The sequence below is a fragment of the Sciurus vulgaris genome (assembly GCF_902686455.1).
Source record: "Sciurus vulgaris genome assembly, contig: HiC_scaffold_181_arrow_ctg1, whole genome shotgun sequence".
Classification (NCBI taxonomy): domain Eukaryota; kingdom Metazoa; phylum Chordata; class Mammalia; order Rodentia; family Sciuridae; genus Sciurus; species Sciurus vulgaris.
Genome location: NW_027632872.1, coordinates 513,320 through 657,498, shown reverse-complemented (window position 1 = coordinate 657,498; position 144,179 = coordinate 513,320). Strand labels below are relative to the sequence as shown.

General features: G+C 39.2%; 1 protein-coding gene, 2 long non-coding RNA genes and 3 pseudogenes across 7 annotated transcripts; 5 read left to right on the top strand and 1 right to left on the bottom strand.

Annotated features, from left to right (window-relative positions):
* Nucleotides 1-42,733: 42,733 nt before the first annotated feature.
* LOC306652384 lies at nt 42,734-44,235 on the bottom strand (annotated as a pseudogene). Its single transcript has 2 exons — nt 44,224-44,235; nt 42,734-43,585 (listed from the first exon to the last, which is right to left on the bottom strand). The product of its transcript is annotated as an uncharacterized misc_RNA (transcript).
* Nucleotides 44,236-64,789: 20,554 nt separating this feature from the next.
* Nucleotides 64,790-94,360, top strand: LOC306652383 (uncharacterized protein; the record flags this gene model as incomplete). The annotated part of the gene is made up of 8 exons (XM_079125308.1): nt 64,790-64,793; nt 66,985-67,042; nt 67,802-68,460; nt 76,786-76,941; nt 86,851-87,083; nt 91,894-92,100; nt 93,282-93,478; nt 94,088-94,360. The coding sequence occupies 5 exons, from the start codon at nt 64,790-64,792 to the stop codon at nt 86,889-86,891; spliced, it is 918 nt and encodes a 305-aa protein (XP_078981434.1). The 3' UTR covers nt 86,892-87,083; nt 91,894-92,100; nt 93,282-93,478; nt 94,088-94,360.
* Nucleotides 94,361-95,122: 762 nt separating this feature from the next.
* Nucleotides 95,123-99,345, top strand: LOC306652375. The gene is made up of 3 exons (XR_013761384.1): nt 95,123-95,207; nt 96,847-96,918; nt 99,253-99,345. It is a non-coding gene; the product is annotated as an uncharacterized lncRNA (long non-coding RNA).
* Nucleotides 95,426-96,266, top strand: LOC306652378 (GRIP and coiled-coil domain-containing protein 2-like; annotated as a pseudogene). The gene is made up of 2 exons: nt 95,426-95,450; nt 95,498-96,266. The product of its transcript is annotated as a GRIP and coiled-coil domain-containing protein 2-like (transcript).
* A 109-nt stretch (nt 99,346-99,454) lies between the features above and the next one.
* Nucleotides 99,455-120,692, top strand: LOC306652371 (GRIP and coiled-coil domain-containing protein 2-like; annotated as a pseudogene). The gene is made up of 12 exons (XR_013766632.1): nt 99,455-99,548; nt 102,405-102,524; nt 102,982-103,144; nt 103,430-103,534; nt 104,097-104,259; nt 110,546-110,645; nt 110,743-110,820; nt 111,638-111,786; nt 112,637-112,758; nt 115,855-116,031; nt 118,965-119,126; nt 120,625-120,692. The product of XR_013766632.1 is annotated as a GRIP and coiled-coil domain-containing protein 2-like (transcript).
* Nucleotides 120,693-120,868: 176 nt separating this feature from the next.
* LOC306652373 lies at nt 120,869-140,822 on the top strand. 2 transcript variants are annotated; one of them, XR_013761381.1, is made up of 4 exons: nt 120,869-121,286; nt 121,967-122,106; nt 131,121-131,323; nt 139,726-140,822. It is a non-coding gene; the product is annotated as an uncharacterized lncRNA (long non-coding RNA). The 2 variants fall into 2 exon arrangements; XR_013761382.1 differs by lacking the exon at nt 120,869-121,286 and having other exon boundaries at nt 121,915-122,106.
* Nucleotides 140,823-144,179: the final 3,357 nt, after the last annotated feature.

Here is a 144,179-nt window from a genome sequence, read left to right as displayed (position 1 = left end):
CTAACCACAATGTCTTATTTGAGAGCTCTGCCACAAAGTGAAACAGATTGGAACTGAAAAACAAATTCACTGAGGTAAAGAGAGATCATTAAATACATCACCCATTGTGCTTTAATTATTACTTTTTTTGAATTCTGTGAGGTTGTCCTCTGAATATGGGAATTTTAGCAGCCCAGGTAAAAATCAATTTTTATGCCCCTTTATATAACCCATGTCCTTTCCAAGTGCAGAAGATGGTTCAAACCAGGTTGGCATCCTCAATGCAGGGTGAAGATGCTAATGATGAAAGGATCCTGGAGGGGAGCAAGACGGGAAGTGTGCAGCATAATCCTAGCACTGGCCTGGTCCTAAACACTGTGATGAGAGGTGTTTGCCATCCCTCCACGTGGCCCTCTCCTCTAACTAGCAATGCACGAGAATGTCTGGAGCTCCAATTTCAAGTATTTCAGTGACATTAGTGAAACCCAGTCTCCTGTGGAGGAGGAAGAGAGGGTCACAGACAGAAAATGTCCAAGGGAGGGCCCGGCAGGTCCAGGAGGGCATCTGGCCACTCCAAAATGCTGCCAGACCTTAGACTCGCCTCGCTCCTACCGTGCTAATCCCTCTCAGCCACCAGCCTTCTGCTTCTGACTTGACTTCTAATATGGTCTGTCTCCTGGGGGACAGACTGGACTTAAAAAAAAAAAAAAACTGGCAATAGGGACCTCACATTTTCATGAGGCTGTGACAGTTATTTTCTTATAAATCACCAGGGTAGCAGCATGAGAGAACACTGCACACTATTTCAATGACAACCACAGATTTATTTCTCATTATAAGGAGTGAAATTAGTGTTAAGTAACTTATGAAAACATGCATTCCAAAGGAAAGATAACAAATGACATATAAGATACATGTGGGTTTTTTTTTATTCCTAGTTTACTCAAAATTCTCTTTTTATTTTTACAGACTGCATTTGATTCATTGTACACAAGTGGGGTACAACTTTTCATCTCTGGTTGTGCCCGATGTAGGTTCACACCATTCATGGAATCACACACATACATGGTTTTAAAGAAAAGCAGCACATTTCTACCTGCCACTTCTCAGTCCTTTCCTACCCCTGACCTAAACTTCTGTAGTCAAATAGTACACATGAAGAAAAAAAAAAATATCAGAACAGCTTCTGAGGTAGAAGATGTCTGCATTTATGGCAGAGGGCAGTGTGGAGAGGGTGACACAGGAGGACATGGTGCCTTGTGACCTCACAGGAATCCAGTTCTCTGGACTCATTATAATGAAGTGAAGTAGCTTCGCCATCCACTGCAATTAGATGTGTTAATGCACATGCATCTGGTGCTTCTCACTGAGCAGTCTTAGCCGGGGGAGGTGTAAAAAGTAACAGCATCACAAAGCAAGGAGAGATGAGTCAAAAGCAAGAGAGAATTAGGGCAGACAGCACAGGAGTACCCGGATGAGATTCCCAGACAAATGTGCCAAGACTTCTCACTGCAGATCCTAAGTCCAGCTAGTATGAGCCTCCTGAGCTCTTAGATGAACAAAGAGAGGACAATGAGATTTTTCTCTCCCTCTAAAATGTATGCTCTGCAAGCATCACCAGCCATTTTTATAAGTCCTTAACAAAGCAATGCAGGCTGCACCAGAAGAAAGATTCTTTATTCTAGCTTCTCTAGGATGGTCACTTCTCCTGTTGCAGAAATGTAATAGCTAATATAATTTCTTCCTAAATGATCAAACTCAAACTATAAATATAGTTTAAGATCTAAAACCATGGATATGTTCTAATTATTTTTATATCCTAATGAGAATTTTATTAATTATTTATAATACCTCAAAGTATATAAACATGTACTTGAAGTATATGTACATAAGCTAATGAATTTGTTATGGTTCCTAAAAGGGCAAATTACGGATAGATATACAATTGTGTATAACGAGAATAATGCTTTCATTTGTATGAAAACAGAAAATAAACCCCATAAAAAAGAGGAACCTAGAATTAATGATCTTTGTGAGTCTTCTAAAAGGAAAAGAGATAAAGTATATTAATGTTAATGTCTGATTTAAATTTTTTTTTATTCTTTGCTAGCCCAGTTGTCAAGGATAAACTTCTGATATCACAAACCTGACAAGAATTGTATGGAAGTGACCTACTTCTACTTAAAAATTCAGCAATTAAGGCTTCCTTTTATTAATAATAATGCCAAAGTAAAACTTTTTCCAAGTTGAAGAGGATACACATTTACATGCCCATGGGCATTTTCCTTCCAAGGAAGTTGGTTCTGAAACTATAATATTGAATACTTGATAGAGAAATTTCATTAACGTATTATAGATTTGCATCAAAACAGTTTATTTTCATATGGAATTTAAAGATGCAAGTCACCTTGAGTTCTTTCTTAGATTCTAAATGCAACATGGAGAAATATCCCCATTTCTGAAGAAAATAATAAAATGTCCTAAGAAATATATTCAGACCTTAAAGCAACCAAAGTAGGTAGAAAGGAGGGAGGATGAGGAAGGTTTGAACTGCACATCTCCTTGGGTAACCATGATTATAACCAGATGAAATATTTGTGATAAAAGAAAAATTAAATTGTGAAGAAAGACATGTAAAGAAAAACCCTCCACCATGAGGAAATTCAAAATATCTTTAATTCTAATCTCTTAAATAGAAATTTTGTTGGTCACTTTAAAAATGAAACTACAGGTTAAAAAAACAAGGAAAAGAAAAATCTTCAAGAAACAGCAAAAATAACTTGAAAGGTTAAAATTGACAAAATCCAATGTTTGTTCTAATCACATATCTGATTCCCTATCCAAGAATTCTACTGGAATTTTCAACAGTCATCTTTGACTGACATCTTTGACCTCCCAGTTCCCATCCCACCCACCCTCTTTCTCTCCCAGAAAATGGTGCTACCATCCAACATCCTGAAAAGTGAATCACTGGATCTTCTCAGCAAAGGGCATCAAGATGTGCCAACAGGCAGATGAAGAAATCAGAAAAGCCATTTTGTAATGTTCAAAACTGATATTTAAATTATATAGGGAACACCCATAAATTAGTTAAAAAAAGACATCATCTACATAAGAAACATGAGTAAAGATTAGGAGGCACAGGAGGAGACATTCAGAGTTATTAGTAATTACAGAAATATAATTTAATACACAGAGATACCACGCGAGTCCTATGTACTAACATACAGAAATTTGAATAATGTGAAGTGTTAATAAGTAAATAGAGAATTTAAATACAATTCATAAACAGGAAAATCTCTCATTTACTCCTGGTTTGGTTCCAGATTTTATCAAAATTTTAAAACTCTGTTCACCAAAAGATATTATTTCCCTGGGGTCTTGAGTTTGGGAAGTATGAACTCAAGTTATCTTCCCCAAAGACAAAAGTCCTAGTTTTTCAACCAAATCAACTTAGTAGCTACAAATACCTCCCTTGATGCCTAGATTGTGGTCTCCAAATATTTTTCTTACAAACAGGGTCCCTGGAGAAATTCCAAGTCTGCAGCAGAAAATGTGCAGGATAAGCTGAGAACACATTCTAGAAATAGGAAGAAGGTTATCTAAGACTATGGGGCTCATGGCAAGAGGATTCAAGAGGCAAGCTGAATGTTCCAGCTGGCCAAAGATGGGACACTTTGAGCAGCAATTAAAGATAATAACTAGAGTAAATTGATGACGTGTATAGTTCAAAACTGTGAGATTAAAAAATAGCAACAACCAAAGCTTCCACCAATGTTAAAGCAAGCTAGGAAACCAACTCGCTAGTTTACAAGTAGTAAATAAAACAAGAATTAGTAGGCCATGCCCTGCTTTCCTATATCAAGTGTTTCTCAGTATAACCTAATAGCTCATAGGAAGGAGCTTCTTCCATGAGAAGAAAATACTTTACAGAAGGATTCCAGGCAACAGATCACACAGAAGTGATAGGATTTTAGAATTAGTGCCATGCATACACTAATAGATTCATGTGAGCAATAATCATCAATGACTGAACACCCCAAGAGACAAATATCATGATGTAATGACACCTATCTTAGAAGGTCCCCCCTACAAAATGTTTTTAACAGTTCTCCTTGCATGCAGCTCTAGATTTAACTACAAATTACAGAACTAAAAGCTCAATGCAAATTGCACAACACATGTCATGTGAAGAGCTTAGACTGTTGGAAATGCTACAGAACAAAGGACAAAGTTTCTCCAGGAGAAACGTTGAAGGAGGAAAGGAAAAATAAAAAGAAAGAAAAATGGATACAAAGAAAAAAAAGTGATATGTAAACTGAAAGAAACTATATAGGTACACACACACACACACACACACATATATGTATATATATATGTGTATATATATATATATATATATATATATATAATCTCCAATTGTAATATACTATCCTTGTTTGGATCCCTGTTCAAAAAACAAACTACAAAAATATTTTAAAACAATGAAGAAAATCTAAACATTGTATTTTATCATATTAAGCAATTATTTTAACTTTAGGTACAATAATGGTACTATAGTTATAGTTTTTAAGACTACCTTACATTTATAGGCATGTAAAAAAATATCTTTAAAGGATAGTCATGTAAAGAATATACACTTTGCAAGGCACATGTTGACAAAGATTAAATATGTTAGGATGGTTTCTTATGTGATGGAAAGGGAATCCTTGAGGGGAACAGGAGAAAAACCAAGAAATCCTAAACAATGAAATAAACTGATGGTAATCATAATGTGCAGTGAAATAGAAAGCATGATTTACTCAATTCTTTCCAAATTGAAGCCTAAAAGTAAACAAAAACAACAACAACAACAAAAAAAAAAAACACAAGAACCCCAACACACAGTAACTGCACACATGTGGTCTCAAACATTTTAGTTTTCATGAACATCTTGATTCCAATGCTACAGATGGAGAAGCAGATATAAAACTCCCCAGGACCTGCCACCAGTCATCACTGCAGCTGAGATTCACTCTTCCCACTCAGGACACAGGCTCCTAGACAGCACCTCAACTCATATCAAGTAATTTTAAATTTTCAGACCTAACCCACCATATAGGACCATGGCCACCACATTCCTTCTTCACACACTCACTCCTTAACTATCCATGCTACCATCATGTAATTTCCCTTCTTTTTTCCTTTCTAATAATTCTGAATGCTTTTCTTCCTTTGAATATAATTCTTCTGCAAAAAACGTGTTATTGCAATGAACATATTTTTTGGTTAGAAAGACTTGTGTGTATGTCTTTTTAACATGAGCGAATGCTGACTTTTGTCAAATGTCTTTCTCTGCATCAGTTGAGATAATCATAGGGCTCCTTTTTGGGATATAAATGCTATTTGCAGGGTAAAAAAGCATTGTTGATAAAAGGAATAGAGGAAAAGATTTGTAGCATTCCTTTATTTTTTTAATGTTGCACATCAATATTTTTATGCCAAGTACTAAGTTAGAATTTGTCACATAAAATTATATTAAATGAAGTATACATTAAGGATAAGGATTTTGAAGAATTATACACTACTTGGCTGTAGAAATGAAATTCTCCATGGCAGTCCACTGAAAAATACAATATCAATCATGTGCTACAACTAACAATTCTGAAGCCACACTTGATACTATTTGAAATGGTGTTATGAATAGAGTTACAATGAACTAGTGCTTTCAAGGGTGAAACTCTTTTAAACTAAGATGCTAGGTCAATGAAAAGAAATGTAAGGTTTTCCTGCTGAGTTATATCTACAGCCAATCAGTCTGGGCTTTGAGCACTGAAATCAACTTCAACAGTGTTTGTCTCAGGGAAGCAACACAAGCAGCACAGGGTTTGGATGTGAGTGTCCACCAAATCTCATGTGTGGAAGGCTTGGTTCCCAGTGTAGCAAGGTTCAGAGGTGGGCTTTTGGGAAGTGACTGGATCATGAGGGTTCTGACCTCATCAGTTGAATAATCAAACCACTGACAGGTGACTGGCCTCCTGGGCAGACATGGAAAGTGTGGGCAGGTAGGGCAGGGCTGGAGGAATTAGGTCAGTGGGGACATGTCCTTGGGGATGAGATCTTGTCCCTGGCTCTCCCTCCCTCTCTGTTTTCCACTTGCCATAAGCTGAGTAGTTTCCTTCCACCACACCCTTCTGCCATGACTTTCTGCCTTAGAGGGGGCCAGCCATGAAGGAATACTCTGAAGCCATGAGGCAAAGCTAATCTTTCTTCCTCTAAGCTGCCCTGGTCAGATATTTTGGTCACAGTGATGAAAACTGACTAACACAATGGTACATGTCACCTTTGCATATTACTAGTTGTGAATAAGGCCTCAGATTCCAGTTTTTTTCTCATCTGAGAAATGGATAATAATGAGCATTTCAAAGAATTATGAGATTCTTATTGAAGTTTACAAAAGAAAAAAATCAAGTTAACACGTGTAACTAGTGCCTAGCACATGGTCAGACTGTTAGGCACCAATGTTATTTTTATTATTATCAAAGAATTTTGGCTGTTGTCCCCATTTAACAGTTTTTTTTTTTTTAACTCAATGAAAGCTCCTTGGTGTGAATAAAAGTGAACCCTTTCCCTGATAACTGGCATGATAACAAGGTAAAAGATGAGAATTTCTTTGAAACAGCAGGTTTCTATGTAGAAGTCTATGTGGGCTCAGAGCTTCTATAAATATTTAAGATAACATTTAAAAATCTGAGTGTATATAAAATGAATATTCATGGTTTTCATCAGGTTCTCATATGGGCTCATGAGTCCAAAAACTTTAAGGAACCCCTATTTAAATTCTAAAGTGATGCTTCCTGCCTTCTTTCTGCAGCCTCCCAGACCACCAACCACATCCTTTGTTTCTCTTCCAGAAACACGAGGCTCTCTAGAGTCTCCCACATATGCTGTGCAGTGTTCTCACCACACAGCCTGGCCCACACTGCCCCTGTGGGACTTCACTCTTGGGAATCCCCACTGATCTGCCTGCTCTGGGGGCTCACCATAGCAATGACCCCTCCTGGAATCTTTCCTCTACCTTTCTGTGGGAATGTTATGTTGCTTCTCTGGACTCCCATGATATTCTGAATGATGTATTTGAAACTATTGAATTTATTTTATTTTATTCTGCAACACTTGTTTAGTGAAGAGACTCAACTCTTTTAGCTCATCTTATTCATCCTTGGTCTAGCAAAATGCTCAATACGAATAAGCCCTCAATAAAGTGTTGGTTGAATGAATACATGAACAAAAAATCATTTGATTTTATAAGTCTTTCTTGGCTCCTGAAATATTGTATAGAGTGAAATATGCTCAGAAGAAAATATGAAGGTCTATTCACAGCTTTTCAATTACTGTTATCAAAATTCAAAGAATGTCCACTTGTTAATAGGTAGCATCACTCAGGAGAAAAGCAATCCTTCTCTACTGTCTCTTGAGCAATATTTTTATACATGAAACTTGCCTGGTAAAATATGGCCAATGCTCTCTACTCTGTGCTTTTACCTGGAGGGCTGCTAGTAGGGGTGACATTGGCTTCCTGTCATAATACAACTAGAAAGGCCAAGGCATATGCAATGAATCAATTTGGCCCTTTCCTCACTACACTTTTTTCCAGAATGGAAGGAATCAGATTTGTTATCAGCAGTATCTGAGCTAAAATGGAATATTCTTCCTCCTTGATAAGAACTGATCATATCCATTCATTTCTTTCTACTGAAAAACATATTTACCTGTTATTGGGGGCTATGCCACATGGACTACACCAACATGGTGCCTGGCAGCCAGCCAGAAGTTGTTTTGATCACATCGGTGGTAAGGAAATCGGTTAACATAAGCACACCCAGGTGTTTTATCATTGGCTGTATTCAATTAAGTCTACGCACACAATGCGTGCACATGTGTTCCCGAGTGCTCCTGCTTGTGCCTGCTCGTTTTGACCTTTACCGTGTTTGGACAGCTAGCTCCTTGCCTGATCTTTGCTTAACTAGCGTTGGCCCTACCCTTCGCCTCCTGGAGGGGATATAAGCTGGCTCTCCTCCAGCGCCGGTGTTCCTGGGTTTCTGAATCATCAATAAACCATTTGGAATTCAAGAGTCTCACTACTCATTTGTCTCCCTCGCCAAATTGACTCTACTGGGTGGTGTCAACGTGTGATGAAAGGTAAGTACAATTCTATTACAGAAGAATTACATGGTGATTATAGGTAATTTTTGCTTAATGTGTTTATTGTTTAATATTGTTTCTTCTATACAGATTGGCATCATGCTAACTTATAAATCATATTGTTGGCAACAGAGTTGTGGAGTGGAGAGGGTTAAAGTGTCTATCTGCATTCTGAAATGTGCCTTTAACAGGCACAATAATCCTTGCCAAGTCATTCTGCCTTTTGGGAAACCCGGTTTCCTCATCTTTAAAACTGTCTTATCTCTACCTCATATGGTTGCTTTACGAGCAAAATAGTTCTTAACAGGAAAATACACAGAAGTCCCTAACAAATATTTTTTGAAAAATACACACCCACAACCCAAACAAACACTCCCTTGTCTGAATTTCCAGTTTGATATTTCAAAAAGCTGCAGGTAGGTAAAGTCTGCCACACTAAGGCTCTTCCACATCCTGGAGCACAAAGGAGCCATAATAAGACAATGAAGAGGTACTGTTTCTGAATAGGAGGGTCTCCAACACAGACTGTCCAGTGCAAACAAGGGATGCGCAGGCAAATGTTCATAAAATACCAAGTTCTATATAAAAAGAAGGGGAAATGAGAATACATATACACATTTGTTTTGTTTCTGTTTTTATAGTTTTTACAAGAATCTGGAATAATCTGAAAGAGGGTGGTGTTGCTGCAGAGACAGGAATAAAAGTGAGATATCCTGAGGATACTTTCTAATCAACCTTTGCCTTTTTGGCATTACATAATCATGTTAGTAATTGAGAAAAAAGTTTTATAACTCCAAACTGCAACAAAATAAGCCTAAGAGCAGATGAAATTAATAGCAAGGGATCCAGAAAGAACAAAACTTACTATTTCAAGGGAAAATTTTTAGACACAATACTCTGACTGGAAATTTAAAGACAGAAAACCTTGCTAAGAAATCTCAAAGTTTGTTCAGTAGTTTTATGGTTTATGGTAATAGGGATGTGATTACTTTGAAACTCGCTGCTATACGTTATAGCGTAAAACAAGCATGCTGTTTCAAACTAGGATGTTTTTAGGCTAAATAAATACAAATAGAAAACAAATAATTTTTAAAATGTACATTAAAATTAATTCCAAAACACCACATTATTAACTCATGATTTACATATATATTCACATAGGTACATACATATGCACACACATATTCACACAAATATACACACTTTTACTTTAGCTCTGTTCACTGAAAGGTGAGAAGCAATACCATACAGTAGAAACAAGCACACCTATTGCTCAGATCTCGATTTCTAAACATCATTTCCCATTCTGGAATACTTAGGATAATATGATGTGATGCCTGCAACTTACTTTCAAGTAATTTAAAAAGAAAATACAGCCATAGGTAGAGACAGAGCATGCAAATGGTTCCCAGTTTGATGTATCAGTTTTTATCTTTATGATTGTGAAAGCAGTTTGTATTCAGTAAAAAGCATATTCAAATTTTGAATTTTGGTCAGTTCTTGGGCTAGCAATATGAGTGTTATGGTTTGGACATAAGGTATCTCCAAAAAGCTCATGTGACAATGCAGGATTGTTCAGGGGTGAAACAATTAGATTATGAGAGCCTTACCTAATCAGCGTATTAATCCATTTGATGGATTAATAATCTGAATGGACTTTTGGGTGGCAACTGAAGGCAGGTGGTGACATGGCTGGAAGTAGGTCACTGGGGGAAGCAGTTGGGAATGGTGTATCTTGTCTCTGGCTTCTCTTCACTCCTCTCTCTACTTCCTTCCTAGTTGCCATGAGTTTAGGAACTTTCTTCAGCTATGCCCTTCAGCCATGATGTTCTGCCCAACTGTGAGCCCAAAGCAATGGGGTTGGCCAACCACGGACTGAACCTCTGAAACTGTGAGTCCAAAATAAACTTTTCCTCCTCTAATTTGTTCTTGTCAGGTATTTTGGTCACAGTGATCATCACCTGACTAACAGAGCCTTGGCACTACCTCATGATGCCAGGCAGCAGCAGCACAAGTCAGAGCTCCCAGTTAGCCAGGAGATCACGACAGCTAACAGTGTCTGCTCAACAGTTGCTCAGCTACAAAGTCTAGCAAGTTAGGTGTTTAGAATCTACTTTCAAATATTTTCAACTGACAGCAGGGTTACCATAAGTCCAATAACCTCAATCACAAAAGGTTGAGGAGCATCTTTTTTTGATAAAGTGTTTAAGAACATTAAAAGTAGTTGTTTGGAATACACTGTTCATTGTGATGTTGATTTAATTTATCTGCTTACATGATGATTATCATAATAAAATGTTTACTGGGGAGAGAAAAGCTACACAGATTATTCCAATGAATACTCCTAATTGAACCACTCAATGCACAAAAGGTATTTGAAACTGGTTACCATTTTTTAACTGATCCAATAAAAGTTACATATTCTTATGTGCAGCTATAAAGCAAAGGGTACAGGACTAGGATTCAGAAAACTCCCAGACTGTTATCAGGTTTGCCATGCACTCACAATGTTGCTCTATGCAGTTTTCTCATCATCTAAGAAATAGAAAGAACATAGAGTCTGATTGCTTAAAACACTGCTAGGAAAATCAAGTAGACAACAAAGAAGGTACTTCATATGCTGAACATGCTGTACACCTCTGAAAGACATCATTTTTGACCAATTCCCAGTCGATCAGATCCAGAGGTTATTTTATAATTTCTGAATAGCAGTCAAGAGATATTAGTAACACATTAAATTCAGTCTTCAGTGTAGACTATTCTACCTACTTAATATTATATCAACAGTGTGCGATCTGTTTCAGAAGGTGGTATGGAATTAGAGGCAGCTTTAATCCTATTCTATATCAAAGTACGTTTCTGTGCATGCATTTGTGTGTGTGTATACATGTGTATGTCTATCATCTTGAGTTACAGATGCAACTTGCTTCCTGAAACTAAAGCATTTTTTAAAGCTTCATTGTTACACTTATTCTATATACCTCTGAGTCAAATATCACAATTTGAATAATGACAAAAATTTTCTACGTACATATATGAATATACCACAGTGAATCTCACCATCGTGTACATCCACAAGACTGGGGTCCTAATTAGAAAAAAAATTACATTCCATGCTTCGATAATTATATCAAAATGGATTCTAGTATCATGTACAACTAAAAAGAATCAGAATCAATTAATAAAAAGGCATGTAGGAGAGTGGTTTTTAAAAACTCCTTCCTGGTAAATCTGAGATACAGAGTGCATTTCTTTTCCTCAGTAAAATTTCATTGGATGAGTTGAGGTTCTTGGCGCAGGTGGGTGCATACTTCCATGTCACATGTATTGTACGTGTGTACATGGGCCCTGGAGCTGGAGAAAGGAGGCAGAGCTTCCTATTTCCATACTTCAAGTGTCTGCAGTGTCTGTTATGCAATAGGTGCTATAGGTGTTTAGATGTAAGTATTTAAGGTGGTAAGTCAGCAAAGTCAAAAAATAAATAATCTGAGTGTTGGGCTTAATTCTCAAAGAAAACTAGTTTGATTAAATATGGCTAAAATTATACAGGGAATATTTTTATACTAACTTAAAGAGGACACTGAGACCTCTAAAAAGACAAGAAGAATTGTACAACCCTGAAATTTTACTTCTTACTGTCTTATTTCACATTAAAATACACAGTCTTCCTACTATCACATACACCAACGTCTACTATGACAGGATAGGTTTTGGTGTTATGATTTTAAAATGCTGCAAGGAGGAGGGTGAAAAAGAACCCAGAGGGAGAGGGAGAGGAGAGGAGAGAAGAACAGGCACTGACAAACCTCCTTGGCAGGCTGAAAATGTCTGGAGAGATGGACAAGGGGATGCAGAGGAAGGGGGTGCCATGCGTGCTCCAGCTGGGCAGCGACTGTGGGCCCCACACAGCAAAGCAGGCAACCAAGGGACAGGAGTGCCCAGCAACCACACCACTGGCCAGGCCTTCCAAGGTGGGTGGACAGAGCAGCAGTGGGCATTTGCCCTCTGGAGGAGGAAGGCAGGTTGGAAGGCCTGATGCAGAGGCCTACGTCTAGATAAGATGCCTCTTCTAGACTGGCACTACATGAGATTCGTTTCATTTGGTTTTCTTTTCTAAAAGTAATTTATTGTAAAAATCAATAGAGAATAATGGGATAATTCAATACATGTGTAGAGTGTGATGAACAAATCAGGGCAGTTAACATTTCTGTCTCCTCAAACATTTTTAAAGTTATCATTGATTAATATTAAAGAATTATACCTATTTAAGGGGTTGGTGTGATATTTCAATACATGTACATAATGTATACTGATCAAATCAGGGTAGTTCACATTTCCCTCTCCTCATTACCTTGTGCTTGGAGCCTGCAAGCATCTGTTCAAGTTATTCATAAAATATATAATAGGTTATCGTGAATAACCTATTATATATAATATATCATGAAGAGCAATGCCTTCTCTGGGAAGACCAGAATTTATTACCTCTATGTAACTGTGTGTGGGTTCCCTCATTCACCCTCCCACCATCCCCTTGCCCCTCGATGCTTCCCAGCCCCCAGTAATTGCCATTATATGTTCCAATCAACTTCTTAAAACATATTCGTGAGAGAAAACTTGTGGTAATTTAAGAAGTGTCTGGCTTCTTCCACTTAACATGGTGTCCATGTCCCACATCTGTGTTATCCCTTCTTTCACTGATGGCAGCAAGATGGATCCCAGGTGTTCACAACAGTGAATACTGCAGCAACAAAGATGTGTATGTATGTGTCTCTTTGATATCAGCATCAGTTTTTCCTTCCAAGAATTACTATAAATATCCTTGGGTGGATCTCATATGTGTCTCTGCAAATGCTTATATATAAAATGATCTTTTAACACTTCAACACTGCTTAGACTATCAGTTCTTCACTGCCACATAATTTAGCTTGGAGATTCTACGAGGCCAAGACAATGACAAAAATCATAGAAGATAGAGGGAATAATAAAAAAATTTAAAAAATGATTATTCCAAAGAAAGGAATTAAAATGAGACAACATATAGAAGATTTCAGAGTTGTCTGGAATTGAGTGCTCTCTGTCCCTTGTCCAAATTACACTGAGATTTGCTTCTCGGTTGCTGTCACTGATGAAACCGCTCAGCAGGGGTATGGATTGGTACATGGACCCAGGACCTGAACTCTCAGTAGAAACATCACACATGCCAAATCTTCATGGTGAATATTCAGCTTCTATCAGACTATGAACATATTCCTATCATATTCACTCCCGGTATTACAAACATATAATGTATAAGAGGGCAGGTCTTTGCACCCAGCAAATAATTAAACTGGTGAGAGAAAGCACACGGCAGTAAACACAACTAAGATCACAAGAAAGGCATATTTACAACACATGTGAGGTTTGCTCGACTGAGATAAAGACTGACAGAAGTCTGCTCCTTAACACCGGCTCCACGTCCAATCCTGGAATCCTGATTAGGAATTACTGAACAAGGTTCGGGATAATGTAAAAGGCATGCCTTATTAACTCCAGGACATCTCATTTCTTGGTCATAAATCCTATTAACTTGTATTATAAACTGTCATAAAACTTGGAGATAAAAGATAATTTATGCTCAGTGTACAGAAGCTCATGTTTCTGTACTCCTCAGAAGCACAGAATCAGAAAATGAGAAAAGCGTGCATGTGAAACCCCAGCCACCTGCAGTCTGCGCAGGCAGCATGATAAACACAGCCCTGAGCAATGCCTATCTTCTGAGGGATCATGCCCAACAGGTCACAGACGCCCACGATGCCTCCTGTCAGAGCATCTCCTGTTCTGTGAGCTCTCCTGCTCACGGAAGGCAGTGATTGACCTATTCCCAAATACAATATGCAAATGTATATGCTAAAAGCCCACGCATATTCATACAGATGCAGAGCTATACTTTCGTATCCTGGTTTTAAAATCCAACTTACAATGGACAAAAATAAATCACAAAAAGGGGAACAAAGGAGAATGCAGACTTTAGACTGGAACACACCACACAAATTTCAGTGAACTGCTGGTAGATAAAGAGCTCGGTCCCAAAAGCTTAACATAACTCTGATCAATGATCAATCATTACTTATTTATACATTCTAGTCACATGAGAGTCTCACATGTAGACTCTCAAAAAGAAGCAGAGAACATCACAGATCATCACTAAGAAGACTTGAGGGTAAGATCAAGAGAAGCACAGTTTAGTTCTAGGGTAAATAAGGCAGGTTGCAGGTTGCAGTGGTAAAATGTTTACAAAACAAACAGTTTCCATAAGAGAACTTAGTCCTTCTGCTAGTATCTTTTATTTAAGACAATTTAGAGTTGTACAGAAAATTTTAGAAAGCACTTTACTCAGACCTAACATTCATGATAATTAATACTGATATTGAATTTTACCATTTTAATGTATGTTAACAAATCCCAATGATAATATTTCATGTCATCTGTTTATAAAATAAAGATTATTGTAATAGGAAGGAAGACTTTTATAGTTTAGAAAAATTCATACAGTCATTTTTCTTTAATTTAGAGGGACTGTAATAAGGTGGAATATATGTTTAAAGTGAACCCAAGTTTTATCTTACTTGAAAATGATGTAGGAAAAAAATGGATATGTATGTATGCATGTGTATGCATACATAAGTGTACATATATTTATATACATATATTCATATATACACACCAACTGGCCACTCAGTTACACATTGCTTATGGAAAATTACCAGCCTATGGGCTTTGACTTGTTTTAAGAGCTTGTCATTTGTTTTTTCAGTCCATTAACCCCATAAAAGAGGAAACGTAGTGGTGTGGAAAAGACTTTGAGGCAAAAGCCTTTATGGTGTGACTCTATTACCTGTCCAGCTTTCCTCACAGTGTTGCTATGAAGTTCATGTGAGCTCCTGCATGTAAAAACATCAAAATATTTCCCTACTCAACATGAGATATTACTGTAAATGTTTCAAATAAATTTAAGAATTTTTAATGTCATTCTTTGGCACTAAACACATCACACTGTCTTAATCCTTGCTGCACAATATTTAAAATGGTTTCAGTTTAAGTTTGTCATGTTCCTTCTGCCTTTCCTGACTATGATTATGATTCCCAATAACAATGAACAGCATCCCGGGAACAACCTATTCGGTATATCCCCAAATGTGCACACTACCTTATGTGTATGTGCACTCTAGTGTGTGTACAATAGCTACCACATTCAGTGTGAAGCCACATGGAGAAAACACTAGCAGAGTTGGCCCAGTTCTAGGGATACAAGTCCCAGGCAAGGATACACAACATTTGAGCAGCATTATTTTAGTGTACATTTTAATGGAATTTTGCTATCCATCACATTTCAGATGTAAACAAAGGAAATTGCTTAAATATATGCTGACTCACATAAGACCTATCTGTATCTTTGATCCCCAACACAATAATTTTGGTTTGCATGACTACTTGTCTTGTCATTCCCTTACTAAAAGTGATGGGAAAGCAGAGCTGGGATGGTCTCTAGAAAGCAGATCTCCTGAGAAGAGAACCCTTGATACTTAGGTGGTCCAGGAAAGTACTAAACAAAGTGTCCTAAGTTCTTGAAGCCCCCAGCAAAATGGGCTAATAGTCTGCTTAGGAGCTTGGCAAAAGCAAATGTAAACTGCCCTTGGACATACTTTAACCCATGCCTCACATAATTCCCTGGGGGGAAGTTTTAAAATCACAAATCAAAGGAGATGTTTAGTGATTATGTTTTAAGAGCCTTAAAAACAAGCATATAATAAAGGCAAGCATATAATAAAGCAGACTTGTGTTAGGAACAAGAAGCTCGGAGGAGGGGTTTAGCAGCAAATCCATGAAACGGGCTGAGGCAGAAGAGAGAAACAGAACACAGAAGAGATGAAGTTCTTCAGCATGCAGCCCAAAGAGATGGGGATGTAGAAAGTATGAATGGGAAATTCTGAGATATACAGAATACAATATGAAGATTTTATACACATTCAATGGGAATGCAAGCAGTTGCAGAAAAAGGGGAGAAAGAGAACAGGATGCTGTTGGAAAATAAAATGTTTGGAAGCTTTCCAAAAGTGATGACAGCCAGCAGCAGGAAGATGGAGGAAGTCTGACAAACCCCAAGATGAATGCATCAGAAAGTTCACCATCACAGCAGAGTGAAGATGCAGAACCCCAAAAGCAATGGAGACACATTAAGTAGAGAAGCCATGTTTTAGATGCAACTCTATCAGTTAATATTCCAATTACAAAAAATAAAATAAATGAATTAAATAAATTTTAAAAAGAAAACATTTACTGAGACTCAGCTGAGAACCACATGACGATTATTGTTAAAAAAAAGTCATTGTACCTCATTTCGAATTAGAATTAATAATCTATTAACCAGAATATCTACAGAGAGATGTTAGGGTTGATTACGTATCATACCATCAATTCCATACGACATAATAAAGCTCACTGCTTCACAATGATAGAAAGTTTCAAACCTCATAAATTGTGATGAAACAGGGGCATTGAACCAGTATAAATGCAATAAGAATACAAGAAGCATGTCTGTGCATGTCACTCCACTAACTAAAATTTTTCAATGACTTCCCATAACCTGTAACCAAGCAAGTTCACACTCTATTGTGTATAATCTAAAGGTTTTCACAATCAGTGCCCACACTAGCTTTCTAGTTTTATTTTCTGGCATTTTAGCTACTGAGGCCCATATGCTAGCTGCACACAATCACTTCCAGATACTACCACACACCTACACCACCTTTCCTTACTGGCAGCTCCTGTCTTGAATGTCTTTCCCATTTTCTCCCAGAGCAAACATCTACTCATCCATGAAGATTCTGTTGAAATGTAAAATCTGTAGAATTATGTTCCAAGAAAACAAAGGTTTTGACTGTTTTTGATGATTTCTTACCTCTACAAAGGGCTTGTCCAAGAGAAGGATTTTGATAAATTTTGTTGCACTAATTGAGTAAATAAATCATGTGTGCCTGTGTAAAGCTACACCATTCCCAAATTATTTGTTCTCTCATCATCTTTCTGCACTAATCTTTTAACATTGCATTACTGCTATAGTTTGGATCTTCAGAGTCCCCCACAGATCCATGTGGTAAAGGCTTGGGCCCCAGGGAAGTAATTAGGGGAAGTGGGGCCAGGGGAGGGCTTGGTCATTAGGTATGATCTCAAAGGATAATGGGAACTACTGTGCTCGCTTCGGCAGCACATATACTAAAATTGGAACGATACAGAGAAGATTAGCATGGCCCCTGCACAATGATAATGGGAACTACCTCTTTCTTCTTTTCTCTTTTCATGATTTGACCATGAGGTAAGTGGTTTTATCCCACTACATTCTCGCACCCTGATGATCTGCCACAGACCCACGGCAACAGAGCAAAGCCAATGGTCACAAACTGAAACCTCCAAGACTGTGAGCCAGTTACGTCTTTCCTTCTTATAACTTGATTACCTCAGGCATTTGTTATAGTAACAGAAAGCTAGCACAGCTATGAATACATTTTTATAAATGTCTCCTCCACTAGACAGGAACTGGATATCAGAGATCAAATGTGACTACTAATCCAACTGCAGTGGGTGCTACATAACTGCTAAATAAAGGGGCAGTACAGAGTTTGAAATCTGAATTCCCCAGCTTCTCTTTCACATTTTTCTAGGAAGCACTGAAGCCAGGTAATGTAAAAAGCCAGGGGACAAAAAAAAAAAAAAAAAAAGTAAAACTTGCTAAACAATGCTCAGTGCACATTTGATCAACTATCTTAAACAATAAATTTTTCACTACACATGACAGCAAGTCTTTGGGGGTAGAAGTGAAATTATACATAGTACAATAACAAGAGGCAAAAATAAGAACTACCTACTATCTTCTTTAAAATGCTGCTGATTAATTTTTTTGTGCTACAGATTGAACCCAGGGCCACTTAACAACTGAGCATATCCCCAATTTTTTTTTAATTTTGTTTTTTATTTTGACACAGGGTTTCACTAAGTTGCTGAGGCTGGCTTTGAATTTGCAATCCTCCTGCCTCAGCCTCCTGAGCCACTGGGATTACAGGTGTGTACTGCCATACCCAACTGCTGATTAATTTTTTTAACTGAAATATACCAATAAACTTTATAAAATTTGTTTATTTAGTAAGACTTCTATTCTATGCACTACACTGGTATAAATTTTTCTGATACCATTGGTTAAGAATGACATCATCATTAAAAATTTACTTTAAGAAGTAAAATTAATAATCAGGCAAGTTAGGAGTAGTAAAAGTTAAAGATTTGCTTTTAAGTGCTTAACAAAATCAAATCCAGTTTCCAATTATAAGGACAACACTCAAAATATATGAGAATTCCATTTGATATATTTGCCAAGTCTGGTGTTTCCCTTGTGTTGAGGGTTTTCTCAAGTGTCATTCACATTCAGCTGCTCATAATGCAAACATGCTAAATTTAATGCTTATTCATTTAATTAAAAGTTACAAGATTCTCTTTTTCTTCTGGCTGCAATAAAATGTCAACTTTGAGACTTCTCTGCCATTGTGCTACTCAGGGACTTGGGGCCGTAAAGGAAAGCAACTACAACCAAGCAAAGAGTCCTTGACTTCAGAGTTAGAAAACATATGACTAAAGTTCTGCACATCCTGTAGAATGCTAGATGCCTTGTGGAACTGTCATGACTACTTTTCACTCACCGGCTGGAGAAGGTAGATGCGATACTCCTCTTGGATCATGATAATTGGCAGAGGCATGATGTGAGTGGCTTGGAACAGGGTGTTCACAGATGCCATGATCTGGTCAAAATGTCCAGCGAGGCCTCCCAGTGTCACGATCATGTCCAACTAGGTAAGCAGTGGAATGGGACATCACATGTTTTAGAATTTAAATAACCAAGGAGCATTAAACTCCTGAATAGAGCTTTCAACACTTTGCTACTTGTTCAGATGAAAGAATTAACAGGCAAACTGGAGCTCACATAACTGGAAAGTGGCAGAGCCAGCTATCAAGAACAGCTCTTGACAACAAACCCAAAGTCCTTCCCATCTGCTATTCACCTAGAGAACTAGCTCACTCTCCCTTGAACAATCCATTTGTGCATTCCTTTCATGTGGGTGTCTGTGACTTAGCACAGTCTACAGTAATGCTTTATTTTCCTTTTTAGGGGGGTGGGAATGGAAGGTTTGAGAGAGTTAGGGACTGAACCCAAGGCCTGGAGCTTGCTAAGCAAGTACACTACCACTAAGCTATACTCTTGGCTCCAAACTGGAATACTAATCAAGAAAGAGGAAGGATGGAAGAACTTCATTAAAATATTTTAGGAAAACTTTACACAGTACAGAAACTGAGAATAATAATTATTCTATCTGATTTAAAATAAAATTTGATTAAATACAAGGAGTATTTGGGTTTTCAGCTTTGAAAGAGTAACATTAAAGAAAAAACTTAGGTAAGATGAGGTCTATAAAGATGGCATGATTTTAGAAGAACAAACGCTACTCAATGCACCAATGGAACCCCAATGCTCAATTACCGGGGAATAAATGATGTATTAACTCCAGAATCCAAAGGCTCTGGGGTTGACTCTCTAATTTGGTTAAGTTTTTGTTTGTTTGTTTATTCAACGGTAGTAGCTCTTATAACCTGATTGTGCCTAGCACACCAAGAGTTTGATGAATTAATAAATGAAGAGAGTGCGACAAAAGACTCACTAGCTAAGGAAGCATCAGAGTTGCTACCACACTGTGGAAATAGTGAATCAGAATGGGATTAACAGAAACATTAAAAGTAAAATACATGATGGCACCATAAAACATGGAATGGGTTTCCTATTTCCTACCTTACCAGAGAGTAAGGGAGATGGGAATTATTACTTTGGGTAAGAAGCTTCATGTTGAAGTGAGACTATTTGAATACAGGCAAATCATACATCTGTAGGATTACTATAATCTTTAGAGAGACTCTTCTACCACTCCAAGAATTAGGTTTGGGGCCCCCAAAGGACCAAGTGCCCTTGGAAGCATGTATTACTCTGAATAATAGGTAAAGATAGGGACATCTGTTAGCCTTCCAAGCAAAAAGGTAACTTGTGATTAAGATCTGCCAAAGGCTTCTGTCTGGGGTATCAAATTTGGTAGTAGTGTCCATTGTTCTCTGAGGAGGCCTTACTGGGAAGCCTACTCCAATACAGTTGGGAAGGTCCAGAACCACACATGAACTCAGGAAAATTAGAGAATGTGCTTTAAATTGAAGAGAAATGAAACAAAAGAAGTTGTGCATGAAATATGGAGACAGTTTTAAGGCTCCAATGAAAAGAATATTTGCATATTCATATCCACATAATCCTAAATTCACATCAGAAGCAAGGCCTGATAGAAGTTTATTCACTATGCAGATTCTGGAATCCCTTTTTCAGGTTGTCAATTTTTCATTTCTACACTCTGGACTTTGAGGGATCCCATAACTTTTAAGGCTGAAATTTAATTCCCATTTTCTGCAATAGGATATCATGATGAATAAGCAATATCTGTAAATCAGTCACTGTATTTTTCAGAAGAAAGTAGCAGCAAGATTACTTCTCATCACTACTCATTTTCCCTACAGGAAGTATTTAGCAAGATTGATTAAAAACATTAGCAGACCCCTGCAAGCTGCAGATGGGGTGGGGGAGGGGCTGCACCCACCTTCCTGCTGATCTCCAGTCCCAACTGCAGGTAGGACAGGGGATTCACAGAGATGGGGGAGAGAGGACAGACACCAACCCTGCATATCGTGAGAGGTTTTTACAAAGCGAGATTGCCATCTCTGAGACAGTAATGCCATTGGAACAGGGCCTTCCAAGGAAAACATGCCACTGTGGATGGCTAGGGTATCTTTTCTAGGTGAACACAAAGCTTTTATTTTATTTTAGCACTGATTTCTACTGTGCCCAGTCATGCTTTGTTAGATCCTTTGGTATTCTTGTGTCTCTCTCCTTCCAGAGGAGGCCCAAAAATCAGACACCAGCACCACTTTTGCAGAGAGTACACAACAGGTATTAACTGAGCTCCCCTAAGCACATAAAACCTCAGGAAAACAACACTGAAGACAAATAAGCAGAGAGGCAAGAAGCTAATAATTAATTAGGCTGTGCAAACATCTAATTCCTGCAAAACACCTCTCTACTTGGCAAGGGTCTCAACGTGTAATTGTTTTTTTAAAAAGTCAACATGTCACATTTATTACCTCATACACACATTTGATGAACTCATAAGTTTCATTTATAAGCTAATGACAAATTGGAAAAACCCAACGAATACTTCATGATCATTTATCATGTGCTAGGAAATATCCTAAACCCTCTGGATACATCAGTAAGAAAGTGAAAGTCCCTTCCTTCATGGGGTCAACAGTCAAATGGAGGACAACATACCATCCTAAAAATAAAAAACAGGCACATTCATTAGAATGTGGAAAAGGTGGTAGATGCTGAAGAAGCATAATAGACAGGGAGAGAGAAAACGCTGGTGGAGAGGGTGCTGCTGTTTAGAATGGGGGACAGGCTGCATTGAAATGGCATGAAAGTGGCAGCAAGGACTCCAAAAAGTTGAGGAACTTAAGCACAGAGGGACACAGGGGCCAGGTGCGTGGAGGAGATGCTTCAAAGAACAAACTAGAGGCAGGGAGAAGTTACATGGCCTCAGACATTTTCAAAAAGCTTCCAGAGGCTAGCTGCAACTGAACAAGGAATTTGCAGCAAGTAAGGAAAATCAGGAAAACGTGAGTGCTCGACTTGCACAAGTCTCTCCTGAATTTCAAGAGTGCCAAGTGCTCACTTAACATGCACCTGGATGTCCACCAGTGACCTGATGATTGACCTGCTCTTTCCCAACTTCCTGCTGCTCTCACATGGCTTCACACAGTCATCCTGGACCTGCTTCCTCCCACATCTTTATCTGTTCTCTCACAAAATTCCAACAGCTGTATTTCTGAGATATATGCAGAATGTCTACTTCTCACCACCCACGACCTCACCACAAGCATGATCAAGACACTGAACCATGACGGAGTGTGTGAGCTGCGTGTGTTTTTCACAGGGTTGCCATGACAGCCACCACCAGCTCCTTTTGCTTCTGCCTTGGCTTACTCACAAATGAGTCTCAATGGAGATTCAAAAATAATCCTGTTAAAATGTGAACACAACATTCTTCTGCTCAAAATCCCTCAACGGTTTTCCAATTTTTCTTTCTTCTTCTTTTTTTTTTTTTTTTTTTTTTTTTTCTGGTACTAAGGATTGAACCCAGAGGTGCTTAATAACCACTGAGTCACATCCCCAGCCCTTTTTATTTTTTAATATTGAGATGGGGGTCTCACTAAGTTGCTTAGGGCCTCGCCGTTTCTGAGGCAGGTCTTGAACTTTTGATCCTCCTCAACCTCCTGAACTGCTGAAATTACATGCATGTGCTACTATACAAAGCAGTTTTCCAAGTTTTACTAGGATCTACAAAACACTGCAGGATTTGGTATCCAGTTACCTCTCTGACCTTAGCTTTTATTTTGCTTTTCTTCCTCTTCTCTGGTCCAGCCATATTTTCATATCTTCTAGTTCTTGAACACACCAGTCCTGCCTACTTCAAGGACTTTGTACTTGCTTTCTGTCTGGAATGCATTATCCCCAGATATTCCCTTGATTGGCTTCTTTACTTCCTTTATTGATCTATCTAAAAATTCCCCCTCCTCCATGCCAACAGTACATATTCCCATTTCCACCTGTAGATTTTCTTCCTGGCACCTGGTGTTAAAAATCTAACACCACGCCAAATATCTTTTTTATTAAGCTTATTCTATTGTCACCCCAATTAGATGATAAGTAACATGAAGGAAAAGGTTTCCTATCTCCAGGACCTTGAGTGAAGCATGGTACATAATAGGTGACCAATTAATGTATGTTGGATAAAGGAATGAGTGAACTGAGGGCTGGAGAGCATGGCCAGGGGACCCAAGTGCTGGGGAGCACAAAGCAGTGTTGAAGTCAGGGCACAGGAGATGGGGGCAGAGGGTTTATAATTCTTAATAAGGACAAGGTCGAGAATGTGCATGAAATTTAATAATTGAAATAAAGAGGTAAACAAGATAACTGAGGGAGGCAAGTAAGGAAACCAGAAGTAGGTGGATCGGAAGATCTATTTGAATGTACACAGAACATACCATGAATGAAGACAGTATTGAGAAAAGTGCTGATGACTCAGAAGTCAGCCTCACAAGCAGGAGGCAGGTGGCCAAGACTATAACAGTGAGGACTCCAGTAATGAGCAATAAGGATGAAATAACCTGACAACATGAGATCCAGACTTGGGAGCTTTTCAGAGGAGAAGAACGGAATAGAACAGCAGTGTCCAAAGGAAATAAAATAAACCCCACATAAGGGTTTTTAAATTAGCTACATTGAAAGAAGAAAAATGAAAAATAGTAAAATTAATTCTAAAATATTTTAATGTGATACACCTTAATATCAGCATTTTACCATGTAATCTGTGTAAACTTTTTTTACAGGTATAATCTCCAACATCCACAATGTATTTCACCTGATTACCCATCTCCAGTCAAACAAGTGCAGCTAAGTGCCCTGGTAGCTAGTGACCACAGCCTGGGGCAGAGCAGGTCTAGAAAAAGCAGATACCAGTGAAGACACCAAGCCCTGCTTCCAGGGTCCACAGGGAACATGGTGGGAGAAAAAGCAGCACGAACAGCAGTACCACTGTGGCTTCTGAGCATCACCCTCCTTGGGTGAGAACCCAGTCTCTGCTGGAGTTAGAAGGTAAAGATACTACAAATACAGGAGACTCTAGGGAAGACAGCCATGGACTGCAGAGGTCACTGAAGGGGAAATGCTGTGTCCTTTGACTGATACTTCCCCAATCTCCCCAGCCCCAGCCACTGGTAACCAAATTCTATTCTCTGTTTCTATGAGTTCACAGATACATGAAATCATGCAGTATTTGCTTTTCTGTCCTTGGCTTATTTCACTCAACACAAAGTCCTCCAGGTCCGTCCATGTCTTGCAAATGACAGGATTTCTTTTTTTCTATTTTTTAAGGCTGAGTGGTATTCCATTGTGTATACCGATCCCATTTTCTTTATCCATCTGTTGATGGACACTTAGGGTGATTAGGTTGAACATGCTGCAATGAACACAGGAAAATAGACAATTTCTTATATATCTTGATTTCATGTTCCTTGAAAATAATACCTAGTAGTGGCACTGCAAGATCATATGCTAGGTCTACTTTTAATTCTTTAAAGAACTTTGTTCCAAAATGGATGTACTAATCTACATTCCTATCAACAGCATAAAAGGGTTCATTTTATTCCATATCCTTGCTAACAATTGTTATTGTTCATATTTTTTATAATAACCATTCTGACAGGTGTGAAATGGTTTACATTTGTATTTTCCTGATGATTAGTGATGCTGGAATGTTTTATAATATATTTGTGATCACATACATACAATTACCCAATAATACCTATTATGCCATATTAATTAGTATAGAAAATAAGAAAAACAAGACAAAACAAAAACATCTCCATACATCTCCTATACTCAAGTCTGGATATTTTACATTACTGGCTATCATGGAGTTGGGTGGGAATAAGGGTTGCCATTGACTTTTCATGTGCCATCAAATTTGGCAAAAAGAATTTTGTAATCCTGGATTAATGCACTGGAGATCTGACTATAGTGTTGTACACAATGTAAATAGCCACATGAGTATACACATGTTACATGACCCCTTTGTGCCTTAGGCGACTCATCCTTTAAAAACAGGGGATGGTTGAAATTTACTAACATATTTTTCAAGATTCCCTTCACTTCTTTTGCTCCATGTAAAGTTCTCTGGTTTCTACCATAATAAGTTAAATAACAATCATACCTACTTTGTTTAGAAATTAAGTGTAAAATTTGGCTTTGCATTATTTGTCTTAATATAATCATGACAAGACTAGTTCAGGCATATCTAACAACAAAAGAAGAAGCAATTTCACTTTTCTATGATAGCAGCAAAAATCTTTCAGTAACCAAATTACAAGTTTTTCTCTGATCTCAAAGAGTTTAGATAGGAAGTCTACAGTAAGGGATAGTGACTTCAGCATACTTTAATTACATCTACATTCCATAAATTGAGATCTGGAGATGCATAAATGGACAATTTCCTTGTGGCTCTTACTCATAAATAGGGTGGTCGTATATTTAATGTACAAAGTGAAACATTTGGGAAGTGAAGGGGCATTATAAATGATGGCCCAAGAATGCAGGCCTCAACCAGGAGGTCATGCACACCAAAAGCACATGTTCTCTCCACTGCTGGACAGTTATGACTGACATGAGCAAAACCAACCCAACACAAAAAAACACCAGGGTCTAAAAGGATTTAGATATGATGTTTAACTAGCTTCTTTACCTTTCAAACATCTCTATGTACTATGCTGGGGTTTCAGAAAGATGACAAAAGAGTTTGGTCCAATTACATTTGTTGCTTTCGTTTGAAGACAGAAGACTCAGTACACGTTATGGAGAAGAGACTTTGATGGAGATAGAGCAAAAACAGATCAAATGAAAGAAGTCAGTAGTAACCAATTACTACATGGAAAAAAAAAACTTCAGCAATATCAAAGAATGTTTTAGTAAGTCTGTAAAATAATTCCCATGATGGATGTGAAATATAATGAGAAACCAGAGAAATTAAAGACCACAGAGTTTATGGCAGCAGATATACTGACAAACACAGAACATTGGCAGCTGTGGAAAAGACACTTTGGGATCCTGTTTCATTTCCAGCCAGGTCACATTTTACTGTAAGTCCCAGTTGAATGTCAGTCTGTTTGGGTAAGGAATAAATAGTACCTCTTAAAATGATGGGATAATGAGGCTTCCATCCATGCAGAAGTCCAGGAAAATTCAGGATTTCTCTCAAATAATTCTCTCTCAGGGCTCCCTGTCAACAGCCTTAATTCATGTGTCACTTTCCCACAGACAACCCGACTGGCCTTCTGCCTGTCCTTTTTACCTGCACTGCTGCCTCTATAATAACCAAGCAATCTTCTGCTCAGTAATGAGATCAAGTTTTCTGTATCTCAAATCTGTTCTTGCCAATGTTCTGCTTAAAATTAAGTATTGGCTTTCCCAGATCCCCAAGATAATATCCAATCTCCTCCAATGCTGTCCCACAAATTACATCCTCAACTCTCACCCCATGTTTACATTCTAGAAATATTTTAGTTCTCAGAAAACACCCCAGAACTGTCCCCTCCTTTCCCTGTAAGGAAGGGTGTGATTTGGGTAGGATGCTTAGCTCCAACACCTAAAAAATCCCAAACTTCTTTGGACAGAGTAATTCCATTCTACTTTGTCAAACTATAAAGACAATGTTATAATTTCATAGACAGGTTTGTTCTATAACACATAACCAAAGCAGCTTTCATCACACTTATCCCTCGTAATTCAGGAGACGGGGAAGGGCAGGATCAAGGTTCCAGCAGATTCAGTTCTGCTGAGGGCCCTCTTCCTAGTCTGCAGATCCACTCCCTGTATCTGCACATGGCACAAAGCTGAAGCACTCTCCCTGCCACTTCAGAAGGACCAATTCCATTCACAAAGGCTTGCGACAGTTTGGATAACTGTCCCCCAAAGGTCCAGCTGTTAAAAGGTTTGGCCTGTAGCTTACAGCTACTATAAGGCAGTGGAAACTTTAAGAACTGGGGCCCTAGTGGGACTTCTTGGTCATGAGGAGCATATCCTTGAAGGTGACTGAGATGCTGGTCTCTTTCTATCACTTATGCTTCCAGCCATGAGGGAAAGGGTTGCTCTGTCTCATGCTCCCACCTTGATACACCCAGAGCAACAGGCCCAACAAATTATAGACTACCACCCCCAAACTGTGAGCTGAAACCAACCTTCTCTCTACATAAGTTGATTATCTCAGGTATTTACTATAGTGGTCAAAAGCTGAAGAACACAGGGTTCCACCCTCATGACCAAAAAGCCCCATTTACTAGCACCTTCACATTGGGGATCAGGATTTTCAACACATGAATTCTGTGGGGAAGCCACCACTTGGTCCATAGCACATGCTACATAATTTTTTTTTGTTAATTCACTACTTTAAAGATAAGTTTTAAATAGCAAGGGGGAGGGTGTCACATTTCTATATGAATTATAGTGAGCAATGCATCCCAGGGTCTGTTTGTATTTGGCAAATCATGGAGACAGTGAGAAGCTTCTATGCTGAAACTTCTGTCAGCTGTAAACCACAATCTCCTGGTGAGAGCTGCGGCATGACAGCCCAGGCAGATAAAACCTTCATCCCAACTCTAGTACTGATGTCCCTGACCTCTCTGGAGAGCTCAGAGGACTGGGAGGAGGAAGTCTAGATGACAGCAGATCTGACACACTGGCCTGGGTGGCTGCCATGAATGAAACCGGAAGAGACTGCCCCATGGCAATGAGGCTCTGTGTGTAGACCCCTCCCTGCTAATCCAGTCTGCTTGCTTGCTGAAGGACATCGATGTCAAGGTTGCACTGATAAAGTGTGCATGCATGACTACTACTTTCTCTCCTGTGACCTACACTTCAACATCCCCAAACTAAGGGTTTTACCTTTAGCTTCAAATACTAGGAACAGACACTGGCATCGTGGTAGTGATATCTCTAGGACTTGGATGATATCTCTTCTCCTCCACCGGGGGAGAAGAGTCTTTGGACCCTCTAGGCTGGGAAGGGTGCACTGCTAATGGGCTTCTCACCATCATATCATATTTCTTCTGCAGCACCAGTGACAACCTATCAGCACAATATGAAAACAGGGTCTACAGAGTGGGAGAAAATCTTTGCCAATCATACTTCAGATAGAGCACTAATCTCCAGAAACGATAAAGAACTCAAAAAACTCTACACCTAGAACACAAATAATCCAATCGACAAATGGGCTAAGGAAATGAATAGACAGTTCACAGAAGATCTACAAGCAATCAACAAACATATGGAAAAATGTTCAACATCTCTAGTAATAAGAGAAATGCAAATCAAAACCACCCTAAGATTCCATCTCACCCCAATTAGAATGGCAATTATCAAGAATACGAGCAACAACAGGTGTTGGCGAGGATGTGGGGAGAAAGGTACACTCATACATTGCTCGTGGGGCTGCAAATTAGTGCAGCCACTCTGGAAAGCAGTGTGGAGATTCCTTAGAAAACTTGGAATGGACCCTCCATTTGACCCGGCTATCCCACCCCTTGGCCTATACCCAAAGGACTTAAAATCAGCATACTACAGAGATACAGCCACATCAATGTGATAGCTGCTCAATTCACAATAGCCAGACTGTGGAACCAACCTACATGTCCTTCAATTGATGAATGGATAAAGAAACTATGGTATATATATATACAATGGAATATTACTCCGTCATAAAGAATGATAAAATTATGGCATTTGCAGGCAAATGGATGAAATTGGAGAATATCATGCTAAGTGAGATAAGCCAATCTCAAAAAGCCAAAGGATGAATGATATTGCTAATAAGTAGATGATGACACATAATGGGTGGAGGGAAGGGTTAGTGTTAGGGTTAGAGTTAGAGTTAGGGCGGGGGGCAAGTATGGAGGAAGGAAGGACAGTATAGAAAGAAAAGAAGGGTGGGAGGGGTGGGGGGAAGGGAAAAAATAACAATGAATCAAACAACATTGCTCTATGTAAATTTATGATTACACAAATGGTATGCCTTTACACCATGTACAAACAGAGAAACAACATGTATCCCATTTGTTTACAATAAAAAAAAGAGAGAAAAAAAAAAAAACACAGGGTCATGCATCCCAAAGTACAGCAAAATCATAGCATGTGAACCTTCGTCTCATTCAGTTTGCATTTCTCAATCAACAATACTTGACAGAGAGGTTGGCACATAGAAAACAGATGTTTGTTAGCTGAACAATTAGTTCTAGCAGAGAGAGAGAGAGAAACCTCATTACCAAGTATACACTCTAAGGCTAATGTCTAAGGACCTCATTTCTTTCCCAAAGTTCTCATGAAGGACCAAAGTGTCATTTTTCGAAGAACATTGTAATTGATTATTTTATTACTATCTTAGAATTTCCATCCTTCTATTCAGCTTGAAAACAACCATTACATTGTTTTCTAAATTAAATTGTGATAATCTGTTTCAAATTCTTCAATGATTTTCCATCACCTAAAGACCAAAATTCAAATTCCTTATTTAAAAATTAAAGACTTTCCCTGTGTTGACCCCTGACAACTCAAACCAATGCGTGCTGTGCCCATTCTTCCTGACACTCTTTCTGCATGTGCAGTTCAGACAGGGTCGTGCCTTACTTTCTGACTTTCAGGTAACCTTGAAGTATCTGTCAAGGCACTTGAGTTGCAGGTACTCTGGTCTTGACTGTGTACAGGATTAATGACTTTTTTAACTCCCAGGAAAATGAAATGATTTTCTCATTTCTCCTGACCCAGGTTTTGACTGTTTTAGTTAAATGTGTCAAGGTTGGTTGCAGTGAAAATGAGTTCTTGCCCCCCAAAGGTGTCTTGAGTACTAATATTTCCTTGATTAACCAGACTATAGGTTCTCCTGCCACAGAAATGAGATCCCTGGAGATGGGACATTTTTCCATACAAACAAAAACAACAGTGTGCTGTCTATAAAAATATAGAAATTCATTATTTTTCTTCCCCATGTAAATGCACCAAGGAGTAGCAGCAGCAAATTTGCATGTATTCACATTTCTCTGTATCAGGAACTGAATGGCAAGGAGAGTTGAAGAGAATAAATAAAACACACCCTCATGAGCTTTTTTTAAACATGATTATATTCAACTTATCTCTGCTGAAAATTAAATTATTTGAGGAAAAAAGTGAAGAATATATTTATGAGTGAGTACAATTACATAAAATCTGGGCCTGTATAAATAAATACAATGGATATTATAAAACCTACTAGAGGTAATTATCCTTTCCAAACCTCACACTGTCAGGACATGAAGATTCTTCCAGGGAAAAGGAAATCCAAGGTATTCTTTTAAATTACAGAGGTTGGGAGAAATGGAAAGATGAACTACTTATGGTTTGGAATGTTCATAATACTGAGCATTGCCTCTTGAAAATGGCAGTGGAAAATGAAAGTATGACTTATATCATATTCAGAAACAATTAGATACTTGAGAGTAGATGATGAAAGGATATTACAATTTGTGTTACATAAACATTGCCCCTAGAAGTTAAAATTGTTGCTTGGTAGACAAAAAGAAAAATAGAAAAGAAAGTTTAAAAATGCATTCTTAAAACCCTAAAAATAGCAGGTATTTTTCACTCTGGCTAAAAACTTTCTAACATACATGCTGCTCTATTGAAGTTGAATCTCTTAAAGGATATTAATAGTCATTCTTTCCTTTTCTGTGGCAAATGGGTCATAAGATCCCAGGAAATGGACCCCTGTGTCCTCCTTCTTCAGTCCTTCCCACCACTTGGAACATTGGAAAAATGGCAGATAATTGTCCAAACCATTTTGGAAAGAGACTGACTTTAGCAGAGACACTTTTGTCTCAGAAGACTCGTATTTCTGCACTGGTGCTCATTTTTTTTAATAGCCTATTGCATCTTGCATCTTGCATCTTGATGATTCATTTTCACCCAACAATTTTTTGCTTTGCTTTACCCATAAAATAACTCTCAGTTGCATTTTATTGTCTAAAATGATACATGAAATGCTTGTTTTCCACATCTGGATGAAATAATTTGACTATTTGTAGTATTTTTTTTTTGGTGTATTATTTCCTCAAAGCTTACTGGTATAAAATTTTCCTCACTTTTTATTGTCTAGTTTATACTAGGTAGCTTTCAGACTTGCTAAGGGCAATCATTAGGTTTTGCAATCTGGTGCAATACAAATAGTTTATGTTAATTATCCCCTTTCCACCTTCCGGGAAAACAGAGAGCATTTGATTGCAAATTTTGCACTTGGTCATTAACACTTTGGTTTTTAGATTTGCAAAGGACCATTTTATAAGGACAAATGAAAATGTTAAAAGTGTTACCCTAGTGACATTGATTATTTCTTGCAATTCGGTAAGTTTGTGTCAGCTAAAACATGTATACAAAAGAGCTGATCACCTTATTATTCTCAGGTTTACCTTCAAGTTAATCACAATGCAATTTGCTATTTTGCTAAATGTGTTCCATATCTATGAGCATTACAGTCAATCTATAATCTGGGATAAAATATTTGCTCAATGGTAATTACCTCTTTGAAATTATTTACAGGCATGCTCTTAAAAAATAAGAATTCTTAGTGTAAATTTATAGGCATCTAAAATATCTAGTAGAAATGGATAAGGAAATAGAATTACAATATAATCAGTGAAATTTAATTTCACATATGTTTCCTAATGTTTAAAAATATTTTGATCTAGCTGTTCACACTGGTAATCATATACATTCACACAAATGCTTGGAAGAGAGGTACATAGTAGGTCCAGAAGAGAGGTTAGTGTTGTCCTTAAGGATCTTATTTTTACTCCACACATCTGGATTTCAGTATTTGCCACCTGCTGCTATAGGATAGTGTGTTACCCACAGAATGCTGAGCAGAACAGCTACTGGAGAAGCAGAGGGGTCATGGAAGCAGAAAAACATTTTCTACTTCCAGGTCCTGAGAGTGAAGGGTGGAAAGTGGGTACTATAGGACTCCATGTTCTCCTCTGACTCAAGTGGCACATTTGGGAATACTGAGGTTTAGCATCCAACACAAAGAAGGATGTATTTAGATAGATTAAGATTTTCTCCTGATCACCTACTTTATCACCACTAAAATGTACATTGACCCCAAAAGACTATCTCTGTTGAGTAATCACATCATTTCAAGTTTTTTTTCTCAGCCATGATTTAAGTATAAGCAAATCATTTCTTTAAAATTTTCTGTTAATATGGTGGACAATCACCATTATGGATGCAGATACACCCACGTGTCCTAGGAAGGGAAGCTCAGGATCACAAGGGGACATTGTACAATCTATTAAGCAGTTTCAGGATGTTCTATTACATGTGCATTATTCTTACAGAAGCCCTCAATATGTAGTTTCTTTCTCCATATGCAGTGTCTGCATCTTTGCAATGATGTATTTCAAACTAAAATTCTCCTTTTCACATAGGGTCAGGGTGTGTTGTGCCGAGGAACCCCACAGCAACCAAATCTGTAACTCTCTGAATTAATAGGAAATTTTGTCTGGCAAGTTAGTCATCAAGCTGAGATTCCTGGTAAGCAGATAAACTTAACCCTTGTCCCAGGGCCTATAAAATCCTGCCTTTCCTCTGCAGAGATGGATTAGGTTGCCACAGCCTCTAAGGTAGTAAGCTTTTTATATCTGTAGCAATATCTTCCAAGTCACTTCAAAGCACTGGGTTTATCTATTTTCTCTTGTTGCACAGCACTGTAAAAAAGATTGCTGGTCTCTAAGAAGAAAGAGAAACAGAGATGTGAATTCCTCTTTTGAAGCCTTCTCCAAAATGATCTAGGAAACAATCTGCTAGCACTCAATGCCCAGAAATCTTTTTCTTCTCCTCACTTCCTTGTCTGATACTTAGCCTGCACAGCATTTGTTTCAAAACATGAATGTATAAATAATTATTTTAGCCCTTGAGAAACAGAACAATGTTAGCTGTGTATTCAAAAGCAAGGAGTGGTATATCTAGACATTTTAATGTTTAGCCGAATTGTGTGTGTATAGGTGCATGCTGCCTGTGTATCATGTTACTTTCTAGAATTTCATAAACATTTGCTATTTAGATTTGCAACATTCCTTTGAGGTATACAGGCACAGATAAAAAAGGCAGTGAAACTTCTCATAAAAGTCTTATGATACCTCAGTTATAGAGCTGATGTGGAATTATACAGTACTGCTTTCATTATTCCTTCATGAAAGTTAGCAAGATTTATTACTGTCAAGTTCACAATGGCTTATGAGACAATCTCTATGTATTCTCATTTTTCAGCTCTTGTCTTTTGAAAGTAACTTAGAAATTGGAAAAAGGAAAACAGGTCCAAGAAGTTATAACATACCAATTAAAGAAATGAAAAGAAGGTATGTGAACTCTACAATTTTTAATTACAAATAATACACATCCTTTCAAAGTTATAGATAATTGAATAATCATAAATAATAATATAATATTGAATATTTAATCATATATTGTGTTCACCAGCTTTTTGTCACTGTGACAAAAATATCTGAGAAGAATAATTTAGAGGACAAGAAAGTCTATTTTGGGCTCACAATTTCAGGATTCATTCCATGGTCTGCCAATTGTAGCACTCTGGGCCTAAGTGAGGAAGAACATCATGGTGGAAGGGTATGGTATAGGAAAGCTGCTCAGTCCCTAGAAGATAGGAACCAGAGAAAACTCTACTTGTCAGGGACAAAATATATTTCCCTAAGAACATGCCCTTAGTGATCTACTTCCTCTAACCATATCCTATCCACCTTCAGTTACCACCCAGTGATTCATTCAAATTATCACTCCATCAAATGGATTAATCCACTGATTAGGTAAGTCTTCATGATCTAATCATATCACCTGTGAACATCCTGCATTGTTTAACATATGAGCTTTGGAGGGGCACACAGGCATATAGTGAGTACTTAAATACATTCATAACTTTCTACCATCATGCAGCTAGAAAGAGTACCAGGCCTATCCAAAGCACTTGAGCATCTAATCTCTAATTACAATGCTTTGGAGATGGATCTTTGAGGAAAGTTGAAGGTAGGATCATTACTTTTAATAACTATAGTCATTATCTCAAATGGTAAAGATGAGGTAGGTGCCACAGTATCTGGTCATGTGTTCCAGAATTAACAAGACATTATGAATGCTTTCAAGAAGACTCCCAGAGAGTTCTATAAGTCAAATGAGGTTTGTCACAATGTCCTGTGAATTTGTACTGATGTTACCAGAAATGCATTTATTCATTGAACAAATATGTACTGAATAAATAATGATGGGAAAATTTTAAAAAATTAAAGCAGGTACATATTTAAGATATAGCATACAAATTTTAGTATGAGGATGGAATGAAGGGAGCAAAGAGAAGCTAACAAACAAACCAGGTAAAAAAGATGAATGTCTGAGCTAATGTAGTGGCAACAAGACTGCAAAGAACAAAGTCTGCAAAGACAGGGAGGTCTAGGAGTTGGCAGAGAAAAACATAAGGTTACTCTTAGATTCTGGCCAGACAGATGGACAGCAGTGCCACTGAGTGAGACAGGAAATACACAAAGAGAAAATAGAAGATCTTCATGAGAAAAATGATGAATTTTGTCTTAGACACTGAAATGAAGTTCCTCTGGCCTTCCAGGTAGTAGGTGAAATACAGCTTTGGAGTTTAAGATTAGAGATATCAATGAGTGAGTTAATGTCACACAAGTAGTAGCAGAAGCTAAGAGGAACAAGATGAAGAGAAATGGGTCAACAAGCAAAGGGCTATGGAGAAAATGCAGGTGGTAAGGAGGTGGGAAGGATTTCATAGGCCAGGAAGAGAGTGCAGGAAAACAGGAGTAGGTCCTTCTAGAATCCATACTGATAAAAATATATGCAAGAGCAGACCTACCTGAATGAGTCCCACCACAATGTGACATTCATCCCTTGGGAAAATGTGAAGTTTGGGAGAACCTGGGCTGTCCCTACAGTTTAAGCACCATTAAGACTCCAGCCAAGACTTTCCAGAAGAACTAGTGTTCATGTAAAACAGTTGTCTAAACACATGAAGAGTCACAAAATGCATTGCTGATTTCCCTGTTAAGTACCATTTGTCTAATCTGTTTTACTGTGAGTCATGTCTCAAAAGGATTCAACTTGTTCTATGGTGAATCTTTTTATTCTGGAATAAGTGTTGGTTGACAAAAAGTTGTAAAGATAGTACAGAGAGTACTATCACCTAGTTACTCGGTGTTAACATCTTTGTGTACTCCGGTACATTGGTCACAACCTGTATTGACATTGGTCACCACTAATAACTGAACTCTAAAATTTATTCACATTTTACTAGCTTTCCACTAATATCCTTTTTCCATCTCAGAATACAAGTTAGGGCACCAAATTGCATTAGTTGTTATGTCTTCTCCATCTTCCCTGGTCTGTGACCATTTCTCAGTCTTTCATTTTTCACAACCTCAAAAATACTGGTCAGGTATTAATATCCCTCAATTTAGTGTTCCCTGAATTTTTAAGGTTAAGCTGCAATTATGGGTGAAACTGTAAGAATCCTTCTTATTCTATATCCAGACTGAAGGATTCATGCTATCAAATGAATTATCACTAATAATGTTAACTTTGATCACTTGATCATGATGGTATCTTCTAGGTTTCTCTACAGTCACATTAGTATTTTTCCCATTCCAGAATATATTAACATATTACACACACACACATGCGCATGCGCACACACACACACACACACACACACGCACGCACACACACACTTTTTAATCTTGCTTCAGATCTGGCCAAATACACTAGTTCACAGAACAAGTAGTGCAGACACCAGAGTACCGTGTATGATAACTCAGCACCGCCATGGTTCCCCCTGCGACCCTACAAGCCAGGTCTTCCTACAGTCAGTAATTAGCCCAGTCAGTTATGAGTGAGTCCTAAATTTGATGTTCAATTGAGTAGCAAAAGATATTTAGAATTAACATAAAATAAGTCATTAGAATATTATGAAGAAAAATGTACACCCAAATCCAAACCTGATGGCTAGTGGATATAACAGGTTGAAACCTCATAGTATTTGCTGATGTATAAAGATAATTCATCTACCTCAGACATGCCATGTAAGAATTAAGTGAAAAGACAATCTATAATTTCTTTAAAAATTCCTCATAGTCAACAATGGAGAACTTCAATTCAGACATAATTAAATACCACAGAAACTATCCTAATGTGTATAAATCACAATTCAGCATTTATTCAGGGTACTCAAAGAATAAAAATGAATATACTTATATGTATAAACCGATATTCTTTATATAGTATTTACCTATAGTCATTAATATTTATGTGTGTATAAATAAAATATAGCCACTTAATCTCATTCATAGTACCTGCCCAGTATCCTGCATCATTTGATTAAAAAACTGCTTAAAAAGCAATGTGGTATTAGGGTGATAAAATGTAGTGCAGCTCTGTCAAATAAAACTGGTATGGGTTTATGTCTCTATAACATGTAGATGGAAATTAATGGCGAATATTCAAATTTTGTCTAATAACGTCTATGTTTGAAATGTCAGCACTTGAAATAACTGATTCTACTGCCACATAATACTTGAAATATTTTAAAGAAAACTATCTTGTTATTCTTAGGACCTTATAATCTAAGAAAATGCATATTATATTTTTAGATGGTTGGAAAAATAGCTTTTAATGTTTTCCACTGAATCCCATGGCTTGGATCTCCAGAGTGTATCACAGCTTTAGAATATGCACTGTTTGAAGATTCAGACATATCAGATGGTATTCTGATAATGTATTATTCATGACTCAATTACAAACAATGTGGCAAAGCATTACAAAGCCACATGTATCAGAGAACCCTTTGGCAGAAAAATAACAGTTGAGGGTAATTAAGTTCAAAATAGATAAATTATTTTAGGAGAATTTTTCTTTAATCTCATGTTCTAGATAGTAAACTCCTTTAGGATCATGACAGAACCTAATCCAAATTCTATAAAGTTCTAATATGTTACACATCATAGTTTCTTAGCATATTAATAGACTATTTAGCATTTCACTTATTTATATTGTAATTAAAATTTTATTTCATAGTAAGATCTCTTATATTTGATTACACTTTGATTACAAATTCATATGTATAACAATAAGCAGAAAACCAGAAATATATGATAATTTGATGGGATTTATGAGGGTAAGAGAAGCATAAAAATTATTTGATACTGCTTAAAACTATGTATTTTTGGAAGAAATTTTAAGAATTCCTCATGAAGTCATGTTGAGGTAGGAGCACGTATAGAGAGGAAACATATTCTAATCTGTTTTTCTCTTGTTATTATATCAAAGCAAATGCAATACTATACTTCTCAATTAAATGTAAAATCAGATGGAAGCTTCCAGAAACACTATTTTTGATTTAATACACTGCATTTCTCCGATTCACAGAGAATACATTCCAGGATCCCCAGTGGATACCTGAAATCACAGGTGGTACCAAAAACCCTAAGTACAAATTTTTATTTACCTATACATTCATTATCTATGATAAAGTTTAATTTGTAATTCAGGAACAGCAAGAGATTAGCAATGAGAGTCAATAATAAAATTTTGAGAGAAAGGAACCTTGTTCCAGTATATTGTTGTAATTCTCTTATTTTACCTCATCCTACTGAATCAACACTCTCCCTTCCTGTGATACTGCATGCTAACCCTATGCCCTGTGATAAGATGAAGTGAGGGGCCCTGTGACAGCATTAGGCCACTGCACCAGGGACTCCTGAACACAGCCAGTGATGATGTCAGTTGGATAACACAGATAGCAACTGAGTGGCTAATGGTAGGGTAGCAGTGCCACATGGATCTACTGGACAAAGGAATGACTCACATTCTGGAAAGGACAGAGCAGAACTAGCGAGACTTTAACATGCTACTTAAAAGGGTGCAAAATTTAAAACTTATGAATTGTTTATTTCTGGAATTTTCTGGATAATTTTTTTGGATCACAATTAACTACAGGTAACTGAAAGTGCAGAAAATGAAGCCACAGATAAGGGGGGAGTGCTATTACTACATTTTTCAGTCTAACTGAGAGCTACCTTGGAAAGTTTTAATTGTGAGTGATATGTCTTTGTTTAATCTAACTGTGCTTTTTCAAAACAGCAAACTAATCCCTATATTCTCCATCATTAAACCTCTTCAAGTTATCTTCCATTGGCTCACTGAAGTTGAAAAGGCTAAGAACAGGTCATCCCCCAGAATGGCACTCGGGCATACTGAATATTTAAGTTAAAGTACTTAAAAAACAGCAGGTACAAAAGTCACTCTGGCCTTGTTGCAATTTCTTAAAAGCAGGAAATGAAATTCCTATGTGCAAAAGGCAGCATCCTAATGCTCAAGGCTGAGAAGTCAAGATCAACAAGTGTTCTGTACTGAGCTGGTTAAAATAATTCTTCTCTTTTAAGCCTCTCCACATAATTTAGTTGCTTCTTCACAATTCAATAGTCTTTGTCCAACCCAGAATACACCGAGCTGATTCTTAAGTGTTTCTTTGGGGCTTCATTTATTGGCAGTGGCTCCTGTGCCACGTGAACTCTTTATTAAACAAATGTGTATGCTTTCCTCTTACTGAATATGCTATGTCAACTTATTTCTCAGGCCAAATGGGGACCCTGGGAAGATGGACATAAAGCATTGCTGCCAAGTGCTACCCATCCTCACCTTGCCTGTGGCCCTTCTTGAAATGCTCTCCTCCACTTTGCCATCTACCACCTATTTGTTCACTGTGTCTCGGCTCCTCTAAGAAGTCCTCCCCCTCAGTGTTATGCTCTGCTATTCTGTGTGTTCCCATACGGCACAAAGTGTACCAAATATTCACAGAGCACCACTTACATGCAAAATACCACCGTTAAGTGTCAAACAAGCTGACTGACCCAGCTTCGGGGGCTGTACAGTCAAGCTGAGAAGAAGACTTCGGGCACTTAGAAATAATTAAGGAAATGATCATAAGTGTTCACAATGTCCTCAAGGAAAATAAAGGGGAATATGGAAATCTGGAGTAGCAGAACCTAGCCAAGACTAACAGTTAAGGAAAATCAGGAAAACTGTCATGCATGGTCTAGGCAAAGAAGGGAAAACAGGATTCTAGGCAGAAGGGCAAATATGAATAAACACCTTGAGGTAGGTGAGGGGAGGAACTACATCACATTTTAGAAACAAGGAAAGGCTGGTGCAGGATACAGCTGAACCATTGGCCCAAAGCATGCCAGGGACCTGTGGCCACCATGGCGGGCCACCACTACACTTTTCTCCAAGCAGGAGTTCACTGTTAGGCTCTAAGCAAGTTAGTGAGCTGTTCCCACCCAGCTGCAGGATGCATCACATGATGCCACCAAGCCCAAGCTCTATCCCCACAACCTCTAAACCACGTCTGCATTCCTCCTGAGCAGCCTCTGGTCCGTGAGAAAGCACAGGTGGAGTATGAGGCAGTTGCTGCTTCTGCCCAATGCCAGTCATGTAGCAGGTGTATTTATTCAGGACTCACCAGTGGACTGGCATGTCCCCATCAGGCTTTTTGGCATATCATACCCTCTTCCCCCAGTCTGAAGCTCTAAATACTATCAATTAACAAGAAATGCAACTCACATAATTGCATTCTTAGCTTAGAATAATTTAAAAGCAGAAATGCTAGGAAAATTGAAACACAGTAGTGAAGAGTAACACTTTTTTTTCCCTAAGAAAGGCAAAATCAGCTGTATCTGGATACAGCAGATAACTTTCCATGGGCTGTTTTCTGTTTGTATTAAACAAATATTTAACTATAGCAATTTATTGCTGGAAATAGCACTGCACAGTTTGTATATTCAGCAAAGGGGGAACGGAGATAAGAAATATTCACTCAATTACTTTCGTTGATTTTGCACATTGAACTACTTGCCAATTATGACAGTTAATAAGAATTTTCTTCAAAGGAAGAATAAAATTTTACTACTTCAACTTAGCAAATATACACTAGAGTAAATCTCTGATAAACTGTATTGCTAAGGAGTACATTTTTGTCAGAATTGCCTAACACCTATCCCATCCCTCCAAAAGTGTATTAGCCATGCGGTTTGAATACGTGAGCCATGTGGATTGATCCCACTGCTCATTCTATCCTAAGAAGCTCCTCCTCCGCCAAACACAGGAGAGGCCTAATGGAGAGAGGTTGGGAGTTAAGTTTGACAATGGTAGAAGTGATGCCACTTTACCCTTCCCCATGTCTTAATCCCCCAACTGTGCTGCTTGTGCCATGTGGGGACAACAGGAAAACCAGTCTGATGACAAAGTCTACACAGCAGGGCTGAGCTCTGCAGAGCTGTGCCTGGAGACTGCCCTCTCTCACTTGATTACTGAGGACAGGTCTACATGCATTTCCTGTTATTAGTGCTATCAAAAGCACACTAATACATAATGGTATTTTCCTGGCCAAAAATTACATAATTGATCATGTATCTCAGCTTATCTTATTTCTCTGGCCAAACCAAAGATTGTCATCCAATGTTTTAGGTGTAATTTTATAGCTCTGCATTTAAGACAAGACCTAAAAACCATTTGGAATCATTTCAACAGATACTAAAAAATAAAGCAAAATAAAAACTTGTGAATTAAATAATTAATATGATTAAACCTTGAGATTACAGGTGAAAATCACTGAACACCCTTAAAGAATACATAAATGTAAAGCAGAAAACGTTTCTCTGGCTGAAAATATAAATATATATATATATATATATATATACACAACACACATGCACACACACACGGAAAGTTGGTGTTTCATTCGTTTACATAAGAGTATGTAACAGCCCATGTGACATAAAAGTATGTGACAGCCCATGGCCAAAATCAAGGCCATATTTGTTTGTTTGTCTTTTGTAGTCAATATTTAAATACATTATAAAATACATGCATCTTGATGCAGCATAAGTGAACCAGAGAAGAGGAATACCTAGTCACTTTAGCCACCAATGAGCTCTTGGTTTCAATTACCTTAGATATGATCCAGTTCACTCATTTTATACCTTGTTACTGTAAGATGTTCAGATATGTGACCTTTGAGTTATGTGCACCTGCTCAGGTTTTTATAACTACAAACAGACTTATTTGATATATTGGGAAAAAAAACTGACAGAAATCTAAAAAGAACAGTGCAAAAGTAATTAACTATTTCAGATAAAGGAAAGCCTTAAACAAGTGCATTCATATCCTTGGTAATAAGAGCCTTAATCACCAAATAGGTGCATATCTTACCTGTAGGTTTTTTTCTTCTATCTTCTTTTGGAATACTTGAAGGCATTTGGTAAAGTCACTGTGGTCTTGATCTGGAGTTGAAATACGTTCACACCCCTAATGAAATGAAGAAAAAGAAAAGTAAAAATAAGTAAAGTCTTCAGCCTTATAAAGGAGAGCCAGAGTTGTACTGCAGGTATCAGTAGGTGTTATCTATGACTCCTCTGTAATCAGAACCATTATCGTCATCTTTTCATTCAACATGGTGTTGGAATACTACAACATTCTAACTATACTAATGCACCACAACCTGTGCTCTTCTTGGGGAGAATGGTTGTCCTAAGAAGGGTACAGGTTATACAACATTAACAGTCCATAAAAACACTGATGTGATGACATTCAAGATTAACGGAATGATTTTGGTACAAAATAAATTATATTCACAGTGAAATTAAAATGAAAGCTTTTCTAAAAAAACTTTGAGGTTCTTTAAGAGGATCTCATAAGCTTACTTATATGGATAGAAAGACTAATTTTGATTAAAAAAGTAATGATTAAATTTTACATTTTAAATAAAATTAACTATCCTGTGTAATTTCTTTATGGCCCACTTTACCCTATGTGAAAAGCAGCACAAAGAGCTATGCCAGCGTAAATGTCTCTTGAATTACCTTTCAGACATAATGAAGTGAGTTTATAAGTTCTTCGCTTTCTCCACAACAGACACCTTGCCTTCTGAATAGCACTAAAACATCTTTACAAATATAAAGCCACCAAGTGTCAGCCTGTTGGCACCAATCAACTTAGCTAGAGAAATCATATTTGTTTTCCCCTTAGAATTCTTTATTCCCAAACAAGGGAATGAGGTCTGGGGGAGAGAGACACTACTCCCACGGCAGCCTTAACACGGGGCTCTGTGAGTGTCAGGTAAGGGAAGGGTGGCAGGTGAAGCCTCCAGGGCTGAAGTTCTTTGTCTGGAGTCCAGCGGCTCCTGAAATTGCTTGGAATTTTTTAGTCTAAGTGAGTATGTATGCATGTTTTCCTGGAAGAAGGTCCATAATTTTCACCAGTTTCCAAAGGGCCCTTGACCCCAAAGTGTTAACAACTTTTCTGGCTCAGAAAGGAAATGAAGTCTGCAGGAATTGTTCACACACAGGGCAAGGTTCTGCCTCAAGCCTGACCTGCCACCGACCTGCTGTGTTGACTTAGACCAGCCACTTCCTGTCTCTGAACTTTAGCTGACTGGCGGACCAGGCAGGAGCAGAAAGGCCACAGATGCCATCCCTGCAGCCACATGAGAGTAGAGATCCATGGCCAGGAAGCCAGCAGGAGGCTTGCCCCTGCTGTGACTCCCATGAGGCCCGGGGAGTCTTCCTACCAGGGCTTGGAATTGGCCTCTAATTCCAGGCTCAATCAGGTCACCTCTATAGGTCACTGCAGGTAGATCTTAGAGGACGTGTCTCATGCCAGGGTGCAGTGCCATGCAGGTCCCCATTCCTAATCTCTGTGCCCAGATGTGCCAGGAACCTTCTGGGCTATGAGGTCCTGCCCATTTTGCATCTGCTCTAGGCTGCAGGAGCCTGAGGAAGACCAACGCAGGAGCCCAAAGCAACTGCAGAGGGTCCTGAGCCAGTCTTGCCCCTCTCCCGGGATCCTGCCCAGAGAGAGGGCGGCGGCCCAGCGCCATCTCCAGGGCCCCGGGACGCGGCTCTGGGCCTGGAAGCAGTCGAAGGTGGCAGGCACGGGGCCTAGGTGGGCCGCCTGGCCCTCCGGCCCCTGGCCGTGGTTGCGCTGGTGGGTCTTCAGCGAGCACTCGCGCGCGAAGCCCTCGCCACAGCGCGGGCAGAGGTAGTGCCGCCTCTCCCCAAAGACGGCGGGCCGGCGCGGGTGAGCCGCGGGCATGCGCGCGTGGGTGCGCTGATGGTTGAGCAGGAAGCGCCGCTCCCGGAAGCAACCGCCGCACTGCGCGCACTGGTGCGGCTTCTCGCCGCTGTGGATGCGCTGGTGCGTGAGCAGGTTCTGCTTGAGGCTGAAGCAGCGGCCGCACTGGGAGCAGGGGAAGGGCCGCTCCCCGGTGTGCGTGCGCTGGTGCGCCTGGAGGTCGTGCTTCACGCTGAAAGCCTTGCCTCACTCGGGGCACACGAAGGAGGCCGCGCGGCCGCCCCTGCGTGCTCCTTCTGGTGCCTCACAAGGCTGGGCTGCTGCAAGAAGGTCTGGCCGCACAGGGGGCAGCGGTGGGGCTGCTCCTCGGCAGGGTAGTGGATGACCAGGCCTCGCTCGTCCCCCAGACCCTTTTCTCCGTTCCCCAGAGCCCCCGGAGGACTCCAGCTCGGTTATGGGCACTTCCAGCTGCAGTCACCAGCCCATGGTGCCGCCTCCCGAGCCCTTTGTCTCTGCCGCAGCCGAGAAATCATATTTTTGAAATGACACCTTCTCCCCCACTGTTGCAGGGGCAAAATGGGTAAAACCAGAGCATGATGGGAGTTCAGATTTCTTAATTCAGAGGTAAAACAATTCCTGGGCTCTGACAAACAGCTGAGTAAGGAAAAGTTAAATATAATCTAGTCTATAAAGTTGCTATTCAAAGAGTTCTCAAGGATACAAAACACCCGAACTGCCTCTTGAATTATTCTAAGGACCATTCTGGTAGATTTAAAGGTTCTTCTGTTACCTAAAGGTCTCTTTAAATGCGTCAAGCTCAACCTGTGCTTCACTCATTTATGACTGTCTTACAATGTAGTGACCAATGAAAAACTTAATTTCTCATCATTCAGAAATACATTATGCTCTAACAAATGTGTATGTCATCTTTACAAGGTCATTGACATATACTTTCCTGACCCTAAGAGAACATGGAAATTTACTATAATTACTTAGGCAAGGGTATAAAGAAGTGACTCATCTCAGGCTAACACTTCTAGAAAAGATCAAGGCATATGCCACTGTATATAGGAATATTAGAAGGGTTGAAGAGATTAGACTGTCACCAGATCAGACATGGTCATACTGAAAGTTCCCTGAGGACAGGAGCTGGGTTGCATTTACTGGTGTTTCTAGTTCCTGACATAGTTCTATTATACAGTAAATGTTCAATGAATCTTTAAATAACATTTCTTGAGTAATAGACATGCATCCTATTAAATGTGGTAAACATATACTGGCAATGGGCTAGGACAAGGCAGCATCTTATTGTGAAATATAGCATTTATGACAATGGAAAACCATCTTTCTCTTTAAATGCTGACAGTAGAAACAACAAAAGGAAATAAAACTTAACAGGCAAATAGAAATAGCAACCGATGATTAATAGATCACTGTCTGTCTCACAGTTACCTTCAAAGAATCGACAGAGAGAGTCACAGGGAAATGACAGCTGAAGAGAACCCAAGAAATTCCCTAGCACCACAGCAAAACTGTGGGTTAAGAAAATAAAACAAGAGAAAATATTGACTTGATGATAACTCGTCAGCGAGGCAGCAATTAGCAGCATGTGGAGACAAGAAACTGGACATCTTTACTCCCAGGAAAGGGGAACACAAACTTACAAATCGATGTTTTGTGACATTTCTAGAATTCGTTCCATGAAGATGACACTTAAAAGAAAAAAAAAAAAAAGCCACTAGAATCCTGTAAGCAACAGTGGACTATCTTATGTCACCTCATCACTTGAAATGGACCCAAGGAAAAGCCCAGGTCAGGACAAGGAGAGATGACTAACACGGGAAGCTATATACTGTACTATAAACTAGTTGAGACCTTTGACAGTCATCCACAGCTTCTAGGGATTTTCAGGAGTTTAAAAGATTCTAACCTCAACAGAGATCGAGACTGAATTCACTGGAAGTGGAAAAAGTTCCAAAAGGCATCACAGGGCAGCTTTCAACACTTAGGAGACCTGCAAAACAAAATACTCTCTACAGCGCAATCAAAAGTAGGCCTCTGGCCAAGTAGAGATGTTGCACTGCTTCTTGGGTCCTAAGATCTAAGAGAGGAGAAACAGAAAGCTGCAGATGAGAAACACCAAGTTCCTACAGAGATGGGGTCATGGAGAAGTACTATCAAGGATCAGGCAATGCCCACCTACACATTGCACATTAGTATTTATTTACAATTACTTATTAGGTAGAATAAAACTAATAGCACTATGGCACTGAGATTTTTCACTGACGGTATTTTCTTTAAAAAACAAAACCAAAAACCCTCACACTCACTATGCAAGTACCTATAAAATACTGAAGTCATGAGATTTGCCCAATGAGGAAAGTATAAGACTTTCTAATAAGCAGTTTGTAATATTAGCTTCCTAATTAAAAAACACATTTTATCTCAAAATACACAGAAATCTCCCCAAAGCATAAACTATAAAACTCCAGTCATCTTATATCAAGGTGTGAGTGGAAACTTTTGCTTTAATCACTGCTATCTTTGATTTTTCTTAGATAATATTTGCTAAAATATTATTTTAAAACATGAAGCATTATATTATGAGCCACCAGGTGGCTCCAGTTTCATTCCATACATGTTTTGCATGTAGTTTTTGTCAATACACAAGTACATATTTAAATAACCCAATTCTAATAATGCTTTCCTTTGATGAGTACACCATTTTTTCAAGTGGATTATTATTTTTTTTAATATTGCATTTTATTAATCTAGGTTCATAATGAATTAGCAAGATTTGGATCGATGTTAAAAAATTCAGTATATGTTTATATTGAGGTTATTCTGAGTGTTCTAGTCTTCAAAAAATATTTAAAAGGGACCACAATGCCATCTCCCACCCCCAACCCCCACTATGCTTTCAAAAACATACACACATTACAGGAAATGTAGGAAGAACAGAGAAAGTTAAAATGACAACTTTAAAATTGTGTTCCAGTATATTGAATTGACTGTAGTCTGCTTATCAGACAGCTCTCTTCCCACAAATCTAAATCGGGAAAAGCCACATGTAATCATAAATAAACTACCAGAGGTCCAACCAATACTTTTTAAGGGCTTACGATTATGTCTGTTGCTTTATTGAATAATACTGAATACAGAAGAGGTAGGCATCCACCAAACACTAAGATCAGTAGAAAAGGAAAATGTGAATATCATAATACTAAACATATAAAATACAAATATATTTATATGTTCATCTGTAAAATGGACAGAGGCAGGTTTCTTTTCTTCCTCTTCCCATACTGAGAAATTCCTAGCAAAACTCACCCATATCCAATAAGTGCTTCAAAGAAAGTCAGTCTTCAATTCATCCCTAATTCATCCCTTTCTTTTGGCTAGCAGGGTGGGCATTTAAAATTCCACTTAGACTTTGGGACCAAGCTACATTCCTTAAAATACAGCTTTATTGGAAAATCCTGTACTTGGGGAATAAGTATGTCATCATTAATACTGAAGCAGTCCCCACCAGATCCCCAGGTCTGTTCAATTACATGGACAGCAAAGGGGGATAGGTCATCACGGGATCAGAAGGTTAAAGACCATACTGAAAAATGACTTATGGAAAGTATCTCAGGTTTATTAATGATTTTATAATTCATACCTATATAAGGATGCAATTAGCTTTCAAGAAAAAAATCACTAAAAGCACTTACATTATTGACCATTAAGTGTTATTTAGTCATAGAATATAATTCTTCACATATACATAAAAATAGTTTCAAAGACTCCCAGGGTTGGAAAAGTAATAAATGTCATTTAAATAATCAACACAAATTTTCAAGAAATTTAAAAAGATGCTCATTAAATTAATATGAAAGAATAAAGTACAGAAAAGCATAGGCAATCTGGCTCAAATGAGGTGGCTGAAGTTGCCTTTCTGGATATTCAGACTTAAAGAGCTATCATAACTAACAAAGATGGCATGGGCAAAAGAAAACACAGGAAGATCAGCAGCACAAGGGAAGAGACACATGTCCACAGTAGGAAGCTTCCCCCAGGAACCACACAGTGACTGGCACCATAAGCAGGCCATTGTAACTGCTGGATAATTAGCTAAACAAAACACAGAAGACAAAAACAATACACATATTGGAAATTTAATAGCAAAGTCTAAAACCATTAACAAGAAAATAAAGTAGAAAAATGATCAGACCTAGGTGTAGTATAGGTTATTTCTTAAATAAGATGGAAAAAATTAACAAAATCTACTACTTTATGTTAAGAACTTATTCACCAAAAAGCAACATGAATAAAGCAAAAACACGTTAAGTTTCATAAGAAGATATTTCCCACACCCATAAGTAAAAAAATATTACTATCCAAAATATATAAAGAACTCCTAAGCATCTGTAATGAATAAATAATTGGTTGAGACATAGGCAGAGTATTTTAATAAGAAAATTATAGAAACTTAAACCTGAAAAAGTCAATGACTATGAAAAGAAGTTGAATTTTTTTGCTATTAATCATAAAAATGAAAATGAAAATGAAATTGACATACATTTCACACACCTAATAATGAAATACTGTGTCAGTGAAAAGGAATGGAAAAAAACATGCATATATCATATGTTCATGAGTTATAGAATCATACAGGCTGTACAACCGCATGCCATCCCAGACAGGTGGGTTCCAGAACCTCTGAGGACATCAAATCCACAGGTGCTCTAGTCTCATATACAACATGGGTTGGTGTTTGCATATAACCTATACATATCCTCCTATATACTTGAGATCACCTCTATGTTTCTTATAATACATAAAAAATGATCAATTCTATATAAATAATTGTTATACTATGTTGTTTAGTGAATAATGACAAGAAAAAGATTCCATACATATCTATATTGATGCTTTTTTTCTAAATTATTTTCAATCCATTGCTTCATCCTTGGATACTGATATGGTTTGAGTATGAGATGTCCCTCAAAAGTCCCTGTGCTAATACAGAAGGTGAAATGATTAGATTATGGAATCATTGACCGAATCAGGTGATTGATCCATTGGATAGATTCATAATTTGAATATATTACTGGATGGTAGGCAGGTTGGGCCTGACTAGAGGAGGTGGGTCACTGGGGGTGAGCCCTGGGTATTATATTCTTCATCCCTGGTTTCTTCTGCATTTTCTCCCTCTCCCTTCCCCTCTCTTTCCCTCTCCCCACTTCCTTCCTTCTCTCCGTCTCCCTCTCCTTCTTCTCCTTCCAGGCTGTCAGCAGCTGAGTTGCTTTCCTCTATCATGCCCTTCAGTCAGGATGTTCTGTCTCACTTGGCCCCAAAGCACTGGAGTCAGCTGACAAAGTGTGGAACCTCTGAAACCATGAACTACGATAAACTTTTCCTTGGTCTGGTTGTTACTCTCTGGCATTTTAGTCACAAAAACAAAAAGCTGACCAACACAGATGCAGAACCTATGGATACAGCAGCCAGTTGTATACATAAAGCTAAAACCACATTAATTACCTCTACAAACCCTTTAGTAAATCTTGATCCATATAAGTAACACTTCTTCAGCTGAGTGGTAGCTACTCGAGCATCTGTTCTATTATCTCTGTACTTATGTACATCCTACGTGTTTCATACATGAAGTCACCCAGCACTTATGACTAAGGAGTGCGGGCAATGCCACTTCAATTTGTAGCACCAGTATCTAGAACAATAATAATGCACAGAAGGCATCCATTAAACATTTGGTGCCTGACCAAACTGATCACTTCTCTAGCCTTACTGCTAAGCTGGCACAGACCTACAGTGACAGAAAATATATCACTAGCCCATGTGATATTTCAATGATTCTATTAAGATTCTATAAAATCCTCATATCAAGTTGAAGTATCGCTCCCTTTATTGTCTTATAACGGGACCTAATTGTACTCTCTGGGATAGAAAAGGTCTTACATTTCTTTTAAATAATACACACCATTTCATTTTCCTCATCCATTCCACTGATCCTGATTGTTAAATCATTTAGGATCCAGACTGTTATCAAGGAACATAAATTCTCCCTCTCAGCTTGAGGAGACAGCTGGATGAACATGTGCCACCAGCTGCATCTGCATCTCATCACTGCACTGAGTGAGACAGGTGAGAGCAGAACCCTGGGCAGAGAGTAGTCACTCAGTTCAGGGCATCTGACGGTCTCCATCTGAGCCCCCTCATCCAAGGGGGTGGCTGCAGATTCCAGGGATGCCTGAAGCCACAGGCAGTGCAAATCCAACACATCATGTGCTTTTCTCACACACACACACACACACACACACACACGCACACACACATAATATAAAGGCTCATTCATAACGTAAGCAAAGAGGTGGACAGCACTCGCCAATAAGAAAACAGATAAAATATAGTTATAAAATATACTAGAATAAAGCCATGTGAATGTGGCAATTCTCTCCAAGCATCTTGTTGTGCTGTACTCACACTTGTTGTGACAATGTGAGGTGACACGGTGCCTGTGTGATGGCATGGAGTGAGGTGACACATTCACTAGTCACTGTGATACTGCATGAGTCTCCCTGAATACAAGGAGCACTCTCCCTCCAGCGGATCTGAGGACTAACCCAGACCACGAGCAGGGACCTGACCAGCAGGTGTCCATGAAGCATGGATGCACAGGAGGAAGTGATGATGCACGTCCTAGAAGGGATGGTTGAGGGGGCACGACTTCATGCTGTGCACAATGGCACACAATTTAAAACTTACCCATTTGAAATTGAATTGCTCATTATGGAGTTTGCTATTTAATTTTTTGAACTATGGTAGACATAGAGTAACTGGAACTGTGGCAAAGAAAACTACAGATAAGGGGACCACTGTACTCAACAAGACACATTCTCAACAAAAACTGGATGAAAAGGACATATATCTTAAAAAACCTCTGCAAAAGCAAGAGGTTTTATTAAGAAAATGTCATAAAACATTAAGTATTACAAATTGTTTCAAATATTAGAGTTTGATTTCTTCAATAAGAACATAATTCTCAAGATGATTTACATCAAAATGACAAAGAACTTACAAACACAATTATTTTCCTTCATTTATTTTTATTCAAATGGCATTGGTCCTAGTTTTATCAACAAAGCAGTTTTTCTCAAAAGTGCTACATAGGAAATAACCAGACAGGGAGGCATGCAGAGCGACTCTACTCACTGCCATGGAATGGTAGGTACCAAAAATACACAATCCTGCCATCAAAGCTCTAGATGCGGTGGAACTCAAAGAGAAACAACAACTTAGAAAAAAAGCAACAGTAACCATTATAAGTATCTCATGAGTATTTAGAATAGATCACACAAAATTATATAAAAACATGTATATATAAGTGCACAAACACACTCAAGTATATATATAACAATGTGCCATGAGGTCTGAGGTATTAAATAAATGTAAAACATTATAACCTGAAAGATATTATTCACTAAGAGCACACACTGGTTTTTTTAATAATCTGATGAGCTATTTATAAGTAAATTAAGAAAAATATGAAAATTAAAACAAAGACTTGTTGGGAGTAAGGGCATGGGGAATGTGTTTGTTGGTAACTAGAACAAATGCTCACAGAAAGAAAAATACCAAGAACTGGCTAGGGTTTCTCCACTCCTATAACCTCCCTGATCACCAGCCATAGCAGCATCACTACCACCATCATGACCACCATCACCACCACCACCACTACCACCATCACTATCACCAATACCACCACCACCACCACCACCAGCTCCACCACTGCCACCACCATCATCACCACTACCACCACCACCATCACCACCACTACCACCACCACCATCACCACCACTATTACTACCACCACCACCAGCACACCATCACTACCTCTACCACAATCACCAATATCTTTACTACCACTACTATCATCACCACCATTACCACCATTACCACCAACATCACCACTATCATCACCACCACCACCACCACCACCAACACCTTTGTTTACAAATCCTAAACTAAGCTGACAAATTCCAACTCTGCCTTGTATTACATTAGCCCAGCCTCTTATGATTCCTATATGAAATACAAAGAGGACACTATTCATGTCAAATGCCCTTGCTAGCCTGAAACAAGACATGCATGAAAGTTCTTTATGGTTTCATGAGTCTCTGTTAGAATTCCATGAGCTAAATGCAGCACACCCAGACCACCCATTCCATCCTGGAACAACATGGTTCTCTGCCTACCAGGGGCAGGCCCCATGTTGGCCCTCCAGACTGTCCTTATCCTACTCACATTTTTTGTTTCTCCACAGGACACACATTACTGTCTCACACTTTAAAACTATGTCCACTCCTTAGCAGGATCATGCTATACAGAAGCAGGAACTGACCCTCCATCTGCTTGCTGTTGTGTAAGCATCCAGAGCAGCACACAGTGGGCACCCGGCACACTTGCTTCCTAGCAGGCGTCCCCTCCCTCACGTGTGATCAGCAGTGCCTGTTCCACATGCTGAATTGGGGTGGAAAATGCTGCTGAAGAAAGTAAAAGAAACACTTGGTTATTTCCTAAAATGACTTGTTTCATGCCAATGATCTTAAATTTTGATGTGAGAAGACTGAAATGATACAATAGTTGGTGCTTTTCAGTCAGTCTGGCATCTCAGTATCTTGGTAGGTAAAATCATCAATAAAACATTTTCCCAATTCAAAAGAAAGTAAAACAAGTTATTGAGTTTGGCATTCTCAGAACAGACTAAACCTAATGAACAAAATAAAAATCTCCAAGTCTAAAATCAAATAGGTTCATATTTGGCTCATACACTTTGCTACTTTTCATTCCTTTGTATGCTAAAGTGACACAACTGGAATTGATCTAGACCCTTTCCTCAGCAATTGCAAGCCATCCTTACATCAATGTAAAACCATACAATCAAAACCTGTGTAACAGCTGAAATAAAAATATGAAATGAACAATTTGTCATGAAGAAGTTGGCCTTTTTGTTCTTCCATTTCCTTTAAGTTCTTAATATGAATGCTGCCAAAAAAACTACTTCCCCAGTATCAGTTTCCTTTTTCTTAGATATTAGCAACTGCTTCACCCACCTTTGAACATTTATTTTCTCTTTCTCAGACACAAAGTTTCACAAACAGAATATGCCACAACTGGTGTGTGATGATCAACAGAGTTCACCTTCCTGTCCACCCAGTGCAAATGGTTTAGAGTAAGCACATGGCACAGCTCAGGCCAGAAAGCACAGGCACAGCTGCAGGTGTACATGGAACACAGGATGAGGCTCTTGCTCTTCACCACAAGATATGCTGAGTTGCAGCTACACAACACACCAGGACAGCCTAGAGGGCCAGAAATGCAGATGGTGGCCCCTGAGAATGAAGCCGACACCGTGGGTCAGAGAATAAGAAAGAACAGGGGCGTGGACACCGCATCTGTAGCCCAACTTCACATCAACAGCTAAATCCACCTCTGTCATTTTCAGCTATACAATGCAATAAATAATCTTTTGTTTTATTTTGTGTTGTTGGAGCCTGTTGTTTTGTTACCTGCAGTATACCAGAAGGCTTCCCCCACAGATGGAGTGAATGAATTCTTCCTACATCTCAATGTTTTACCAATACTTAGAAAAGAAAATTTTCATGATATGTGTTAATATCTAGATTCATATCTGTCACACACAGGTCAGTATCTAGGAATTGAAAATCTAAAAATTTAAGGATCACATGCATTGGGAGATCAAGGGAAAATAAAACACTAGATAGAAAATACAGGCACAGAATGGGAAAGCATGGGTCCCTAAAGACATGATTAACTGGCCTCTTATTATAGAACATTCATTATGAGGTTGGGCAATGAATTTGTGCTAATCAAGAATCGTCACTATAATTGTTTTCTACCTTATTTTGATATTAAAGCACAGATAAGAGTTTATAATGACATATATCATTTTACACTGAGGCATAGAATAATAACACATTAATGTTTGCACCCCAAAATATTAGGGCATAATTGAAGATTAGGTAGAAATAATGAAAAATAAAATGTGAATTAAATTCACATGTTTTACACCTAACATACATGCAGACATTTTCAAAAATTCTACGTTAAGAGAATGATATATCTCAGTAGCTTGGTTATTCAATTCACAGAGAAGAATACAATTTGAAAGAAAAATTATGATTGTGTAAACATAGTCACTTGTTATATGAGGGTAGCAAAAGTCATGTGCTCATTAGAGTTCACTAAAATTAGAAATATCTGCTCAGAAAATTATTGATTGATTAAATAGCTTCTCTTCCATACAGGAGTCACTGTAGAATAAAAAATTGCAATGTTGAGAATCAGATCATATTAGAAAAGATGTAATAATAACAAAAATAATAACAAATTGATTTGGAAAATGTAATAATTACAAATTAAATAAAAAATAACAAATTGAAATGATTCACAATGATCAAGAAAATACCATAGGTTCATATTAAAACGATATGTACCCTAAGGTCTAAGAAAACAAAATTGGAAAGCAATTATGTAGGTGTAGAAAGACATAGAAAGCTACAATTGAGGTAGGTTGATCTTTATCCTCAGCATGACAGTTCCTTTGATTTGAGGAGACTAAGAATAGAAAGAGGCAAACTTAAATGGGAGTAGTGCTTTACAAAGGAGATAATACACTCATGGAACAAAAGAGCAAAGAAGGTACAAATCACACACAAAAAATTCATGTCTGAAGCTGGGGTCCAGTTCAGGGATCACATGTGTGCTTAGCTTGTGCAACTCTCTGGGTAGATCTTCAACACTAAAACAAAGCAAAACTTCTATCTGAAAAATTCCGGAAAAGAGGATCTTCAGGCAGGAAGGGAAGACACAGGAAAGTGATTCTGCATTCTCAGTTGCTAGGATCAAGCACTCAATGGGGTTTGATTCTCAGTGAGGTGGGTGAGTTGTAGGTTACTAAAACTCAACATTGGAAAGTCAGAGTACCTCAGAGAGTTAGAAAAGTTGGGTACATGGAAAAGGGACAAATTAAAGCTAAGGTGCTTGCAGGAGCAGTGGCATAAGCACACAATGATGGATAAAGTTGAGAAATACTATGAATAGGCTTAGTGTGGAAAATTCTCAGATTGTAAGGGCGGCCTGCCCTGGGCAGATCCAGAGGCTGCTTGGCACAATGAACCAGTACAGGAAAGATGTTCTGTGTTTCACAGTTGTCCCCAGAGTGCAGAGCAGGAGCCATCTTGAGACAACTGCACTAGGGTAAAAATACAGTAACCAAGAACTAGGATCCAGGAGATCAAGGCTGGCTGATTCACAGTCCTGGCAGGCACCTTCTGTGTGACACAGACTTTGCCTAGCAGGTCCAGAGAAAATCAGGCACAGAGGGTATTTTCCTTGGGAGAATACAAGTCAGGGAGCCTGGGAGAGCCCCCTTTAGGTCAGGGGCTCACAGGACAGCCAAAGTGGGTAAGGAATTTGAATAGGGGGCTGTGACTGCATGCTCAGGACTGAGTCAGGAGTCTGGGAAGGGAAGTCCTCCATGAGCAGCAGAAGCTGCAAAGAATTGGCTCCTCTGTCCCATGAGTAGAGAATCCTGGGGAGACTCCTGAGGTGGCTCTCCTCCCAGCACAGAGAGGCATTGATTGAATATCTCCAGACTACTCACCAAGCACTAAAGCAACTGGGTCTCACTAAACCTAAGTCCCGCCCTCGAGTGTTCCAGCTACAGGAATGTATCTCACACAACCCAGGAGCGACTTCACCCTGGAGTAGAGCTGACAGTACTTCCCATCCCCCCTCACCTTGTACTTCCCAGAAGGGAAGCTGAGAATTTTTGAATTCCACCTGCCATTTCAGTGAGCAAAACACACAGAAAGGAAGGGTCTGACAGCCCAAGTCCTATCTTGTGCTTAGTGCATACCTCAGGAAGAAACCAAGAGAAAGACAGCTGGGCACAGATGGTGAGCATATATTCTCATTGACTGTTTTCTCCACCGCAATGGAAACCATTGTTGCATTTTCCAAGACTTGCCTTTTCTTTCTTTCTTTTTCTTTTTTTTTTTTTTTACAAGTGTGTGATGAGTGATTCGTGGGCAATTATACACACGCATACTTATTTCTGTTTTCTCATTTCAAGTACTTTTTGAAGGGAGTTATTTTTGCTTGCTGTTTTCTGAGGGTTAGGGTTTTGATTTACATTTTTTACAGTTTGGGTCTGTTTTGTATTTGTTTTCACTATTCTGTTGCCCTTGTTTCTCTTTCTCTTCTCTTGCTAATTATTTGCTTCTGTTTTTTCTCCTCAGCCATAACCATCACATTCTACATCTCTTCTGCATCTTCCCTGTTCACTTTTTGAAATTGCAAACTCTTTTATACCCACCTATACCTTCTTCTTTGCTCTTAATTAACTCTATCCTTAACATAGCATTAATTGGTTTATATAGTGCCAGCCCCCACCACTAATTCTGTAGCAATTATTTTTGCTACAGAAATCATAGATAATAACTGTTGTTTGCTTTTTATGCAAGACATAATACATGATTACTTACTGTTTTTACTGATGGAAATTGCTGATCCTACCATTTCTGTTTATTTTGCCAACTAACACTTTAGGTGTAATAATAGAAAACAAGTATTTAACTTAATGCTATGGATTATTTGCACAGGTTGTTGCTGTCATTTGGTTCCCCTAATCTTTAAGGTACTGGAAACCTATAGGGTCACTACAAATTCACAGGGAAGAAACTCTGCTGCTTGTAATCCATTTGGATAGATGGGTAGACACAGACACACAAAATGAAAAATCCAGAGAACAAACCATCCCAAACATCTCAGAATGCCTCAACAACAGATGATGTAGGGAATGGAATCAAGAGAGAAAATACAAGGAGTGAAAGATTATTTCAGTAAGGAGACAGAGACTCTGAAGGAGAATAAAATGGAAATCTTTGAAATGAAAGAATCAATAAACCAAATTAAAAATTCAATGGAAAGCATCACCAATAGATTACACCACCTGGAACACAGAGTTTCAAGCAACAAAGACAAAGCACATAATTTTGAAAACACAGTTGATCATGGAGAAAAGGGGTTAAGAGATCATGAATAGAATTTTCAAAAAAATGGGATAACATTAAAAGTTCAAATCTAAGATTTATCAGGATAGATGAAGTCTCTGAAGTAAAAACCAAACAAATACACAACTTTTAAATGAAAGAATATCAGAAAATTTCCCAAGCTTTCCTTAAGAATGAATGGAAAATCAAATACAGGAGGCACATAGAACTCCAAATATACAAAATTACAGCAGACCAATCTCAAGCCACATTATTTTTAAAATGTCTAACACACAGAGTAAGGATAGGGTTTTCAAAGCTGCTGGAGGAAAAGGACTGATCACATACAGAGGTTTATCAACCTGGATCTCAGCCAGTTTCTCAAGTCAGACCCTAAAAGCTAGGAGGTATTGGGATAATATATACCAAGCTCTGAAGGAAAATGGCTCCAAACCAAGAATACTATACCCAACAAAATTAAGCTTCAGAATTGAAGATGAAGTAAAAAACCTTGCAAGATAAACAAAAATTAAAAGAATTTACAACTATAAAGCCTGCACTAAAAAACACTCAATAAAATATTTCATGAAGAAGAAATGGAGAATAAAAATGAAAACAAGCAGAGGGAGGAATTATACTAGAAGAGGAGTCAATGAAAGGAAAATCTAATTCAACTTAAAAATTAGAAATACATAAAGGTGACATGAAATAAAAATCATCTTGCAAAAATAGTATTGAATATAAATGGTATAAACTCATCGATCAAAAGATATGGACTGGCAGATTGGATTAAAAAACAAACCCAACAGTATGTTGTCTATAAGTCACTGACCTCATAGGCAAACAGCTCCATAGACAGAAGGTAAATAGATGAAAAAAAAAATGTATAATTTACATAGATGTTGCAACAAGCAGGGTTTTCTAGTCTCATATCAGATAAGGTAGACTCCAACCCAAAGTTAAACAGAAGAGAAAAAGAAGTTCATTTCACACTTCTAAAGAGACGCATACAACAAGAAGAAATAACAATCATAAATATTTATGGACATCAAACAAATGCTTCTCAATATCAAGAATCAAATGCATCACAACACAATAACTGAGTGACTTTAATATGCCTCTATCATCAGTAAATAGACGTTCTAAACAAAAATTAAAGAAGCTATAGATTTTTAAAATACAATTAATAATTGAGATTTAACAGACACATATAGAATATTCCATCTATCAATAAATGAATACACTTTCTCACGAAACATTTTCTAATATAGATCACAGAACAACTTTTAGCAAATTCAATAAAATAGAGGTGGGCTGTGGTTGTGGCTCAGTGGTAGAGCTGCTTGCCTAGCACATGTGGGACACTGGGTTTTATCCTTGGCACCACATAAAAATAAATAAATATAGGTTAAAAAAAGAACACAATTATTGACTTCTAAAAAAACAAAAATAGAGGTAATTCCCTGAATTCTCTCAGGTCATTATGGAATTTTAAATTAGAAATCAATGATAAGATAAAAATAGAAATTAACACCTGGAGATTAAATGATATACCACTGAATGATGACTGGGTAGCAGAAGAAATCAGGGGTAAAATAAAAAAAAATACATATAGGTAAATTAAAATAGTGATATAACATATCAAAATCTCTGGGACACTATAAAAGTGGTTCTAAGAAGAAAGTTCACAGTGTTGAGGTCATACATTAAAAGTATAGAAAGATACCAAATAAATAATCTAACATAACATCTTAAGGATCTTGAAAAGAAGAACAAATCAACACCAAAACAATAGAAGACAGAAAATAATTAAAATCAGAGCTAAAATCAATGGAATTGAGATAAAGAAAACAATTCAAAAAAAGCAATGAAACAAAATATTGGTTCTTAGAAAGAATTATCAAAATTGACAATCCCCTAGACAAGCTAACCAAAGAAAGAAAAAACTCAAATTATTAAAATCTGTGATGAAAAAGAAAATATCATCACAGACACCACTGAAATACAGAGGATAAATAAAACTATTTTGAAAACTCATAGTCTAATACGCTAGAAAATCTTGAGGACATTGACAAATTTCTACAGGGATATGATCTACCTAAAGGGAACCGGGAGGATATAGAAAAACAGATCCATTTCAGGTGATGAAAGTCTTACAACAAAGAAGCCCAGGATTGGATGAATTTGCAGCAGAGTTCTATGAGAACTTTAAAGAATTAATATCAATCCTCCACAAATTATTCCAACAACTACTAAAGGAGGGAACTCTTCCAAACTCATTCTAAAAAACAAGTATAACTCTGAAATCAAAACCCAACAAAGACACATCAAGGAAAAAAAACTTCAGACTAATATCCTCGAGGAACACAGGTGCAAAAATTCTTAATAAAATTATGGCAAATCATAAACAAAAGCACATTAGAAAAATAGTGCACAATAACCAATTTGGGACATTTATAGAATATACCATCCAACCAAGAGTGAATACACTTTCTTCTCAGCAGCACATGGATCCTTCTCTACAATAGGCCATATATTATGTCACAAAGCTAATGTTAGCAAATACAAGAAGATAGAGACAATACCTTCTATTCTATCAGATCATAATGGATTGAAATTAGAAATAAATGAAAGAGTAAAAAACAGAAACTACTCCAATACCTGGAGATTAAACAATATGCTATTATATGATGAATGTATAACAGAAGATATTAGGAAGGAAAATAAAAAATTCTTAGAGGTAAATGAGAACAAAGAAATATCATATCAAAATCTCCAGGACACAGTACTTAGAGGAAAATTAATTTCATGGAGCGTGTTCAATAAAAGAAGTAAAAAAAAAAAAAAAAAAAAAAAATAACCAAGTAGGTTTCATCCTGGGGAGAAAAGGTTAGTTCAACACATGGAAATCAATAAACAATTCACCACTTCAAAAGACCTAAAGATGAGAATCACATGATTGTCTTAATTCATGCAGAAAAAAGCATTTGACAAAATAGAGCATCCATTTATGTTTTTAAAACACTAGAAAAAGGAGGTATAGAAGGAATATACATCAACATAGTAAAAGCTATATATGTTAAACCCAAGGCCAACATCATTCAAAAAGGAGAAAAACTTAAAGCATTCCCTTGAAAAACAAGAGCAAGATGGGGATGCTACTTACACTACTTCTATTCAACATAGTCCTCGAAGCTGGAGCCAGAGGAATTAGGCAAAAGAAAGGAATTAAAAGGATACATATAGGAAAAGTAGACCTCAAACCACCTCTGTTTGCCAACGACATGATCCTATATTTAGAAGACCCCAAATACTCCACCAAAACACTTCTAGAACTCATGGATGAATTCTGCAAAGCAGCAGGATATGAAATTGACACACATAAACCAACCACATTCCTAAACACCAATGATGAATCAGTTGAAAGAGAAATTAGGAAAACAATCCCATTCACGATGGTGTCAAAAAGAAAATAAAATACTTGGGAATTAATCTAATAAAAGAGGTAAAAGTCCTCTACAATGTAAACTACAGAACACTAGAAAAACGAATTGAGGAAGCTGCAAGGATCTCCACGTTCTTGGATAGGCAGAATTAATATTGTCAAAACGGCCATACTACCAAAAGAGCCATACAGATTCAATGTAATTCCCATCAAAATTCCAATGACATTGTTCATGGAAATACAAAAGGCAATCATGGAATTCATTTGGAAAAATAAGATGACCAGGATAGCAAAAGCAATCCTTAGCAAGGAAAGCGAAGCAGGAGGCATCGCAATACCAGACATTAAATTATACTACAGAGCGACAGTAACAGAAATAGCACTGTATTGGTACCAAAACAGGCATGAAGACCAATGGAACAGAATGGAAGACACAGAGATAAACCCACATACATAAAGTTACCTCATACTAGACAAAGTTGCCAAAAACATACACCTCTTCAACACATGATGCTAGGAATACTGGAAAATCCATATGCAGTAGAGTGAAATTTAACCCCTGTCTCATGCAAAACTCAACTCAAAGTGGATGAATGACCTAGGAATTAGATCAGAAATCCTGCTCATACTAGAATAAAATGTGAACCCTACACTCTAACATATCAGCACAGAAACTGACTTTCTCAACAAGGATCCTAAAGCACAAGAAGTAAAATAAAAAATCAATAGATGGAACGTCACCAAATTAGAAAGCTTCTCCACTGCAAAAGAAACAGGAAAGTGAAGAGAGAACCTAGAGAATGAGAGAAAATCTTTGCCACCTGCACTTGAGATAAGGTGTAAATTTCCAGGATATACAAAGAACTCAAAAAGCTTAACACCAAAAAGGCAAACAAACAAAAAATGAGCTAATCAATAAATGGGCAAAGGAAATAAACAGACACTTATCAAGAAAAGAAATACAAATGGTCAACAAATATATAAAAAACTTTTCAACATCTTTAACAATTAGAGAAATGAAAATTAGACTACCCTGAGATTTTATCTCACTCCAATCAGAAAAGCAATTATCAAGACTACAAGGAACAGGGCTGTCTCTTTCCTGCCTGTGACTAGGCCCAGGAGATGTCTGTGACAGCAAAAAAGGTGAGCAGTGGATGGTGGGGGAGGGCCAAAGTGATTCAGGCAGGTAAAGTCCCAAGGGCATTAATTAGTAGTTCCCTGCCTGTAGTCCCTGACAAGAACAAGTAAATTTGGTAATCAGTGGGCTCCAGAGATCCTTGACAATCCATTCTCCCAGAGGCAGTTTCCAACTTCCAGAAGCAGATGGCTTTCATGGCCTCCATTTTCTCCATTTGACCTGAACCTCTATTTCTACACTAACTGCCTGTCCCCAATTCTAGCTTCACAAACACGCTAGAAAGCAATATGGACATTCCTAAAATACTAGGAATGGAACCACTATGACCCACCTATTCCACTCTTCAGTGTATATCCACAGGACTTAAAATCAGCATACTACAGTGACGCAGCCACATCAATGTTTATAGCAGCTCAATTCACAATAGCTAAGCTATGGAGCCAACCTAGGTGTCCTTCAATAGATGAATGGATACTGAAACTGTGGTTTATATAAATAATGGAATATTACTCAACTATAAAGAATGACTTTATGAAATTCACTGGTAAATGGATGATTCTGAAGACCATTATACTAAGTGAAATAAGACAATTTCAAAAAACCAAAAGTTGGATGTTTTCTCTGATATGTGGAAGCTAACCAGCAATAAGATGGGGGAGTGGATAGGACGAATAGAAGTTCAGCAAGGAGAGAAGGGAGTGAGGGTTTGGAAAAGGAAAGACAGTGGAATGAATCTGACAAAATTTTCCTATATACATATATAAATACACCACAGCGAATCTCACCATTGTGTACATCCACAAGAATGGGGTTCTAATTAGACTAAGATATAGTCCATGCTTGTAAATCATATCAAAATGGATTCTATTTTCACATTTAATCAAAAAGACCTAATTCAAAGATCTTTTTAATTATAACAAAAGACATGGAAGTTAACAAATGCAAGATTATAAAGTACTACATAAATAATTAAGAATATTTTGAATGATGTTCAATTTAAAATATTAAGGAAATGGACTTAGCAAAAAATTTCATGATAAATAATTTTTACAATATGCCATGAAAAGGTAACTGTTCAGATCAGTTTTTCCCCTTGCCACCATCTACAGCTATAACAAACAAATATATCTGCTCAGAATTCATGATCCTAATCACAATAGAATCACAACTCATCTAAAAAAGAATAGGTTTAGATTTAGCATGCTACACTTACATAATTTTTTAAAAGGAAAAAGGGTTTATACACTAAGGTTTATGGTAAATTCTTTGATTAACCAGATAATTTTCTCAATATATAAATTAAGTTTTTAGGAATATTTAAGTTATTTTAGTCAGCTTTTTCACTGCTATGACGACAAGACCTGACAAGAACAATTGTAGAGAAGAAAAGCTTTTTGGGGGGCTCACAGTTTCAGGGGTCTCCATCCACAGATAGTCGGCTCCATTCCTCTGGGCTCCAGGTGAGGCTGCACATCATGGTGGAGGAGTGTGGTAGAAGGAAGCAGCTCACATGATGATCAGAAAAGCATAGAGAGACTCCACTGGCTAGATACAGAATGTATACCTCAAAGGTACTCCCCGATCACCTATCTCCTCCAGCCACACCCTACCTAACTGCCTTCAGCTACCACTCAGTTAACCCCATCAGGGGATTAATTCACTAACTTGGTTAAGGCTCTTAAAACCCAATAATTTGGGGCTGGAGATATAGCTCAGTTGGTAGTGTTCTTGCCTCATAAGCATGAGGCCCTGGGTTTCAATCCCCAGTACCAGAAAAAAAAAAACAATAATTTCTCCTGCAAACCTTCTGGCATTGTCTCACATATGTCCTTTTGGGGATGCCTCACATCCAAACCATAACACAAGTTTACCCTATGACTGTTTAAATATTTTATAAGAATTGCAAGCCTTCTGATAAAATCTAAATGATTTATAGACCTTGATACAGGTATGAAAATTGTCTCTTTCCCTGCAGAGATGTAATCACAAAACAACCAATTGCTGCTTTATTTTTTATTGTATGAGGCATAGTGTGTAAGAGTGTTCATTTAATTTTAATTACCAGATTTCCACAAACATTTCTACTTTTCAAATTAAAAGAGGTTTCTTTTGCTTTACAAATCATCAAACAACAGCCTATGAATAATGACTTCTTCAATAAGAATGTCACATGATTAAACTTTTTTTTTAACCACCCAGGGGTTTTAGTAAGTGAAAATAAGAAAGCAAGTCCCCTTAATCTTGCCATAATGACAGATAAAATCACTAGTCTATTTTTCTCAGTCCCTATGTCCCTGGGGGATTTACCACCTTTCAGTCCTTAGAACCACAGAAGCCACTGGTCCACTGTATCCGCTTTCCAGAGATGTCTATGCACTCAGGACCCATGCTTGTTGCTTCTCAGGATGTGGCCCAAGAAACCACTGCTGTTCTGGGCCCCAAACATTGCTTTCCTTAACTCTTAATAATGGTATCCCACTCGAGTAGGCGAATCACGGTCCCTGGAACCTTGAAACATGCATCTGCACATGGGTGAAGAGACTTTGCAGGTGGGGTGTGACTAAGGATTTTGATGACCTGGAGGGCCCAGCTGGGCCAGGGTCCTCCTAAGTGGAATAGAAACAGAAGGGGAGCAGAGAGCATGTGTGGCAGGAGAAGCGGACATGAGCGACTCCATTATGGCCCTGAAGAAGGAGGGAGGGCCAGGAGCGGTGGAGCCTGCAGCTCAAGAAGCTAGAAAAGTGTTGCAACTCCTCCATGGAGCCTCCCCATGACCTGGGTCTGCCAGGCTCCCCTCTGGCCCAGGAGGCCCCCTCAGGTGCTTGAGCTCCAGACCTGTGGGGTAATACCTGTGTCATTTGAAGCCACGAGGTTTGTGGGATTCCTTACAGTTACAGGAATCCTGTGGCACCTTCAGACTGCCAGGGACTAGTGGTTGCCAATACCCCTACCAATCGCTGATTCCTCGCTCACCAGTCCCTCTGCCTAGGCCGGCCACCCCAGGGCCAGGCTGTGGGTAGAGATGGGACCAAGCCTCAGCCCAACACCAGTCCTGCTGCCTTCCCTCTGGCTCCTGGCTCTGCCCCCATGGCTCCTGACTCCTGGCTGTGCAGCTGAGCGTCCCTGAACAGCACTTCTTTCATTGCCGTGAAGTGAACATTCACCTTACTGTTTGTTTAAAGATAGGGTGGGGGGTGTGGAAGAACATACTTCCACACTGTGATTATAGCCATGAGCCACCATGCTGAGCACTGTTTCCATCTCTTTATCATTACTTTGTGTTTGGAGCCTTTGAGATCCTCTGCAAAGATTTTTGAGGATTCTCACCAAACCCGTGGTCATTTCAGCTAGTCCTCACCAGCCCAGTTCATGGTCCCAGAAAACCGTGGTGGTTATGAAGCTCTTGTTTTGTTTGGTTTTCTTCTGTGGGCTGAGGATTGAGCCCACGACTTTGCACATTTTAGACCAGCTCTTTACCACTGGGCTAATTCCCCAACACTTTTTATCTTTTATTTTGAGATAGTCTCACTGAGTTGCTGAGGCTGGCCTTGAATGTACGATACTCCAGCTTCAGCCTCCTGAATAGATGTGATTGCAAGCATGTGCCATGGTTGTGAAGTTTTGAACGGTGGTTTGTGATCATCTCTGTTCATCACCCTAAATTCAGCTTGCTGTGTCCCTTGCCCCTATGATTGTTCTCAAATTGCCACAGGGACAGATGTGTCCTAACCAAGCCTGCTTCTCCAGATGTGCCTCACCAAGGGCTCCAGGCTAAGGGACTATCATCTTTTCTTGCCACAGGGTATATGTTCAGTGGAGCATTTGCGTTCAGGGTAGGAGGGGGAAAGTATCTTTGAAGGTCCTTTCCTTTTGACCTCTCTGCTTTTTCCATCTGCCAACTGCAATGAAATAATTTCAACATCCTGCTAACCCTGTGCCCCTTCTAACTGCTTAGGTGTGATTTTCTAAAGGTTGAACTCGTGGCTGTCATTAAATTCAAAACGAACATGGGTGAGAGATTTTTTCCGACTCCTTCATTGATAAGGAAACCAGTCAGATGTTAAGATGAATTCAAAGGAGAATATAAAGAACAGATATATAGGCATGAATATGGATTTTAGAATAAATTTACAATCATTTTTATGTAAGATTCTTTTATATTGTACATAAATTTTACATATATAATTATAGTCATTTAAGAATATTAATCTTCTAATCATATCAGGGATATTTATATGGACCCAAGGTTACAGGCAAAAACCATCTGCTTTTTCCAAGTACCTTTTAAAGGGGTTCAGTGTGCGGCTGGGGTCGAGGCTCAGTGGCAGAGTGCTCTGTGTGAAGCACTGGGTTCGAGTCTTAGCACTGCATGTAAATAAATGAAAAAAATAAAGGTCTCTCAACTAAGGATTCAGTGGTTTTAAGTATATTCACAGTATATTCGTCCCACATTTTCCAAAATATTTTCACCACTCCATTATGTAATATATTAAATCATGGATCCCAGGTGAGCGCATGCATGTTTGTAACTATGGCTAAATCCAATGTTACACTTCACCTTTTTTGAACACTCTAGAATTCAATCCCCTCCCTTATCCTCAGCTGCTTCCCAATACACATATGTAGGCAAGATCCAAGTGGCTCAGGATATGATCATTTCTCCTTCCTCATCCCCTGGAACTGGCTAGTCACACTGTGTGTTCTCACTGCTCCCTGTAGATACGGCTTTTGATTTCTACTACCCTTTTCTGTGTCTGTTTTCCTATCTGTTCTTTAGGGCAGGCCCATCTCCCATTTATTTCTGCAACTTCAGGGCCTAGAAGGACATTAGAAGTGGCAGGTGCCAGTGAATATTTCTGGAAGGCATATTTTCTTGTCATGCCTCCCTACTCTGTATACCCTGGTATACCCCAAGCCCCTGATTATAGCTGACTTCCTCTGTTTATTTTCCTGCCCAGAGGAAACTTGTCTGTGGCTGGTTAGTCCTAGTCCACTGGCTTCCCTGCTGCCTGGGTGAGTGGTCTTGACAGTTCCTTTCCACAGGGTCCTCTACTGAATCTGATCAGGGTTTCTTTTTCTTTTTTTCCTCTTTGGTACCAGAGATTGAACCAGGTGTGCTCAAACACTGAGCCACATCCCTAGCCCATTTCATTTCTTAAATTTTGAGACAGAGTCTTGCTGAGTTGCTTGGGGCCTTGCTAAGTTGCTAAGGCTGTGTTTGAACTTGTGATACTCCTGCCTCAGCCTCCCAAACCACTGGGATTATAGTCATGAGACATGCCTCTTGATTGATCAGAATTTCTGAGCTGATCATCTTGGATCCTCTGCAAACAGGTTTCTAGGCATTTGTGAAGGGCTCTGTTTGGTCTCAGGTGTCCTGTAAGGATTTCACTAGTACTTTTAAGTTCTGTCCTAATTAAGTCACATTGCAGTGCCACCAACAATGTATGAATGAATGTACCTTTCCCACTCACCTCCTTGCCAGCATTTACTATTATGTGTATTCTTGATTTCTATTCTGACTGGAGTGAGATGGAATCTCACTTGGCATTTCCCTGATTGCTGGGGATGTTGAACATTTTTTCATATATTTGTTGGCCCTTTATATTTCTTCTTTGAGAAATGTCTATTTAGCTCTTTTACTCATTTATTAAAAGCACTTATGTTTTTTGGTGTTTTTTTTTAGTTCTTTATGTATTTTTGTATATAAATTTCCTGTGAGAAGAGTAGGTGGCAAAGATTTTTTTTTTTTTTTGCCATTCTGTAGGCTATCTCTTCCTGCTTGTTTCCTTTGCTGTGCAGAAGCTTTTTCATTTGAGGTTATCCCACTTATTGATTCTTGGTCTTCTTTCTTGAGTTTAGGAGTCTTATTAAGGAAGTCAGTGCCTGAGCAGATATGATGGGTGTGGACACTATTTCTCCTAGCAGTTGCACTGGCTCTGGTCTAATTCCTAAGTCTTTGATCCACTTTGAGTTGATTGGTGCAGCGCAAGTGACAGGGACCTAGTTTCATTCTTCTACATGTGGACATCCAGTTTTCCCGGCACCATTATTTTAAAAGGTTGTCTTTTCTTCAATGTTTTTGGCAACTTTGTGAAGGAACAGATGACTGTATCTACTTGAATTGGTTTCTGTATCTTCTATTCTGCTCCATTGTTCTTCATGTTTTGAAGCCATTACCATGTTCTTTTTGTTCCTGTAGCTCTGAAGTGTACTAAGAAAGAATATTGTGATGCCTTCAGCATCACTTTTATTACTCAGTATTGCTTTGGATATTCTGAATCTTTTATTCTTTCCTATGAATTTTAGGACTGCTTCTCCTACTTCTGTGAAGAATGCCATTGGTATTTTGATGGGGATTGCTTTCAATCTGTAGATTGCTTTTGGTAATGGGACCATTTTAATAATATTGTCTACCACGAACATGGGAGAGGCCTTTCCATCTTCTGAGGTCCTCTTCAATTCCTCTTTTCAGTGTTCTATAATTTTCATTCTTAATCGTGGAAATACTCAGTTTTAAACCTACCTCCACATGCCCTCCAGCTTTTCACTATTATCACCTCACGCCCTAATTCCAGCCTTCCCACATTCTCTAGAACAAATGACCATTTCAGAATATGGAACCCCTAACGGTGACTCTAATATCCTACCTTAGGATGTCTGGTGTTGAGTTTGGTCTGACACATGCATCAGGTTCCCCAACCTCTGGCTTTCCTGCAGCTCAGTCAGTTCCCTCGTGAGAGTTTCACAAATGTGCCTTCAAAAGAAATGATAATCCTGTGATGGATATGCCAGTTATCCTGATAGGATCCTTACCCAGCGTATACATGGAGTGTCATAAATATGGACAAGTATGATGTGGTAATTTAAAAAACTTTAAGAAAGTGTGCTAAAAAGTCCAAACATAATCGTTTTGTTTTTCATGCTGTTTTTGGGAGATCTCCAAAATGTTATTTAAAACACAAACACACTTGCTTTACTGGTTTGCATTGGTGCATTCTGTCCTTCCTGAGATAAAGCGCTCTGGGCTGGGCAACCCGCAGCTTGGAGAGCAAGACATCTCTTCCCCAGGTCCTTCCTCCACCATCTTGGAATGAGGCATGTGGGGCGGCTCCCGGCCACCCTGAGCTCTTTCACAGGAATGGGCCACCTGGGGGTTGGAGCCGTGCCGCTGCCCAGCCGCTCCCGCGATCTGTGCGGGGACTGGAGGGAGGGGACCTGGCAGCGGATCAGACCTCCTCCCCTCCACTCGGGAACCCTGGAGTCTGGCGACTGGGACGCGGAAACCCGGAGGTGCCACCGGAGCCGGCGGGTGGGGGCGGCCTGGGGGCGGGGCCGCGCGAGGTTGGGCGGGACGGAGGCGGGCGGCGCCGCCGGCCGCGGGGGGTACACGGGACGAGCTCCTCCTACTGCGCTCTGGGAATTGCTAGCGCTGGGCACCTGCGGGTGTGCGGTTCCCGCGCTAAGGCTGCCGCCGCCTCCTCCCAAGCGAACTGGGCCCGGTGCTGCTGGTGGCCTGGTGATATGAAGCGGCTCCCCCCAGCGCGGCCGGATCGCTGGGATGTGGCTCAAGCCCGAGGAGGTGCTGGTGAAGAACCCTGGGTGGCCCAGAGGAGCAGCGGGTACTTCTTGGCACAGCGGCGCTGCGGGCACGGCGAAGGGATCGGTCACCTCACCGGTAAGGCGGGGTGGGGGTGGTGAGGCGGGCCTGGGGTCTCGCTTCCCGCCGCGCCCAGCCCGGGGTTGGGACCCGGAAACCGAGAGGCGCCTCTGCAACCTGCGGGGCTGAGAGGGGTTCCGGGGGGTTGCAGACTGGGCGGCCTGGCGGGCCTGCCGCGGGGTTTCGCCGGAGCGCTCCCTCCTGCTGCGCTTGCGGAAGTGCGAGCGCTGGGCACCTCCGGTCTGCGTTTCCCGCGCAGCCGCTGCCGCCGCCTCCTCCTGAGCCACGTGCGGCCTTGGCCCCGGCGACGTGAAGCGGTCCCTCCAGAAGAAAGGGAAACGAGCCCGATGAGGTGCTGCTGAAGGACGCCCTGAAGCTCTGGGTGGCCCAGAGGAGCAGCGAGCGGCTCCTTCATCCTAGGGCGGCGGGGTGAGAACGGCGAGGGCGACGGCGGCCTCAGCCATAAGGGGCTCGCGGGGGTGGCCGGCCTCAGCTCCCAGCCCCGGGCTGAGTGGCAGGTGGCGATTTCTTGTGAGACACGGGGTCAGGATGGCCCTGCCTCGGATTCATTTTGCTTTCTTCTGCATTTCTCGGGCACGTCTGGTAAAGACTGCGTCTAGGTTCATTGTTTGGCTTTTGCATGTTGGTGTTCAGCAACATTTCTTGAATCTTATCCTTCCCCATTGATGCGCCTTTGTTCCTGCGTTAAAGACTGTCTGCTCTGGCAGTCTGCCTCTGGGCTCTGCGCTGGTCCACTGACCTGTGTTGATTCTACTGCTGGCAGCACACTGTCTTGATGACCATGGCTTCATAGTAAACCTTGAGAACATGCAGTGTTCCTCCAACTGTTTTTCTTAAGTATTGTGGTGCCTTTTTCTAGGTCTCTCTCTCTTTCTCTCTCTCTTTTTTTTTTTTCCATAAACTTTTTTGTTAGTTGTCAGTACTTCCAAAATAGCACGATGGCATTTTTATTGGGTTTGCATTGAAGCCATAAGTCAAGTTGGGAGGAACTGACAAACTGACATCTGACATCTGAACAGTATTGACTCTTCCAACCTATGAATATGAAGTATCTCTATTTCGATCTTCTTTTTTTTTAAAGGAAAATATAAAACTTTTATTGTGTTTCTGTATGTAGAAAATTCAAGATAACCCATAAATTATTACAATAAACATTCATAATTCTAAAAATAACACATTTGCTGAATACAAGTTTATATAAAAAAACAGTGCTGTTTCTACATTCCAGCAAAAAGATGTAGAAGTTTAAAGTTTTTAAAATTGTATTTTATAGCAACATGCAAATTGTTTATATAAAAAATAATACTATCAGAAAATTAATCAAAGCCCTACAGAGAAAAAAAAATTGAGCTTTTGACAAAAATTAAAGAACACATAAATGGTGATATACAATATATTTTTGGATCAAAAGTTTCAGTATTATAAAGGTGTTAGAGCAGTCTCAACTGAAATCTGAGCAAAGTTTGTAGTTTTTCTTTTCTTTTCTTTTTTTTTTTTGGTGTTTGATACATTCTGTTATTTTTTTCCTTCCCTCCCACCCCTCCCACCCCTCTTTTCCCTCTATAGAGTCCCTCCTTCCTCCATTCTTGCTCCCCTCCGACCCCCCATTATGTATCATCATCCGCTTATCAGAGAGATGTCTTTCCTCAGTCATGTAGATTTATGCGTATACATCCTGTGCATATTCACTTAGGCTGTGCCTGACAAAAGTATTTCTTACTTGTCAATGGTGTCTACTCCCCCTGCCCCAGTTACAGCCAGCCTTTGCTGGAGTGTTGGAAAGCAGTTGTCATGTTACCCTTCTGCCCTGCAGCTCTGCTGTGCTTCTTAGTTCCTGAAGTTTTTCTTGATTCTTTCCTTTATTTTTCTAAAGAAAAGCATGTCATCTTTGAACAGAGTTTTATTTCTCTTCTCTGTCTGTATACCTTCTGTTTCCTCTTTTTGTCTTAGCATATTAGCTGGATCTTTCAGTGTGATGTTGAATAGGAGTGATAGGAGAAGTTGTCTTTACCTTGTTCCTGGTTATGAGGAAAGTTTTGAGTTTCTACATTAGTATGATGTTAATTGTAGGGTTTTGGGGGGACTAGGTAAATGATATTATCAAGGTAGACAAGTTCTTGATTCCTCGTTTGCTGTTTTTTTTTCCTTTAATCATGAATGGGTGTTCCATTTTTGTCAAATGCTTTGTGTATCAATTGGAAAAAAATTTGTGATTTCCCCCCCCCTACTTCTATATTGATGAATTTTCGAATGGTGGACCATTGTTGCATACTTGGAGCAAGTCCCACTTGGTCATGAGATATAATTTATTTTATATGTTGGTGGATCTTGTTTGCTGGTGGAATTTTTTGTGGCGTGAACAATTGAAGTCAGGGAGTTGGGCATACTAGGCAAGCACTCTGCCACTGAGCTACATCCCTAGCACCTCCCCTGTTTTTTTTACTTTATGTGTCTGAGGATGGGTTTCTTGTGAGCCTCTGCTTTCTTTTCTTCCCTTTTTTTTTCTTTTCTTTTTTTTTTTTTGAGTCTACTCTGAAAATCACTGGGCATTTTTGGTTGTTGTATTTAGACCATGCATATGTAAAGTGATTGTTAGATGAATCTCTACCATGTTTGTAACTGTTTTCTTTTTGTTGCTCTGTTCTTTTTCTTTTGAACCACTTTTCCTGACTTCTTTACCAATCGAATACTTTGTGATTCCATTGGTTTATCTATTTTCTTGCAAAAATAGCTTGAAAAGAATTTGTAGTATATATTTCTTGTTTGGAACATAATTTCCAGATTAGTCTATGTCTACCTTTAAATATTATGGTGTTTCACATGAAATGTATTTTTTTTTTTCTAGTACTGAAGATTGAACCCAGGGACATTTTAAGCACTGAGCCATATCTCCAGTCCATTTTTAGTTTTGGTTTGAGACAAGGTCTGAGTTGCTGAGGCTGGCCTTAAACTTGTGATCCTCTTGCCTCAGCCTCCTGAGCCACTGGGATTATAGGTGTACAACACCATGCATGGCTGAGATGCAGAGATGATAGTATTCCCAGATCCTCTCTCATCTTTTATGACATTGTTGTCATTCATTTCACTTATTTACATACAGTAATCACTCAATAAATGTTTTGTTAACCCTTTAAACATTTCTTTTAGATTACTTAGGATTAGGAAAAAGAAGAAATTTAATTTATCCTCATTTATTTCTTTTCAGACACATTTCTCTTCTTTATATAGCTCAGAGCTACCTGACCTATGTGTTTTTTTTTCTCTCTGAACAATTTGATGGTTGGGTCTGCTGTAATTGAATTTCCTATCTTGTTCAAGAAAATCTTTGTTTTTCAGTTATGAAGGATAATTTCACTGGACCCAGCCTGGCCAGTAGTCCATGCTAGTAATCCTACCAATTTGAGTGACTGAGGCAGGAGAATCACAAGTTTGAGGCCAGCCTCTGCAATTTATTGAATCCCTGTCTCAAAATGAACAAAAAAAACCGGGGGTGTGGCTCACTGGTAGAGCACCCCTGGATTCAATGCCAAGTATCCAATTAAAAAAAATAAAAAAAAAGGCCTCACTGCACATAGACTTACTGGTTTCAATTCCCTTGAGCTCATGCTTGGAGAAGTCTGCTGTAATTATGGTGTTCTTCCTAGGTTGTCTACTTCACACCCCAGCTTCCTTAAAGATTTTCTTTTTGGTTTCTGCAATTTGAATATGATATACCTCAGTGTAGATTTGTAAATATTTTCCCTGTTTTTTTATAATTTTCTGTGTGGTGTTCTCTGTACTTCTTGGATCTATGATCTGGGGTGTGTCATTAATTTTGGAAAATTTTGGTCATTATTGCTTCACATGATTGATTTCCTCTTCTCCTGTTTTTCCAGTTTGGGGTTCTTATTCTTTTGGGAATTATCCACAGCACTCAGATATTCTGTACTTCCTGTGTCCCTGTCTCTCTCTTTTGACTTTTCAGTGGGAATTTCTGTTGATCTGTTTTCAAGTTCACTGATTGTTTTCTTGACTGTCCCATCTACTGATGAGACATCAAGGGCAATCTTCATTTTTGTTTATTTCTATTTATTTTGTTTTTCATTTCTTAGAGTTTCCATCTGTCTGCTTTCATGACCTAGTCTTCCATACTCTGTACCTTTTCTTTAGAGCCCTTCACCTATAAATCACAATTATTTTAAAAATTCTCTCAAAGTACCAAGATCTGTCATATCTGTGTGTCATTCTGATGCATGCTTTATCTTTTAATAATCTGTTTTTACTTGCATACTGACATGTTTTTACACACACATAATAAAGAACTTATGTATACATGTATATAAGTAATAATGACTGAGGAAATCATCTTCAGTGTGAGTTTTGCTATTCTGACTGGGACTTGGCTCTTTGCAGTTACTGAAGCTGCAGGTACCAGAGGCCACACATTCCTCCATGTCCCTGGTTGGGTCTCCCCTCTGTCCCTGGGTTCAGAACTTCCCAGTCTGCTCTTTGAGCTGTCATGTGCTCTCATTTATCCTGGAGCTTTTCCTGTTGGCAAGGGGGAGGGTCCTAGAATCATCAGTCAATCTCAGTCATCAGTGGACCTGTGACCCTGACCTGTGACCTTGCCATGTGATTCCTAGTCACTTCCTCCTGCCCCTTGGTGAGAGAAAAACTGGAAGAGACTCAGGAGCCAGAGAAGGCCTTTCCTCAGCTGGGGTGGAGCCTGAGGATGCCGCATGGCCTTATTCTTCCCTTGTTCAGAGAGCTGGGCAGGTCTCCCTGGGGTCTTTCAGTGGGAACTGGTGGGGTTCTGGTGAGAACACCTGTGCTGCCTTGGGGTCCCTTAAGACCGCAGCACCAGGAGTTTCTTATTCTTGTTCACACTCAGCCACCTGCAGTTTGTCAGACTCACTACTGAAGTGTCCTCCAATTCATGACCTCAACACTGGGGAGCAGGTCCCAGCTGTGTCCCTGGGAATTCCACTGTGCCACTTTAGCTTCAGGGGTTATGGTTTGACCCGTGACCTCAGTTTTTCAATGAATCCAAGAAAAGCTTCTGATTTCCAGTCTGCTTGGCCTCTGCTTGTATTTATGGGAGGGATGCTTCCCAAGCTCTTTGCATGCTGGAACTGAAGCTGGAAGTCCCCTTGTGGCTTTTTGATTGCTGCCCTGCCCACCTGCCCATCATTTGAAGGGGCTGGGTTGACACAGACCTCCTGACCTTTTCAGAAGCACGTGAGAGAAATCTCCACTGTGCATCAAAACCCGGCACCCCTCTGGCTGTCCAGGTGCTGCACAACCTCCCTGCTCCCTTCTTTCCATGTCACCTAGAGTCCCCCAGGCTGCTGTTACAAACTCTGCATGGGTTCGGTCACAGATGTCTTAGAAGCACCTTATGGGATGGGCTCCTTTCTGGGCTTCTTCAGTGTCTCCATCAGCATCCCTCTGTGTTTGCTAGACAAACGTGGCATTTCACCGGCCTTTTGAAAACAGAGCTTTAAGCTCCCTTTCCCCAGCCTGTTTCTTACCATTGAGCCTCCTTAAGCTGCCGTTGAGTTGTGTATTAAGTGTCAGCTCTCCATCCAGGAGACAAGACAGCCTTCCTGCCCCCCATTCACCCAACATCCAGTAACATAACCAGAAGGGGACGGGACTTGCCAAAGCAATAATTGCTATAAAAAACCCATGTGTCCTTCCTTCCTTCTGCTGGGGAAAGTCATCACGTAGGGCAGGTGGGGGAGGTGTAGGTGCCTGTCATCTGGGAATATGGAGCACAGGGTGAGGAGGGTGTCTCTTGGGTGTGGAGGTTGGCAGCAAGAGAGGGTTGATCAGCAAGTAAATATATCAAGGGTGGTGGAGGCTGGGTTTCTCTGTTGCAAAACAGAGTTGTGAACATGGAAAGAAAGAATGAACACAGGGAGTGGATCACAGGATGCATCATTGTGAACTCAGTTTTTCTGTATGTAGACTATATATACATACACACAGACGATGTCGTTTCATTAGAGATGTGTATGCCTGTGTGTAAATACATGAATCATATGTACACACACAGACCTAGCTCTTTCCAGAGAGGTCCTGGGGTTACCCCGTTAGCAATGAGCTCTCACATACCTCCTTTATATTTTATTTTGTAGCAGAGATTGAACCTAGGGCCATGTAACCACTGATCCACATCCCCTGCCCTTTTTATTTCTTTTATTTTGAGCCACTGTTGTGCTAAGTTGCTTAGGACCTCCATATGTTGCTGAGGCTGCCTTTGAACTCACAGTCCTCCTGCCTCAGCCTCCCAAACCACTGGAATGCTAGGTGACTTTTGTGTAGCAATTCTCATGAAAGGAAATAGAATTTCTGGGAAAAATGTCCAATTTCAGGGCTGGAGCAGGGAAAGTACAAGCAATGTTGGAATATTTCATTATGGCAGAGACTGAAAAACCAGAAGTATATGTCCAGAGGACACAGAACCCAGCTTGAAGGGATTCTTACCTGCCAAACCTGGGACAATTAAAACATCCAAATAAATAATAGTAATGAGTTATTGCTACTTTGAATAAAAGCAGGAAAGATGAAACCAAACTGATAAAAGTGAATAAATTGAAAGTTTGAGGAATGGTAAATTTACATAACTTCATCGTTTCTCTGTAGGAGGGTTGTGAGTTAGAAGGGAAAAAGGAATAAGTTTAAGGAATAAGTGCCCAAGCAGCCACTAACTTAAGAGACCAAGTGAACATCACCAGAAGTGGAACAAGTTGAAATTGTGTCCACCTGAGAGGATGTGATGCATAGCGTTCCTTCTGTGAGGCTGGCCAGAGAGTTTAACCTGAATCTAATCAGTATCAAGCAAGCCAAAACTGGGATTTGCTGCTGAAGAACTGGCCACTAATCTTTGAAACCATCAAGCTCATGGAAGTCAAAGATATCTTGAGAGATGTGAGGGCTCAAGGCAGTGGGTGATTCTGAACATGTCCAATGTTGTAGAGTCACAAGACAGGCAGTTCTCAACTCCTGTTGGCTGGACTTAGAGTCTTTAACTCTACAATGGTGTACAAGCGACATGTGTTCAGTAGAAACTGTACAAGCAGTTTTTATTTTTAATAATTTTTTAGATGTTAATAGAAGTTTATTTTATTTTTTTATTTTTATGAACGCTGAGGTTGGAACCCAGTGCCTCCCACATGACAGGCAAGCACTCTGCCACTGAGCCCCAGACCCAGGCCTCGTCCATGCAGTTTTGAATTTGGATCTTTTCCTGGGGGTATGCCCTGGTCCTCTCTGATGTGGGGCAGCTGCAGAGAGCTGGAGGCCCCAGCCAGCCTGGGATCATGATGGCTGTCCAGTGACACAGTGTGCCTTGTGGCCAAGGCGGGAGGAACAAGTGGATACATCCCATGCATTTCCAAGTCACAGTGTGTTTGTTCCCCTTAGGACGGGTTTGTGAGGCACTTGGAAACTGGCAGGATCTGAGGAGCAGAGGGTAGGAATGTCCCAGCATTAACTTTTTGAATTGTGGGTTGTGCTGTTGTGTCGGCACACATCTCTGCTGGTGTGAAACATGCTGCACACTCTGGGGTGATGGGGTAGCAGGTCGGTGACATAATCCATAATGATTCAACTTCCTTTAACATTGGGGGTCTTAAACCAAAATTAACTCCTCAGGCCACTCAGGGCCCTCTCGGGGCCTAGTAGTGAAGGAGCATGGGCAAAGGAAGGTGGAGGGCTTCAGCTCCTCCAGGGAGGAGGGAGTGGGTTTGTTCACCTGCCATTGATTCAGGATGCCATTCATCACAGCAGAGTGCCAGTCCTTCACCTGCTACTTGTGCCTTCTGTCCTGCGGGGTCTTGGATGTGTTGTCATATTTCTCAGGGTACCTTTCTGGAGTAGAAAGGGATTATTCTTCCATGTGAGATGGGGATGTCATGAGGATCCTAATGGGCAACACTTACCTGGTGCTTGAAGGGCCTGGCAATAGTCTAGGTACTTTGAATGATGACTTAATTTCCATAATTACCCTTGGAAGCATATTGTGGTTGCTTTATCTTCCAAAGAGACCCGGGCACAGAGAAATCAGGTAACTTTCCTAAGGCCACAGAGCTTGAAAGTGGTAGAGCTGGGGTTCCAATTGGGCAGTCTGACTCCAACAGCAGATGCTGGGGAAATGGGTGTGAGGAAGCTAGAGCTCTGGGTCCCATGGAGCTCTGACTGTGCGGGGTGTTGGAGCTGTGCCTGGGCTCTCACCAGTGACCATGCTGCCTGCGTATGTGGGAGTAGCAGCTGCACACTGGCTGCGGGTCTGCATGTCCCTGAGCTCACAGGTGTGTTTGCTTCTCTTTTGCCTTGCAGGTGGCCCAGTGGGTGCTCTGGAGGCAGTACTGGATTCCAACACTGAGGTCGCTCCCTTTCGAGTTCTGCTTCAAGTTCCCGGCTCACAGGTGTGCTCTCCCATAGCACATGCAGAGTTCCTGGATGGATGCAATGTTCACTGGGCCATAGCCACTGGTGAGTCTTGTTCCCGTTGGATTGTTCCAGACCCTAAGGTCTGAGCATGCGGAGCATCTGCTTGTTGGTGAGCCTGCCCGGGGATCCTCACCTACTTTCAGGAGCTCTGTGCTCTCCTCCACGTGTCTGTCTCTTTCTTAGTGATCAGAAGCACACTAAGCTGTGAGCATGAGTGAGCCAGGCATCTGAGGGGTGTGTTTCACGCACTCACGTGTTGTTGGGTATGAAGTGGCCATTTCCTTTACTGTCTTGGTGTCTGATTAACAGGGGTTTTCCCAGGTGTGTGCATGTGTGGTAATAGCCGGAAGCAAAGTCCAAGGGCTGTGTCCGACTTGGGCAGTCTCCTCCCCATGTTGCACATCTGTACCAAAGACTGCATCACTGGGCTGCAGGGTGCTGAGGAAGTTTAAAATTCCCTCCTACTGCACCTGACGGTCCTGTTCCTTTCCGGCATTAGCTGTTATCTAGTCATGTTCCTGGAATTGTCACAGCCCAAGAAGCCTGTTCTATTATAAATAAACCCAAAACCATGTCTTCATTTTGCCTACACTTGTAATAAGTGTTCACCTTCCAGAGAGTAAAAAATAGGGAAAAAAAATCATCTGTGATCCTTTATCCAGTTTTAAAGTGTTTACCCATCTGTATAAATTTAAAAAGGGTTTTATTGATTTATTTATCAACTTACTTTATTTGGTACCATAAACTTCCAATATCACCTCCTGTCTATAACAAAATTTCCCCTGGAAAAATACTGAGCATAGGAAGAAGAGATTTTTCATTGCCATCCTCTATCCAGTCCTAATCATTGTTCACCTTTCCCTGTTTCTTTTTCAGTCTGTTTATTTTTTTTCCATTCATGTTCCATTTTAACTGTTTCATTTTACCCGAGATTCATTGGGACATACATTATGTGCATATTCATACATGCACATAATGTAACGTGGTCAATTTCATTTCCCAGTACCTCCCTGTGTTTAATTAGGACAGATCATCTTATTTTTATCTAAAGTGATAAAAAAAATGAATGCTCAATGTAAACATATCAACATTGAAAAGTGGAAAGAAGAAAATATCCAGCCCTGTGTGGTGGGACATACCTGTAATCCCAATGGCTTGGAAGGCTGAGACAGGAGGATCCCGAGTTCAGTGCCAGCCCCGGCAAAGGCGAGGTGTTAAGCAACCCAGTGAGACCCTGTCTCTTATTAAAATATAAATTAGAGCTGGCGATGTGGCTAAGTGATCAAGCGCCCCTGAGTCCGATCCCTGGCACCCCACCCCTGCCCACTCCAAATAAAAGAAAATATCTGTTGCCACAAATCCTAACCATCCAAAGTATCCTCAAGGGTAGTTACAAAGATGGGTAGAAATGCTCTTATATAATGTAACTTGTCTGCCAGTTCTGGTTTATATTAAAAGTATTAGGTTTAGTCAATTTTCAATAAATGGAAAGAAATGGAAGTAAAACAAAATTAAACTTCCAATAAGTGTTTAATAGAAGAAAGATTCTTTTTCTAAAAAATTCACATGAGGTCAAGGGAAGAGATTTTTTAAAGCATTACAAGGTTAGCATCGTGGTGTTTGAGACACAGTGCTTCGGGTTTGACTGTGTTCTTGGACATCCCCATGCTACAGGACCTGGGTACAGCCTTCTTATTCTCCTGCTTCGCCAACCTCTTACCTTACAAGATTATTTTACATTGTAATTCTCATTCTGTCCTGTAATGGTGTTTTCTGTTACTGTCTCAGCTCTGCATTTACATGTCTTTCATGCTTCTACTCAGGTATGTTTCTCTCAATGCAGAATCTTTTATTTTGGTTCATCTCTTAACTGGCTGGATTCCTGTGGTTTTTTTTTTTTTTTTTCTCTTAGTGGTCTCATGAGTGTCCTGTTCTCTGAATGTTTTCACTGGTGCCAATGTCTGCCCCTTGCTTTTGGACTTGAGTGATGCCTTGGCTGGGCATGGTTGTGGTGGGCTATGCTCTAGAGCTCAGTGGCTGTTACTCTGGGGTCTTCCAGGATGTGAGGCAGCTACATGGGGATCATCAGGCTGCTCTCATGGGCCTCCCCCATCCCTGCAGCCTGTGGCGATGTGCTTTCACTGCATACAACTGCCTTTGTCACTGCCCTTTGGTACCTTGATTAGAATCTGTTACAGCCACAGGCAAGTGTTAACATTTTCTGTGACTGTGCTGTGGCATCCTGCAGTTTGACTTCTTTAATCATTTTCTCATGGGAAATTTCTTATGTCTTTCTGCATGTGTATTATAGTTTACATTCTATTTGTTAGATTCTCCATCTAAAGACATTTTATGTTGGCTAGCTATTCTTTGTCTTTGCTTTTCATCTGTGCTATCCATTCTGTACATAAATTTATTGAATTAGTAATACAGCTTTCAACATTATTTTCGGTACCTCAGTATTAACTTAGTTACTAGTTTTGTCAGATTGTTTTGACCCTTAGTTAATTGCTTTATACCTTTACTTCCTTTTTTATCTTTTATTTCCTTATTTCATTTGTGAGTTCTTGTTTGGTTGAATTTATGCTCTTAGTTGATTGCTTTGGAGCACAAAGCATTTGTGAGAATTTCCTTTTCTTCTTGGAGTGTTAACTTCCTTCTAGGTTGTGTCTCATCTTCAAGGCATTTTGTTCTCATGTTTCTGTTCTCTTGCTGTTCATTGTATGCTTCCTGTGCTGCATGTCCTCATCTTGGCATTGTTATTTCAGACATTATGGAAGCAGGAATGTGGTGGGGGCACATTTTTAACTTGGGGGCAGAGCAGAACTTTTTAACTTGGGGGGACTGGTCTACTGCTGGTGTAGGAATGGGGTGTGGTAAGGAAGTGAGATCCTCTCCTTGTGTTTTTCCCAGACCCACTCTTACATAGGCAAAAGAGTTGATCTTGCTCTGGATTTGGAGCGCTTGATACAAATATGTGAACTTTTGTCTCCTTGCTAGTTTGGCTTCTGGGGAGTTGGCCGGGTGAGGAGTTAGTGCTATCTCTGCTGTGTTCCTAAATCCACCCCTTCAAATGTACAGCCATGCAATGTAGTTCTTAAGAGCTGCATAGCATTCAACCCTCTGGCTGTAGGTCAATTGACTCATCTGGTTCTTTAGTAGATATTTAATTGGTTCTGATTTTTCAGTACTTTCAAAACAACCAAGCATCTGTTTACATCAAATTTCCAGGACACTTGCCATCCCCAAAGACCATTCATTTGAAAGGTTTTGTGCCTGATGAGCACCAGACACCAGCTTGGTGTTGGGGATTTGGTCTTCTTCCTCTCTCCAGCATTACACGTCCATGAAGTAACAAGTCCAGGTGGAAGAGGCCTGGGGAACCCAGATTGCACAGGACCTTGAAAACAGAGCAGAGAATGAGGAGTGGCTGCATGGAAGGGCTGTGTACCTGTTGCCAACGGGACATAAACAGACTGGCAGATTGCCTGTGGGGGTTTGCTCCAGCTTCCCAGGGGCCCACGCCCGATGCACAGCAGTTCTGGGCAGGTTTAGTCCCCAGACTCTTTCTTCTGAACCATGCTCTGCTTCCTGCAATTGTCACTTGGCTAGATTTTGGCCTTGGGCCAACAGCCAGGCTTCCTAGTGGCTTGCTTTCTACCATCATTGTGCCCACAGAAGGTCCTGAGTGATGAATTGTTCTTTTAAGAGTTCTCTTCTGGCTTTGAGAATGGGAGCCATGGGTGCATTCTGTTCTAGGGCTTGTGCTTTTGACTGAGATACTTGGACTTGTGCAGGCATTACTTGGGCATCTTGCATGTCGTTGACTCGCCCTCATTCTTCATTGTGTGCTGAGCATTGAGAAAGGATCCCTGCCCAGGAGTTTGGGTCACCAATAAAGTACGAACAAAAAGTGTAGGAAAGGCCCTGGGTGGAACCAGCACAAGGGTAGGAACAGGAAGAGCGGGCTGTGAGGATGATCCCTGTCTTTCCTAGGCTCCTGTGTGACAGGACAGGGAAGTACAGGGGGGCCTTTAAGAGTAGTTTTTTTTTATTTTTATTTTTTTTAAACTAGGTGGAGGAGAGAGTTAAACTATTTCATGGGTGAACTGTGTTATTTGGCAAAAGATCTGTGGATAACAGGTTGGAAGGGAGACAAGTCGTTATTCCTGTTTTAATTTCACATGGACCAAAGTCTCTGCAGGCTTCCTAAAGGTGCCTGGCTTTAGGCAGAGAGATAAGTTGTGAGCATTGGCTGAGTGGCTTGGGGTTGTAGACAGAGGAGCATGCCCAGTCCTTCAGGCTAGAGCTTAGACATCCATTGTGCTGACTCCCTGCTGGTGTTCAGATCACTGTCATTTACTTCTTTCTTCCCTGCCTTCCTCATGGAAATAAAAGTTCTACTGTCTCTCTGGCTGCTATCCCTCCTGTGCCCAGGACAGCATTGGGCATGTAGTCAGTGCCCAGTAAAGCATGGTGGGTAGATAGCGGGGAAGCATGCAAAGAAGCTGACTGAGGCCCGCTGTTGAAGATTTGTAAGGCAAAGGAAAGTGACATGTCCAGATGGCCCCCTGACTTGACTTCTCTGTCATGTGGAAGCATAGCCATACAAACCTTGGACTTTTCACTTTGGCATAGTATGCAACAAATTATGTGAGCTCTTCAACACTTTATAATACACAGGCTTTGTATTGGATGGTTTTGCCCAACTGCAGTAACACTTGACCTGCCTCTCTTGGCCTAATGTGAACTGTAGTGGTTCTTTTCTCGAGGTGTTTCCCTTACTTGGGAGGAAGGAAATTGATTTCTGCTTTGCTGTTTCCTGAAACAGTTCTGTAGGAGAAGGAAAAATGTCCTCTCCCTAGGTTCTGTAGTTGAGGCCCTGGAAATGACATCACTATATAGCATATGAGCAAGAGAAAAAGAGTTTGATTTGAATGCACGCAGAGTATATACACGTGGCAGAAACTCAGCCTTGTAACTGGTAGGGTGATTAGAATTGGCCTTGCACGCACCTTAAGGGAAAGCAACCAGTTGACTGAGGACTGAAATGACAGGAAAAGGGGTCCAGCTCTGAGGTGGCTCAGGGTCGGGGAGGTAAACATGGGGGAAACTAATGGAAGGAAGGGCTGTCTCTGTGAGGCTGTGTGAGCCCCTCATGCTGCCGAGATCTAGAGGTCAAAGGTATCTTCCTGGGACAGAGGGGGAAATGCCTGTGCGGATGGAGAGTCCCTCCTGACTCGAGGCAGATGGGTCAGGGCAGACAGTCTTTCTGGTACCCCGTCTTTTATGTTTCTCAGTTATCTTTGGCTCAAAATTATTCTTATGCTGAAGTGGCATGTTTGGGGGTGACAGTTTTGATCCGTGACACTTCAAAGCTAATATGTCCTAAAAAAAGAAAGGAAGGAAGAAATGAAACCTGAGGAGGCAGTGCTGGGGAGCGAGAGCACATCGTGGGATTTGTTCTCCCCACTCCTCGGGCCAGATCCACAGGGTGTGAGAGTTGGACCTTTCCTGGGCCCTTGGCTGCTCCATAAAACTTGAAAAAATCTCTTCTGCTTCAGCTCTTCCTGGGACCAGACACTGCAGCCATGACAGTTGGGAGGCCCTATGGCCACCATCACGTCTGCTTGGAGCCACTGAATCCTGTTCGCGGCCATGCCAGTCTGCTCTAGAGCCTGATAAATAGTGAAGAAAACAGTACACTTCACCAGCACTCAGGTTTATTTGAAAAGTAATTTATAATTAGATTATTTGAATGTGCGTGCCCAGGTTTCATTTCTAAAAAGACTTCTACAGTGAGAATTTGGTAACACCCCCGAGAAAACAGCCTCATCTTAAGAAGCATAGGCTCCATAAGACAGTCGTATAAAACACAAATGAAAACGTTAACAAAAGAAAAGGACAGGTAACGACAGACTGTCACCCTTGAGAAATGGACCACAGCTTTTATTCTAGACTCTTCTGTCACTACCGCAGATCACAAAGGTCCCTTCTTGTTGGTGGTGGTTGGCCAAACAGTTGTAGTGTCAGATTGTTTGTGCCCTCTGCTGTCTCCTGCACACCCCAGGGGTTTGGGAGTACTTCCGGCCTCTGGAAGCTTGGCCAGGGTCCTCCCTTCCACCTTCAACAAGTACAGAGTGGACGGTGGTGGTGCACAGCATTAGTCTTCTCCAAATCCTGCAGTTGGCTTTACACTGACCTTTGTGAACCTAAAGAAGACATTCATTGGTGTTTTAAAGAGACTCTTAGGTCCTAGTTGGGTCGTTCTTCAGGGCTGATGTGAGTTCCCACACCAGAGCCAGTCACTGGGTTTCGTATCTCTTGTGTTGGTTCGCTTTTCATCGCTGTCACAAATACCTGAGATGACTGACTTAGGGAAGGTTGGTTTGGCTCCCAGTTCTGGAGTCTCCAGTCCGTGACTAGCTGGCCCCCTTGCTCGTGAGCCTGTGATGGGACAGCACATCATAGCAGCGGCTTATGGCAGAGCAAAAGTGTTCACCTCATGGCAAGCCAGGGAGCAGAGAGGAAGGGGCTGGGTTCCCACTGTGCTCTTCAAGGGCACGCCCCCAGTGACCCAAGGACCTCCCGCCAGACCCCACCTTGTGTAGTTCCCTCCTCTTCCAATACACTAGCTGTGAATCAGGCCTTTAACACATGGACCTTGGGGAGGCATTGAAGATCCAAACTGTAGCATGAGTGTAGGGAGGATTTGGGAAATAATTGTGAATTAAAATTCTGAAAATCTTAGAAGTCAGCTGATGCAGCCACAGCTTCATGGTCAGTAAGAAGTGACTGAGAGACTTGTCCTTGTGTTTTGCAACCTTGTGATGGTTAATCAATCCCTGCCTTCCCCCCACCCCCACCGCGCCTGTGTCTATGGCTGTTTCAGGGTAGTGGACAGGGGTCGTTGTCGTGAAAGCAGCAGAGATTCCTCAAGTGCCTGGGTGCATCTGTCCTTCCTGCTTCTTGTCCCTTGTGCTCTCTTCCTTCCCTTTGCCCAGCTCCCTGGATGAAGGCCCTGTCTCTTGTGCGTCAGGGTCTGATTGCTTAAGAGAGCAGCAGCAGGCTTGCTGAGCAGGAAGGGGAGCCCAAGAAGTTCTGAGAAGCGGTGGTGACGTTGGAGGGCCAGGTTCATCCTCATCGAGGCAGAGGAGGTGGTCACCTACTGCTCCTGCTGCTGCTGTAAGGGCCAGGTGCTGCGCCAAGGCTGTCTGTACATCAGCATTAACCGCCTCTGCTTCTACCCCTTCTCCTGGTCAAGGAAGTCATGTGAGGCCAGTATCAGCATCTGCAGTGATTTGTTCCTTCAAGATAAAATTGACCCTGGGGTTGATTGGCATGGCTCCCTAGAGAAGCCATTAAAGGTTAAATCCAACAGCAAAAGATTTAAATGGGTGGTTGAGATGACAGCAGGTGATACTGGATTAGTTTCCAAATGATTTGTGCAGATAATTAAGTTTAATTATACGTGCTACAACCATGGAGCTTGATTTTTATTTATTTATTTGTTTCTTGGAGACAATTCATGTTTCTGCTTTTTTCGGGAGCATATCTGTATAGCTTATTTAAATAGCTACTCAAGACCTTTTACTACTATAGACCATGTTGAAGGTACAGTATCATATCTGATGGGTGAATATTTCTAAAGGAGTAGCATGTACTTCTTCTTAATGCAGAAGGACATCTTTGAAAACACCCATCCCTGAACATCAGGACTGTTGACTATGCAGAATGCTTTACCTGGGTCCACTTGAGATCCAGAAAGAATTGGTGGACATCGCACCAGCAGAGGACACTGTCCTCAGGACTGGCATTCCCACAGGGAAAGGCAAAGCCACATGTGTCAGTTGTGTGTGGAAAGTTTCAAAAGCCATTGCCATTGAAAACACTTTCAGAAGCCATTTCAAGAGCCCGTGCTGGGTGGCACGGGAGACGCACAGGTGTGTGTGGTTTTCTTCATTTATTCTCCAAATGCAGCCAGTGGGAGGCCTGTCCTGAATGTGTGCTGTGGCCAGCCTCCTGCACATGCTGTTTTCTCTTTCTGTTTCACCAGCCTTGGTTCTGATGCCTCAGCACCCTGCCCTGTGTGCCCAGTCCTCTCCTGACCTTGCTTGGAATGGGCCCCGGCCTAAGCTTGGCCATCCTTCTTTTCCTTCTTTCTGAAGTGCTTTTCAAAATGAACACCCTGCTTTCCTTCTGTCCTTAGCCTCTTCAGAAACTCCTGTTTGTCCTTCAAAACCCAATTCAGATTGGTCACCTCCACCATGCCTTGGGCCCCATATAATGCACGCCATGGCTGTTTCTGAGCTGGGTTCCGTCAAGTTGGTGTTGCTTATTTGCTTGTAGGTTAGTTTTTCCTGTTTGTGCTGCTTAAATGCAGGGCTCTTCACACAGCAGTCACTTAATGAACACAATTTGGCAGTGTAGACAAAAGTAGTGTGGGCGGAAGAGCTGGGATAGCTGGAAAAGAGTAGTTCCAGGCCTGACATAGAAATGAGGCCGTTTAACATTCTAAAAGCCTTGAAAATGCTATTGCTAAATAAGTGGAAGGAAATGTGACAATATGACATTCATTCTCCACTTTTATGTGAAAAGGAAATGTTCTAATTTGGGACACTAAGAATAGTCACTAAACCTAACTGTGTTAGGATGATGATATTTGGAAAAAAGTAATGATTGGTAATATTCGATCATGTTTTTCAACTTGTTATCTGTGCAGTGGATTGGCTAACAGATAGAAGATTTTATCTTCTCCCCCTTTCCTCTGCATTAGCCTACTGCCTATCACTGTATCAAAAATAACTCTTGGCTGCGTACTGTGGCACAAGCGTGTAATCCCAGCATCCTGGAGACTGAGAAGGATGGCAAGTTCAAAGGCAGCCTCAGCAAAGGAGAGGCACTAAGCAGCTCAGTGAGATCTGTCTCTACATGAAATACAAAATTGGGCTGGGGATATGGCTCAGTAATCAAGTACCCTTCACTTTAATCCCTGGTACACCCGCCAAAAAATAAAATCTGGGTCTAGCATATTGGAATAAAAATGTATCACCTGCACTGTATTACATTATTTTATTAGTAGCAGTAGTACTGGGGATTGAAGTCAGGGCTCTTAACTATTGAGCCCTGCCTCCCTGCTTTCTGAGACAGGGACTTGCTAAGTTCCCTCCTTGGCAAGGAGGGATCCTCCTGCCTCCTGGATCACTGGGACTGTAGGTGTTGTGCCACAGCACCTGACTATCTTTCTGGCAGTGCTGGATCAAACCCAGGGCTCCACACATGCTTGGCAAGTGCTCTACTACTGAACTATATCCCAGCACCTGCTTTCTTTTCCTTAAGTGAAGGAGTCTTGCTTTGTTGCCCAGACTGGCCCTAAAACACTGGGCTCAAGACACGCACCTGCCTCAGGCTTGCAGGTAGCTGGGAGGTGCACACACAGTGTGCCTGAATGTACTGTTTTACCTTAGCATTTCATAAAAATGGCTTGTACTGTCTTCTAAGCATAAGAGTCATGTGACACAGACTCGATGCTCAGCCGTCTTATGTAAAGGAGACATGAATAACCCCCTTGCACACTTCTTTTTCTTCTACCTTGATATGTGAGTGCTGTTTTGAAACTAGAGTTTGTGTGATTCAGAAACTTTTGCATGAGTGTTTAAATATTCTTGGAGATGTATGCTGTTGTATTCCAAAATGATGGTCCTTGAAAGTATGCAGTAGCCAGCACCCTGGGAGATGACACTTAAATCTTTAAGAAAATCATTGGCACATGAGTTGGGTTTCACCAGCAGCTGTCAGGCAGTTGTGTACTCTTCTCCTGGGCTGGCTTTGAAGACTTTTGCATTTTAGCTGAAAAAAAAAAAAAATAGAACTTTGGATTGTTATTTGCTGATGCTTGAAGTTTGGCTCCCACTTTATTGGGGATCTGAATTTGCATCTTTTCTCTTTCAGTTCAACTTATAATCCCTTGGGTTGATATCCAGAAATTGTAAAGGACAGACAACTTCTTTCTGGCAGACACATCCGGATCACCATGCAGAATAAGGAGCGTGACTCCTCCATGTTTCTGATCCTGGATGCGGTCTTGAAGATCGTGGAGCAGCTGGTAGATGTGATGCTGCGGAGGCTGCTGGATAATGAGGTCTGGAGCCAGATGTGCAGGAACCAAGCCAGATCACCAAGAGGTAGAGCTTCAGTCCCATGATGTCCCTCAGCTGCTTGACCTTTTCATGTGCTTTGGTTAGCACCTTCTGGTTGTGAGATCATCCCTGTGTCCCTGGGCATTGATTTTTCATCTGAAGTTCAAACCCAGTGTGTGAGCTGGACTTTGATTTCAGGTTTGCAGATCATAACTGGGTAACTAACTTCAGCTCTGATGTCAAGGTAAACCGTTTTGAAAGATCCTTAGAGAAAAGAGTGACCATAGAGTACTGTCCTGGATTCAAGTTTTTGACATAGTTACAGAATCAAGGCTGATCAAATACTGCTAGTCATTAAACAGAGATTTTTTTTTTTTTTTTACTGTGAAATGCATGTAACATAGACCTCACCATTTTCAGGCATGTAGTTCAGTATCATTAAGTACATTCACACTGATACATGACCATCCTCACTGCCCATTCTAGAACTCATCTGACTTGATTAAACTAAAACTCTACCTACTAGACACTACCACCCTATTCAGCCTCGACCTGACAACTGCCATTCTGCTGTCTCTGTGGAATCAACTGGGTCCTTCACATAAGTAGACAACATTCAATGTTTTGCCTTGGGCTTCCTTTGCTTAATATAATGTCCTCAAGGTTCAACTCTGTTACGGCATATGTCAGAATGTCCTTCCTTTCAGGGGTTGAATCATAATCCAATGTATGTACGTACCCCACTGTGTTTATCCACTCGTCTGTCCGTGCACACTTACCTTCCTTTCACCTTCTGGCTATTGTGAACAATGCTGTCATGAACTGAGCACACTAATTTCTCTGACACCTGCTTTCAATTCTATCAAGTATTTTTACCCAGAAGTGGAATAGCCAAATCATATAATTCTATGTTTATTTTTTTTTTAAAATCAGTCTGAGCTTTTGACATTAAAATTGTTGTCTCTTTTAACATTCCTGTATTTGTTTTCTTTTTCAATTGACATTTCTCTAAAAATACCCAAGGAGATGAGTAAAACATAGCTATAATACCTTTGCTCATGAGGCAGTTTAGTACTACAGCATCTGAAACTCTTGCTTTGTAATCCTTTTGGAGCATTTTTTATTTTGATGTTTTGAATTAGGGATGCTCAACTGCTAAAGTTTACATTGATGATCTGAAAAACTCTGAAATTTGTAACTCTTCTGGTCCCAAGCATTTTGAATAAGAACGACTCAAACTGCAGTGAATTCATTCAAAGCCATGAGGTCTAGTGTTCAGTGCCAATACAAAGAAAGCCATTTTGCAAACAGCAGATCTCTTCCTCCTTACCACATGCACTTTCTTCTGACTGTCTGGTGGGGGTGCATCTTTCTAAGTGGTGGTCTGTGAACAGCAGCGTGTTTGGGGTTTTCTTGTATTCAGAATGACTTTAGGTCCCTTCCAGCTGTGTGCATGTATTGCAAAACTGGTCATGTGTTGCCACAAGAGGCACACACAAAAAAAATGAAATACTCTTGGTAGGTTTTCTTTTTTCTTTTTGTCCCAAATTGGTTAAATTCTAATAAACTGCACGTGGTGTTGAGTCATCTGTGATGTGTAGCAGTTGTTTTGCAAGATGGATGGTGCTTGTCTCTTCCTTACAAGAGAGCTCTTGGGGCCTCTGATCATTATTTTGTTCCTTGTCCCATGTGCCTCTTGGCTGCAGGACCCCCAGTATGGTCCCCAACTTGGTGTCATGTGTTTTCAAAGAAGACAACACAGTATGGGGAGAGCCAGGCTTGTTCGTGTTTTTCATGTTTAAGTGAGATAGTTGGTGTCCAAGTCCTTTTACTCCAGCTGACGAAGATCTGTCACATGAAAAGTCCACAGTTAGCAGCCCTGAGGGAATGAGTTTGTGGTGTATGCATAATTAGAGGGCTCATAAAACCGCCAGCTGAAGGTTGATCCTCTCCCTGTACTAGTCTCAGGCGCAGGAGGCCAGCTCACAGGCCAGTGTGTGCTGGCGGCCCGGGGGCATCAGGATTTCAGGTAATATCCTGGCCAGCTCCACTTCAGATGTGGCATTTTGGTTTGGTGCAAAGTGAGCAGAAAAGAGGAAGGTGGAAGATCTGTAGCACCTGGCTCCCTTGTGGTAAATCGAGCATCTTGGAAGAAAAGGTATGCCTATAGTCCAGAACTTCCTACGTTTGTGTCCCTGCAGGGTTCCACCTATTAACTTCAGCTTCAGCAACAAGCCTGCGGTGTATTGCTTCACGTTCTGTCAGCACATTTCTCTCCTCCTTGTTACAGGCTCATCCAGAGGTGTGCGTTAATTCAGGGGTGGTTGGTGGCACCTAACTGCTGTAGTTTCAGCTGAAACTCTCTGGCCGTGACTGATTTGGCCTGGTCACACTGCAACTCTGCAGGCACCTGGCTTCTGGGCGCGTCTCTGTCCTGGGGTGCTTGTGCCTGGCTTAGACCCATCAGCTCCCATCTTCTCAGTGTTGGGGCCTGACCTTGTCTGTGGAGGGGAAGCAGAGACATTGGAGTATGGCAAGGTCTAGGAGGCAAGTCGTGGCTAGCTGGCTTGGTTTCTGATGTTGTTCAGAAAAAGGAAAGTGATATGGTTAGCCTCAAAACTGCCACCTGCCTGGAACCTTAAAGGGAGTTGTCACTCCTGTGTTCATGAAGAGCTGGTTTCTCACAAGGTTCATTGGACTTGAGGGGTTGTGCTAGAAATTGAAACACTCACGTACTTCAAAGTGAAGTTGAATGGCTTTCCAGGAGGAAGGGAAGAACGCAGGCCTTTAAGCCCTTCTGGGATTTTGTTCTTGTAATTTGAGGTTTCTGGTCTCTGCTTACCAAATGTGCCCAGAGGGAGCTTGGATGCTGGGTGTGTAGCATACCCATCTGCTCTGAGGCCACAGAGAGGCCTCAGTTGGTGGCTGAGGTGGTCAGTGAACTGAGAGGAAACTGTTGTTCTCAGTTGCCTCAGACACATGAACACCATGTAATAATTTCAGGACTTGTGTGCAAATAGATAGCAGTACTCCTGCCCTTAGTGCTCAGGTTGAGCTACTGGGATTTGTGCTCATTACTGTCTTGGTGTGTCTTGGCCTCCACCTTCTCCTGAGGGGGAAGGGAAATGTCCCACTAGGGAGGAATTCATTGGCACCAGAAGCACAGCTTGTGCGATATTTGTAATGAGTAAGGTGTGTAAGGCATAAGCTTGACTTTAAGTTCCTCAAACCAGTGTGGCCAGCATGTTTTGGGGACAAGGACGTCAGTTTTTCCAACTCATTTAAGTGTATTATGTAAATTAAATTTCTTCTTAACAGATACATAAAAAACCTAAAGATTGTACATGTCAATGGGGGAGCCCTAGGGTGTTCTGAATGCAGATACACTTTGTGTGATTTTTAACTCTGGTAAACCTACCTGTCTGCTCCAAACATCATTTCTTTAGGGTGGAAAATAATCAAAATCCTTTCATCTATCATTTTGAAGTATTCGGTGTGGGATTGGCACCTGTAGTCACCTGCTCTGCAGCAGCACCCCGGAACTTCCTGCTCCTTCTCTCACTGGCTCAGAACCCATTAGGCAACCTCTCTGGCCTCTGGTTTCCACCATTCTACCTTCAACTGTATGACAGCAACATTTTTTAGATTTCAATGTAAACGTGTTGGATATATTTGGCTCTCAGTGACCTTGGGGTCTCCATGAGGGACCTCACCTTCCATTCTTGCAGTATGTGAACTTCTTTGTATTTGTTCTTTATAGATATACTTGACCGCCATGTGAACTTTGACATGTCCAACATCCATGGAAGTACAGCTTCCCTTCTTGTGGTTGTACAAGATGTGGAGCTAACCAGGTGTATATTCATATACGAACGTAGGAAATTGTGTGTGATTCAGTGTGTGAACTTGCACAGTGCACTTGGCTTCCCCTGGCTCCCTTTTGGATATCCACATATGAACAATTAAACCCTTTCAGTGGGTAGTTCAGGTTTTTACAAGAATCACAGGACCACACAATCATCACCACAGCCACAGAACCTTTTATTACCACTCCAAAGAAGCCTCAGGTTCATGAGCAGCCACTCCTTATTTTTGTCTGTCAGCCTCCTATGTGGACATTTCGTGTAAATGAACCTGGCACCTTGTGGTCTTTGTGTCTGGCTTCTTTCACTCAGCCTGAGGTTTCCAAGCTCTGTCCATGCACACTTTCTGTTGATGGCTGAGTACTTCTACCCTGCTTGAGGGGATGTGCCACATTTGGTGTGTCCATTGATCAACTGGTGGACATGGGGTAGTTTCCACCTTTGACTATGAATCTGTTGCTGTATTTGTGTGCCAGTTAGTGGACATCAATTCTCAATTGTGTTGTGTGCATTCAACTGGGAGGGAATGTCTGGGTAAGCACTGCGTCCACTTTCAACCTTTGAGGGCTTCTGGCTGTTTGCCAACATGAGAGTGTCATTTTTCCTTCCACGAGCAGCGTGCTAGGGCTCCACCTTCCCCACGTCTCACCGATGCTCACCCCGCTTATCATCTGACCTCCACACATGGCCTCTGCTGCTATTTTTGGAGTACTTCTCACAGTTACTCCAACCAGGATGGAATGCTTATTTTAGTTCATGAGTTCATGAACTTCTTGCTGGTGGGGACAGCAGAATCTGCTCTTCGCATTTGCTCCCAAGGTTGACCGTGGGTCTGGATGGACCATGGGCTTCACTGGCTCTGGAGGAGCATGACTTCTTATTTCAGTCTCTAAATTATCAGGTTGTGCCAGTGAGTTCAAAAGTGTTTTCCTTTGGAGTTTCCTCTCTGTAGACCTTTCCATGTCTTCTTTACATCTCCCACCTCTCACCAGGGACCTTGAAGCCAGAGCACAGAAGGAGCTTTTCCGAGGCCTCTTCAGGCTGCCAAGAAAGGAGAAGCTGCATGCTGTGGTGGACTGCTCCTCTCGATTCCCTTCGATCACTGCCACACTGCGGGATGAATGTTTACCTTTGACAGCTCCACCTGCTTTGCCAGCAGAGAAGATGGCTGCTACAGTGTTGTCCTTCTGCTCAGAGAGGTAGACCCTGCCCCTCACCTCTGTTTGACCTGCTGTGCACACTCTGAAGCAGCCTTTTGTCATTTAACCCATTTTGTTGAGTCTATTTTACTGTTGCTAAAACAAAATGCTTGATGTCAGGTTTACTTATTAACCAAGAAGAAAAGCAAAAAGGAAGAACATGGTGCTGGGTCAGCACCAGTGAGGCATTGTGGTGTACAGTGTCCCTGTGGCAGGAGCATTAGTAGATGGAAACATCACGTGTGAAGACAGGAAGCCAGAGAATGGGGAGGGACCATTGTGTTGTAACAACCCCTGTTGTTATACATCTCTGGAACTTGTGAAAGATTTAAAAATGCCTCCTTTTGTGAGGATTAGGTCCCTCCTATAACTCTGATTCTCTCGTTGGAAAGGGGAGTGTGGGCAACCTGAGTTTACTTCTGAATGCAAGCAGCTCGGTCCTCGATCTCAGGGATATCTGCTGAGGGGGTACCACAGCTGTTACACATCAAGACCTCTGGGGTCTCGCTTCTCTTAGCATAGGTCCTGAGCCTGATTGTTTAGAAACTGTGTTTTTCCTTGTATGATTTCCTACCTCCATGCCCTCTTTCTGCAGTAGATGTCTTCATTTTGCAAGCATTATTATCAGTGGAGCAAGAAATCGACATGATGACCTACATACCTAAAAAATTGATTTGGAATTATGCATAGCATCAATTGACCTTGTAACCATTTTGTAAGTGGAATCCTACAGCTTTTCATTTTGTGACTTGTTTATTGCAACACACAATGTCCTTAATGTTGATCCACCTCTTATCTGTTAGAATTCCCTTCCTTTGGAAGTCTGAGTAATATTCCATGGTAACCTAAACCACAGTTCCTTTATCCATTCATCTGTGCATGGAAGCTTGGGTTACTTCTACCTTTTGGTGATTGTGATTGATGCTCCCTTGCACACTTTTCAACCTTTATACCAGGTCCTTGTTGCCATTATTCCATGTTAGATTAACTTCTGAGCATGTTTGTGGAGGCCTGCCTTTCTTCTTTTTTGTGGTCCTTACTGTGATTCAAATCTTTTTATTAGTGCCTTGCAATTATACATAACAGTGAGATTCATTGTTCTGTATTGGAACATGCACAGAATGTAATTGGTAAGTTCCATTCTCCAGCACCTCCCCTTCACATGCCGTCTTTTGCATCAGGTAGTGGGCATGGAGTAGATGGCGGACACCAGTCTGCTGCCCAGCCCCATCCTCATCAGCATCAGGAGCAAGATGGCCTTCCAGTTCATCGAGCTCAAGGATAGAGAGACCTTGGTGGAGACCCTGCTTGAGAGACTGAGCAGGTCCACACCAACCATCCTGTGCACTATGACACCTCAACCAATGACGAGGACATGGTAGGAGCCTGCAGCATGGTGGCTTTCCATGACATCACAGTCCCCCTCTCACCACCTCTGTGTCAGTGGGCTCCAGAGGGCATGTGTAGGAAGGTGACCCCCTTGGGTGTGAGCACACAATGTGCTAGAGGTGATTGGGCCTCCAGTAGTTGGGGGTGTGAGTCTGGTGTCACCTCTGATGGGCTGGGTGTCCCGAGTGGGCATTGAACGTAATAGAGGGGCTGGTCGGGAATCACCACCACTGCTTGGAGGGTTTGATCTGCTGTCCTCCAGGTTTCGGGGGGCTGGTGGTGTGCTCCCTGGGTGGGTGTGGGCCAGACACGCCCCTCCACGGGCCAGAGGGATTATCGGGCACCCCCACCTTCCTCACAGGCTGGGGTGCCGCCACACCCCAAGGTTGCAGGTGTTGATGCCCTTTGGAACAGACAAAACCCTCTGGGAGAGATGTTCCCTCATTCTTAGGGTTTGATGGCTCTAGAAAAGGACCTGGGTCTGCCAGAGCCTCACCTTCAAGAACTTTCTTTGACATATACTTTTAAAAACACATTTTAAACTTAATAATGGTGCATATTTTCCTCTCACTCTTTTTTTTTTTGTTTTCTTTTAAAGGCTGGACACACATCACCTGTTTTGTACTTTCCAAGCATGTGCAGTGACCACAAGTTTGGGGATCTTGAAATGGTGTCCTGTCACAGCAGCAAGGAGCATGAAGACAAGATCCCACCTCTGCACCCCGGGCCCCTGACCGTCGTCCTCCAGCCTTTGGGCAGCCAGAACCCTGACTCTCGCCTGGTTGGTGAGGCCACTCCTTCCCTGGTGTGCCATGGGCACTGGAGGCTGTGCATTGACCATAGAGGGTGTGGCACCTGAGCACCAGCTCCTCTGGACTCCAGGTGGGAGAGGTGGCCACAGACCTTGGGCAGCAAGGGCTCTCTTGAGGGCTCAGGCAGCAGAGGGGAAGCCGGCCTTTCCCCTGTCTGTTATTGGCTCTCGTGCCATTTCTGCTATGTGACTTAGTATCTTAAAAGATGAGGTAACTTATATGAAAATATTAAATTAAAACTTGAAATGGATGCCCAACATATAATGGATGAGTTTTTTCATGAATGAGAATATTTAGAGTTTAAAATTAATGAACCCCTATTAGCTAAAGAAGAACAGGGCTGTGTAATAGAAAAATTAAAATATGAGCCAGAAGATTTAAAAAAACAGTTTTTCTGTACTATAGAATAACATAACAAAGAAGTGCAGAATCTTAAGGAACAACATCAAAAAGAAATATTAGAACTAAATGAGACAATTTTGTCAGGTTCAGAAAAGAAAATTAACATTAATGTTGAAATACAGGGTCTTAAGGAACATGTGAAAACCTACAACAAGAAAAGCAAGAAGTAATATTAAATTATGAGAGTTTGCAAGAGATTATGGAAATTTTACGAACAGTACTGGGAGAATCTGCTGGGAAAATAAGTCAAGAGTTTGAATCAATGAAACAACAGCAAGCATCTGATGTTCATGAACTTCAGCAGAAGCTCAGAACTGCATTTAATGAAAAGAATGCTCTTCTGGAAACTGTAAATCGACTCCAGGGAGAAAATGAAAAGTTATTATCTCAACAAAGATTAGTACCTGAACTTGAAATACCATAAAGAGCCTTCAGGAAAAGAATGAATTGTATGCAGTTAGTCTCAGTGAAAGAGATACCATGTTACAAGAATTAGAAGCAAAGGTAAGTTCTCTCGCTCAGGAAAAAGATGATTTTCTAAGTAAAATTAAAAATTCCTGTGAAGAAATACATAGTCTCCTTAATAAATGTGAAGGGAAGGAAGCTTAGCCATAGAACTCAAGAGAGAGTAGAGCAAACTGCCCAATACAATAGTGAACTAGAACAAAGGGTAAATGAATTAACAGGAACACTAGATAAGACTTTAAAAGAAAAAGATCAAAATGACCAAAATTAGAAAACCTTATGGTTCAAATCAAAACCCTCTCTGAAAACAGGAATATTTTCATCCAAAGCAAAGTCTCTTCATGAGGAAAATATAGACTAAACTCTGAAAACAACCAGTTGAGTAGGGATTTGGAAGCTCTTCTGTCTCAAAAAAGATTTTCTCCTAAAAGAACATATTACTGAATTAGAAAAGAAGCTTCAGGTCATGGTTGTAGAGCGAGATAATTTAAATAAACTGTTTGAAAATGAGCAAGTCCAGAAATCATTTGTCAAAACCCAGGTATACAGTTTTCTAAGCAAATTGGGTCAAAGATTTCAGAAGAAAATGATGAGGAAGATGTTGAGATATCCTACAAACTGTTAATGAATCCTTAACAAAAATAAATGAAGAAAAAACACAACTTGATTTTTTCAATATGGTGAAAGGGTATTAGAGTTAGAAAAAGAGATTTAAGTGCCTTCAAGAAGAGAATGCTGTTCAGTGTGAAGAAACTTAGGTCTTTATTGAGAGACTTATGAACTAGAATAAGGTCTCTTAAGGAAAGAGTTAGAAGAAACCTAGTCAAAAAAGGAGGCACTACAACTTGATCTTCTAGAAATGAAGAATGCTAATGAAAAAACAAGACTTGAAAATCAGAATTTTTAATTCAAGTTGAAGAAGTATCTCAAACATTACATAGCAAAAATTAAGTCCATTATCAAAAATCTTATATAATGGAACCCGAAAGTCTAAGGCCATTACTAGAACAAAAAGAATGTGAATTGCAAGGTGTGAGAGCAGAGTTGATATTATTAAGGTACATTACTTTAAACTTTAATGATTCAAAAAATTCTTAGTTCTGGTCATAGACTCTAGAAAATGCATGTATTAATATGTTTACACTTTGAAGTAAATTTTCAGCATCTAAGCTCAAGTGGCAGATTTCTGAAAAATGCTTTAAAATTTAGATGTATATCCCGTTTATTCTTACATTAATCTTTTTTGGGAGTATAGATATTTTAAAACTTTGAACTTAAATAAGATTAAATGATTAGGGCTCCAAAGTTTGTAACTAGTCACTAGCAAACCTTTAATCATGAAGATATTTTTATTCTTAAGCATAGTATCTTTCTTAAAGAGCAGTATTGAGCAAAAAAGTGGGCAGTTTCACTTTGGCTAAATTTTTAGGGTTTTTTAAAATTGTGATGTAAAAACTGATTAACTATAGTCATCATTGATCATTTCTTTCTTACACATATATTTGATATTTGACATGTTACTCTTGCCCCTGAGTACTATTAGTACTTATAGTAAATGCCATATACATAAGGTTAGTATTACCTAGTCTGTCAACAGAAACAGATAATCAATTTGCTTTTTAATTATGGGAAAATAAGTAAATTCTGTTATTGGTTTTTGTTTTCCCCTAAAATCTAGGAGTCCATAGAGAAATCACCTTCTATAAATAATGATCAACTCTCTTCAGTAAAGAGCTGGAAGAAAAAATAGGTAACTATGGTTTTATATGTTGTCACTATTAGACAGATTCTGGTTAGAATAGATCAAGAAATAAAGTAGCTAAGTAATGAGTTGTTAAAAACATAAGTAACTGCCTTTGCCTTGAACCTCCATTGCCCCCTGCTGTTTGCCTTTCCTTTCAATTGTCACTTTCTATTTAATCCAACAAAACACTTGTGTGACATCATTTGTAAATAGTTACATGATTATTTGGGGGATTTTTCATTGAGCAAATATTATTTGAATGTCCACCTGTTCTAGACACTGTTAATAGAAAGGTCATCTAAGAGCTCACTGCATAGGGGAGCTTTAGTAGTCTGAGGTGTGAACAAAGATATAATACTGATAGCACAGGAAGTTGCCTATTGTAAGTTATGAAAAATATCAGAGAAAAGGGTTTTCAGCTAGTTCTTGAAGATTGGGAAATATGACACAAGAAGAAAGGTATTGCAGCAAGAAGGAACTGCAGGTGTTTGTATGTTAATATTTACAAAGTCAAGGATCAGACCAGTAAGCTCCTGGAGAGGTAGTGGCCTGATCATAAATGTGCTAGCATAATGTGCAGAGGAATTGAGACTTATACTTTTTTTTTTATTTCACATGTTTTACGTGGGCTAACTCTCTTATTCCCATTTAAAAGTGAAAATTTAGAAGTGTTGTATAAACATGCTCATGATTCATTAATTTAATAACCCATTTGATTAAGGTAAGGGAAGTTGAAAGAGTGTAGAATAACTCACAGTTTCTGTGTTGGGTGACTGGGGCATGGTGGGTTGTTCAGTTTTAGACTAATTTTAAATACCAATTCAAGTGAAGATGTCAGATAGAATGCTAATGTAAATCTGAAGTTAAAGGGAGATAACTAGGCTAGAGATAAAAATTTAGTTAAATAGCAGGCACTAAAAACCATAGAAATGAAAAGTTGTACCCCATTTGTGTACAATGAATCAAAATGTGTCTGTAAAATAAAAAATATTTTAATAAAAAAAGCCCTATGTGATTCAAATCACCCAGCAATATGGAAAAAAGAGGATCGGAGATAGACAGTTCCCTGTTTTTAAATGTTGAAAACAAAGGAAATTGAGAAGGAGCAACCAGTGAGTTTAAAAAAAAAAAAAAAAAAAAAAAAGGGAACAAAACTTTTTGTGAGTAAAGACAAGCACAAGTAAAAGAAGTTGGGAAACATTATCCATAGCAAGTTCTGCTGATGGGTCAAGTAAAATGAGCACTGAAACTAACCATTAGATTAAACATGTAGAGGAGTTACAGGATGTGCTAGTGTCTAAGCTTAATTGCAGTGGATTCAAGGAAAACCATGGGGGAAGAGAAATTGGAGAACAAACTCTTGGGAGAGTTTTTCTATAATAGCAGGGCATGAGTTTTTTTTTTTTTTATGGGAAAAATAACATATTTTATATGTTTCACCTAATTGTGTTCTTGCCCCTGACCTCTGTAGCTACCTCACTATTTGTTCCTGATCTTGGTTTCTTGATACTTGTTGCATGTTTATAAACTGTTGGGGGGAAATACACTAGGTGAAATTGCTGGTCTAATGCCAGAGTAGGTGAGATGGCATTGCAATGAAATGCAGAAGTAGAACAGTTGACCTTTGCTGCACTCTGTGGCACAGGTGCACACTGATTAATAGGTAAGGACAGGAATTCAGATCATTAGTAAAGATATCAAAAAATAGGGGCTGGGGTTGTAGGTCAGTGGTGGAGCACTTGCCTCGCATGTGTGAGGTCCTGGGTTCAATCCTCAGCACCACATAAAAATAAAATAAAGGTATCGTGTCCACCTACAACTAAAATATATATACAGATACCAAAAAGTAAAGTCCTGAGCACCAGAGTTCATATAGGAAAAGTAAAGAGCTTAAGGGGAAAATAATTGGGTAGTTCTAATATATTACATGTTTAGCTGTGAAACTCAAATTCACCAACCAAAAAGAGGACTGTACGTAGATACTTATACATATCTGTTACCTTTTCTACTCAGTCCCAATTTACAACCACCACTGAAAGTCCTAGCATACCACATTTCCAGAAAATCCAACATAAAGGAGTCTTAACTTTTCCAAATCCAAGATTATTAAAAGTGTACTGTTTTGGAGAACTGAAAAAAAATGGAGATTTCTGACTTTTGCCTTACTTAGATAATGAATGATTAAACTTTCACTTAATGATGATATTGATGTTTTGGCTATTTTAACTTCAAACTGAAGATTTTGTGTTCCAAAATAAAAATGAGGGTTAAAATAAGCAGGTAATTTGAATGTTTTTTCTGTTTGACTTCATGTATAATCCTTTCATTTTCTGATTTTAGGAAATCTGGAAAAAGAATCCAAAGAGAAGGAGGAAAAAATAAAATTAGTTACTGTGAAAGCAAAGAAAGAACTCTATTCCAGCAGAAAAGAGGTAAGCCAATTCAAAAACACAAGATTCAGTAATCTTACATTTTAGAAAATCTACAGTTTTTCTGTTCATGAAAAACTCTTAAATTTTACTCTATATTTATAATCGGTCCAGACTTTGAGGGAAGAACTTGAATCTGTTTGTTCAGAAAAGGATCAGTTGTCTGCTTCCATGAGAGATCTCATTCAAGGGGCAGAAAGCTATAAGGTAAAACAGTTATTTTAACAAGTTGTATTCATAACTAGTAAGTTTAAAAAAACTGGAAAGGGCTGGGGATATGGCTCAGTTGGTAGAGTGCCTGCCTCGCAAGCACAGGGCCCTGGGTCAATCCCCAACACCGCAAAAAAAAAAAAAAAAAAAAAAAAAAAATGGAAATCTAGGTACGGGGGCACACACATGTAATCCCAGGGACTCAGGAGGCTAAGACAAGTGCATCACAAGTTTGAGGTCAGCCTTGGCAACTGAATAAGACCCTGTCTCAAAAGTTAAAGGGCTGGGTATGTAGCTCCATACTAGAGTGCTCCTGGGTGTAATTCTCAGTACCATCAGGGAAAGAAAAAATTGAGGAAGGAAGAGATGGAAGGATGGAGGAAGGAAGGAACTGAAAATCTGGAAATGTAAAGGTCCTATCTATAAAACAATCACCTTGTATTTTTGTACTTGTTAGTAAATCTCTTTTTCCCCGCTTTTTTTGTTTTTGTTTTTGTTCTGCTTTTGTACATTATAGTGAATCCTAATGTCAAGATTTTAAGTGGTTAAACCTTTTTTTTTAACTCTTCATTGGCTTTTAAGTTTTTTTTAGTTGTAGATGTTATTTATTTTTATGTGGTGCTAAGGATCAAACCCAGTGCCTTGCACGTACAAGGCAAGCACTCTACCACTGAGCTGTAGCCCCAGCCCTGGCTAGCCATTAAATAGTGCCTTTATCTACTGTTTTCTGAAAGTAAATTCTGTTTGGGGATTTCTTAATAAAAACCAGTAAGAAAAGGATATCTGTTACTATTTAATATTGTTCTGACCAAGTTGAATGAACGTGAAGCTTCACACAAATTGTAACAGGAAAATGGAGGTATTGTTATCTGGAAGTTATATGCTTATCTACTTTAATAAAATAAGTCTCTATTATAAAAATAAAAAAATTAAATCCAACAAAATCACCAAATGCAATAAAATGTCATTACATTTCTTCATGTATTTATTTGTTCAGCAAATATTTAGATGACTGGACTGAATTCTAAGCTCTGGACCTTATGGTGGTCAGCCAAACAGACTACCTCCAACCAAATAATCCTAAATGCCTGACCTCTTAGGACTTAAATTCCAGTAGTAATAATGGGCAAACAGAAAAAAAAAAAAAGATGCAATACAGGCTATGTAGCAAAGCAAGGTGAACAGGAAGAAGTGAATGAGCAGTAATCAAACAGGATTTGACAAAAAGAAGAAAATTCCATAGTAGACAAAAAATAAAAATTTGAGAACTTTAATGAGCATTTGGGCACTTAATGAAGAAAACTTCAAAGCTTGTTTAGGGTAACTGAATATTATTTGAAATACAAATTCTCAAATTGTTTATAAGTTCAAAAACAATTTTATTAAGAATTCTAGGGTGTTTTGGGGAGGGTGTGATCATAACAATTATTCCAAACTTTAAATGGAAAATAAATTAGCAAGATTAGCTAATTTTTCTGAAAATGCAAAAAGGAAAGTGACCTCTTTACACACTAATTTTTTTCCTATCAAGCTATAGAACTATGGTAGAATTCTAATGTGAGAATCAGATTAATCTGACAAAAGAGACAGAGACTTCTGTATAACAACAACACGTACTTTTATGCCAGGCTCTCTTCTGAGTGCATTACATGCTTTAGTATGCTTAATTCTCAAAACAATTGCAAGAAGTATGGTATCAGCATCACCAGTTTATAGGTGAGAAATAAAGCATGAGAGACTCCAGGTCACAGACTTAAAGTTCTTAAGACACTTTAAAGTCCCAAAACAAATAACATAGCAGAGGTAGAATTTTACCAACTATTCCATATCTATTCTTTCACCAACTAAGCTATACTATCCCAGGAAAATTTAAAAATAGAAATCACTGCCAGGCATGGTGGCACATGCCTATCATCCCAGCAACTTGAAAGGCAGGAGAATCACAAATTCAAAGAGTTAGCTCAGACCCTAAACAATTTAGTGAGACCCTGTCTCTAAATAAAAAAAAAAAAGGGCTGGGATGTGACTCAGGGGTTAAGTGCCTCTGGTTAAATCCCTGGTACCAAAAAAAAAAAAAAAAAAAAAAAAAAAAAAAAAAAAAAAAGGAAGAAGGAAAGAAATCACTGAAGAAGGAATTAGTAACCAGCACAGTGGCACATGCCTGTGATCCCAGTCCAGTGACTTGGGAGGCTGAGGCAGAAAGATCCCAGGTTCTAGGCAGCTTCACCAATTTAGCAAGACCCCTCATATTAAGGACTAGGGGTAGCTTAGTGGTAGAACACCCCTGAATTCATCCCCAGTGCCAGAAGAGAGAATTAAAACTATTTGATAGGATTTAGTTAGCTTTTTATTTTATTGCACACACCAAAATAATTTTGGATGGGTTAGGATTTTTGAAAAGTGTTTTCTTTAATCTAGAATAAAATACTTGATCCTTTAGCAGATTCTTACATACAAAAGACTTTTCTAAATTTAAAAGCAATTTAAATAGTTTCTTAAATTGAACTTCATAAAATTCATATACCTGGTCTTCCTCTGGAGGAAATTAATGGATTAGATTATAAGGTCTCTTAGAATATAAAGGAACAAGCTCCACTGTAACTTGCTCACGAAAGAATAAGCTCATTTATAAATTTTAAATTGGAGTTTTTTAAGATCTCTTTAAATACTAAAAATACTAATCTTTTTATCATATTTTCATGTGTAGATTTATATTTTCATTGCCATATTTTTGTATAAATACTTAGTATCTCAAATGGACTATAAATCTTATGTCAGGATTGCTTGATTATACAATCTGACCTATTGAATGAATAATAACCTAAAGTTAAATATTTGTGTCTTTTACTGAAGAATCTTTTATTACAATATGATACGCAATCAGAGCAGTTGGATGTGGAAAAAGAATGTACTAGTAATTTTGAACATCAAATTGAAGATCTTTCTAAACAATTAAGAAATCCAACTTTTCAGGTAATTTCAAATTTAAGTAAATTCAGACATGAAAATTTTAATATCTTTTAATCTCCAATACTTTTTGCATAAAAACATTAAAATACAATCAGGAATAGGATTTCTTTCTTTCTCCACCCTCTCCCCACATACCCCCTGCCATTAGGAGATGAATTTAACAAAACAACTATCCTGTCTTGCTTATTACTCTAATCTCAGTCCCACTGGATTTGTTTTTGTTCCTGACTTTTTTCGTTTTTCTCTTTTGCTCTATTGGGGGTTCATCTGGTCTTTTACAAATTTTACCATATAAATATTAACACTGATGGGTTTTGAAATTTAACACTGTCATCCTGTGGAATTTATTTTGAAATCTTCATTTTTCACACTTTGCCAATATTCTTGTTAATGTACCTTTTCTTCCTCTCTTGAATATATTTTCTGTATGTTTACAAGAATGAACCATTTGTCCTTCCAGTGTGAAAAACTAAATTCTGATAATGAAGATCTCCTGGCTCGTATGGAGACTACAGTCTAATGCCAAGTTAGTAGAATTACACATTTTAGAAGTCCAGAAATCCAAAGCAATGGTGGACAAGGAATTGGAAACTGAAAAACTTCAAAAGGAACAGAAGATAAAGGTAAAAATTACCTGTGAAATGATTCAAATATGTATAGACATATTTTTATCAAAATGTTATTTGAGGAAAAGACTTATTGAAGGAGCATTTGTGCGTTCATTAATTGCTTAATGTATGCCAGCTCTAAATTTGAGAATCTAAGGTGTGATATTTGGATGTATATTTCTTAAATATTGAAAGGTCACCAAATTTTTTGTCTTTGGGTCAGATTTATTTTATAACCTCTAACACAAGTACTTTTCTTAACATTGGTTGAGTTGTGAGAGGTTTTATTTTTAATTTTAGGAACATTCCAGTACCATGCAAGAACTTGAAGAACTTCAGGTACAACTTCAAAAGGAAAAGAAACAGCTGCAGAAAACTATGCAAGAACTAGAGCTTGTTAAAAAGGTAAAATAAAACACCAAGAGTGGAAACTGATGTCAGTGTTCATATTATGAAGCTATTTTATACTTCAAAAAGGAATATTTTAAAATGTTGTATATAGTACTAAAATAACCCTTATAAATTTTCAGCCCCAGTAAATTGGAATTTTAATTTATTTCTCTGACTTTTCAGAAGAATCTAGGCTTTGAATCATCAGTTTGATTTTATATATCATTTTCTATACATGAGTCTTATATGACCTATGAAGATTTAGTTAATGCCAAAAGAAAACTACTGTAAGACCCACTTAAAATATTAATATTTCATAAGAGCCCTCCCAAGACTAGAACTACTAGTTGTGGTTAATGAAAGTCATAATGAAATACAGTAAAGCTAAGAAAGTTGAGCTTTTAAAATATACTTTGATTTTACGAAATTAAAAATTTAAGTATCCAACATCTCATTTGATCATTTATTTACACTGTTCTGTATTCTAGAAGAGCAGAACAGCCTGTGAATTCCTATGGCATCATGTCAGCAATCTAACAAATGAAATTAATAACTGAATCCTTTGTAAAATATTCAGGATGCCTAGCAGACTACATTGATGAATATGGAAATAGCCGATGATGAACGTTTGATGAAAGAACTAAATCAGAAGTTAAATAATAAAAACATTAAGATAGAAGATTTGGAGCAGGAAATAAAAATTCAAACACAGAAACAAGAAACCCTACAAGAAGAAGTGAGTGAATAAGGAAAATTTTGCTTTACCTTAAAATTATTTCATTGTAACAGGTTTGGGGGAGGGGGCCTTACCAGGCCTTTTTCATCTCTTTTAGGATGAGTCTGGCATAGCCTTTACTTGCAGGTCGTGTGCAGCCCACTACTAGGAGGCTGCTCTTCAAATTTCTGCTGAATACCTAGCTTCTTTTTGGATAGTTCCCATCCTATCCTAACACAGTACTAAACATTATTTAGGACCAGCAGGAATGTAAACCATTTGCCATTATGATTTGTATAGTCCATGTTGGTGCTTGATGCATTCTTTCATGTTTGTTAGTTAAGTATTTGTTATGTGAATAATAGGAAGATAAAAGTAATCTTTGTCCACAGTTTGCTGATTGTCGACAGATTAGGAAATTTTGAATAGTAGTGAAGCATTTTTTTTTAATGTAATTCTATCCATTTTATCTATATTTTTTTGAATATAGGAGTTAACTGGGGGTTGAACCCCATAGGCCCTCTACCACTGAGCTTTATTCCCAGCTCTTCTTAATTTTTGTTTTGAGACTGAGTCTCAGCAAGTTGCTAAGGCTGGCCTCAAACTTGGAATCTTCTTATCTCAGAAATAGCTGTTATTACAGGTGTGGGCTACCACACCTGACTCCATAAAATATCTTCTGTTGTTAGCAATGAAAACTATCACTTTCCCTTCAGGTTTTTTTTTTTTTTTTAGCTGTCAATGAACCTTCATTTTATTTTATTTATTTATATGCGGTGCTGAGAATCAAACCCAGTGCCTCACATGTGCTAAGCAAACACTGTATCACTGAGCTACAACCCCACCCCCCTTTAGCATTCTTTAGCTACATCTCATAAATGGGTATGTTTTATTTTAATTCAATTCAAAATATTTTTTTTGTACTGGGAATTAAACCCAGAGCACTTAACCACTGAGCCACACCACAACCCAGCCCTGTTTTTTTGTATTTTATTTAGACACAAGGTCTCGGTAAGTTGCTTAGAGCCTCATTAAGTTACTGAGGCTGGCTTTGAACTCCGATCCTCCTGCCTCAGCCTCTGGAGCCACTGGAATTATAGGTGTGTGCCACCATGCCTGGCTACATCATTATTTTTGTTTAAAATAGTTGTGGGTTTTTTTGTTTGTTATTTGTTTTTTTGGTGTCAGGGATTGAACCCAGAGGTGCTTAACCACTGAGCCATATCCCTGGCCCTTTTTAAAATATTTTATTTAGAGACAGGGTCTCACTGAGTTGCTTAGGGCATTGCTGAGTTGCTGAGGTTGGCTTTGAACTCACGGTTCTCCTGCCTCACCCTCCTGACCTGCTGGGATTACAGGCATGTGCCACCACACCCAGGAATTGTTACCTTTTAAAATAGAAGTCAGGAAACTATAGCCCACAGGCCACCTGCATGATTTTGTAAATAAAGTTTTACTGAAACAAGCCATGTTCATTTGTTTATAGTGTCTTCGGTTGTTCTTGTGTTACAACACCACAGATAAATCATTGTAATAGAGACTAGTGGCTGGCAAGACTATATTATTTTTTATTCAGCCTATTAAGAGAAGTTGACCAAGCCCTATTTTAAAGAAATTAAAAATTAGGAATTTTTTTTTCAATATTTAGCCATTTCTGGTGTTCTTTGTTCTTTCATGTATATCCAAATTCCACCAGGTATGTGTTTCCTTTTGTTGAATAGCTTCTTATATCTTAAGTATAAACTACTGTCAATTAATACTTGCAGCTTTGGTTTGTCAGAAAAACTCTTTTTAATCTGCCTTCATTTCCAAAAGATGTTTTACTGGGTATAGAATTTTATGGTATATTTTTCCTTTTTTGTATCCTGTTTGTGTTTATTCAGCTTCTTGGATGTGTAGAGTTTTTATAAATTTTTTTCAAGTTTGGTACATTTTGGCCATTACTTCCTTTGATTTTTTTTTTTGTCTCAATTATCCCCACCCACCCGAGGACTCTCATTAGATATATTAGACCACTTGATATAGTTCCATAAGTCAGTGATACGCTATTCCTTTTTTTTCTATTTTGTTTTCTTGCTTGCTTACTTGCTTGCTTGTTTGACTTTTGTACTCTCCTAGCTTCTTTTTGAATAGTTCCTATTACTATCTTCAAATTCTTTGATCCCATGCAGCAGAATATCTATCTTAGATATTGCATTTTTCATTTCCAGGAGTTCTATTTTTTTTTTTTATATTTTCCCTTTCTCCATTATATGTTTTATGTTTTCCTTTAAATTCTTGAACATATTTAATAGCTATTTTGATGCCCTTTTTTGCTAATTTAAATCCTTTTTATTTCATGTGTTTATTTCTGTTGATTGGTTGATTTTTTCTTCCCTCCTTGTCATAAGTAATATTCTTCTGCTTCTTTGTATGGGAAAAAAAAAGTAGATGTGAATTTTTCATTGTTGAATTCTAGATATTTTTGTGTTCATTTAAAAAATTAAACCTCAGTAAAGTTATTTGTATATCAGTTTTGTACTTCTGTGAATTATTTTTCATCTCTTTTAGGATGAGTCTAGAGTAGCCTTTACTTACAGGTCGAGTTCCGTCCACCACTAAAGGGGTGCTCTTCAAAGTTCTGCTGAATGCCTGTACTTAGCAAAGTGTCTTCACTCTGGCTGGTGGGGAATCAAATGATTTATAGCCCTGGGAGTTGTCCAGATTACAACTCTCTATTTATTGTTCTTTCCACAGTAGTTCTTTGCATTTCAGACTACCAGCTCTATTTCAGATTCCCATCCCTGCACCAGTTCAGAAATTGCTTCCATACAGTCAAGACAAGTAACATGTTTGTTGACCTTGTCTCAGAGATCACAATCCTACACTGCCATTGTCCAATGTCAGAAAAAGTTTTTTGCATGTATTTTGTTCCATTTCCTAGTTTATGACAGGAAGGTAAGTCTAGACTGTTCGTTACATATGGCCAGAAGTGGAACTTCCATAAAATAATTTAAGGTGGCTACAAATATTACCATACAGTAAGATTTTAGATATAAGTGGTGAGGAAGTAGCATAAAAGAAAATATTGAGATAGGTCTCAATAGTAAAATCAGATAAAAGATTGAGACATAAAGTATACATCTTACATATTTTGCTAGAGGTCTCCTATAAATTTTACTTTTAGCATCCCAGAAGCCAGAGGAAAGGGCAAAAACATCAGTTACAAGATTTGTAGTATCCACAGTAAGAAAGCAAGCTTGTGAAGAAACAACTTTTCTTGGTACCACATCATGTGAAAGAACATTCTCTCAGAATTTTATAAAGGGAGGATTGTTTGATGTAGGACTCAGACCTGACTTGTATGTCACACAGTACCTGAAGAACATTGTTAGAAAACCAAGCCACGAATGTAATCATTCATGTAACGAATGATTCAGAATCTTAGAGTAAAGGGAAATCTTTTGTTTGAAATCTTTTTTTGTAAAAATTCATGTGTGATTGAAGTTAATGTTAGTTCAGGAACCACTGATAAATTAGACTGATATTCTCAGCAATGTCCCTACAATTAATAACAGCAAATCTTCCATGCTTAGCCAGTGACCAAATCACAGCTCAAGAAAGGCAATTCCATGAGTGAACAAAGTCCAAGTGCACAGAGTTCATCTGCCTATATCCAGGGATAAAAATTAGACTACCTAGATAATTAAATACCTGGATAATTGATTACATGTTTTCCAGACAATACACCATGCATATAACATGTTTTCCAAGAAAGTTCTTCATGCAAATTGAATGGCAGAACTCTAGGTTATATTCCTGCAAGCAAACATTTGCTTTTGTGAATTAGTAAATTCATATATTTTTGACAACCTGCTGAAAGATAAGCTAGATACCTTGGAAAAACTGAAAAGGGGTGCTTATTCAAGAAGACCTCCCACTTCTCACTGATAAGTATGTAAATACAGAAATGAATGGAACCAGCAGGAAATGTTGAATTCAGAGGAGAATGATGTTCTATAGACTGGAATGAGTAAAGCTGGGGTTGAGTTGTGTCTTAAAGATAAGTTTGGAAAGAAAAAGATTAATGAAAGACTTTCTGCAGCTATAGTGTAAGCAAAAACTAAAAGAAATACTATCTTGCGAGTCTTAAGTAGTTGGAGTGAAAATCTTCACCTATAAAGGAGAAGTGACATATAATTAAACTAGGCATTACGGTTGGTATCCCAGCCACTTGAGAGGCTGAGGCAGCAGGATTTGCAAGTTCAAGGCCAGTCTCCACAATTTAGCCTGGCCCCGTCTCAAAATAAAAAGAACTGGGGTTGTAGCTCAGTGGTAAGGTGCTCCTGGGTTCAGTCTCCAATTCCAAAGAGGAAAAGAAGGAACATAATTAAAAATGTATTTTTGATCTTGTTCATGAAGGATCTGAATAATGGGGTGAAGTATTCAGTTTACTTTTAAAGATGGGGAAGATTACTGTCTGCTGTATCAGAGTATTTAGATGATAGAGAATCTGAGAAAAGTCTCCACCTCATGGCAGTGAAATCCTTGAAAGACTGTAGTAAGGACTTGTGGTAGCAAAAGAAGCATTAAGATTGTGTTTCACCCAGGTGTAGTGGTGCATGGCTTTAATCCCAACCGTTGGAGAGGCTGAGGCAGAAGGATTGCAAATTCAGGTTCAACCTCAGTAATTTAGCCAGGCCCTAAGCAATTTAGGAAGATGCTGTCTCAAAATAAAAAATAAGAAAGGCTGGGGATGTGGCTTATTGGCTAAGCATTCCTGTGTTCAATCCAGTAACAAAAAAGAAAAAAGAAAGTGTTGCATTTAAAAAAAATGTAATTTTCTCACTCTGCCTTATAAATTAAGGTAGATACATCTTAATCTCCAACCCTTCTATCATTTCCCATCTAACTTTTCAATTTAATTCTCATTATTTTCACAGCTTCTAAAAAGGGCTGTAAACCTTCTTAAGACATGGTGTTTTCTACAAGTGTATATTTCATCTTCTGTGTTTCTTTCTTTCATGACCTCATTCTCATTATTTCTTTCGTGCCCATCCCCACAGAACAGGAAGCATTTAAGACTGAAATCCTGATTCTAATCCTGAATGCTTCCTCTTCTGTGAAACCTCACTCGTAGTTTCACATAAAGTAAATTTAACCTTTAGACATGGAACCACGTAACCGTTTTTCTTTTCTAACTTGCTTTTATAACTCCTAGAGCACTTTGTAAGACTTCATGTGTACTTTGGCCTTTATAAAATACTTTTCAGAACTAGGTAAATATTTTCCAGGAAATAACTGAATTAGTTTACTACAAGAGTATAGTTAAGATACTCCTATTCCTGTTTGCCAAATAATGTAATTTAGATCAGGAGTTAGGCACACTTTTTCTATAAATGACCAAATTGTAAATCTCTGCAGCTTCAGAGACAACGAAGTCACTGTCATATAGTCTTGGTTTATTCTACAACAGGCTGCAGCCAGATTTGTCCTGCTCATTGCAGAGACTGCCTGTGGACTGCACAATGAATCCACTTATTCCTACTTGATATTTTCTGCTTCTTTGCCTCTGTAAGCAAGGAAGTTTTTTCTTTATTAAGTTTTGATTGGCTCCTTAGTGTGCTTTCATCAATAATCCCTCTCACAAAAAAATTTCTGAGTTACTATCAGAAAAAACAGATGACCAAGTAGGTATGTGCCTCTAATATGTAGAATTGTAAATATACAGACTCTTTTGAGGTACTTTTTAAAAGTAGATTTCTTATCTTTTAGAGATAGGGCAAATATAGACATACCTTTACTTCAGAGATATACACTGAATATTTACAGATGAATTGATTTTCTTTAAAATAATTCAGTGGGGATTCAGAGACTAGTTAAGGTGTAGGTCAGGGGTTGACAAACTTTCTCCAGAAAGGGCGGAATAATAAGTATTTTAGGCTTTATGGGCTACATGGTCTTTGTGGTGATTATTCAGGTCACTGTTTTAGCACAAATGCAACCATAGACTGTTTTGAATGAATGAGGCTTGCTGTTATAGTAGAACTGTATTCACAAAAAGAGCCTGTGGGTTGTACTTTGCTGACTCCTTGTCTGGGTGAGATAAGGTTGGGTGCATTGGTAATTGTTCAGCTGGATGATGGGTACACTGGAGTTTATTGTACCTTAGCCACTGCTGTCAAGAATGTTTGAAATATTCCATAATAAAAAGCTCAAAAAGTTAATATGAAGGTAAGTTAATACAAAGAAAAGACTCATCATTGGCATATTTATATTCACTAATTAAAACCTGTTTCATCTCTATCTTCTGAAATTACTTCCTGTGCTAGCTTCACTACAGTCTTCAGTGCAACAGTATGAAGAAAAAACACCAAAATCAAGCAGTTGGTTGTAAAAACCAAAAAGGAACTAGCAGATTCAAAGCAGGCAGTATGGTAATTTCTTAATTTTGTATTTTAGAACTTATTCATAGTTTATTTATGAATAATTTTATTTTTTTAATTTAACCAATATTCTCATTCTGTAGGAAACTGATCATTTAATACTTCAAGCATTGTTAAAGGGTGAGCTGGAGGCCAGTCAACAGCAAGTGGCAGTCTACAAAGTAAGGTTCTTTGTACTTTTTAAAAGACTAAAAAAAAAAAAAAAGTTTATATAGAAATGAGTTATTGGGGCTGGGTTGTGTGGCTCAGTGATAGAACGCTTGCCTAGCATATGTGAGGCACTGGGTTCAATTCTCAGCACCACATATAAATAAACAAAGGTCCACGGACAACTAAAAAAAGACCAAAAAAAAAAAAAAAGATGAAAGAAATGAGTTATCTTCCAGGGATTTTATTTATCCTGTAAGGAGTTAACCTTTAAGGATATTCAAAAGGTTTCCTCAACATTTTGAGGAAGTAGAAACAGTAAATCAGGTCGTATATAACTATGGTATACCATTTAGCTCAGGCTAGATTATTTTCATGCATTTGAAGATCCATAATACACTGTAGAATAGTTCAGAATAAAATAAATATGGCCCCAAACCTCATCTGAATCCTCTGAATGATATTGCATTCACACAAAGCAATTCACAAAATAGTTTTATGTATTTGTTTAAAATGTGTGTGTGTGTGGAGGGGGTGTGTTTGTGTGTAAAATGTCTTGAGGTATTAAATATATAGTCTGGGATTTTGGGAGGTTGATTTTTTGATTAATGTTGGTTTAAGAAAAAGTAAATCAACTTAGCATAAAAAATATTCTTTTCATATTGCTTTGCTTTTTTAATAATAACAAATGGTACCTAAAATTTTTCCTCTACTTAATTCTGTCACTTGTATATACTTATCTCAAATCTCAATTTCATGTTTTAAGGAAAATATCTTTAACCAGGGAAGATAAGGTTTACCAGAACTAAGCTTAAAGCTTTTGCCTTTTAGATTCAACTGGCTGAAATAACATCTGAGAAACACAAACTTCACGAACACCTGAAGACCTCTGCAGAGCAGCACCAGCACACAATGAGTGCACAATGAGTGCATAGCAGCAGAGGGTGTCTGCACCGCGGGAAGAGAGCCCAGCTGCCCAGGTGTGTCCTTCAGGTCAGAAGCCTCTCCCAAGGGGATTTTCTTAACTGCCAGCGAGCAAGCAGTTTACTCAGGGCTATGATCTCCTTTTTCATTGTTTTGCAGTTAAAAACACTAAATGAGCTCTTGGTTCAGCTCAACCTTCTCTACTCAAAATGCATCCTCACCTTAAGAATCATTTTAGTAACAATTTTTGCTAAAAGGAAAAACATGCACACACATTGTTTCCATTTCAACCTTGTTTTGTAATTTATGTGTGAAAGAAAATCACTTATTTATAAGAACTTTTTCTTTTAAAAGTGTTTTGACTCTTTCTGAGAACAAAATGTTTATGAAATGACATTGTAATAGAATGTTCATAGAAACCTGCTTTTTGTCTACAACATACAAAACAATTGGATACAGTAATTTTGTAGAGGTGCAGCTTTTATCTAAGTAATCTTGGCAGTAGTGTTGTAAAAGTTTACAGATCAGGTCAGGAAAGTAGATGATGTAGAATTTAATTTGTACCACTCTTGAAAACTGAAGTTCAAGTAACTTAATGTTTTTGAAGATTAAATTTTCTTTTATTTATAAGAAATAAAAAAAACCTTTATTAAGTTATGAAAGCAAAGAGTGTATTGCAAAGTTTATGGGTAGTCAGTAAATCTAAGAATTTGTCAGACAAAATTATATTCTTGAAACTCTTAAGTAGTGTAAGACTAACAGAAGTGTACTTTTTGTGCAGTTAATTGGGGCTAAAACGAATGTCAGCTATTAAGTTTCAAAAATAGATTTTCACCTTAGTTTGTTAACCTCTGCAGAAAATGAGATCATGTTACAATAGAAAATGTTTTCTTTTAAATATTATAGGCAGAACAAGCTGCTATAACTTCCGAATTTGAAAGCTACAAAGTCCGAGTTCACAACGTTCTCAAGCAACAGAAAAATAAATCTGTGTCTCAGGCTGAAACTGAAGGAGGTAAACAAGAAAGGTAAAGTCTATTTAAAAGAAATATGCAACACAGGTTCTTCACCAACTAGGTTGAAAATTCTATTTCGATTTCTTTCAAGTGTTAATTTTTTCTGTATTATTACCAATGAAAACAGTTGTTTGGCATCACTGTGACTAATATTTGATGTTCTCTTAATAGAACCTGATCATAGTAGAAATTTAGGCAACAGAATTACATATGATTAGTTTTTCCAATTTTGAAAATGGAGGAGTCAAAGGAAAAAAGTGCTTTTTAAATATACTTCTTCACCATTAATTAGGTTAAACAGAATTTGCTTAAAAATGGTTAATTCAAGAAATTTTAAGTTAAATACCAAATTTTGGTCTAGAAATATTTTTTTCTGAAATTTATGACCATCTCAATTCTATTAGAGAAGTGTATTATTTAAAGCTTCTTTGAAACTAGCATGCAGATCCCTTTTGTAAGGTACTCAAAAATACAATGGGAATAAGAAATAAGGGTTTTCTCTGGCATGCGTGTTCAGTTTTTATAAGTAGAGGTTCAGTATTCAAAGCTGTTTTATATCTGGCTCTTTATTATTCTAAACAGGACTAATGATCCTGTGGTGTTTGTATGTTTATTTTCCTGTTACTTTTTGTTTAAGACTCTATTAAATAAGGAAACTATGATTGAAGCATGATGAGATATTCTCTTTACTAGTAGTTCCAGATACAGCTGAAGTTCATTTTTTTTTATTAAAGCTTTATAGTTACACTTAGTAGTTCAGTTCATTCCAACAAACTCATATGCATGGAAATTGATTTCAGTTCTTGATCCCCTCATTTTCCCTCCCATCCTCCCTCCCCTTTCTCATTCTCCTTCTTCTACTCTGCTTGACTTTCTTTTGCTAGTCTATTAATTTATATTTGATTGGTTCTTTATATGGCCCTATCCTTCCCTTTCCCTTTCTTTTATTTTACTCTAACTTCCACATCAGACAAAACTTTTGACATTTGTTTCTGAGTTTGACTTATTTGACTTAGCATGATATTCTCTATTTTCATCCATTTACCAGCAAATGCCTAATTTCATTATTTTTTTATGGCTGAGTAAAACTCCATTGTATATATGTACCACAGTTTCTTCATCTGTTTATCTACTGATGGGCATCTGGGTTGATTCCATAATTTAGCTAATGTGAATTATGCTGCTATAACATTGAGGTGGGTATATCTGTACTATGCCAAGTTGTTTTGGGAAAATAACAAAGAGTGGAATAGCTGGGTCATATGGTGGTTCCATCCCAAGTTCTTTGAGGAATCTCCTTACTGTTTTCCAGAGTAGTTGTACTAGTCTGCAATCCCACCAACAATATACAAGTGTTCCTTTTTTCCCACGACCTTGCCAGCGTTTATTGTTTGTATTTTTGACCATCACCATTCTGACTGAACGGAGATGAAATCTTAGTGTAGTTCCGATTTGCATTTCCCTAACTGCTAGAGATATTAAACAGCTTTTCATGTATTTGTTGGCCATCTGTGTTTCTTTTGAGAGGTTTCTGTTAGTTCTTTTGTCCATTTTTTGATTATTTGTTTCAGGGGATTTTTTTATGTTAAGTTTCTTGAGTTCTACATATTAATCTCCTATCAGAGGAGCAGCTGGCCAAGATTTTCTCCTATTCTGTAGGCTCTCTCTTCATGCTCTTAATCATTTACTTTGCTGTGCAGGAGCTTTTCAGTTTGATGTCATCCCACTTATTGATTCTTGGTTTTATTTCTTGTACTTTGGGGTTCTTACTAACAAAGTTGGTGCCTACACCAATATGATAGAGTGTTTACCCTATGTTTTCTTCTAGCAATTATAAAGTTTCTGGTAATTCCTCAGTCTTTGATCCATTTTGATGGAGTTTTGTGCAAGGTGAGAGAGGGGTGTTGTAACTTCATTTTCCACATACAGCTATACAGTTTTCCCAGCACCATTTGTTAAAAAGGCTGTTATTTCTCTGAGACATATTTTTGGTACCTTAGGAAAAAGTGTCACCATTTGCAACAGCCATTTTTGAGCATACCTTAAAATTGGGTTCAGACCACTTGAATGTAAATGTTTTACGTTTCTTCTACTTTCTTATACAGTAAATACTTCTTTTTTTAAATTTGGGGGGGGTTACTGAGGATTTAACTTGGGGGCACCCGACCACTAAGCCACATCCCCAACCCCATTTTGTATTTTGTTTAGAGACAGGGTCTCACTGAGTTGCTTAGTGCCTCACTGTTACTGAGGCTGGCTTTGAACTTGTAACCCTCCTGCCTCAGCCTCCCAAGCCACTGGAATTGCAGGCGTATGCCATTGCCCTGGCCAGTTATATATTTTTAAAAAATGAAATGAAGAGGTCTGGGGCTGTAGCTCAGTGGTAGAGTACTTGTCTTGCATGTGTGTCACTAGGTTCAATCCACATAAAACACATCAATAAATAAAGGTATTGTGTCCACATACAACTGAAAAAAGAAATTAAAAAATGAAATGAATATTGTATGCATTGTGTCAAAATTATGGATTTTTAACTATTTGTTTTCTCCTAGATTTTATTCTAAGTCTAAAAAGAACTGCTTTTCTTCAGGTCTTTTCTTTCACTATAGCTTATTCTAAATATAGTTCTCATAATGGTTAATGTAGAACTAGGTGGGTTATTTTTTTAACTAATGGCATAATCTATAACAAAAATATGCTATTTTGATGCCATTTAATGTTCTGTTCCACTATATAAATTTTTAAAATTCAGAGATGACTTTTTTATTTAGTTGTTGATGGACCTTATTTTATTCATTTCTTTATATGTGGCTGAGAATCGAGCCCAGTGCCTCACACATGCAAGGCAAGCGCTCCACCACTGAGCCATAAACTCAGCCCGAGACTTCTTTTTTTGTAAATATGTAAGGTTTAAAATCTGACTATAACATCTTTTTTATTATATCTAATCCTACAGTAATTGAATAATTGGATCCTTACAATAATTATATTTGCTTTAGAATCATTAATGAGTATGACATAGAAAGATTAAATGATTAAAATATACTGGAAGCCACAAAATGGAGTTTCACCTCTTTAATGTTTATAACTGTTATATTTCTATTTTAGGGAACACATGGAAATGTTAATTGACCAACTGAAAATCAAATTACAAGAAAGCCAAAATAACTTACAGATGAATGTATCTGAATTTCAGACATTGCAGTCTGAGCATGATACTCTGCTGGAGAGACACAACAGGATGCTGCAGGAAACAGTGTCCAAAGAAGCAGAACTGCGAGAAAAGTAAGACTGCTGGCAGCCCTAATGCTATTTGTACCAGAGAGCTGTTTCTTTGTTAGAACTCCCGATGTGTTGTTCCTTGGAGTAAATACAGATTTAAAAATAAGTAGACATTTATAAAGTCTTAATAACTTTGCTTCATTTACCTTAATGCCTCCCTCTTTGGATTGTTTTTTGTCATATTTAGAACATTAATATTATTAAAAGAGTTACTGTATATAGTAGGTACCACCAAGATCCTGTCTCAAAATTAAAAAAAAAAAATAGAGAAGTCTAGGGATGTATCTCAGTGGTAAAGTGCCCTTGGGTTCAATCCCCAGTACCACCAAAAAAAGAGGGGATTGGGGATACACACACACACACACACATACTGCTAACACAAAGGACAATTGATGCCTCAAAAAAAAGAAAATGCTACTTTCCAACCCAAGTGTCAAATTATAAGTGTTTTTCTTCATTTCCAAGGGAAAACATTTAAACAACTGCTGACTAAAAATAAAATGCAGCTCACTTTTGCAACTCTACTTTCAACTTATCATATTTTGTTATCATTACATTACAATATTATACATTAGGAATATAGGCAAAATAAATAGTTTGTTGCAAAGAAGAAACTTTGGCCTCTTACAGTAGGAAGTTGGGTGGTAATATTTGTTGTGTCTTAGGGCCCTGAGAAATAGTTCTTTAAGCGTATTTCCTCAAGGGTTTTAGAGTACTTTACCTGCCTAACATGTGTTTATAGTGTATACATAATCTTATGCTAACCTGAAAAATGAAAGGGATTGATTTCTTGGCTTACACTTTTTTTGTTGTTGTTGTTACCAGGAATTGAACTCAGGGGCACTCAACCACTGAGCCACATTCCCAGACCTTTTTATTTTTTATTTAGAGACAAGGTCTCACTGAGTTACTTAGTGTCTCACCGTTGTTGTTGAGGCTGGCTTTGAACTCATGATCCTCCTGCCTCAGCCTCCTGAGCCGTGGTATTACAGGCATGTGCCACCTCACCCAGGAGCTTATACTTTTTTTAAAAATGTGTCATTTATACATTAATCATGTGAACCAAAAGTTTCAGGGAAGTTCTACCAATGTTCTAACTACTGTCAATAGGATTTCCCATGAAATTAGCTTATAAATAGTAACACTTACTTGATATGTACAGTACTTTTTCAACACTTTTTCTTACTATAGGAAAGTTATTGCAAATTGCATTGCTAACCAGGTGCAGTGGCACACACCTGTAATCCTAGTGACTACAGAGTCTGAGGCAGGAAGATTGCAAGTTTGAGGCTAGTGTTGGTGATTTAGTGAGACCCTGACTCAAAACTTAACAAATAAAAATATCTGGAGGTGTAGCTCAGTGCTAAAGTGCCCCAGAGTTCCATCTCCTCAATCCCCAGCACCACCACCACCACACAAAAAAAGAACATATATATTCAATATTGCTAACACAAATAAAGTACAGTTGATAATTGATGCTTCTAAAGGAATTTAGTGATGCATTGAATATTTTGAGTACCTACTATGTACTCCTTTAAGTACTAAAAACTGACTTTCCTGTCTTCAAAATGACTTTCTTTGTGTGGTCTCTATTATTTAAAATGTTTGAATATTCATACTTTTTCTATATGAAATTACAGAAACAGCTCCAGAGCAATGTGCAAATTATGCCAGCCAGTTACCTACATTATCCAAGGGTCCCAAGTAACAACTGGGACAGGAAAGTGAACTTCCACTAGCACAGTCATCCCGATTACATAAGAGAGGGGTTTGATCATCTAGTTTTCAAGAAGGTAAATTCAGAAGTGTCATTGATACTGCCTGAAAGCTAGAAGCCTTGCCTGGCTCTTAAATGATTCTTTATCCTGCCTAGGAAGTTGCAATTGCCGATAGTTCTTCCTTTATTTTCTTGTGCCCCTGGTTTCGATCCCTAATACCAAAGGAAAAAAAAAATTAACCAAAACCAAACATAAAACTTCAAACTACAAGTAAAACATTAAAAGTAGCTGTTCCAGGGCTGGGATATAGAGCTCAGTTGGTAGAGTGCTTGTCTCACATGCACAAGGCTCTGGGTTCATAGCTAGTGTCCGGCTGAGTACATAAAAATTACATGAAAAACTATTAAAAGTTGGCAATTCCTAGAACTATTGCTGGAGATTCTGTTTCAGTTTCAGTGACTATAGTGTAAAAACTAGATGAGGGAACTCCAGCAATTCTGATGTGCACTCAAATTTGGAAGCAACCTCAATAAACCAAGTCTTTGTATTTAAGTTTCATATTAATTCACTCAAAATTAATACTTTACTTTTAAGACTTTTGTTATGGTATCATTTTTTATGTTTTCATGATAATAGAGAAAAGGTAGATTAATCTTATATTTATGGAAGCTGCCCCCATAAAATGACCTGAAAAATGGGTTAATAAAAGTATAATTATTTTATGCTCTAAATATAGTCATATTTTGGTCTGGGGCTGTAACTCAGTGGAAAGGTGCTTACCTGGCACATGTGAGGCACTGGGTTTGATCCTCAGCACCACATAAAAATAAATAAATAAAATAAAGAATTGTATCTACTATAACTAAGAATATTTTAAAATTTTAAAATTTATAACTAAGAATATTTTAAAAATTTAAATATGTATATATAGATATATATATATAGTATATTTATTATGATGAACCATGAAGAAAGTTCCTTGCCTAAATCACCCAACAGAGTCTCTGAACCAAAGTTCTTTATCTGAGCTATAGAACACAGAAAAGAATTCTAACTAGATGCAGCTGGTCATCTAGGCTTTAACACAGCAGTACATTATAGATGCATCAGTGACAGGTTGGTTCATACATACACTCGTAGTTGTCCTAGGGATTCTCTTGAAGAACCAGTTGAGAAAGGCTGAGTCAGCATATGAATTAAGTTCCTTTCACTCTTCAGGTTATGTTCAGTACAATCTGAGAACCTGATGCTGAAGTCTGAACATGCCCAGACATAAGTCAGCTCACATCCCAGAATGAGGTCCTCCACACAGATCAAGTGTGACATTTGCAAGAGGAGCACAGAAAGACAATGGAAACTTTACAGCAGCAGCTCTCTAAGGTGAAAGCTCAACTCTTCCAACTCAAGAGTTGAACCATCCACAAGAAGTATGTATGTACCCATGGTAGTATTAGTTGTTCATGTTTTTCACATATTTATGTCATTCGGATACACTGTTCACAAATTCACAAGAAAGTTAAAATTTTACTAGATGGCAACCATTGTCTGTTCTTTGATTAATGAATTTTGAATATGCTGCTTACTGAGAACATATTTTAACCATTTGAACCCTTCTTGGTTATACTCAGAGCAGGCAGCCTGTTTTACCTCTTAAAATACTGATTCTCATGAATTTATTACCTTCCCTGTAAATAAGTATTTCTTTTTCTCAAGACATTCAAGACATACTCTTTGTAATGGAAAATACTCTAGTTCTAGTATTTGCCACTGGATACTTCATGTTCTCCATTATAGATGTCAAATATGCTTATTTAGCTGAAAACATTAGAGAGAGAGCAAGGGGCTTTAAAACACCCAAGCAATACTGAACTCAGAATTGTTGGCCAGTGCAACTTCTTTTCTTTCTAATTTTTAATTAGTTGGAGTCTTAACACCCTATATTCTACTCCCAGGAAGAAATGGGAAAGTGTCAGCCATCATGATGCTGTATTTGAGTCATAAGTTCATTTTGTTTGTTTCCCAACAGATAATGTTGTCACCATAACATGATAGCTACAGGTCATTTGTCAGGGTCAAAAACCAATTTCAGAGACTTTTAACATATACTAAGAGTCAAAATAGGAAGTTAGCAGCCAGGAAAAATAGGTCACACAAGATATTATATTCTAGGAATCAACAAATAAGCAATTGGTAAAATATCAGAACCCCAGGAAAATGCTTCAGAAAGGGCAGAGAGCTAAATTAGAATTGAAAGAATAGTAGAGGCAACTTTATGGGATAAAAAAAAATTTGGATTAGAAATCAGGTCTCTAACAGCTATTAGACCTTGGATGAACTCATTAAATTTCTCTGTACTTCTTGTTGAATTAATTCAGATTTCTTAGATGCAATAAAGTATTTTGAAACTATATTATAAACATGACAGAACGTTCATTATCAGCACCATCAGATCTCCTGCCCAGCAGACTGCAGCAGTGTTTTGTGACGGAAAGAATGCAGTGACAGGAAATACCTGACCCACAAAATAGCTAGAATCTACTTTTAGAATTTTTACCAAAATTTACTTAACAAGTTTAACCCTCTCGCATAAATTAATGAACATAAGTAGTACAACATTATGATCTTTGTCTTATCCAACAGGTTTATCATAGCTAGATGGTAGAAATTTAAAGCTTCTGCTCAAATGACTAAAATGGTTAAAAATTCAGTGACCATTTTTCAGACTTCTTTCTTCATATTCCATTTACTTTTCTTCTAGTTCTTTAAGTTCCTTATCCTTTGCCATCCCCAGGATCATTTTATTTTTTTGAGTATCTTTGTTAAAAGTTGAATCCATCAGTTTTGAACAATCTTACACCCTTTAAAAAATATTTAATAGGCCCAGCTTCTTCCCACCAACCTTTGAAGAACCTTCAAGAAAGGAGGAACCCAGACTTCCCCCTTCTAGATATGCACACTGTAACCCGGAAGAGGAAGAAGGAATGGAAACAACTGATACTGAGTCCTTATCTTCTGCCAGCACACACACACAGTCTTTAGAGCAACTTCTTAATTCTCCTGAAACTAAACTGGGAACGTTACTCAGTCTAAATATTTCTTTTATTTAATTTCACTCTCTTGTTGAATTAATATTACTCTAATTTTTATGTGCCTTTTGAGCCACTTTCTGATAAAGTACTTTCAATATTCTACCACCTATTCTAGTGAAAACTTTCCTGCAGTGTGAAACAGATCTCTTTTTAAAATAAAATGTTAGTTCTACCCTACACTTGAGCCAGAAATATGGTTGAAAGTCCTATAATGGCATTAGCAAGTAAAGTAGTCTCTCACTCTTCTAAGATACTGGTAATTTCTGTTTTTCTTTTCTTTGGAGTCGTGCTAAATTTGCTGTGGTAAATGTAGTTCTGGTATATTTTGTTCTTATCTGTAATGAATGTTACTTTGTATAATTGAGGGGGAACTGTCATCTTTCTGAAGTTTGGGACCACCTGGAATAAGAGCCATTTGTATCCATGGTCATTGACTGTATGGGTGAAAAGTGTAAGTCATAATTCCTTCAGGTGGAGTTCATAGTTATGACAGGGAGTCATCTGGTGCTGTGGCAGCAGCCTACAGAATCAGACTTGGCTTTGTGATTTTTGCCAAAATTACTTTGCAATCCTGAGCCAGATCCCTTATCTATAAAAATTTGAATAATGCTACCCCTCCCACCTCATAGAAGATTTCTTATTGGGGTTCATGATATAAATGAGCTGTAAATGTTAATGCTTCCCTAATTCATAAGTGAAAAAATGTAAGCTTATGGGACGTTGGATGGAAAGAGGGTGTGTACTGAAACCAATAAAATGATTTGACCTGTGGGAGTGCCAGCATGCCTGATGCCTTGGGTTGGGTCCCCAGCACCACCAAAAAAATAAAATCAAATTAAAAACACAAGCTTTGACATATTTAGAATTAGAGGCTCATAGGCCTTATTCATTTTTAAACTATATGCATTACAACACAGATTCTGTCATATTTGTGTTATTCAACATGAAACCTTTAAATTGGTATGTTGAATAGATGAATGGCAAACAAAGCTGACTTACATAATTGCAGAGTTCTTACTTTGCACTTACTTTACAAAAGTTCTTACTTTTATATGTAAATGTTTTTCTTATTTAGAATCTTTATCTGTAATCTCTGCTTTGAAAATTAACTCTTAGAACAACATATTGCAGAACCTCCTTTATGGCATGCTGAATTCACCAAAGAAGAATTGGTTCAGAAGCTCAGCTCCACCACAAAAAGCGCAGATCATTTAAATGGCCTGCTTCGGGAAACAGAAGCAACCAATGCCATTCTTATGGAGCAGATCAAAGTGAGGTAATAAAAACGTGGCCACCAGGAGAATGCTCTGCACCAATTTGGTTGTCTGACCCTCTGTACATACCCAAGTATAAATCTTCACATTTCAGATGTATCCCTAACATCTTGATTCCTTACATTATATTCCTTATGGGAAGAAATATTGATTGCTTTTATATCTTAATTGCTACTATTTCTAAAAATTCATAATAGATTTAAAAATTGGAGAAATATTTACAAGTTCCACATAAGCTCAAGTAAAACTTAATATGGGGCTGGGGTTGTGGCTCAGTGGGAGATCGCTTACCTAGCATGTGTGAGGCACTGGGTTTGATCGTCAGCACCACATATAAATAAATAAAATAAGGGTCCATTGACACTAAAAAAATATATAAAATAAGCATGGGAGTATGTGTCCTTCAGTCCTAAACAATAGAGTACTTCTAACTCAAATTATTCACCTGATGTTTATGACCCTAAACTTACCCAGCACAGTGGTAGGTAGAAATGGCAAAGTGGCATAGGAAGTTTCTCCTCTTTAAAGTCAACATGAATATCCAGGAGTGTTTCAGAACAGTTGAAGATAACTTAAATGAGATATTTCCACCCTGGCTCATTGACAAGAATAAAGTCATGGTAATTGTTGAGCAGTGTTCATGACCCAGGTTCTGGACTTTACATGTATATTGTCTTAGTTAACCCTCACAGTCACTGGAAATTGAGCTGGCAAATGGTGGAGCAAGGTTCTGACTCCTGTGTGAGAAGTGCTTGCTTCTGCCTCTGCATGTTGTTGCTCCAAGTAGATCTGCCCTGTCTCTGCGCAGGCTACAAGGAATCCTTGTTAGATTTTTTTTTTTTTTTTGGTGCTGGGGATTGAACTCAGGGCCTTGTTCATGCAAGGCAAGCACCCTAAAAACTGTGCTGGGGATTGAACTCAGGGTCTTGTTCATGCAAGGCAAGCACCCTACCAACTGAGCTATATCCCCAGCTCTAGATTGTATTTTTAATACTGAATTATTTACTTATTTACAGAAAATTATACACCTATATCTATCTATATATACACCATATGGACTATATATACATATATTTCTTATTTACAAAATATATATATGTATAATGAAATTCCATCAATACCTCAATATTTATCTATAAAACATTTTTCCACTAATTGAAATATGATTGTATCTAACTAAATCATTAACTAGAGCAATAAGCCTAACTGAGGTATTCAAATGCTATATTTCCACAGATATACACTCACTTGATTTCTTGGACCCTCTGGTCACTTTTTTTTTTAATTTTTTTAAATTGTAAACAAATGGGATACATGTTGTTTCTCTGTTTGTGCATGGTGTAAAGGCATACCATTTGTGTAATCATAAATTTACATAGAGTAATGTTCTTTGATTCATTCTGTTATTTTTTCACTTCCCCCCACCCCTCCCACCCTTCTTTACCCTCTATACAGTACTTCCTTCCTCCATACTTGCCCCCCCTCCCTAACCCTAACTCTAACCCTAACACAAACCCTTCCCTACCCCCCATTATGTGTCATCCTCCACTTATTAACGATATCATTCGTCCTTTGGCTTTTTGAGATTGGCTTATCTCACTTAGCATGATATTCTCCAGTTTCATCCATTTGCCTGCAAATGCCATAATTTTATCATTCTTTATGGCTGAGTAATATTCCATTGTATATATATACCACAGTTTCTTTATCCACTCATCAATTGAAGGGCATCTAGGTTGGTTCCACAGTCTGGCTATAGTGAATTGAGCAGCTATGAACATTGATGTGGCTGTATCTCTGTAGTATGCTGATTTTAAGTCCTTTGGGTATAGGCCAAGGAGTGGGGATAGCTGGGTAAAATGGAGGGTCCATTCCAAGTTTTTCTAAGGAATCTCCACACTGCTTTCCAGAGTGGCTGCACTAATTTGCAGCCCCACCAGCAATTTATGACTGTACCTTTCTCCCCACATCCTCGCCAACACCTGTTGTTGCTCGTATTCTTGATAATCGCCATTCTAATTGGGGTGAGATGGAAGTCTTAGGGTGGTTTTGATTTGCATTTCTCTTATTACTAGAGATGTTGAGCATTTTTCCATATGTTTGTTGATTGCTTGTAGATCTTCTTCTGTGAAGTGTCTATTCATTTCCTTAGCCCATTTGTCGACTGGATTATTTGAAATCTTGGAGTAGAGTTTTTTGAGTTCTTTATAGATTCTGGAGATTGGTGCTCTATCTGAAGTATGATTGGCAAAGATATTCTCCCACTCTGTAGGCTCTTTCTTCGCATTGCTGATAGTTTCCTTTGCTGAGAGAAATATTTTAGTTTGAATCTATCCCAGTTATTGATTCTTGCTTTTATTTCTTGTGCTATGGGAGTCCTGTTAAGGAAGTCTGATCCTAGACCAAGAAGGTGAAGATTTGGACCTACTTTTTTCTTCTATAATCTGCAGGGTCTCTGGTCTGATTCCAAGGTCCTTAATCTATTTTGAGTTTAGTTTTGTGCATGGTGAGAGATATGGGTTTAGTTTCATTCTGTTGCATATGGATTTCCAATTCTCCCAGCACCATTTGTTCAAGAGGCTATCTTTTCTCCATTGCATATTTTTGGACCCTTTGTCTAGTATGAGAAAATTGTATTTATTTGGTTTTGTGTCCGTATCCTCTATTCTGTACCATTGATCTACCTTTCTATTTTGATACCAATACCATGCTGTTTTTGTTACTATTGCTTTGTAGTAGAGTTGAAGATCTGGTATTGCAATATCCCCTGTTTCACTCTTCCTGCTAAGGATTGCTTTAGCTATTCTGGGTTTCTTATTCTTCCAGATGAATTTCATAATTGCTTGCTCTATTTCTGTAAGGTACGTCATTGGGATTTTAATTGGAATTGCATTGAATTTGTATAGCACTTTAGGTAGTATGGCCATTTTGACAATATTAATTCTTCCTATCCAAGAACATGGAAGATCTTTCCATCTTCTAAGGTGTTCTTTAATTTCTTTCTTTAGTGTTGTATAGTTCTCATTGTAGAGGTCTTTCACCTCTTTTGTGAGATTGATTCCCAAGTATTTTATTTTTTCGAGGCTATTTGAATGGGGTAGTTTTCCTAATTTCTCTTTCTGAAGATTCATCACTTATGTATAAAAATGCGTTGGATTTATGGGCATTGATCTTGTAACCTGCTACTTTACTGAATTCACTTATGAGTTCTAAGAGTTTTCTGGTGGAATTTCCAGGTTCCTCTAAATATATAATCATGTCATCAGCGAACAGGGATAGTTTGAGTTCTTCTTTTTCCAATCGTATCCCTTTAATTCTTTGGTTTGTCTAATTGCTCTGGCTAGAGTCTCAAGAACGATGTTGAATAGAAGTAGTGAAAGAGGGCATCCCTGCCTTGTTCCAGTTTTTAGGGGGAATGCTTTCAGTTTTTCACCATTTAGAATGATATTAGCCATGGGCTTAGCATAAATGGCCTTTACAATGTTAAGGATTGTTCCCACTATCCCTCTTTTTTCTAGTGTTTTGAGCATGAAGGGGTGCTGTATTTTATCAAATGCTTTTTCTGCATCTATTGAAATAATCATGTGATTCTTGACTTTAAGTCTATTGATATGGTGAATGACATTTATTGATTTCCTGATGTTGAACCAACCTTGCATCCCTGGGATGAAGCCCACTTGATCATGGTGCACTATCTTTTTAATATGTTTTGGTATGCGATTTGCTAAAATTTTGTTGAGAATTTTTGCGTCGATGTTCATTAAGGATATTGGTCTGAAATTTTCTTTCCTTGATGAGTCTCTGTCTGGTTTAGGTATCAGTGTGATATTGGCTTCATAGAATGAGTTTGGGAGGGTTCCCTCCTCTTCTATTTTATGGAATACTTTGAGAAGTATTGGAATGAACTCTTCTTTAAAGGTTTTGTAGAACTCGGCTGAGAACCCATCTGGTCCCAGACTTTTCTTTGTTGGTAGGCTTTTGATGACTTCTTCTATTTCAGTACTTGAAATTGGTCTATTTAAAATGTGTATGTCCTCCTCGTTCAGTTTAGGCAATTCATATGTCTCTAGAAACCTGTTGATGTCTTCAAAATATTCTATTTTGTTGGAGTATAGATTTTCAAAATAGCTTCTAATTATATTTTGTATTTCAATCCTGTCTGTTGTGATATTTCCTTGTTCATTCCGAATTTTATTGATTTGGGTTTTCGCTCGTCTTCTCTTTGTTAGTGTGGCTAAAGGTTTATCAATTTTGTTTATTTTTTTGAAGAACCAACTATTTATTTTGTCAATTTTTTGTATTGTTTCTTTTGTTTCAATTTCATTGATTTCAGCTCTGAGTTTAACTATTTCCTGTCTTCTACTACTTTTGGTGCTGGTCTGTTCTTCTTTTTCTAGGGCTTTGAGCTGTAGTGTTAGGTCATTTATTTGTTGAGTTTTACTTCTTTTATTAAATGCGCTCCATGAAACAAATTTCCCTCTAAGTACTGCTTTCATAGTGTCCCAGAGATTTTGATATGATGTTTCTTTGTTCTCATTTACCTCTAAGAATTTTTTAATTTCCTTCCTAATATCTTCTGTTATCCATTCATCATATAATAGCATATTGTTTAATCTCCAGATGTTGGAATAGTTTCTGTGTTTTACTCTTTCATTTATTTCTAACTTCAATCCATTATGATCTGATAGAATACATGGTAGTGTCTCTATCTTCTTGTATTTGCAACATTAGCTTTGTGGCATGATATATGGTCTATTTTAGAGAAGGATCCATGTGCTGCTGAGAAGAAAGTATATTTGCTCTTGGTTGTATGGTATATTCTATAAATGTCCGTTAAGTCTAAATTATTGATTGTGTTATTGCGATCTATGGTTTCTTTGTTCAATTTTTGTCTGGAAGATCTGTCCAGTGGTCAGAGAGGCGTGTTAAAATCACCTAGTATTATTGTGTTATGGTCTATTTGGTTTCTGAAATTGAAAAGGATTTGTTTGACATACATGGATGAGCCACTGTTTGGGGCATAGATGTTTATGATTGTTATATCTTGCTGATTTATGCTTCCCTTAAGCAGTATGAAATGACCTTCTTTATCCCTTCTGACTAACTTTGGCTTGAAGTCCACATTGTCTGAAATGAAGATGGATACTCCAGCTTTTTTGCTGAGTCCATGTGCATGGTATGTTTTTCCCCATTCTTTCACCTTTAGTCTATGGGTATCTTTTTCTATGAGGTGAGTCTCTTGTAGGCAACATATTGTTGGATCTTTCTTTTTAATCCAAATCTGCAAGTCTATGTCTTTTGATTGATGAATTCAGGCCATTAACTTCAGGTTTATTATTGAGATGGGATTTGGTTTCCCAGTCATTTGGTTCATTTTTTAAATTTTATTTATTTATTTGTTTGACACAACTTGGTTCCTCCTTTATTTGACAATTCCTTTAGGATAATTCCTCCCTTTGCTGATTTGCTTCTTTGTTTTTCATCTCTTCCTCATGGAATATTTTGCTGAGAATATTCTGTAATGCTGGCTTTCTTTTTGTAAATTCTTTTAGCTTTTGTTTATCATGGAAGGATTTTATTTCATCGTCAAATTTGAAGGTAAGTTTTGCTGGGTATAAGATTCTTGGTTGGCATCCATTTTCTTTCAGGGCTTGAAAAATGTTGTTCCAGGCCCTTCTAGCTTTTAGGGTCTGGATTGAAAAAATCTGCTGATATCCATATTGGTTTCCCCCTGTATGTAATTTGGTTCTTTTCTCTCACAGCCTTTAAAATTCTGTCTTTATTTTGTATGTTAGGTATTTTCATTATAATGTGCCTTGGTGTGGGTCTGTTGTAATTTTGTGTATTTGGAGTCCTATAAGGCTCTTGAACTTGATTTTCCATTTCATTCTTCAGATTCGGGAAATTTTCTGATATTATTTCATTGAATACATTGTTCATTCCTTTGGTTTGTTTCTCTAAGCCTTCCTCAATCCCAATAATTCTTAAATTTGGCCTTTTCATGATATCCCATAGTTCTTGGAGATTCTGTTCATGATTTCTTACCATCTTCTCTGTTTGTTCAACTTTGTTTTCAAGGTTAAACATTTTGTCTTCAATGTCTGAGGTTCTGTCTTCCAGGTGTTCTATCCTACTGGATATGCTTTCTATGGAGATCTTAATTTGGTTTATTGTTCCTTCATTTCAAGGATTTCTGTTTGTTTTTTTTTTTTCATTATCTCTAACTCTTTATTGAAATGATCTTATGCTTCCTGTATTTGCTCTTTTAACTGTCTTTTGATGTGATCATTCAATGCCTGCATTTGCTCTCTCATCTCATCATTCACTGCGTGCATTTGCTCTTTCATCTCATTGTTTGCTTCCCTGATCATTTTAATTATGTATATTTTGAACTCCTTTTCTGTCATTTCTTCTGCCATGCTGTCATTGGGTTTTATTGATATAACATCTAGATTTGTTTGCAGCATTTTCTTTCCTTGTTTTCTCATATTGTTCAGGTATCAGTGGACTGCTGAGATATTGTAGGTTTCCTCTATTGACTTACAATGTCCCTGAAGTTTTCTATATATATCCCCTCTTAGCCTTCAGTAGGCTGAAGTCTTGGAGGAAGTTGATAATGCGGTGCTCCACAAGGAAGCTGCCTCTCTACTAGTGGTGGCCTTGAGATTGGGTATATTCCCTGCTAGTGGGCAGAGGTGCCTCCACTTGTTGACCAATGGTCATCCAAAGGGGAACTAGACTGCAGGCTGAGGCAAGGCCTGTTTGGGCCTGTGTCTCTGGTTTTACCGTCTTGTGGGAAAACCTCACCCGGCAGGGAAGACTCACCCGGTGGGGAGGTGTCGTTGGTCAGTTCCCTCCTAGAGGTTCCCTCAATTTATAGCTACCGCCTGGGCTGGGCTGCCTTCCTCTGCAAAGTTCCCAGGGGCCCAGCCCTACCTCCTGGGCCTGGGAGCCTCACCCTTCGCAGATGAATCTCCTTAGGCTGCCCCTCCTCAGAGAATCTGCCCGCAGTCCTGGTTCCTTCGCTGCGCCCCTAAGCGTGTCTCTGTGGGGCTCTTCCACCAAGAAGCCTCCTAGATCCTGGGACCCTGCTGTGCACCTAATCGCCTGGCTATGCGGCCCCTCCTCTGAGCAGCCACCTGGGGCCCCATACAATTGCTCTGAGTCCCAGAGACCCGCCACACACCTCTTCCTCCAGACAGCCACCCAGTATTCCGGTGTGGTCACTAGGAGTCCAAGCAACTCACTGCGTGCCTCCTCCCACCAACCACCCGTAGGCCTGGGCAATCAATCGCTCCGAGTCGAAATGACCCTCCCCGTTCCTCCTCCTCCTCCTGGTAACCCCCCAGGTGTTCAGGAGCGGTCGCTCTGAGTGGCTCTGAATCCATGTGACCCACTGCACGCATCCTCTGGGCAACCGCCCCGAGCTCTGGTGCGGCCACTCGAGACCAAACAACCCACTGCGCTTCTCCTCCAGGCAGCCCCCCTGTGTTCAGGAGCGGTCGCTTTAAGTCCAAACAACTCACCAGTCCCCTCTTCCTCTGTTCAGCCCCCTGGAGCTCTACTGCAGTCACTGCGAGTCCAAACAACCCGCCGCGCTCCTCCTCCTCCTCCTACTCCTCCGGGCAGACCCTGGTGTTCAGAAGTGGTCTGAGTCCAAACAGCTTGCCGCGCCGCTTCTCCTCTGGCAACCGCCTGTAGCTCTGGTATAGCCACTCCAAATCCAAGCGGCCGCGCTCCTCCTCCTCCTTGTCCTCAGGGCAATCCCCGGTGTTCAGAAGCGTCGCTCTGAGTCCAAACAGCTCCCCGCGCGGCTTCTCCTCTGGCAACCGCCTGCAGCTCCGGTACAGTCACTCCTAATCCAAGCGGCCACGCTGCTCCTCCTCCTCCTCAGGGCAGGCCCCGGTGTTCTGAGTCCACACAGCTCTCCTCGCCGCTCCTCCCCTGGGCAGCCACCGAAGCCCCAGTGGTTGCTCCGAGTCCCAGCGCTGTGCTGAGCGGCCTCCTCTCCAATGCTCCCAATTGTCCGAGTTCACTGCTCCAGCGGGGGGAGGGGCATCTCGCCGGCAGCTCTACTTCACAAAGTTCCCTGCGTTCCGGGACTACCGTCCCATCCAGGACGCTTCCCCAATGGGAGAGACTCACCCGGCTGCTTTGAGTTGGTCCCAAGTCTATCAATATCTCCTCTTTTGAATCCTGAGTCCTGGAGCAATATGAAATGGAGCCACCCTCTAGGCCGCCATCTTGAAACCTCCTTCTGGTCACTTTTTAAAAATGACCCTGGATTTTATGACAGAGTTCGCTGAATTCCATGGCTAATCGAAAATCATGAAATACAGTATAACAAAAACTATAGTTTGGTTTAAACCTGGAAATCCTCCTCAAAGATTTTAATTTCCTAACTACCTTTTTCATATCATTCTTTGCCTCATTTTTCTGGTAATAGTTAATGATGTCTTAGGCTTCTGAATGTTCACTTTATCCTGAAATAGAATTTTGTTTTGATCAAGAGCCGTTCACTGTGGGTATCCTGTCTGCCTGGGCTGTGTGAGAAAGGCAAGGGCGGAGGGTTAGTAGAAGTGGTGGACATTTATTTCAGTGCCTGTTCTCGAACTTGCTCACCTTCCTCAGCTCATGTTCTACAGATTAGGTGATGAGAGCATCATGATACCAGCTTATGTCTGCCATGGCTCATTTTCTAGATTTCCCATTAGTCCCCCAGTTTTCAGCCCCCATTTCCATGATGTGCTGTGCTTCCAAGGCAGGAACTTTGCATCCCCTACTCTTATTAGTGGTACTTAGAAAGGCACTGGAGTGAGTCAGTTCCACTCCTTTATCTACTTCCCGTCTTCTTGGAATTTCCTGATATAGATCATTTATTCTTTTCTCCTAGGGCTTTCTTTATTGTCATGGGGAGGCAGATGTTCGAAGAAAAGAAAAATGCATGGGTTCAGTCTGCCATGTTTACCAGAAACTGGTAAAAACCTATTTTTAACTCATTTCTCTAACAGCTCCTCAAAAGTGAAATAAGAAGATTGGAAAGAAATCAAGAGGGAGAGAAGTCTGTTGCTAACCTGGAGTACTTGAAGAATGTCTTGTTACAGTTCATTTTCCTGAAACCAGGTAGTGAAAGAGAGAGACTGCCTCCGGTTATAGATACAGTGTTGCAACTCAGCCCAGAAGAAAAGGGAAAAACTTGCTACCATTGCTCAAGGTATGTGAAAGGAGCTGCCACTTCTGTTTACTATTTACACTAACCATTAGCCTGTAGTTAAGAATGTATGTGCCTATACATATTTCATGATACTATAATTTTTAAAATTATATCATTTAAATTTTGTTCACTTGATTGATTCTATCATATGTGTAGCCTGCAACTAGATTTGGAAAGCTGACTTTTTAACATTTGGGGGCAGCAATAGTACATTTATATAATTTTAACACTCAGGAAAATATAATACATGGCTTATTTTGATCTTATCACTCTTTGAGTTTGGATTTGTATTGTGGTGTTGAGTTCTGGTATTGACTTGAATGTGGTTTTGTTTAGATCATACTTTCTTCCTATTTATTTATTTATTTATTTATTTATTTTGGTACCTGGGGTTGAACCGAGGGGTGCTTAACCACCAAGCCACATTCACAGCAGTATTTTATATTTCATTTAGAGACAGGGTCTCAATGAGTTGCTTAGGGCCTCATTGATGAGGCTGACCTTGAACTTATGATCCTCCTGCCTCAGCCTCCCAAGCTGCTGGGATTACAGGTACATGCCACTGTTCCTGGCATACATTAAAAAAAAAAAAAAAAAAAAAAAAAAAACGTATTGAGCTGTTCCTCTCCTACTTTACCTCTATCTTCTTCCCACCTGCAGACAGTCCTGGAACATCAGGACAGTGGCCCATATCCTGCAGTCCACTTTCCAAGTGAATGAAGCTTTTCAACTGTCCTATTGTGGAGTTTAAATTTTCATGTCAATTAAGTTGGATGGTGTGTTGCATAAACAATTTGAAATGCTTCTCATACAGCTGCTGAGTTCCTGGTTTCATACTTCATCTTGATATCATGGTTTTATTTTGGGGTTAGTTTTTTTGTTTGTTTTGTTTCAGTTTTTGTTTTTATTCTTGTTTGTTTTTTGACATGGAGATCTCACTATGTTACCCAGGCTGGTGTCAAACTCCTGGGCTAAAACAATTTTCCAGCCTTAGCCTCCCAAGTAACTGAGACTACATGCATACATCACCATGCCTGGCTTGGGTTTCATTTTAAAACATCTCTATTTTTAACATTTGCAAGCATGCAGAGAGATTACAATAGTGGCTTTTGTAGCTGTCACCCATCTCTAACAATTTTCAACTCATGGTCAGTCTTTTCACAGAGATAGGGGAGCACTAGAGATTTCAAAGCAAATTGCACACATCCTTTCATTTCCCTGAATTCTTCCATCGTCTGCATTCAGTCCATTTTTATATACATGGTTCTTGTAAAAAGACTGAACTGTCTTAAGTATCACAAATAGGGCTCATACATTGCATTTGATTGATTTCCTTTGTTGTGTTGTGTTTTGGTTTTGGTTTTTCATTGGAGGAATGTATTATGTTTCATTTTGGATTTTTCAGGGGTTTTTGTTGTTCTTGTTAATTTAGTACTGAGGGTTGAGCCCAGGGATTCTTTACCATTGCGCTACATCCCCGCTTCCTTTTTTTTAAGACAGGGTCTCACTATATTGCTGAGGCTAATCTGGAACTTGCCATCCTTCTACCTCACTCTCCAGAATAACTGAGATTATAGGCTTGTACTTCTGCACCAGGCAGCTTGTGTTTTGTTGTTGTATGTTTAGATTCTTTATTTTTTTTCCTTTTTAGGATATAGTAATTCCATGTTCCTGTGTTAAACATGCCATTTATTAATTGAGGAAATTCGTCATTTGTCCTATAGTAGTTAAGTATTCTGGATTTGGCACTTGAAGGTAGCAGTATTTGTTCCATTATTGTACATAAATAGGAAGTTAATTCTCTGATTAGATCCAGATGCAATTGGGTGGGTACAGAAATACCTTTTAGGTAGTGCTGTGTATGTTCTGAGACATCACATGACCCAGAATGTATGGATGTACCACTTTTGACTGATTTTCTTATCTTGTTGGTTCTTTAACATGTTTCTCTGTCCCTGTAAATACTAAGTAAACTGATAAATTTAGAATAGTCCTCAGTTTGAGTGAGCAGAAACATCTGGTGCATTTATTAAAACTCAGATGGCAGCTGGGTGCAGTGATGTATGCCTGTACTCCAGTGGCTTGGGAGGAGAGGTAGGAAGATCACAAATTCAAAGCCAGCCTCAGCAGTTTAGTGAGGCCCTAAGTAACTTATCAAGACCCATCTCAAAATAAAATATAAAAAGAGCTGGGGATATGGCTGAGTATTTAATCCCTGGTACAGGGGAAAAAAAAAGCTGGACCCCCCCACCTACAATTTTGCATTTTTATTTCTTTATTTTTGGTGCTAGAAATCAAACTCAAGGCCTCATACATGCTGCTAGGCAAGTGCTTTACCACCTAGCTACACCTGTAGTTAATATATTGCATTTTAGCAAGTTGATGCTGATAATCCTTGTCTGAACATCATACTTTCAGAACCCCTGATCTAAAAGCCTGGTAAGATTCAGACCTAATTATTTGCAGAAATACTTCATATATAGTATTGATAGTTTCTTTGAATCTGTTTTCCTATATCTTCATAGTGATGGAGGAATATTCTCAGTACTGATGATAATCTCTCTTTTTTTTTTTTGCTATTGAGTGTATTACCATAGCCACAAGAGTATTTTTGTCACAAGATCCAAAATAAGAACATATCATGTATATTTTTAGTAAGATAGTTACCCTAAGTCATAAATTTGCTTTTATATATATATTATCCTTTTTATTTAAAAACTAAACTTATTTCTTCATTTTAAGAGTAACATGTATTCTTGGGACTGGGGAGATATCTCAGTTGGTAGCGTGCTTGGCTTGCAAGCACAAGGCCCTGGGTTCGATCCCCGGTACCACAAAAAAAAAGAAAGAAAAAGAATAACATGTTTTCTTAAATTTAAAGATAATTTTATTAGAACAATAATACATTATCCAACTATTTAGCATGTATAATAGTTCCCTTTTAAAAGTCCAGCATGTTTAATGTAATATAAGTGATACAAACACCCAAATGGTTCCTATTAAGTTGAAGGTCTATTAATTAAAAGATCTAAAGAAGACTAAACTAGAAATTTTTTTTGTAATTCCATCTAAAATGTATAAGGGGGTTCTTTAGAAATCCAAAATTCTATTGTATACTTTTACAAAGTCCTGTAAATGAATAGGGAAACTCCACTAATTTATTAAACAAATTAAATCTTTACAGATTATTTACTTATCCATATGAGTAAAAGATAACTTGTTAAAAAAAAACTTATAGCCAATTGTAGTTGTATACTACTGCAATCCCTATTCGGGAGACTGGGACAGGAGGATTGCAAATTCAAAGCCAGTCTCAGCAACTAAGCAACTTAGTAGACCCTGTCTCAAAATAAAAAGGACTGGGAATGTGGCTCAGTGGTTAAGTCCCCTGGGGTTCAAGTCCCCTGGGGGTCCCCTGGTATTAAAAAAAAAAATCAAAACCTGATAGTTAATAATAGATATGGCTTAAGAGAGAATGTGTAACCCAGAATACAGGTTAGAAGGAATTATGCAAAATTCACTATAAAGAAACAAGAAAATAAACTGTAAAAAAGCATAGAATTAAAACATTGACCATAAATTTAATAACTGAACTTCTGGCAGGATTGGGACCTCTACATGAAGGCTGTCCTGTTCCCTCCCACACCTACTCCTTTTGGCTTAGAATTGTAAAATGAACTTCCTTATCAGGAAAATGCTTTAGAACAAGAAGTTGATATGGAAGGTGTCCTGCACTCCTAGAGAAATGTATGGAATGACCTGGGCTGGGACTGTGCTTTGCACTAACCCTATAGTCTCTGACAAGTGTTCCAGAACAGGAAGGAGAATTTGAGAGAAGCAATTTAGGGTGAAGGGGAATTGAAGAGGAAGTTGTGATTTGGTCAGAGTTGCTGGTTTAGTCCATAATTGTAAGTGAATGCACATGTGCATGCATGTGTGTGTACCTCAGAATAAACAGTATAAATGGCATCATTGTTTTAAAATAATAGTAAATGTTCTAAAAGGAGAAGACAGAGAATGGGTCAGAGATAATATGTGAAAAGAATGGCTGACATTTTTTCAGGACTGAAGGATATACAACCAAAGTTCAGCAACTCCAATAAAATCTAAAAAGCAAAAATAAATAAGTAAAACCAAGACAAAGAGATATTTCAAAAGCAGAGAAAAAAGACACATTTTCTCACCTTGAAAAGAGTAACAGAGGTCAGGGTTTAACTCTGGTAGAGCATTTGCCTGGCACAGGTGAAGTACTGGGTTCGATCCTTGGCACCACATAAAAATAAACAAATAAAATAAAGATATTGTGTCCATCTACATAAAAAAAAAGTAACAGCCTGATGTGGTGGCACACGCCTATAATCCCAGCAGCTGGGGAGGCTAAGAAAGGAGGGATCAAAAGTTCAAGTTCAGCTTCAGCAAAAGTAATATTTGTGATGTCTGATTTTGTATAAAGTAAATAGCAATGTTTTTCATTGAGGTTGTTACCAATTAATGAACTGAAATTAATTTGGTGAATTGCATCCAAAATATATTAAGAGTAAGCCAGGTACAGTGGTGCACACTTGTAATCCCAGTGACTCAGGAGGCTGATGTAGGAGGATTGCAAGGCCAGCCTCAGCAATTTAGTGAGACCTGAAGCAATTTAGCAAAACCCTTTCTCAAATTAAAAAATAAAAAGTGCTTGGGGATGTGGCTTCGTGGTTAAGCTCCTCTGGGTTCAATCCCTGGTATCATATAAATAAAGTAAAAAAGAATAAGACAAACGTAAGAATACATTGAATCCAGTGAGGGTAAGAATTATTTCTTGAGCCAAGCACAGTGGTGCACACCTGTAATCCCACCTGCTCAGGAGGCTGAGATGAAAGGATTGCAAGTCCAAGACCAACTTAGACCCTGTCTCAAAATAAAGGGCTGATAGGATGATTTCCTAGCATTTGTGAGGCTCTGGGTTTAATCCCCAGTACCTGGGGGGAAAATAAGAATTATTTCTTGAAAGTTTACATAGGTACATAAGTGTTGGTGTCTATCTGCCTATACCAGTTCCTGCTGTAAATTTTAGTTTTTCTCACTATAAGGTAAGGTCAGAAATATTTGCAAAACATCAGTTCGGGAAGTAAAGTAAGTTACCCTACTCAAACTCCTTGTGATAAACACCCAGTAGAAATCCAACTTAAACCCCAAGCAGGTATCATGAGCTGCTCAGGATAGCCTGTTACATTTCTGTGTAAGATAAATCAACTTAAAGTGCAGCAGTAGTCCCCAAACAAGTAGTTTCAAGTAGATACTGCAAAGAAGTGAGGCTGCCCTCTGCTTGCACCACAAATGTTAACTCACACGCCTCTCCCTGATAGAGCTCAGCAGTTTGGAAATTTTCTTTTCTGCTTGAGATAGAACTTAATGATAAGCAGCTTTGCTCCCCAAATAAGTTAGCAATACAGTACTGCTCTGTGCAGAATCGTCTCAGTTTTGCTGTTCAAGCTAGAGCTAAAAGTTGTTTTTCTACATTTTCTTTACTCTTCAATCAGATTGCAATTTATAGACTTCTATTTTGTTACACCATATATTCATCAAGGTCCAATAATCTTTAAAAGTAAATAAAGAAGGAAATGGCCAACAACACAACAGGAAAACTGGCCAAGATTGTCATAGGCTTTTCTTAATTATCTGCAAACTTGCAGGAAGAATATGCATACTCACTTGACTTGATTTGCAAAGAATGAAAAACCTTATCAGAAGAAAACAGATGCTTGGTGCAGGAGCAAGTGCATCCTCTTTCAGACCAGCATTTCTCCAGCCTTTTAACTGAGGGAGAGGAACGGCTGCCAGGAATATTATCTAATCAGGGCAGGCCCTGCCAGAAGTCAGCACAGACTGAATTTTTGTTGTGTCACAAGGCTTGTACTTGAGTATACCATTCATCCTAGATGAGCATCCAACAGTCTGCATTTCCATTGGGGAAATGTTTCCAATCTTCTGACTCATCCTTGGGGGCAAGTGGGCCTCACTCAGAAAACATGATCAGTGCACATTTGATCATCCCCTAACTCTGCATTCTTCCAATATCTCTTCTTCCAGCTTTCTTGAAGTCATACTCTATGCAGATTGCTGGAAAAAGGCTTCTAGAAAGTCCTTACCTCATTATTACCTCTTCCAGAAATTTTCACTTTTGTGTAATCCTGTCTTTATGGCCAGAGGCTAACCTAGTGAGTTTAGTTCCAACCAGTAATACAGAAGGGCAGATAGTTACAAGAGAGTGTGACTTCTGTCTTACTAGAAAACTCTCTGTACAGTTTGATAAAGCAAGCTGCCATGTTGGAGAGGCTCATGTGGCAAGGAACTGAGGCCAGCAGCCTCAAGGAACAAATTCTGCCAGCTGTCACCTGAGTTTGGAAGCAAATCCTCCAGTCCAGCCTAAGTGAGAACCAGCCCAGCCACCATCTTGACTGCAGCCCTTTAGAGACCCTGAAACAGCCATTCCTGATCTTCTGACCCACAGAAACTGCAGGATAACAAATGTGTATTGTTTAAAACCACTAAGTTTGTGGTGATTTGTTACACAAGTTCCTAAGCAATACCCTAAGTAATACTATTAGAGTAAAAGCAGACTATAACAGAAAAGGAAAGGAAATGGCTTGTAAACCATAGAAAGAGTTCTACCATTTAAAATTTTGATGATGCTTCTCTCCATGAGATCAACTGTGGTGTATATGTGTATGAAAACAGGGACTGGAAAGGGTACACAGTAAATGCAGTAACAATTACCTCTAGGGATGGGAGGAGGAAAGGAAAGGCTGTAATAGAAAGGGGTATTCACCTTTGTTTCAAGGTTATGAAAATATCAGATCATATGACATTTTAATGTACAAATCATGTAATTAAAAAGTGCAAGAGAAACTCTCTGAAATTTTTGGAAGCCTGGAATTTTTCTAAACTTTAAGCCAGTATCATTGTTGATCATAATAAAAGGCAAAAAGAATAACTGAAACACTCAGCAACACAAGTGTTATAACCACTTTGGGAAAGTTTGGCACTTTTTATAAACGTCTAACGTGTACTCTGTCTCATATAAAGCTGTGTAGAAAACAACTGGGTATGGTGGCATACACCTGTAATCCCAGCAACTCAGGAGACTGAGGCAGGAGGATTGCAATTTTGAGGCCAGGCTCAGCAACTTAGTGAGGCCCTAAGCAATGAGGAAGACCCTGTCTAAAATAAAATATAAAATAAATAAAATAAAATAAAATAAAATAAAATATAAAAGTAAAATAAAATAAAATATAAAATAAAATAATAAAATATTAAATAAATAAAATTAAATAAAAATAAAATAAATAAAAAATGGTTGGGGACTTAGCTCACTGATACAATGCCCCTGGGTTCAATTCCCAGTACAAAAAAAAAAAAAAAAAAAAAAAAGAATATGCAGAAAACAGACTATATGTTGCCAGGGAAGACCAGGGCGAACTCTGAGCGGGAGGGAACGCGACCCCTTGGGGTAGAGGTACATGGCTGTATGAGGCTGCGCACCAAGAAAGGCGAATTTCACCCTCAGTAAATTGTACCTCAGTAAATCTGATTTTTTAAATGGTTAAAATGTTTTTGTTTTAGCCTTGTGGTTTACCATAATTCTATTGGTTTTAGACCCCAAGTTATGTAAAGACTTCTGTTTAAAGGAATATGGAGAAATTCCCCTTGTCAATAGTAATTAGTTGTGCTAGAAACTTTATTATGAAATTGTCTTATAGAGGAATACAACTACTGAATATTCAACAACAGGATTTGATTTATAACATCAAAGTATCATGAGCAGAGATGCTATTTCAGAGTAGTGGAGGCATTTCTTATGTACTGGTGATATTGTTTATTCATAGAAAATCATTTTTGTGTAATATTTATAGCTAGATTTTTTTTAATGAAGCCACTTTTGAGGGGTTAAGTTCTAGGTTACATGTCACTGTTTGAAAATTAAAATATAAAACGTAAAAGTAGCATTAAGCCAGGTGCAGTGGCACCTGCCTGTAACCCCAGCGGCTCAGGAAGCTGAGACAGGAAGAACTCGAGCTCAAAGCAAGCCTCAGCAAAAGTGAGGTGCTAACCAACTCAGTGAGACCCTGTCTCTAAATAAAATACGAAATAGGGCCGGGATGTGGCTTAGTGGTCGAGTGCCCCTGAGTTCAATCACTGGTTACCCACCCCCCAACAAAAAGTAGCATTAAATTGGTTCAACCTAGGAAATCCAATTTCATATTCTTAAGAAGGAAATTAGAATAGTAACTAATGTATCTTTTAGATGGTATATAATCAGTGAAAAAGACATTATTCACTTATATTACAGAATGATTCTAGAATATAGATTTCATATTGAGAAAAATTTAATACTTTTTTTTTTTTACCTTCCAAAGTTGAGGAAGAAAATGCTTCCTGTTCTTCTGGGTGGGCATCCTGTCTGCATAGTTGGTCTGGACTTCAATAGATGGATGGAAAGAAAATTCTTCATTAACCAAATAGAATCCATTTTGAAAAAAATTTGTTCATTTATATTACTGTTATTTTTCTGTTAAAAAGTATGTACATGTGTTTGCACCCTCCTTTGTCTGTGTATATATATATATATATATATTATATAACAGATGTATTTAAAGAGTCTCAGCTTGGAGTACAAGTAGAACAACTTAAAGTGTTAATGCCAGTTCACAGCCTTGCAGCTCAACACCACAGACACTGCAGTTTCTGTGATCTGCCTTGCATGACACTGAATGAAAACACAAAGGATGAAGTCACTCCCCTCTCTCAAATCTCAGGACCCGCCCATTTCTAGGCAGTACTGTGAATTGTGAAGTTAAACTAAATTTGGGTACCATATCAACTGGAATATAAGCTCATAAAATAATGTTTCAAGACTGTTGCAAGATCAGACTTGCAGATAAGCTGTTAATAATAAGTTGCTGAGAAAAAATGGCAATTAGAATATAAAGGAAAATAATTTATTGTTAAAGTTGATTTTTGTTAAGGGAATGTGAAGTAAATATTCTTCAGTTAATTATGAGGTTAAGTTAAATTGCAGTTTAGTTGTTTGCTTAAAGATTAACTGTTCTTTTTTTCTCCAAAGTGTATTATCTCAACACTTGTTATGTGGTCAGAAGTGCTGGTTTACTGGCTGGTATACCACCATGAATACATTGGACCACCAGCTTCGCTGGGGTTGATTTGGTGATATCTCTAGGTTCTTGTTATGGTACCACTACTTACAAGTCATGAGTCTGAGAATTCTCCATCTCCCCAAATAAGAACTTCTCAGAACAGCAACTCTATTTCTTGGAATTGAAACTGAAATTGGTGCTTCTGGTGCCTGACAGACAGTGTTGTTCCCTCAGCATTCCACCCAACAGGATTTTAGAAAGACACCTGTACCTCAGTGCTGTATTTTCACAGTTCTGGTAAATAACCCTAGATGTTAGTGTTACTTACTTTTGATGTCTCTGAATATATTTTATTGATTAGATCAAAATTGCATTCTTAAATCAAAATTTGAGAATTCTAATTTTAATATTTATTTGTTAATAAGTCACTACACAGTGTGCTCTCAATTTATATTCTTAATGTTTAGGCTCAACTAGAGAACTGACTTTGTACCTCAATTACCGGGAACGCTGGCTTCCAGCTTAGGTTAACTGAATTTGCTGCTGACATGTCAAGTTTGTTCTTTAAAAAATATTTCTTCTTTCTGTCTTTCCTCCCATCTTAGAACAGACCTAACTAGTGAATGTATTAAAGAAAATGTATCTATTTCAGAGTTGACTTTAAAAGTTTAGCTTTTTTCACTTTATAAAACTGTGAATATGAGTGTGCCAGCAGCATACAGTGTAACTATAACACTTAAATAAATTTTACTTTCTCTTTGAGCCTAGGCCTTTTGAAATCCATCTAAAGTTGTCTTGAAATATCATCTATACTTAATGATTATAACAAAAACAACTTGTTGCATGATATAAAATTACTTTGATTACAAAAGGCATATTTGGCTTCAGCAATGAGGAAATGTAACAATTATTTTAATATCTCTATTAAAATATTTAAAAATATTTTTATGGCTGCTTTTCTTCTGTTAGACACTGACTCTGGGTTGTTTTTTTTTTTTTTTTTTTTTTTTTTGGGGGGGGTGGTACCAGGGATTGAACTGAGGGGCACTTGACCACTGAGCCACATCCCCAGCCCTAATTCGTATTTTATTTAGAGACAGGGTCTCATTGAGTTGCTTAGCACCTCACTTCTGCTGAGGCTGTCTTCGAACTCGAGATCCTCCTGTCTCAGCCTCCCAAGCCACTGGGATTACAGGCCTGCACCACTGTGCCCTGCTCTCTGGGATTTTAAATTGGCTTATGGGTTTGAAATGCAAACTCCTTCACAACTGCCCTTACACAATTGAGACCTTCTGTGTGCTTAAGAGAATGCAGACCAAGCCACCTGCAGTGGTGCACACCAGTAGTTCCGCTGCTTGGGATGCTCCCTTGAGCCTATTGGGAAACTCTCTTGAGCCTAGGAGATCCAGTGTGTTCTTATTGAGACCACCAACCCCTACCCAGTCTCCTACAAAAAGGAATATAGACCACCACTTTGGTGTGCACCAGTTTGACCAGGATGCCCACCATATCTGACGGTTGGCCTTGGCCTTTCTTTGAGCAAGATAGACATTACAGAGGCAGGTGCCTATCTCAGCTGCAGCCTAAGGGTGGACTTAAATGAAGGGCTTTGTTCAGGTCCTTTGGGAATTTGGACTGGGAAGTGGGAAGAGGCAGAGTAAAGTGAAAGAGAAAGATAGAGATGGTACAAGAAAGGGGAAAAGGTGACCCTGGAAAGGAGAAGACATGGCAGCCACGCCAAATAGTTTGAGTGAGGGATTGAGTTAATCAGTAAGTTAATATAATACTTATATTATTCCCTTAAACAACTTAATTTTTAAGACTATACCTGGGAGGTTTCAAGATGGTGGACTAGAGGGTGGCTGCATTTCATGTTGCTCCAGGACTCAGGATTCAAAAGAGGAGAAATTGATAGACTTGGGACCAACTCAAAGCAGCGGGTGAGTCTCTCCCGTTGGGGAGGTGGCCCGGATGGGGTGGTAGTCCCGGAACGCAGGGAACTTTGTGAAGTAGAGCTGCCTGGCGAGACGCCTCTCCCCCCGCTAGAGCAGTGAACTCGGACAACTGGGAGCATCATAGAGGAGGCCGCTCAGCACAGCGCTGGGACTCGGAGCAACCACTGGGGCTCCAAGTGGCGGCCCAGAGGAGGGGCTGTGAGGAGAGCTGTTTGGACTCAGAGCGACCATTCCTGAACACCAGGGCCTGCCCTGAGGAGGAGGAGGAGGAGCGTGGCTGCTTGGATTCGGAGTGACTATACCAGAGCTACAGGCGGTTGCCGGAGGAGGAGCTGCGTGGCGAGGTGTTTGGACTCAAAGCGACCGTTCCTGAACACCGGGGCCTGCCCGGAGGAGGAGAAAGAGGAGAAGGAGCGCGGCGGGTCGCTTGGACTCACAGTGACTGCGTTGGAGCTCCAGGCGGCTGCTCAGAGGAGGAGGCAAGTGGTGAGTTGTTTGGACTTCAAGCGAACGCTCCTGAAAAACGGGGGCTGCCTGGAGGAGGAGCGCAGTGGGTCGCTTGGTCTCCAGTGGCCGCATCAGAGCTCCAGGTGGCTGCCCAGAGGAGGCGTGCAGCGGGTCACGTAGACTCAGAGCGACTCAGAGTGACTCACAGTGACCACTCCTGAACACCCGGGGGCTACCTGGAGGAGGAGGAGGAACGGGGAGGGTCACTTGGAGTGACTGCCCAGGGCTATGGGCGGTTGGCGGGAGGAGGAGGCTCGCAGTGAGTTGCTTGGACTCCTAGTGACTGCACCGGAACACGGGGCAGCTGTCTGGAGGAAGAGGCGTGTGGCAGGTCTCTGGGACTCTGAGCGATTGTACAGGGCTCCAGGTGGCTGCTCAGAGGAGGGGCCGCATAGCCAGGCAATTAGGTGCAGAGCAGGTTCCCAGGACCTAGGAGACTTCTTAGTGGAAGAGCCGCACAGAGACACGCTTAGGGGCGGAACAAAGGTTCCAGGACTGCGGGCAGATTCTCTGAGGAGAGGCAGCCTAAGGAGATTCATCTGCGAAGGGTGAGGCTCCCAGGCCCAGGAGGTAAGGCCGGGCCCCTGGGAACTTTGCAGAGGAAGGCAGCCCAGCCTAGGCAGTAGTTGTAGATTGAGGGGAACCTCTAGGAGGGGAACCAACCAGCAAGACCTCCCCACTGGGTGAGTCTTCCCTGCCGGGTGAGGTTTTCCCACAAGGACGGTAAAACCAGAGACACAGGCCCAAACAGGCTTTGCCTCAGCCCGCAGCCTAGGTCCCCTTTGGACGACCATTGGTCAACAAGTGGAGGCACCTCTGCCCACTAGCAGGGAATATACCCCACCTGAAGGCCACGACCCCTAGAGAGGCAGCTTCCTTGTGGAGCACCGCACTATCAACTTCCTCCAAGACTTCAGCCTACTGAAGGCTAAGAGGGGATATACTAGAAATCTTCAGGGACATTATAAGTCAATAGAGGAAATCTGCAATATCTCAGCGGTCCACTGATACCTGAACAACATGAGAAAACAAGGGAAGAATATGCCCCAAACAAATCTAGATGTTACATCAATAAAACCCAATGACAGCATGGCAGAAGAAATGACAGAAAAAGAGTTCAGAATGTACATAATTAAAATGATCAGAGAAGCAAACGATGAGATGAAAGAGCAAATGCAGGCATTGAATGATCGCACCAATCGACAGTCAAAAGAGCAAATACAGGAAGCAAAAGATCATTTCAATAAAGAGTTA